The sequence below is a fragment of the Manduca sexta genome, chromosome 21 (genome assembly GCF_014839805.1).
Source record: "Manduca sexta isolate Smith_Timp_Sample1 chromosome 21, JHU_Msex_v1.0, whole genome shotgun sequence".
Taxonomy (NCBI): domain Eukaryota; kingdom Metazoa; phylum Arthropoda; class Insecta; order Lepidoptera; family Sphingidae; genus Manduca; species Manduca sexta.
The window spans coordinates 3,871,798-4,015,976 of record NC_051135.1 but is presented as its reverse complement, the minus strand read 5'-3'; the positions used below and the strand labels follow the sequence as shown (position 1 = coordinate 4,015,976).

Sequence of the window (144,179 nt, the reverse complement as noted above, 5' to 3'; positions counted from 1 at the left end):
CGTCAAGAATAATATGTCCCATTATTTTATCTTTAACAGTCCCTTATGAATACGACTTTAGTAATCGGTTCTAACTAGTCTAATTCTATATATGAAGATACATTTAGTATTCAATTTCCAACAAGAAAGGTACTGTTATTAAACATGATTGTGTATAGGTTATACACGACTTCAATATTTTTACTCTGCGGAGTATTAATAGTAAATTCTATATGTCCTTTTGGCATCTATAGAGTTCCGGAAACGCAAGAATTTAAATTAATTTTAAGGTAAGTTCGGTTTGTTAATTTTTCACGTGGTATAAATAATTATTAATGAATTGAATGAATTTTATATGTCGAGTAGAATCAGTACATTTATTAAATGATATTACATAGATAGAACATTAAAACACTAATTCTACTGAGAGTCAAGAAATGCCTTATGTATGTAAAATGTAATCAAATATAGAGGTCATTACAAACAGTAAAACCGATTATAGAATTTATTTTCTATACATTAATAATAATAGCGGCTCTGTATTATATATTGTCCCACTGCTGGGCACGGGTCTCCTCTACTACTGAGAGGAATTAAGCCATAGTCCATCACGTTGGACTAACGCCGATTGAGAGACATACATTAATTTAAATAAAGTGAATTCCTTATAATTTTTAATAGCTAAAAAAGCTCAAACATGCAAGAATTTAGATTAATTAATAGGTGACTGTATTTATTTATTATCGAATATATTTTATTACCGACTGTCTCGGTGGCTTGGTTGTGTTATGATGCAATAGCCGAGGTCAGGTTTCGGGTACAGTAATATTGGGTTTTTGTATTTAGCGATATCAGGAACTTTTTCTCGGTATGGCGATAGCTCGCGAAAAGTGTGTGAAAGGCGTGAGTGTGTTTGATCAATTTTAATAATAATTTGTATTTCGCTCGGAGCCTAGGCTGTACTCCTAGCATAGCTAAAGCCCATAGGGAGTCACATACCATCAGGCAGACAGCCAGCTCGTCTTTATTTGGGCTCACGGCTCCATATTGGGTTCGTCGCAGACAGCCGTTTCTGATATTAAAAATGTCAGAGTCCTGAAACTTTTGTTGCTTCCAAAGAATAAACATAATATTATTGAAATATTGTACTCATAGCGAAATATTGACTTGACTAAGTGGCCGCTGTTGGTAGAAGGATGAAAGGTTTTGCTGATAGTCATAAAAATGATTATCTATAGAAATATCCCGCAATGATCTAACGTATGTACAACTGAATAAAAGGCTTGCAGTTTATGATTTATTGCACTTTTGTCCTCAAGCTTTTGTCATCTTGACAAAAGTAATTTAATAAATTGTTAGTAACTTGAATGTTGTACTATCGTTCTATTGACACCCGAATTCGAAGAGTGTTCTATAAAAATAATTTAGAAATTGGTATATATTAATACCATTAAATTGTTTACATTAAATTTATATGAGGAATAGAAAAGGAACCATATATTTTTTTTATTATAAAAAGCGCTCAATTTCGTGTTCCAATTCAATTATTCTTCTGACGTCAAGGTTCATATCTTAGAAGTGCACTTGACTTGGCCGTTTTAAGTTTTATTACAGACGCAGCGGTTGAAACAGTTGGAAATACGACGTTCCCAATAATATTTATTAAAATCCCAGATGTTTGATTTTTAATAGTTTTATTTACAGTAAATACTAGATAAAAGAAACTTACTTAAAGATTTCAATTGTATATTTATGGTTTCTTTATTGCATACGAACCTAGATAGCGCACGCAAACACGATAGTTACAAGAGCATATCAGACACGTCTTGACTCCCGTCTGATCATTACTAATATGTGAACAACTATGTTTTTTTTTGTTGTCCAAATATTTTAATGACGATTATATTATACTAATTACAGGCGATGTTGTTCGTAAGAAGTATCGAGTTTCTAAGAACCAAACTTTTTAGCCTTAGAACTTTTGTATTTGTTGTTCGATATACAGAATTCCAGAGAAGGCCTTGTTCATTTAATATAATTGGCCAATTTAGGAATAGTCTAGTTGGTAGTGGAACGGACTGATGAGACAGATGCCCGCAGGTTCAAATTCAAAGGTTCATACACCTCAGGCTTTTTAAAGTTATGTGTATATTCTTTGTGAAGTATCGCTTGTTTTCTTGTGATAATTTTTCTGCATACCTGAGAAATTCTCATAGGAAGGTCTTGCCCAGCAGTGGGACCTTATGTAACTCAAGGCTGATATTATTATATTAAGACATAATGAATTTATAACAAAAGTTTATCAATCACTGTTGTTGCAGTTCAGAAAAATCGGCAATAGCTGATAACAGCACGTGCAAGATGGCTACATCTTGCGTCAAATCTCGCTATCGTACTATAGATGGTACGTGCAATAATCTGAATAAACCAACGTGGGGTGCTGCTTCGATGCCCTACGCGCGTATTCTTCCTGCTAAATATGGAGATGGTATGCTTTTACTAATTACAATTATCAATTTATTAATTCCCGCTTAGTAGACTATGGCAAGACAATTAACCGAAAATACTTTTCGTTTCAATTGTTTATTTCAATTTAAATCTATAGTATTATTATTACTTGTTTATTTTGGCATACAACAGCAAGGAACAAGGAATTGTACTAATCGCTGGGGAGTTCGAGATGTCCTTATCGTCTATCTATAGCGAGAGGGTTACTTGTCAATGGATTGAATAAAAAACACCTTAAAATACCGAGGGAGCTATTTGATATGATTTAGATTGACGATTTATTATAAACACGTGTTAAATTAAGTACAGCAAAATATGTCACATGCATTTTTTATGTATTTTTAGGTATTAGCTCTTTTCCTAAATCATCCTCTGGTTGTCCTTTACCAAACGCTCGTGAGTTACGGTTCGACCTCTTCCCAGATAAAGCACGTGATAATATGGATTATACGTTAGTTACGATGCAATGGGGCCAAGTCGTTGCTCACGACATGTCTTTGACTGCAAGCGTTTCACAAACAGGTGGGTATATACTATATATTACTAATTATAAGCAGCTAATTTATTGAAATGTAATTCAATTGAATTAATTTATTGCAAATGAAAGTGGATTCTTTACAGGCTATAATAATTTTTATTTGTGCTTTTTTTCTGACCAGTGTCAATTTAAAACCAACGACTAGATTCGTTTTTGGTATTATTAAAGTATTTATTGTTTTTTTTTTAAGTTTTAAAGTACCTCATGGTAGACTTATAGAGATAAAAAATCTTTACATATTTTTAATGAGAAAAATCGTCATTTGAAAACTCTATGCTTGGTCGACGCAATAGCAATCTTATTATTAAGATTCATTTTGAACAGGCCGGCATAAATATGTCGGTAAGTGAGGGATAATCTCATGATAAATTTGATACTCTGGAAGCCATTCCACTTACTATAATTGCAGAAAAAGCGAAGTTACTTAATTTTGTCTGCATAAATAAATAAAAAGCGCGTAAGAATAAACATTACAAATAACTAATTACGTTGTTTATACAGAGAATTCGAAATTCACATGTTGCAATGCTAATGGGAATTTTAATGAAAATACATACACAAATCCTAATTGCGCACCGATTAACATATCCAGAAATGATCCAGTTTATGGCCCTATAAACAAAGTGTGCATGGATTTAGTAAGAACCGACACAACAAAATATGAAAATTGCACGGGACCGTTCTCTCCTGCTGAACAAGTAAGTAACTTCAGGGCCTTATTCTCTATCCCGCACGTTATTTTAACAGTGCGTAACAAGCACGTAACACAACGCATCATGTTTAGGACTATAGAAATTTGGCTTACAGAATACCATTCCACGCACATTTCTCGAAGATAACATGACACGGCCGCGTTACGCGTTTACACTCATCATACAGAATAAGGGCCCTGGCGTAACATTATTACCAGCCACATAGTCAGGCGAATATATACTGTCAAATCCGTGGATAGTATGCGAATACGAGCCACAATATGTAATCACTGGTCCTTAAATCGTTATATTATTATTCCAGTAGAAAATGGTTAAAAGATATCAGAAACTACTACCGAAAGCCAATTATTTTGATTGTTCAATAGATCAAAATGTAGTATATATAACTAATGTAACTTTGTATACAAAATACCTGAAAAGAAAACAATTGATAAAAAGTAAGCACGAAGTTTCTACATAATAAGAAATACTGTAAAGCTACGAGATAAGTGTGCACTTAATTTCTTGTAAATGTATTAACACTCAGACTCTTACTAAACCATGTTATTAATACAGTTAATAATAATAATTATTATTATCGTAATTTTATAGTAACTGCGTATGTAATTACGAAACGTAGGTATACTGGTATACTAGTGGTAGGTCTCCCATATGTGAGAGTCTGCCTGGGTAGGTACCACTTCAATGTCTCTTTCTGCCGCCAAGCAGCAGTGTACAACATTGTAGCCCGTGTAACTACTGAACATAATAAGACTTAACACCTCATGTCTTAGGAACACCAAATAATACTTTGTTCAAGGTATTGGATGGTGTTTCTGGTGTTTATGGGCGGTCGTATCACTTACCATCAGACGAACGGCAAGCTCGTCTCTTCATTAGGAGCAATAAAAAAATATATATTCTATACCTATACAAGAATCCATAACGTATTTAATTTGCTGAGCTATTCATATATATCTCAGAAGTAGACCGTGCCCAGTGGAACAGTATTATAATACAAGGCTGATATTATATTCATATACTTACAGTTATCAGCAGTAACAGCTTACTTAGACTTGTCTATTGTGTACGGAAACACAAAGGCCAAGGAAATAGAGCTTCGTGCATTGGATGGTGGCCGTTTGAAATCTGTGACGCGCGACGGACAGGAATGGCCCCCGCAAGACTCACAGCCCGAACAAACTTGCGACTTGCTAGAAACACCACAATCACCTTGTTATGCCGCTGGTATGTTTTGTATGTATACACAGAATACAGAGGATTGTATTTATTTAGAATAACTAGAATATGGAAGATAAATCACATTATTTAATCTAACATAAACCAATTTCGTTGTACAGTCAGGCACAAATTTCAGATTGTCTTTAATAATTTGTGTTCGTATCAATAATCATTTTTTCTTTACTCAAATACACTTCATGAGTTTTTTTTTCTTCTAAGGAATATTTTGACTAAAATTAATATATACAAGGTGTTTGAAATTTTAAATATATTCAGCCAATTTTGTGACTGTACATATAGCATTTAATAAAATATTGAGAAGTTTAGATTTGCGACGAGTACGAGTAATGATTTGTGTTTGAGACACAATTTATAAAAACTGTCTTATCAAAAGTATTTCTCAGAAGTTTTTATACGTCAAATATCTATCAAGTAATAGCAGGTACTAGTATCTATTAGTACCTGCCATTACTGACTGTCTAGTCCTTTTGATATCTAGAATACGTTTCCCGCAACGTGATAAAGTCATTTATTCACATCATAGAAAAATGACATATTTGGGGCTTGCGAGAAATATTTTACCAAAATATTATGCTCTAGATGTAGGAAACATAATTTTCTGAAGATTGGGATTCGTGAAGGGTTATACTTAGACACACTCGCATTCATACAAATATATAATTTTTAACATTAATATATCATGACGACCTCGTATTATAGTACAATTGCTTGTAGCTTGTTAAATCAGCTGTTTTAGAGTAAATATTTAATATAAATACACTTAATAATTTCAGGTGACGTGAGGGTGAACCAAAATACTCAGCTAACTATACTTCAAGTGTTGTTACTTAGAGAGCATAATCGCATGGCCGACATTTTGCGTCAATTAAATCCTCATTGGAGTGATGAGGTCATATTTCAAGAGACTCGTCGTTTACTAATAGCGATAGCACAGCGCATCACTTATTATCATTACCTTCCTAATATACTTGGTAATTTGGTTTATATAAAACGCTATTTTGATAAGCAAGTGCATAAAGTTGTTGAAAGATATAATTGGAAACGAGATACGTATGCAATTATTTCAACCTTAAGTAAATATTGCGAAGGTTGTTCAAAAGAAAATCCGACACCTTTACCACATAATAAACTTTAAGTAGGTAAAAGTTATAAATATAAATGAAAGTAACAAACTACCAGTTTTATTGTTAAAATGTTAGGAATCGTGTCATGTGGCCCCTTCGGTATTGGAAAATAATATTGGCATATAACACTAAAAAAAATTTCGTTTAATATTTTCTTTTTTTTTTTTATTCGATTCACAAAACTGATGTACAATATTACAAATTATTATACAGATATTCCTTATAAACTAATTACACAATTATTGACATCTACTTGATGTGAATACAGCTATAAATAAATAATAATATTTCATTACAGGTTACGAGAACATGGTTAAACATAAGTTGATATATTCTAATGCATTGGGATATGTAAACGACTACGATTCTAAAGTGGATGCGACGGTCTTCAACGAACACGCTACCAGCGCGTTTAGATATTTTCATACAAATATCCAAGGAATTCTCAAGTAAATACACTTTATCATATTTGAATATCATCGCCTCTTTTTGCGGCATCGTATTTATATGTATAATAGGATAAATTTGTATAAATTTCTTCATACCTTAAACACTTGTGGGGTGACCAATTATCAGCCTTAGATTCCATGCTGTTTCGTTAGTTTTTTCTCTTTAATGTCTTGTGAGATCAATTAATCCCAGGTGTACTAGGTACTTCTCTATATACCCTGTCAAGGTTAAAGGTGTAGCTAGCGAAAATATAAATTATTTTGATACTACAAGGCCCGGCAGAAGTTGTCTTACCGTAGGCAGTATTCAATCTACGCTTTATCTTTTAGGTTTCTACAACAGCGCCACCTCTTGGTTGCAAAATTATCCTATGATTCAGCTTGAACTAACTAAATTCTAACAAATAACACTGAAATGGTTAAGTGACATCTGCGATTAGCGTGTACGAAAAAATATTTTCATACAAAAATATCACCCAAAATGTCAATTTTTTCTGCCTTTTCACGTGCTTCTTTTGAAATTATTTAAAAATAAATGTTGTTCTGACCATCATGAACACAGTAAAAAGGAATAAGTCAAGCTGGTTGAGCCGTTCTCGATGCGCTTACATGATCTTTCATGATTTCAATCCGTTATCTATTACTTTCTAACATATTTCTGTTTTAGAAAATACTTCGAAAATCGAATGATGGCGGGTTTTATACTACTTAGCGATCATTTTAATAATCCTACAGTGCTGGAACGGGACGATGGATATACTAAATTAGCTAGAGGGTTTACTGTTCAAATGGAAGCAGAAGGTGACAAATATTTTGATGTGGAAGTGTCTGAACGTTTATTCAAGTAAGTCAGATAAATCATTCTGTATGTGATGATTAAGTATACCGTGTATTATACACGGTATACTTAATCATCACATCTAAAGTCATTACGTCACCTCGGTTTGGCGAAGGCAAATAAAAAATACTAAATAATATTTTGTGTGATTTTTTTCACATTTGAGGAATGTTTAACATAAAGTTAAAAGAAAAGTATTTTGTTTATGTTATCATTTCCTCGCTATACCATCAATCGTAATAAGACACTTTAGTCAGAAAAAAAAATTCAGTATTAATTCCATCCCAATTTATATTTAGTTTTCTGAAACAATACATTAGATTGTTTATATTATAAGTTCTTATATTACAATTATGTTTATTATATTTATGAGCCTTATGTCCTTTCTCTTGCTCTGTCTGTGTCCTATGATCATTTGCATTTCTTCTATTTATTATAAAAACACAATGAAAATAAATTTATAAATATTATTATATTTATTTTCTTTGTGTATTTACATTGGATTAAAGAGATATAACGTCATGCAATAGGAATGTATCTATAGGTTTGTGAACTAAAAAAAAATTATAATCAGCCGTACTCCCAAAAGGTTTTTTTTTAGAAAACACAGATACTGATCTAATATGGTCGGGCACAAATTTTTATTTTTAATGCTTTTAATGCATTGCATCATGTACAGTCAGGCACAAAAGTAGCTGAATAAATGACACTTGAAAATGCTTCTAAAATTTATTTCAGTTTATTTATTTTTCTTTATTCTAAATTAAGCCCTTTGAATTTTATTTTTGTGAAGAAAAATGATTGTTGATAGGGACACAAAAGTTTAAAAGCGATTGGAAATTTTGAATTCGTCCAGCTACCTTTGTGGCTGACTGTACAATTTAATAATTGTATGACATGACAATTCAAATGTAAATTGTTACTAGAAAGCAATAACAAGTCCAATTAAGCCTGCCAAATTAATTTAGTGCGCAGAAAATGTTTGAAACGAACTGTCATATTCAGCTACTCCACTTAAAACACATTTAAAAAGTTTAATTAATTAAACAATTTAAGTTATTAAAGTACTTTCAAGCTAATCTATTTTTTTTCAGAATGGGAAACAAATTGGGCGATGATTTACGTGCAATTGACATCCAACGTAGTCGCGACCATGGTTTACCGAGTTATAGAGACATGAGGGCTGCGTGTGGCCTCCCTGTGCCTCACACGTTTCAGGACGTGGAGAAGTACATTCCTCCTGAGGTATGTAATATAGGAAAGAAAGACAATAATATCTAACGATAAATATACCAAAAAATTGTTATGTTCATATTCGGAACTGGTAGACTTTTTTGCGTCGTTCTATCTAGGTTTAGTATTTAAATCATTTTTTATATTATTGGACTCTATTTTTATAAAGTAAATAGTATAATTGTTATAAAACCAAAACTCAATCGCTTTACTCAAAACTATTGTTGCTTAGATATAATTGAATTTTAGGCGTCGATTATACTTTTGTGCTGTTTGCGTGCTTACAAAACTTCTATAGATCTCGTAAGTGATGTAACACTCATAGTGAGCGTTTATCCCAACCTTTATTTGATGTATGTATATCATATATCAAACAAATCTTGCATCAGTTACAAAGTATGTATAGTAAGCTTCCATTGCTTGTACACGTGGGTAAAGAACGAAGAAGAATTTAAACTAATGAATACATTTCTGTTAACGTATAGGTGAATTGTTTTTGAGCTTACCGCACAAACCCGCCCAAGTAAAGTTAAATAAATAATCCATTCGTTTGACTTGGTGCTGATTAGGCGACAGTCTTACACCATAAACAACCATTAGAATATGACTGTAAAAAGCCTTAATATTTTTCATACAAACTTTTACGCTTTTGGTCTTAGTAAAAAATAAAATACTTTATTTATCACGTAGGCCAACAAAGTTGCACTTATGATACGTAAAAAGGAATTTAAGATGCAATTATATTTATAATACCATTTCCTTTCATTCTTAATAGCCCTACACTTTATATGCGAACTGTTAACTAGTTTCGATTTTTCAGAAAGTATTTGCACATATTTGATAGACTGGATCTTTATCACGCTATGGGACTGACATGTGTAATGCTACAACTTGTAATTTTACCTATCCCGTAGGGATATAAGCGTGATTACGTTATGTTAATTCAACGTCACGTAGATCATTAGCATACAGACTATGAATATGAGATGTTTAGAGTTCACATTCATATTTCGTCGGTGACATTATCCTTTATCTGCAGCAGCAGTGCAGCGTTATGTGGTATTATAAAATAATAACGTTTCTAGCATTCAACTCCGAAATCCCTTGAGATGATAAGAAAGTAAGATCTTCTTTGATCTTAATAAGATGTTTTATGATTCTTATAAGATATGTTTAGATCTTAATAAGATTAAAAAAGATCTTATTAAGATATTATTTATCTACATTTTAATAGATAACTGTAGGTGTAGGTACTTAATCATACAGAAATGCCAAAAAATATATATATACACCACCCTTATAAATTTTCGAAGCGTTTATAAAACAAGTTTCTTATAATGGAGTGAAAAAGGTCAATGAACCAGGATGCTTGTTTCCTGCGATTGGATTCTATTATGTTGCTCAATATAAAATATTTTTTCGGAAAATTGTGGGCGGGTGAAAAATATTTCACTGAAGGCGTTGTTGGCTCATAAAAGGATATAGCGAGGTGAATGTACTGAATTTTTTATAAAAATTTAAGTTTATGACAGTAATTATTATAATCGTGATTGAGTCGTACATGACTCAGTATAGTTCGATTCAGAAAATGCTACTAATATTATAAATGCGAAAGTTTGTGAAAATGGATGTATAGATGTATGCATGTTTGTTCCTTTTTCACGAAAAAACTACTGGACGGATTTGGATGAAATTTTAAAGTAATATGGGTTATACATCAGAATAACACATAGGCTACAATTATAATGATTTGATGTAATTTGGTCATAATATAACGATACATAGCAAGCAAGTCAGAAAAAAAATTATTCCAGAAAAATATTCACGCAGGCGAAGCCACGAACAAAAGCTTGTAACCAATAAAGTTGAAATATATAGTTAACAATCGTCTTTGTGTTATGATTTGTTTTTTAAAGATTATGCACCATTTAATTAGGGTTAACAATGAAATATTTTAAATCCAATATCCTATGTTATTTTATTCTAAATACAATGAAATAATTAAATTTAAGAACAATAAATTATCGCGTATGACATAAGTACAAATTTGAATTTTTGGTTTACATTTTAAGTAGATCAAGGTTTCTTTGTGTTGATATACGCAAGGTTATGTTATGATATATCGCCGTAATTATGTTTAATAATATTATAATAATCAGTTTGATATCATTGATGGAGCAAACTATTTCTTATGAAAGACACCCAGGGTTTAATATACTTTGTTAAAAATATTGTAACTTACCAATAATATATGAACTCAGCCATTGCATTTTTTAATAATATTGTAAAATATTGATTACTTACCCTTTGAAAATATAGATTTTAATACAGCCATCAACAGGTGCATATTTTCTATAGTATTTTCAATGTTAGTGTCTTGTAGTTACGTTTTAACCTATCACCTATCTAAAGTTATAATAACAAGTTCAACTGATTTTTTTGTCACCAGAGCGTACGTCAGTTACAACAAATGTACGCAGAAGTAGGCGACATAGACCTTATAGTTGGTGCTTCTTTAGAATATAAGGTTCCTGGTGCACAAGTTGGGCCTACTTTCCTTATTATTTCAACCTCACAATTCTACAAAACGCGCGTTGGCGATAGTTTTTTTTTCGAGACTGGCGATCCCGACATCGCTTTTACTCCAAGTAAGTTCTCAATTATCAGAGAAATCTACAAAATATATTTCTTTGTAAAGAAATTTTGTAGCAGGTCTCTGTTGTTTTTTGCTTTGTGTCAGACGAATGTAACCTTATTAAATATTTAATATTGTGTATCACCAGAATCACTAATTCTGGTAAGTTAGAGACAGGGAATGACGATAATACTTAAGAATTTATTTGTTCATTTAAGGAAGAAGCAACATGCAAAGATATTGATGAATTAACATTCAACTGTATATTTATCTGTCTTAAATGTAATTTAGTGTCAATTTAAATACAAGTTGCATATTCTGTTGATAATATTGCAGGTCAATTGCAATCGATTCGCGACGGAGCTTCATTAGCACGGTTGTTGTGCGATAACGTCAAGGGCATGATGAACGTTCAGTCCGACGTGTTCAAGAAAATATCGTACAGGTAGCGATATTGAAATATCTATTTTAATGATATCTTATGTTTACGCGAATTTTAGACATTACATTTCAACTATTTTTCGGATTTTATCACGGTTTTTATATTTTAATTTTCTCACCACGTTTCGTTTTTCGACCAATTAATAACTTGTTTTATTTATTTTTAAACGAGGACGGAAATGTGCCTTAATTGAGCCTTATGATCGATTGACGACAGATGATTAACCATCGATAGTTGACACAATTATGCCGGCTTCTTTCACTTTATGGTGATGGGATCAGAATCTCCGATCCTTCCTTCTTTACCTTTCGGGGTATGTCTCACCTTGAACTCCCGGAAGTTTTGCCAGTTAAATATGTTTCCGGGAATTTCAGATCAGATTTTCGAGATATAGATTTTATGTTTAGTAAATGTTGGTTATGGTAGAAATGGTAATCTTCTTAATACTCTTTATTTAAAGAGTTCCGAAGTTCTGGGATCTCTAGAAACTTTGGCATATTAGGAATGTCGGACTTCCTAATAAGTTAACATAGTACTTGTTATTTGTAAAGAGCAGGTACCATCATATATTGCCGATTTGTACTTATTAACCGTTAGATGGTGTCTTATATAAAAACTGGCTATAACCCGGGTCACTGATCCTGCGAAAAAGATCTTCTTTTGAATTAAAATAGCTATTATGACGGGGTTTAACAAAATATTGGTGATTCAATTATTTTTTTGTCAATTTCTTTTTCAGGAATCCGATTGTATCTTGCCTTCGACTGCCTCGTGTAAATCTAGCGTTGTGGAAAGAAGAAAAATTATAATTTAATAAAAGTTCTTAAATTCGGTTTTAATTTTTATAAAAGATTTTAGTACATTGTTTTCAATAAAAAATTACTTAGCTATTTACTTTTTTATTTAAGCCTTAAGTCTCGAGTGATCATTCAAGAGCTGAAGTTGAACTTCTTACTTATGTACGACCTTATGCAAAATTACATCGTGGTCGTCGTTCCGAGACGTTATAATTTTACAGAATCTCGAATAAATTATAATTTATAATTAATAACAAGAACTGGTTAGCGCGAAGAATTAAAAAGTAATAATAGCAAAACACTGCTGAATCGCACACAGTATTTTTTTTGTGCCCTCACTATAAGGACTTTTTGTAAAATCCAAAAAAAAAAATACAAAAATCTGCCCCGTAATGACGTGATAATTATTGAATATGCATTATACTAATACATACGTATATAATTACAAACCTGCTGCTCTTTGAAGTTAGCTGAAAAGAAAATGGCGGTTCTTCTTGTGAAGCGTTTTCCATTCCGTAAACTATCTTGTTTAAGTAACAAAAGTACAAGTTACTATCAAAATATTGCGTCGTCAACGAGAGTTTTAAAGACCAATTCAACTAATATTGAAAATGCACAAGTTTGTATGTTAGAAGTAAACGCATAAACAGCTGAATTGATTCTTATGAAATATACCACACAGGTAGACTATATCCTAGATTAATGTATAGGCCGTGATTGGCCGTGGAGTAGCGGCGACAGAATACAATCCACTCCCCGCTTTTTTTCCCGAGGGGGTCGTGAGAGGCGAGGGATATACGAGCGAACTCCTGCTCTGCTGGTGGTAGGATAACCTTATCCTCCCGGATAGCGACCACCGTACACGTAGCGGAAACCCTGCCATAGTGACCCACATTCGTGGATTGCGTTCCAGGATCAGCCAGTGTATATCCGGTGAAGCAATTATGCAGGCCGGCATGACTGCCGACCGTCCAGAGATGCTTGTATCTTTGGTCGGTCAGCACTTTCTTTAGGCTTCAATTCGCTTAACATCAGGTGCAGTGAAGCCACTTTGCCGAACTTCTATAAAAAAAAAGTCTACTTTTGTCCTGGGAATTTCGTCCCATGGGAAATTTTTTGTTTTTTTATTATATGGCGCTGGCTTCTTGCAAGTCACGCTACGAATTGCTATAGTATATTAGGGCCTTTTGTAGCGAGAAAGGCTTTTCACGCGGGCGAAGTCGCGAGCAACACCTAGTAAGGAATAAATGGTGAAACGTTATTTTTAAATTACAAAACGCAATGAATTGAGTTTGTTTACAAATTGTAATCTCGTGGAGAATAAAATCGATGTTTTTTCAACTTAAATACAGTTTTGCTGCATGTTGGCTTTAGCAACGAAGCTTTAAGTGCTTTTAAGTTTAACTAGTTTTACTGCTAAGTTTGCACTAACTGTTTTAGACTGTTGGTAAAGTAAATGTTTATCTTAGTTCACCGCGGATTTTAATATGTGGTACAGCTTTAAAATGCCACAAGCTGTCTAGGTGGCTACTACTCTTTTGTTTATTAAAATTTCCAAGCAGCAACGCGTGAGCTTTATTGTCTTCCGATTTAAAATACATAGTATCTAGTATTAATACTGGCAACTATGGATTTAAATGATATTTCTCAGATAATATTCATAGTAAAGTATCATGCAATATTTATAATTAAATATTGGGTGGTGTTGCTCCTGTTTGGGACAGTCTAGACAGTGTTGTCGCTTCCCATAATGCGAATTGCAGACCGAAAACTAGGCTTGGTTCGTTTACCCTAACTCGCATTACTGCTCGACGACTGATTGTTCACAAAAACATTTTTTTACGAACTGTTTCGGAAGTTACTTACTGTACATATTGCGTGTTATTGTTATTACGTGGACAACCGAACCGATAATGTTGTTCGTCGTCGCTGCAGCATTTATAGTCATCGTCAGTTTGATAAGCTCCAGAGCCAGACTTTGATTTTGTGAACAATTGCTTCATCTGTGCCAAAGCGATTCAGGATCCAAGTAATTCGCGTACAAGCCGACAACCGCGGGTTTGTGTTGTACGTAATGAGAGTTTAAAAAAAAGTATTATGAACCTTATAAACACACGTTCTGATGACGTTGCAATGGAAATTGCTTAACATTGAATTTCTTAACATTTTCGCTTATAACTTTTTTATTTATAGTTCTACGACAAAAAGTTACTGAACCAAAGTTGTAGAGAATTTAATTTGCCACAAAAAATGTTTATAATTTTTTTTTGTCAGATAAATAGTTTACGAGATACCTCGTAAAAACCATTTCAACGCCTATTTTCAAGATGGCGGCCGTGGGACAAGGGTGGCGACCCCACAAACTTGGTTTTAGCTTTACACTGACCCCCCCTACACTTCAAAAAAATAAAATTGCGTCCTCTAAAAAACGCAACCCCAAATGTAACTTTTCAATGGACTACATGTAAAATATGTAATATCGGTAACCTTTCAAAAAAGCATAAGTACTCATACATTTCAGGTGTTAATGTTATCAAATCAAACCAGGCTATTGTAATTTTCAAATAAAATAAAGTATCAGTTCTTTTAAATGAAAATAAAATATACTAACAATAAATAACGTTCGAAAAGCGGCGATAGCCTAGTTGGTTGTGGAACGGACTACTGAGACGAATGTCCGCAGGTTCAAAACCCAAGGGCACACACCTCTGAGTTTTCTAAAATTATGTGTGTATTCTTTGTGAATTATCGCTCACTTTAATGGTGAAGGAAAACATCGTGACGAAACCAGCACACCAGACAAGTTATCTATAGGAATTTTCGAAGGTGTGTGAAGTCTACCAACCCGCACTAGGCCAGCGTGGTGGACTAAGGCCTAATCCCTCTCAGTAGCAGAGGAGGCCTGTGCCCAACAGTGGGACAGTATATAGTACAAACAATTTACTGCATAGTAATACTAGCGGAATACACAATATACTGCACTCTCGTCGTTCGGCCGGTCCTCATATTGACAGCTGTCAATCTCCCTCGTTTTCTAATACTTCATACGATTTAAGAATAGATGGCGTCACTGTCGTTCCGAATATTCACCAATTCAACACTTCTGACAACAGTCACATTTGACGATCAAAACAATCAGAGAAGTCGACTCTGTGCCCACATCAACTCCTGTTATTTTTCATAATAATTTTAATGGTGTCTAATCGGCTTGTAGAAATTAACTAATTAAGGCAACAAGGGCTGCGGCGACATATAAAACTTATCTATAATTGAATATTGAATTTGAACCGGTAGTTCCTGAGATTAGCGCTTTTAAACAAACAAACAAACAAACAAACTCTTCAGTTTTATATAATAGTATAGTTATAGATTTGATGCAGTAGGTAAGCTATAGACCAATCGTATTTTATAATTTCATGTTCTGATATGCCATATGATGTTAATGTGGTAAAAAACAATGCCGATGTTTTTAAATAACAGGATTATTTCATTACAAATTGTAATTGTAAATGTAATACAAGAAAACTCATATGATATGTGCTGAGGTGCAAATGATATCAACTGTATTATTGTAATATCTATGCTGTATAAGAAAAAAAGTATGTCATGAATATTACCTGCTCATTTTTAGGTTGATAAATAGCAAGATAAAAGAAAATAAACTAGGTTTACTAATTAAACTCAGAATAATTGAGCCTTAATTAGGTATTTTCCATTAAAGAGTGCTTAGATAGTAAGTATTGTCTATAGGTTATAGTTATTTTCTACAGTATTATAATATCGATTATACGTATCGGTCTTATAATTACTTTGTTTTTGTTTGCCTTCAGTGAAATATTACTTTTGCGGCAAGCATTTGCGTAAAAACAGTAAGGTTATTGCAGTTTGTTTAGTTGCGGCAGTTCTTACTAAGAAGAAGGGAGAAACCACTAAATAATTATTTTTTTATTTCAGAAAATATAATGAAAGTGATAATTTTGATTTCTTTATTCACGTTATGCGGTGGTTTTAATATTTTCAAATCGTTCTGGTCTGGCATTTTCGGTGGAGAAAATAGAAACAAAAGGTTAGTATATTTTGATAGATAGGTATATATGTTGAAATTGTCAGTGTTATTTTATAAGAAAGAAAAAATAGAACTCATCCGAGAACGGTAAACAAAACACGAAATAAAAATATATTATTAGACATTTTCAGTCTTACTTGTTTTAGCGTGATTAAGAATTTTTTAAATATCCATTAAAAAATCACCAGTTTCCTAGTTTAAACCTTATTAAGGGGCAAGATGGCGGGTTTTCACTTACAGTTGATCGAGTAAATTAATGTTTTAACTGAGCATAGCTTTGCGAAATTTTTATAAGTAAGACTGTTTATATACATTCACTAGAGCAACACGATTTATTGCTTTATCTAGATTTATAAAAAAATACGTTTAAATTGTGAAAGCTAAAATAATGATAATATAGTAAGTTTTTTTAGACCGGCGCCAATTGCTTACCTCCTTGTTTGCTTTCGAATTATGTCTCAATTATTATGTTTCTATTAAAGTCGGGTGTACGGGTATATGAACCAAGAATAATGTAGAAAAAGAATAAAATATAAGCAAAACTACTTAGACAATAGTTTATGCCAATATTTTACATAAGTCTACGCAGGTACCTACATAATATATTTTTTTATTTGCAACATAATATATTCCGTCCTGTCAAGGCTCTAGGAAAATGTGTTATTAATTTGGTGTAGTTAATAGTATTTTGTTTAATTAGAATTTAAATACTTAATAAAAACTATTAACTGGGTACGTAATTTTATAGAATTCAGAGAGTGTCCAACGAAGATTACGGAATTCGAGACTTATTAATTAAAACATCTCCACTTCTTGAGACGTCTTGAGGCAAAAATGTGTTGTCTGTAATGGAGAATAAACGACCTGTGTCCAAATTACCTCTTTTAGTTCTTACTTATATTATGAATAAAAGATACTTATAAATATTGTGGAGATATTTGTTGGAAATAAACACATAAATTGCTGAGTGAATTTGCATAGAAGTTTGTTTACACATAGTCCTAGTTTAAGTATAGTTTTTTTTTAATGTTGTCTTGGTAGACGGTGGTGTAGTTGTATTACAGTATGTAGGCAGTGCTGAGGTCTCGGGTTCGATCCCCGGGTCGGGGAAAGTGATAATAAGTTTTTCTGCTCAGTATCAGCCTGGAGTCTGGAATTTGTGCCCGGTTTGGCGATAGACTCGCCCCATATCACATCATGAATACGTACGGCGAAAAGTGGGTGCACCACTTGCGCCTCAGCATACCCTTTCGGGGATAAAAGGCGCGAGAATGTGTGTAGAAAGGTATACAATAGTATTTTCGCGGGAAACGCCCATTGCTCGGATGGATCTGCGAATAAAAGTTATTAAACTAACCTACTAGAATAATATCTTGTTCTACAGACAAAGTGAGATAACATGCAATGGATTTTGTGGCATCATTCCAAAATCATGTCCCAAGAATTCACGTTATAGAACTATCGATGGATCTTGCAATAATATACAGAATCCTTCGTGGGGTACACCAAATACGTCCTATGTACGATTGCAGCCTAGCAATTATGGCGATGGTGAGAAATATTTATATTTTAGTTGATATCTCCTGTTCTTGTACTTCAACGTGGCAATATTTAGAAGTTATAAGGTAATCTATATGAAATTAGACAGCATGGAACTGAGCAGGTGGGGTAATTTTGTTTGTGAAACAAGTTACATGAGAGAAAACTGCAGTCACTTGAAATAATTAATGAAAATCTCTTTTAGAAGCATCTGCTGACAATAGTTTAGTCACAAAACCTAACTCTGTGGCCAACCATGGTAGTTTAATGATGGTACTACATTTTTTGATGAATATCTTAATTTTAGAAGAAGTAAACTCTAAGAATTAAAGGCTTAATATTTTCCGTCGGCTTTTCGGACGTAAAATAAACATTTAGCAAAATATTACTATCACTGCCAACAGTGTTGTTTCAAAAAAAAAACTGCCACTTCTGCACAATCTCTAAATTTATCTCTGCTATCCAAAAAGACATCATTAAAAGGAAGAAGCGAAGTGGACGACAGGTCCTCAGAAAGATATTTTCAATGTCTAAAATTAAATAATTGTCATTTATTAAGCTTTTTAGCCATTGTCTTTACTATAAATATTAATAATAATATTTAAAGCCATGATATTTAATAATAATTTGCACAGACATTAGCTCAATGCCAACAACAAAATCTGGATGCCCGTTGATGAGCACTCGAGAAATCAGCTTACTTACCGTCAAGGACAAACCTATTGTGGATACTGATGTCAGTTTAACAGCGATGCAGTTTGGTCAATTGGTGGCTCACGACATGTCTCTCACTGCCGGCGTTTTAAGAAGTAAGTACAAGATTTTTTTGAATGTAAATGAATTTATTTTCTTTATTATCATTTTCATATTTAAAAGATTTTATACACTTATGAAGTAGGTATTATTTTGTTTTGGTTGATGAATTTTGAAATGTTTTTATAAGACAAGATTTGCGATCAATTTATATCCATTTGTGGAGATAAACTTACATTAATTACAAAAAAAAAACTTGTCCTGTCATCAAGACTTTGCAAAAAAAAATTAACACGATGGTAACAAAAACGTAACAAAACAATTGTTAAACTATTGACGTCGACTGTACTTAAATTGGAACGGGCACATCTAGCACCTAATAGGTACCTACTGCGTTCTGTGTATTGGACTGTATGATGTTTAGAGCCACTAACAAGTTTCAATAGGATTGTGTTTGTATTGATTATTTTACTTAAATTGTAAATAAACATTATCAAGTAAAAGCAATCACTAAGATATTTTTAAGTAATTTGTTAGACTTTGATTTCTTACCATACCAGTACAGACTTCAAGTAAATAAAACCGCACTCGCTAGCGTAGGTATATGGGACTAAACAAACACTGCCTAATGCAATAGAGCCCCGCGACATTATTGTTCGTACAGAGGAATGAACTACACGCGCTTCGCGATTGATGGATACAACGTCCTTTTTGGAAGTAATAGGAGTTCGTTGTACGGCAATTTTCTGAGCAACATTAATGTTTCAATATTTGTTTTTTATTTACATGGGAGTTAGCATTAATACTAATATTGAAAATAAATAAGTAGTGGGCCCGATTAATACAAATTGTTTTGCACGTGAGTGCATATTTGTGATTAGTTATTTGTTTTCACTATTAATCTAATATTTGGGTTATGAATATTCTGTTTTTATTTTAAATTCAGTACCATCGATTTGTTTAAGCATGTTACAATACATAATATTATTTTATTTTTATTGGTTGGTTTCTATTTCGAATAGCTTTCAATAAATAAAAACTACAGATTAATTTATAACTTTAAAGAGGTTTTTTTTTAATTCAGTCTATATCGTGCATACATCCCGTGTCTAAATAGCTGTAGACTTCAAGATATTCACTACGAAAAAGAAGAAAATGTGTTAATTAAAGCTGTTTTAGTTACCTAAATCAAATAGTAATTATGATCACTGACGTACAACTATCGATATACTAGATTTGCTATATGCCCGAGAGTTCATTAATCTCTTTAAAGTTAACAATGTATTATGACAAAATGTACCTAGTCAAAAAATCGTTTTAATGTCATAATATTTGCATTTTTGTAGCTGGAATAACCTGCTGCGCTAATGGTCAGGATGTGGGAACAAATCCTCGTTGCGCCAACATACCTGTACCACCAAACGATGATGTTCATCCAGGCCAGAAATGCTTGAACTTCCTCAGGACTTTGACAACCAAGGACAACAATTGCACAACCAACAATGTTCCTGCTGCGCCTGTACGTATTTAGTTTGAGAACTGGCTTCCAAAACGAATTTAAAATTTACAGGAAAGCTTGCGAAACTTATTAGTATAGTCGACCTACGTACCAATAAATTCTGTTTATTTTCCATCTTAGCCCCTAAAATGTAGTACGCGTTGAGACGCATTTCGTTTCTTTATTGAATTATCAAGATACGGGACGCAAAGACCTTTGGGGAAGTATATAAAGTATATAAACTTGAGGTGGTGAATAAACGTGTGAATATATTTATGTATATAATATATTGATAATTATCAAACTGCTAATATGTTAATTCATTTTACCATTTACATGTATGTAAAATTTTATTGAATTCTTTTACAGGGGTATGCGTTTATTTATAAACAAATATTTAAATAATAATATAATAATAATATCACAGCCCTGTATTATATATCTGCCCACTGCTGAGCACGGCCTTAGTCCACCACGCTGGCTTAGTGCGGATTGGTAGACTTCCCACACCTTCGAAATTCTTATAGAGAATTTCTCAGATGTGCAGGTTTCCTCACGATGTTTTCCTTCACCGTTAAAGCGAACGATAAAATCACAAAGAATACACACATGATTTTAGAAAAGTCAGAAGTGTGTGCCCTTGAGATTTAAACCTGCGGACATTCGTCTTGGCAATCCGTTCCACACCCAACTAGGCGATTGCCGCTTTTTTTATATTTAAATAAATTTTTGCATAAATATAATATTAATGGGTTGTGTGGTTTATTTTAATGGGTTTAGAGTATAGCTCGATATTTGTAGAAATGCAGAACTTGCAGATGGAAGAAAGATGCCATTACTACTACCAAACTAAGCTTAAGGGTTCCTCTATTTGGTACGGAACTCGTTAGCTTGTTTAAAATATATATATATATATATTTATAGTTATCAATAGTAACTGCTTTTCTGGACACGTCATTCTTGTATGGGAGTACTGACTCACAAGCGAAGCAATTGCGGACGATGGTTGGTGGGAGAATGAAGACTGTGACGCGGAATGGCCAGGAATGGCCGCCACAGGTGCCACAGCCGACACAGATTTGTAACGTTCAATCGAATACGGAGTCCTGTTACTTGGCAGGTAATAACCGGACAGTTACTATGTATATTATCTCACTTCTTACTAATATTATAAATGCGTAAGTTTGTGAATATGTTTTGAAGTTTGATAGAAGTAAACGCAAACACAACTTAACGGATTTGGATAAAATTTGGCACATGGGTAGACCATGTCCTGGATTAATAAATAGGTTTGTTTAAATCCATAATTTTAGTTGCATGGGTAATAACGAATTTGTTTATCTTATTTTTTAAGAAATAGCGCTGGCGTGGTACGATGTTATAGGAACTTTGTAGCTAGAAAGGCTTTTCATGCGGATGAAGCCGCGAGGATCACTCAGTATTTAACTAAAATACTTAGTTATTGGAACACTAGAGTTAGAAAACCGGCAATAAGTCGCCATGTTGCTGAACTGAGTTCTGTAAGGCGGGTGTCATTGCCGGGAGGCTAAATTCCTTTTTCGATTAATTCCTCCGCATTAAATCAGCAACGTCCCCACTATGGTATCGGCTATAGGAGAGTTCATAGCCGGTGACATTTCCTAAATGTAACTTTGCTCGGTTGCTACTTTCCGGTAAATCATTTGTTTTTATTTCTATGAAACTATAATGTATTTGGTTATAACAACTTGTCCGTGGTTTTATTTATTTGCCTTTTATGTTATGCTCCTTATTAACAGTTGAAAATATAAATATATATATAAAGATAGACACAGGAAAAGAGTAGTGGATAATTTTGATGACAGTTAAATTACTTACATTACTAATATATCTTCATTTCATTACATTTAAATGACATTACTAATATGTTATATCTTCAGGTGATATAAGAATAAACCAAAACGTCGAATTGGCGATGTTACAATTAATATTTTTACGTAAACACAACCAAGTGGCGGATTACTTGCACTTGAAACACGTGGATTGGAGTGATGAAAAGGTTTATCAAGAGACCCGGCGAATAATGTGTGCTTATAACCAACACATTACTTACTACGAGTTTTTGCCCCAATATCTAGGTATGTAAACAATAATTATTATGGAAAACAAATTTAAAATAATATACCCACTTCAAAATGATCATGCCATCACTAATAGCAGAGGGTGACTTACATAACATACTTACGTAAGTACCGATATTAGTATTGTTATAACATCAGAGGGTGTTTATCCCTCTGACACCTTACCCTTAAACAAAATTGTAATATTGTTATAATTATAAGAAAAGCTAATTTAAATTTAGCGAATCATTTGGAAATAGAAAAAAAAAAAAAAAAACGATAGAGTGCATCTCAGGACCATTGCAATAAATCAAACGCGCGTAGGTAATTGTTTTATTACTAAGTCCAGGTGCCAACCTTCTAGCCAATAATGACTAAGCCGGAAGTTAAATAGTTATTTTTTTTATATCATCCTCTTCAGAAACATATATTTAAATTTGCTTCGTCCTTTAGTTGTATTAATCTGTATAATTTACCGCAATTCGTGAAATACTAATCTCAGTAAAGTGGCCATGTGCGGTCTTCTTCATCAATTCTAATTTACCAAATGATATGATCAAATGATTTACTGGAATATGAAGCTTATAATTCATTTATTTAAAGCACACAATGACATATTGCAGTTTACGATGGCGTTATCTTTATACTTGTTTATAGGTCGTGAGAACATGCTTAAAAAGAAGTTAATATATGAAAACATACAAGACTACATTAACGATTATGATCCTCGTGCAAATCCAGGAGTATCAATTGAACACGCATCGGTCGCATTCAGATTTCTTCATAGCGCGATCGCTGGCATGTTAAAGTAATTATTCATTATTATTTATCACATATCTAAGTTTATCTTTATACACGGCAAAGTGATTGCACTGCACCTGGGGATAAGTGGAATGGCATCCAGATGGAGTATCTTCTGATGGAAGACGATTATCTTTCGTCTTAAGAACTTACTGGCCCGATGGAGACACCGGAATCAGGCGAGCGGCACGTTAGTGCACCCGGCTGGTTCCGGCGATAGCTATCTGGGCCGATCGAGAGCCACGTAGTCCATGCAGCGGTGAGTAGGTAAACCCAACGTTGATGGTGCGCCCGTTGATGAGATTGGGAGTCAATAATTCCAATTTTACGCCGTATCTTAAACCTGGGATCAGAATCCACTAGATTTGCTTAAGAGCTGTTATTTTTAGATGTTTTCTTTCATATGAATATAATGCTTTTAAAAATTCATCGTTTTTTAGGATGTATCGCGAAAATGGCGAGTTTGCTGGCTCCGTTCGTTTGAGTTCTTGGATGCTTAAACCGTCGATATTGGAAGAAGGTAGCAACTTCGCCCAATTCGCGAGAGGCATCAACACGCAACCGCAGATGGCAATGGATATTAATTATGATAATGAAACAACTACCTTTTTATTCCGGTATCGTATATTCATTTCGGTATACTATATAACTATCTATATTAATATTATAATTACTGTTACATTTTGATGGCTAAATCACTGATCCCATATTGATGAAATTTGGAGCGGAGTAACTTTGAACCAGCATATACCAAGATATTAAATAGGAATAAGAAAGAACAGGGGTTATTTTTAATTTCGAAAATGTGTAGGACAGTAGGAGTTTGATGCCGGGAAAGGTTTGTATTGCAGACGGAGCCGTGAGCAATATCTGATAATCTATATTTCCAAAGACCTATCTACTAGGTAAATAATAAAAGTATTGTGTCAAAATCATACTCAGTGTTTTTTTTTATATGTATACGCATCCATATGTATGTAAAGTCAGCCTCCAAAGTAAATAAACAAATTTAAAATCGCCTTTAAACTTTTGTGTCCTTATCAAACATTTTTTTTATTCACTAAAATAAACTTAAACGGGTTCAAATTATTTTCAATAAAGAAAAAAACACGATTGGAATGAATATAGCGTATACTGTATAAAAACTTATCTTTTTGATAGTAAGTTATATTTAATTTATGTTAACTGTAATCAATTTTCTATTTATTTGTTTTAAATATAGGGGCAACAATGAAAATGGTACAGATTTAGCAGCTATCGACTATCAACGAGCTAGAGACCACGGTGTTGCCTCCTACAACGATTTACGCACATACTGCGGTTTCCCCAGAGCGATCGACTTTTGCGACTTTTATGATCTCATACCAAAAAAGGTAAATAGTACTTATATAAAACCAAACTATACAAAACTATCCAACTCCGATACCCGCCTCCTCTCTAAGTGCTGATATTTTAATAATCAGATAAAAGTTATCCATTAAATAAATTACAGCCTGATTGAATATAAATACGTATGATTAACGTATTTTAGCCAAAAAATTGCAATTTCTTATTTGTTTTTGATATTTGTATATAAAGGCAGTAGAGATCTTATTATGACAATGATTCCTCAGCTTGTCGAGATACTTCAGAAAATTTACAAGACTCCTGATGATGTTGAACTAGCAGTGGGGGGTGGGTTTGAAAGACTAGCTGAGGGGGCTAGAGTTGGGCCTACGTTCCTGTGCATCCTTGAAGAACAGTTCAGCAGGACTCGTAGAAGTGACAGATATTTCTTCGAATTGGGAGACCAAGATGGGGCATTTACACCCGGTAAAATATGTTTTGTAATTTATTCAATTGACTTTTTATTTTATTTCATTTACGCAATGTATAAAGAACATGTCCATGGCTGTAAGCCGTTAGTTCTTGGATTTAAATTTAACAAAATTGTAAGGCTTTTCATTTGAAAACATTTGTCATTTTACGTTTCGAAATTTGCATTAATAAATTAATTTAGTATTTCACTCAGCAATAGGTAGGTACAAATATCTTGCATTAAATACCTATTATAATGTTCTATTTAATCAGATGTTTCAGATGTTCAGCAAATTAAACTAGTGCAAATATAATACGCGTTGCACTTATAATTTAACCTACATTTAAATATATAGACACATTGCATATTAAATTTATATATCTGGCAGGCTAATTTATGCTCATTAGCGTATAATTGCGAATAGGTACAGGGGTAATTAATTCACTTTTACGCTGTATTATTTGTGAATTTAACAGAATTTTGGCTTTCTGATTCCTAGATAATAGGTTATTTAGATTTTTCAAAGCGAAATTTTTTATTAATTTAATTTATAGTTAGTAAACCGTATTACTGATAGGCATTTAAATCGCGGCCTATTTACGCTACCCACTACATTAGTGGTGCTATTAGTATAATCATTCATTGATAATTATAAAATGCAAAGTATAATTTAAAAAACAAGAATTCTCTAACTAGGAAAAGACCTTACTTATTTTTTTTAAATATCTTGTTTATTATTCATTTCATTGTATCACAATTTGATATTTCATATAAGTTTATAACTACAATGAATTGCACTTTTACGTGTTGCAGAGCAATTATCATCTATTCGACGTGGGGCCACTATGTCTAGAATATTCTGTGATGTAGCGGGAATTAAAAATATTCAGCGCAAAGCATTTGAATTAATATCTGACACGTAAGTACCTTTTAGTTCTGAAATCATATTTCTATGATGAAATAGATCACCTAAAAATAAGTACTTAATAAAAAGATTAAAAAACTAGGAATTGTAGCACATTCTGTAAAATATTATAGATTATTAATAATGAAGTTTAAGTAAAGCAAAGACCACGTAATTTACATAACTTAATTTACGTTAAAAGTTTAATTCACTAACTAACCAGGACCGGCTAAATTCACTTAAGGTTGAGGCCTAATCAACATTAAGTCTATCTTTTTTGTAAATTGAAACTGATTAACAACATTTTCTCTGAGAAAATGTGACCATTTATTTTATAAACCTGCTTTCTTTTCAGGAATCCTGTCGTGTCCTGCGATGAAATAGAAACTATAGATTTAACTTTATGGTAAAAAAGACGTATCTAAAAGGTGTACTCTGTACGACAAAAAATATACTGTACAGGTTTCGCTATTCGCGAGTTTTATTAGTAAAATCCCTCATTAAACGAAAGAAACATTTTGTCTAAACAGAAATTACTCGAATACTAACTGTTTGCGAGATACGGTATGGAATATTTTCACGCTAACCTAAAGTCCAACTTAAAAATACTTTGAAATAAAACACAGATAGGTATAAAAAAACTGGCAAAATGATTATACATTTTCTACAAAGCACTGAAGGTAAATATGCATTGGTGGGTGAGTGACTCGGTTGCTAGTGTATAGTGAGCGTGGGAAGGACCTATCCTACGTTTCCACTCTATAACCTTTCCTTCTTTTTATTATTAAATTGCTTTTTAATTTTACGAATAAATTTGCTTGCTAATTTAACACAAAAATATACTTTAAATTATTGTGCTACATAATTATATTTTAAAAACACCAATGAATTAACGTATTGTACCGTACAATGTATAAGGTTATTTTATTTTACAATTGTATACAGGAATATTTAATACTTTAGATATTGCTTTAAAAGAATATTATCGTTATTGGATCGTAGTTTTATTTCCTTCATTTCATTCTGAGGAAGTGTTTTGTGTCTGTCGCGTGAATTCCAATTTAATTTGAAGCACATGTCTTCACCACTTTGCTTAAGTAACAAACGTCCTAGTCCGAAATAAAGTTTACTTAAACTTCTTTATTTGCGGATAGTGCAGGCTTTGTATTTACACAAATACATACACTCATGGCTTTACTATCAGATATCTTAGCTCCCATATAATTGGATTGAGTTTATTTGCAATTTATCGAGTACCACTCTTGATTTCGGGCTGATTCTTACTTGAAAAACTAATATCTTACGCACATAACGGTACGAAACAACTTTGTTTCTCAAAAAGATAAAGGGTATATGTGTAGGACGTCTAGGTAATTTGTATGATCTGGAAACACCTTAGAAAATGTTACGTTAAAGGAAAACATACTATCTACTTCATCTTCTTTACGTCAAGTTAAATGAAAGTGGATTTACAGATTACCTAGATATATAAAATGAATCCAATAACCCTTTGCTATGTTTGATGATGTATTTCCGAAAACATCGTAACTTGCCAACTTTGGTTTGGGTCAAATGTTTTAGTCCGATTTTTGTAAATAAAAAACTGTAGATATAATAATTTAAATATGAAATTCACGTGTAATTTAGATTGAACTATCGCTCATATGTTTTGGCCTTTCAAAAATATAATTCTACAAACTAGAATGGTCATCCTAGTAAAAATAAAATACCAAAAAGCGCCTAAGCTATGTTTCAATAATCAGATTTAAAACAAAGGGCAGATTCTATATGAGAACTAAAACCATGATCGCGTTTGCCGTCAGCTAGTAAATGTTGCCGATCAACGTTCAAAAACAGACGGATTTTTTTTGCGAACTGAATTCTGTTTTTAGTCTTCGGAATTTACGGTTTTATTAAATCTGCCGAGAAATTTTACCGCAAAATAATATTTAATTTAAGTACCTCAAAGGCAACGCTGCGTGTCGGTTTGGTTTACAAATCTATAATAAAGCCATTTTATACTAAGCCAGGATTTCTCATAGAATTATAAATCTTAGTTGAGTTCTAATTAAATTATATTCAATAAGAAGCCGGCACCAGATGGGAAAAAATCAAATTATAATTAATGTAAAAAAGTTATATATTTTATTTCAGTTTAAACACATTTAAATTAAACTTAATACCGTGAACCGGCAAATACGGAACGGACTGCTGAGACAAATTCCGCAGTTTTGAAACACAACGGCGTAACTTCTGAGTTTAATAAAGTGATGTGTGTATTCTTTGTGAATTATCGCTCACTTTAACAGTTAAGAAAAACAGCGTGAAACCTCTCTCCGATATAGAGAAGGCGCGTGTCCAGAGTGGAACAGGTTGTAATAAAGGATTGATTAAATGGTAAACAAAAGAGATAAGTTCTGGCAAAAATAATTGTCAAATTGCAGCAACTGAAATACTATTGCTCAAAATTTCAATATGTATAAACCTTCCTTTTCATTCATAATTAACATACCTCTTGTTTCGTCTTTAAGATGACCAAAGCTGTATCAAAAAGAGAAGTATTTTTTTTAATGATTGATTGTCTACGAGATTCTTATTATAAACAGTTGCATGTCTCAAACATTTTTTTATTACAACGCAACCTATATTCATTTTCATTCATTGGTGAGGGTCGCCGGAGTTCGATGGATGAGGGCGGCCCAGTACCGGTCCCTGTGGCGCTCAATGGGGGAGGCCTTTGTCCAGCAGTGGACGATTCAAGGGCTGAAATGATGATGATGATGAACCTACATTAATTTGAAATAAATATACATGGGATTTTAAGTAACAACGTGGGTCTTAAGGCGTCAGCTGGGAGTTTTTTTATTGAAGCTAATAAAATCAATTTCATCGTGGTTACGGTTTTATATTTCAAACCAATTACATTAAATGAACTTTGCAGATTTTTATCACGTCCATTTTGTTTTTATTTCGTTCGGTGTTTGTTTAATTTAATTTAGTCTACACCCACACGCCGCAACGGTATCCGAGAATTTTTACAGCAATATCAGCTTTGCTGAAATAAGAACCTTCACCATTTTACTATATTTTTAAACAATTTACATCTTTGATATTGTTCATATTAGGACACATTTCTCTAGTAATTTTTACGTTTTCCTCTTTTTTAGCGATTCCATTAAACGTAACAGCGTTTTCTTTGAATACTAAAATTTGTATATTAAGTATTACTTATTCATGAAATATGAATTTACTCAATGAATTTACGATTAAAAGCTAAATTAATTAAATGTCTATCCTTTAGTACCTGACAATATTTCAAACGAAACTGTTTTTTATATAATGGACATTTATTTCCCTGGGCGGTAATAACTGTGAATTTATGTTTGTTTCAATTAAGAAATTGCGATGTCGGGTGATAAATATTACGTTACTTCTTGTTTAACTACACCTTTAGGTTTAAAACTAGCAATATTAATTGTTATATCGCTTTAAAGCGATAACGATTAATTACACGGCTTTAATTTTATTTCCTTATCCATTTATTATCAAGGTTTGCTTGGTGGGAACATGATAAGTTCTACAATGTTTTTGAGTAAGTATAATAATAATATGTTTTTTTTTAATGCCAATTACGTTAAAATAACTCGTTTATATATCTTAGCTGCGACAATTTATATACTTACGTACATTATATAAAAACATTGTCTTTTATTTTAGTTTTAACGATAAGCATGGTTCACGTTACATATGCAAAAAATATTAAAATAAATATTGATTCAGATGATTTACTAAATCTTATTAAAATAGTAATGAGTTCTGATATGTTTAAAAATGTTGCTGCGAAAATGGTACAAAAAAGGGCTGTACAAACTATGTACAATAATCCTTACCATCCTGAAGATGATGTAGTGGAAATAGATATGAAAACCGAAAACGAGCATCTTAAACCAGATGCAAAACGAGATAACACTCTTAAGAATAGTCCTGTAGTGCTGGAAGCGTATTTAGAAAAGGAAAATGACAATTTCATAGCACTCAAAGAAGACAAAAGTGAAGATGTATTAACAGAAAATGATCAAGTTGGCACAGAGAAAGCTCAAACAACCACTACATCTAAAACACTTAAAAATAAAGTTTCGTCACCGCCAAAAGAAAAATATGCTTATGAAAAGACAATAAAAAGTGATAAACATAATTTCAAGCCTTTGCAAAGAAGATACGTCTTAAAAGGGTCTTTTAAGTAATGCATTATAGTTGTTATGAGGTATTAAGTAGAAAGGAAAAAGCAATAAAACGAAACAGTTTGTACAAAACGTGTTTTCACTTCATCATAGCTTTTCTCTTTGTGACGGTTACGTGATTCACAATCAGCGATCGCTCTAAAACTCTTTTGTTAAGATTTTCAACGCAAAGAATTCCGATTTGCTTTCAGTGCCACGAGTAAAAGCTGTATCTGAATCTCAATATTCAATTTCTACACTTTTATTAGGTTCGGTTCAAGTAACATCAATGCTCAAAAAGTTTGACACGAAATAAAAAGGCAACCGTAAAAGAAGGTATTTTATTATTGTGTGAAATCTATTATCGAGATTTTAGTAAAATTCTTTTTATTGCATTAAATATCGGAATTTCAAGTAACATTTCTAGGGGTTAAGATATCTCAGTGAATATGATGTGTTTATTATTTTATTGCGCAGTATTGTATAAACAGTATTTTGGTGTGGACGGCGTGTAAAAATACATACCCAAGCAAAACGGCGCGCTACCAGTATTTTTAGAAACTAATCTTAGTATGTTATCTTCACATTGGTAGATTTTTTTTTTTATTTTGATATTGTATATTCAATTATGTCGTAATGAAAATTGTTGGTTCCGGGCATATCCTCTTTAAGCACACATAATTTAAATTTGCAAACAATACATATAGAAAATTTAATAAGAAATATTTTGGTATTCAAATTTTTTCAAAAAGACCCGAAATATTTTTTTTTTATTAAATTATATATAAATCTTTGTATATTCCGGCCTGTAACTCTTGGGTTGCCTGTAAGTGTATGGAACGATGCCATGTGCTCCGGGGAAGCTCTCAAGGAACTGCTATAATCCTAGATATCTTCCTAGATATTATTTAATAATTCTATGGACTTGAGTTTATAAAAAATCTGTTACACCTTAATTTGCCAACAACCAAAACAAAAAAAAAAAGTACAATATTCAAGGAATTCTTCGAATGGAGAAATGAATTTTTAATAAATGTAGGAGGTTTTAAAAAATACATTTTCTAAGGAACGATTTCCAATTAGGTAACTTAAAGTTACCTTAAGCCAGAGGTGGGTTTTATCTTCCACACCTTATCTCAGCAGTCCGTTCGTTTTAATTTTATTTCCATCTACGTACCTGTATAATATTACACTCCTTCTATCACCATGAATGAGCTATCTTTTATAATTTTAAAATAAGAAAATATCAAAGTTTAATACACTATGCAGCAGTCTTCTAAAGTTATTCCATAAGTGCTGATTATAAAGTTGTTTTTTGGCTTTCGTATCTTGGAATGTACCCTTATAATATCGCTTTATTTTTTGTGTTTCTGCCTGTCTGTTAATCAAGTTGAAATTGATGCCAAATACTTGGGTCTATGGTCTCATTCAGCTGTAACAAAATTAAAATGGTAAGTAAACGCGATCATAAGGTACGACTATTTGTACTTATCGCATATTTTGGGATTTCACAAGGGAATTAAAACCGGTTATTTCCCGTTGACATAGAATCATAAAACTTGACAACAACTATGTCTTACACACATGTAAAAAAAATCTGAAGACTATAAATATGTATTTGAATAACAAAAAAGCTGGTTTGTACGGAACCATCGGTGCGCGAGTCCAAATCGCGCTTATCCAGTTTTTTTTTTGTATAATTATTATATGTTTGCTTTACAATATAAATTTATTGTTCCTTCATATGTTTGAAGTTCATAGAATTGGTGTTTCTGTTAGTATATTTGTGTATTCGAAATCTTAACTCAGTGATTATTTTATTGTACAATTATTCTACAAACAAGCATATTATTTAGGTACTATTGTTTTCTCTAAACGTAATAAATTACTTTTCCTTTCGCAGGGACTTGGTAGAACAGTTTATCTAAAAACGAGACGTAAGGGTATATACCCCTACAATGTGTTTCAATGCAGAAGTCTAGACTAAATTTATCTATGGGTAATTATCTTATTTACAGATGTCTGTCTTGAAATACTATTTAATCTACAAGAATTCTCGAGTTTACTTCGTTTTACTTAAAGGTCTTAGAAACTAATTTATTTTTACTTTTTTAATGCCAACCACATGAAATCAATGTATATATTACGATTATATAGTATTTCCATTCATTAGTATTAACTGAACATTGTAGTCAAATGTTTGACTACGGTGTAAATGGACCGACTAGACAGGATACTAGTACCATCGACAGAATACCTACCACAGTGACTTTTTACCGTTCCGTGTGGGGTAGTGAGGCTTCCTGAGGCCTTAATAATCCCTATTATTTTTCTTTAACGTCATTAGCGCATCCATGATTCTTATAGCATTACGGGCAGAGATTATTAAAATGAGGTGACGGACTTGTTTCTTTGTTTGCCTGACCTATAAAACTCAGTCTACATTCAACCACAATATTTTTTTCATTTATTTTCAGTGCGCAAACCTTAGATAGGTAATGTTATTTATTGTATACTAAAAGCATCGTAGAATATTTTACGAATGTAGACCCATCAATATTTTAAGTTGTTCAGACTATTTGGGGTTGAGCATTACGTCATAGTGTTGTGTTTAAATACCAAATATGTACGAACATTAGTATCATGTCTAGCTCAAACTGAGTAAATAATAATTAATTAAGGACTTAATCGATACTATTTTAAGACACATGACTTACAAAAACTACGAATGGGACCACAAAGCTAAGCTTCAAAAGTCGTTTAGAATAGAATTGGGCGCAAGGAAATGGATACTAAAAATGTCCCAAAATGATAGCATAAGTATTTTTGTAGTTCAATATATAATTCGTTTTCAAGTGTCACAAGATTGTCATACTCTACGTGATGATTCCTGCCGGTTCGATATTTCCGGGAAATGGCAGATGAAAGTGAAAAATTGTGCGTCCTATGAATTTCATTTTGTTTGAGTGACGAATGAAATAATCGTGCGCGCCAAGTGATTTGTGACGAGGATTTGAAATCCGTATGAAGAGTCACGACTTAGAAGGTTCGGAACCATTCGCCTAAGAATAAAGACATTAAATATAAGCAAATATAAATATGATTACACATATAACACGACGTCAAAATAAAATGTCTACTCAAATTAAACCGATGTCCGTAATTAGTTGTCAACCAATGTTTTATTGCGCATATAGGTCTCGGGTTCGATTCCTGGGTCGGCCAAAGTTTTATTGCATTTTTTTACTCAGTATCAGCCCGGAATCTGGCATTTATGCCCGTTATAGTCGTCGCGCAAAACACAAATTTTTAATTCGGGGTGGTGTGTGTGTGTGTGTGTGTGCGTGCGTGTGTGTGTATTATTTTAATTACAAAAGTTGATTATCGATAGACCGATAAACTATAACACAATACACCAATCAATTAACCATAATTGATATCGCATTGTGAACTCAAATAGATGTTTTTTTTAACAAAAATAAATGGGTATTACACTATATAAAATAATCGGCTTTGACGATGAAAAAGGTTACAAGAGAATTAGTGAATAAATCAAATAAAGCTCTGAACTAAAATATTTTATACAATTTTGACTTGTACAAATAACACAAAAAAACTCTATAACCGCATGAAATAAATAAAAGATTACTCTAGTAAAAACCGGGCTTTTAGCCATACATCAAATTGAAAAAAATATTATTCTTAGAGCATGAACGTTTCGCTGTAAAATAAGTCGTGGGTTCGATGTTCATACTGGCATAGAATTTTCTTGAATCCATATTAGCGTTGGCTTGCTTAAACCTATTTCTCAGTATGCAGTTCCCTGAAGAAATCAATATAGCCTATCGCACAGTGAATCTAACCAAACATCCCCAGGGAGGATCAACCAATACAAAGACAATAAATAATACTTTTGTAAATTTGATGTTTCGCCTACCACCGCATCATATATTTATTGATTTACTTTGTTATAACACTTGAACAACTTGAAGGGTATTTATAGTGTATAATTTAATATAAACAAAATCTAAATTTGTGTAAATATCATAAATGTGGAACTGGACGAAATATGTATGTAAAGTAGTTTCTATTTTTAGGTTTGTAACAAAGAGATGGGGCGAATTCGGAGTATTTTCAAGTTTTAATTACTTCCGGAATTTGTGTTGTGTAGGCAGAAATACATTGTACGCTTTGTTCCGACTCGGACAAGATTTAAAGAGAAAATGTTGTTGCCTCTTATTAAAGAACAAAATTGTTAGCGTAATTTCTTAATTTTTCAGTGTAAAACATATCAGATCTTTGTAAAAATCTTTACTAAATAGCTGTCCGTCAAGGATACAGTTTCAAAATTATTTCAAGGTATGAAAATAATAAACACCCGAGAATTCGTTTAGTAAGTTAAATAGAGGTAATATTTTTTCGTATCTCGACAAGTTAAATTGGTTTTGCCGTAAGAAATGTGTTTATCGCGGACAATCTGCAATAATCTGTTAACTGTCTACACAAATCTCGGAGACTTAGAAGTGTCGTTAAACAAATTTAATTTATTGGAGTTGGAAGTGAGAAACTCTATTTTCGTCGAAGTAGTCGCGAATGCTTGAATCCATTGTCGCATGGCTATTACTGTTTGCATAAGAATAAGCATTAGAAATATTACAAAACTCTTCATTGCTGTGCTCCTTGCTTTGTGAAACTTAGGTTGTCTGAAACAAGTCGTTAAATAAGTTTAGTCTAGATTTTTACAACAAAAGGAAGTCCTTTGTAAGTTTAGATAAAATTTAGTTATACTGATCTAAGAGATTGTTGTTTTAAAATAAAAATATTCATTTTAATGTTTTAGGTTGTAGAACATTCAAGACTGAAAACTTGTTTCTTATTTTTGTAGAAATAACGATTGGTCATAAAAAGCATATTTCCACATAATCTGGTCTCAGATAATACAAGCATTAATTAATTCCAATTAACACATTTTCTATAACAATGAGAGGTCTACTCTATTCGCCACTTTTATAAATTCACTTCTTAGCGATTACATAATAAATCTACGAATTTGATATTTTTAGACTACATAACTTATTACAAATATGGGTCTTTTGCCTGAGTAGATTCGTTGCGCTACATACAGGATAATTTTGACTTCGTGTTAATAAATGCTACTCGTCTCTGCTTGTGTCAACATTGTGCCAAAAGTCATTCATGAATGAAGGATATTTTTACCAAAAATGCTGGTTTTAATTTTCAATGTTTTTTATCATTTTGTAGTTAAATGCGAATATGACGAGTACGTGAGTGTATTTCTGACTTGTCGCTGCAACGTATTCTCTTAGATTAATGGTAGTGGCATTAGGGCACGTAAAATTAAAATTACCTATTATTGATACTTATTTTTTTTATTTTACATCGACGCTTCCAGTAACTTATTTTTAAGTGTTATTATCAAGAAGATAAGTACGTGTTTTAATTTAGTAACGCAATGTCAAAATAACCTCGTATAAAGTTTTAATATAGTTAATTTGGAATTTCCGGAGGAACAGTTTCATCTAACATATACCGCGGCCGCACTGATGTGGAAACTCCGGGGAATTTCTATAATTTCCTAGTTGAATGATCCGCATTAGCATTTGTTTTGATAATAAATGAACTTGTTTTGTAGGTGTGGGTTTGTATCTATATATTGTCTTTATCAAACGAAACTTCATGTATCGTCAATTACAGGTAGTTTCGACATAAGAACTCATTAGTAACATGTAATGTTAGATAGGCGGCGATAGCCTAGTTGGTTGTGGAACGGACTGCCGAGACGAATTTCCGCAGGTTCATACCAAAGGGCACATACCTCTGACTTTTCTAAAAAATTATGTGTGTATTTTTTGTGAATGATTGTCTGATTTTACGGTGAAGAAAAACATTGTGAGGAAACCTGCATACCCGAGAAGTTCTCTATTAGGAATTTCGAAGGTGTGTGAAGTTTACCAATCCGCACTAGGCCAGCGTGGTGGACTAAGGCCTAATTCCTCACAGTAGAAGAGGAGTGCCGTGCCCAACTATATATTTATATGATGTAAGACGCTTATAATACACCGTTGGTGAAGTTAGTAATTGTAAAAATAGTATTTAATATTTATCTTTATCGGCACTATTTTCAGTGACCAGTTCTATCTTGACTGGCAGATTTAGAGTTGCTGTTTCAAAAAATAATCCAATATTTTATTCATAATCTTAGTTTAAGCACATGAGAAAGGGACTATTGGGTACAATAAATACGTAGTTTACAAAAATCTTAGTTTTTTTTAAATCATTGATACAGCCCTTTGTTTATTAACAACGTCGACTCTTAAGGCCTGTTTCACAATGTTTTAATATTTTTTATTGATAGGTATTGTTTGAAATATTTAAGTATTGAACATAGAATAGAGAGCGACTTTTGTATTTAGTCGTCTTCATTTACTCAGAAATTGTGAAGCAAGCCCTAAGAATATTAAATACTAGCTTTTGCCCGCGGCTCCGCCCGCGTTATAAAGTTTTTCAGGCTAAAGTTTTCCGTTATAAAAGTAGTAGTTTCCCGGGAGCCTATGTTCTTCCCAGGGTCTCAAACTGTCTCCATACCAAATTTCATCTTAATACGTTGGGTAGTTTTTGAGTTTAACACGTTCAGGCAGACAGATGCAGCGGGGGACTTTGTTTTATAATATATTTTTTAGAACTTTTTAAGAGGAACAATCCCGTCATACCTCATTCTTGCATAACTTTAACCGTTTACGCAGCGCACGCAACGGAAGATCTCGAAACTAATAATTTTTCCACGTTTTTGCAACATGTTTCATTACTACTCCGCTCCTATTGGTCATAGCGTGATGATATATAGCCTATAGCACTCCGGGATCAAAGGGCTATCCAACGCAAAAAGATTTTTTCAGTTTAGACCGGTAATTCCTGAGATTAGCCATTACTGCTCCGCTCCTATTGGGTATAGCGTGATGATATATAGCCTATAGCACTTCACGAACAAAGGGCTAACCAACGCAAAAATATTTTTTCAGTTTGGACTGGTAGTTCCTGAGATTAGCCATTACTGCTCCGCTCCAATTGGGTATAGCGTGATGATATATAGCCTATAGCAATCCACGAATAAAGAGCTATCCAACGCAAAAATATTTTTTCAGTTTGGACCGGTAGTTCCTGAGATTAGCCATTACTGCTCCGCTCCTATTGGGTATAGCGTGATGATATATAGCCTATAGTACTCCACGAACAAAGGGCTATCCAACGCAAAAAGAATTTTTCAGTTTGGACCGGTAGTTCCTGAGATTAGCGCGTTCAAACAAACAAACTCTTCAGCTTTATATAATAGTATAGATATAGATTTATGTCTTTTAAGAACTTTTATGACTATCAGATAGTTTTATGTATCTAAACATATCAAAATTTAATATATAAAATTTTGTTAAATAAGTATGATTTTAATATATTTTTTTTTATTTTATAACGCAACGAGATCATAAATTATTATAGGAAGTACTTCGTTTAAAAAAATATGGTTTTGTACATTAAATTAAATCATTTTTTTTTCTTTTTTTAACATATGATAAACCTTTTGTACATTATTATAGTGGAGATAAAAGGATTGCTGACAAGGGTACAAAATTGATCAAAGGTGATTTGAAATCTTTAATTTGTTTAACTCGTTTTGTGGTTGACTGTACTATATTATGGTGATACGTTATAGGCACAGAATCCAATACAATTTTACCCCATACCAGAGAACCAGAGACCTTAACGTGGCAGTCGCACCGCAACACAAATTACATTTGAGGCAGGCTATATATAGAATTTTCTATAAAAAAAATTGATGATTCAGTTAAGACAGTTGTAAGAATTTTCTCATTAAATAATTCTTAAATAGTTTTTACGAGAAAATAATTCAAAAGAAAGGATGGTTTAACCATCTGATTTTAAAATTGTAGAGAAAATATGTTTTCGAAATTACATCTATGTTTTAGAATTATACTTTTTTGAATTGTACTAACATTAAGCGAAAAACTTTTCCATGTTCAAGAGCCGTACTAATTTAATTCGTGACCTCGTTAAGCAAGGCCTTGAATATCAATCTTCTCTTAAGAGAGACAACTAAACTAGCAGTTTCTAAGCGGGAATAATTCAAATCTGAGGAAAATCTTAGGGCTTAATAAATCTATCTCAACTTTGAGTAAAATTTCAATTAGACATTAAATGTATCGAACTATTTAATAAATCAAGCTTAAGCTGTAATTTAAGAGCTTGTTCTCAGCTGAGTCGGCGCTATTACCTAAACAAAAGTCAGCCATCAAAATCCGTCACATATTGTGACTTAAAGTTATTGAGGTGATGTTAATATGGCTTTATTAATAAGCGACTATCTTAAGATGCCAACTTTAGTTAGACAGCGTCTGATCTGATATCGCACTTGAAAGCAAAATTGAGTAACGTTAATTAATGCGGTCCTAAGTATGTTTTTAATAATATGTACATTTTATAGTATGAATTTATTTTGTAATTTGTAATTGTATCATGCTGATATAATGGTAAAAAAAAATGTCGGCAAATTAATATAAATTTCTTACAAACTTTTAAAGAGACTTCTTTATTTTAAAGCAAGTTCATAACTTGTTAGTCCAACGGTAGTAGAAAATCTTTTAGTAGGTAATTATTAGTAAAAAATTTAGTAGCTATTTATTTAAGTTAGTGATTGAAGTTATAAACACTTAAGTTATCAGAAGATGGGTTTTTTTTACATTAAGAGGAATTCAGTCGTCAACGATAACAATGAATAATTTACATTTTAATACAAAAATGAACCAGATAAAATCATTACTGTTAACTAGTTTCTTGTCTGCCGCCCACGTAGAAGATTTCACCTACAACTATAGAATTGTTGCGAACATTTTAAAATGGTGAAACCTTTTTCAATATGCGATTTTAATGAAATAAAGCCCATATTCTGCTCACAGAAAACAGCCAGACAGAAAAGGACTTAAAATTCGCTCATTTAAGTTCTAATTCTTTACTTTTTATTAATTTTGTTTCATATTTTAACGCACAGACGCATTGAGTTTTGCAGTTTTTATATCTAGCAAAACTTCTTTTCTTTTAACATTATTTTCAAATTTTCGACATATTGATCCAATATATCTTATAGACATCCAATCAACCTACTCTCTCTAGGTTTGCTGATAGCCCTATTGGGAAATAAAATCAACAAAGGCCGAAACAATGCCTTTTTATTTCATAGAAAATATTTTTATGAATTTATAGAACAACTTTTCCCCGCGGTTTGATTCTAATAAAATATAATAGGTAATTTCGGGGTCATGTAATGCAAAACAGAATCCCTTTAGATGACCACTCTATTCCATCGGTTTACAAGCTTACCAAGGTTCTTTTACTTTGAAGCGGATTCAGGCTAAGATGTATTTATTACATAGATACGTTGTCTGAGCTCAATACTGGCAAGACGAAAGTAAGGTAATTGCCCGACTTAACAGCCAATAAGCGTGCGGCACTAACGTTGTTACGTAACTGTCGATGTATATATATCCTTTTCTAACGAATGTGTGCTGCATCTTTTTATTCCTTCTTTGAGTCAATTTGTAATTATAGTACAGGTACGTGAATATAGCAAATAGTGCGCCGTTTTTATGTGCCATTTTGTTAGTGTATGACGCGTCTACTTGTAAAACGTCATTGGTTTCAGGTATCAAGCCCTAGTACATAAATCAAATTGCAATTTTACGGATTTTATCGCGGTTTTTTATATTATCATTTTCTCCGGACGTTTCGAAGACTTTGCAGCCTTCGTGGTCACGGGGCTGACTATATATTATAATTCTCTTTGGGTGGACTGATGTGTTGGTCATCCGAAATGTCAAAGTTACAATATCTTGAAATATTACTTTTTATAAATTTTAGCTGTTTGTAGTCCGGTCTATGCAGAATGAATCAAGGCTGCAAAGTCTTTGAAACTTCGGGAGAAAATTGTAATATAAAAAACCGCGATAAAATGCTAAAATAGTTTTATTTTAAAATCAATCGAGTTTTAACCGTACTATAAAAAATACAGGATTCTAGCTTTACTTCGTAGGTACCAAATACATTCAGAATGCCTATAAAAATAAATCGAACGGTTCTGAAAGTGGGAATCCTCCACCCTTTTCAAAAATTCTTGTGGATAATGAATTTTAAATGCAAATTACCATTTTAATTGCACATTTGTCTAAACATGTATCGTAATATTAAAAGCATATTTTTTCTCATTACAGATAGCAGGACGAAGGCAGGTGGATTTATGGCCACCTATTTATTGTATTATAAGAATGGAAACGACGTCACAGTGGGGTGCCAATCTAGGGTACCCATTAGAATTTTATGTTGAAATCATGTTATGTAACAGAACGTGTTCTGCATTAACAAAAAGCCACGGACTTTTTATTGCGGAGACGTTCGTTTTATGTTTCACGTAGAAGGAATTGGCTAGAAAAAAAAACTTTCGTGAATTGTTTTCTCGGAATTCGCTTAATGGCTACTCTACACGTTGGCCAATATTAAGTGAATATGTATGCCCAATGCCTAGCTAACATGTTCCGGCAATCATTCCATCAAAATCCTTTGATGTTTGTTGAAACATCGACTACAAGCAGATTTCGCGCCAGCAATGGGATTACTCACACTCAAATTATAAATACGTACGTACCTACCTACCGACAAATCTCCTTTATAAATGTTCGCATAGTTATTGGCCACAACCATTGGGACAATATTGCCAACGTGTAGAGAAGCTATAAGAAAATAAGACATGTCGCTCCGATCTCGTATGTTTCGCCATGTTGAATGTGGTTTGCAATCTGCCATTTATCCCATTTGTTCAGTAATTGTTCCGTAGCAACTCCTTGGAAATTTTCTTCGTCGTGCTCGACCTTTACCTGTTTGCGATGTCTCCTTGACTTTGTACTTGTATTATCGAATTGTTTGTCGTGGAAATTGCCGGACGTTTAGAAAACAATTTTATAAGGAACAAATTTTCTTTGTTACGTGTTTGTGTACCGTAAATTTAGTCGTACAAGATAAAACAAATAAAAATCTTCATTCCTTATAACTAGGGCCCGGATTAATATGTAAATACATATTTTTAATTTACACGATTTTCGTCCTAGAACTTATTCTTTACATCTATTATCGTATTTGTATTGTGAAAAACTTTTATTTTCATTTCATTAAAAATTTTTATTTTCCATATTTTTCCATATTTTAAGGTTAAGTCCATATTTTACAAAAAAAATATCACCATCATCCATATTTTCAAACATTATACGTACGTGACGTTTTGAGCTGCTTGCGCGTCGTTGTATTTTTACGTACTTTCATACCTTCATTTGCGCTACTACATATTATATTTTTCTTTCGAAGTTTCGAAGACTGCAGCCTTCATGGTCACATGGCGGACTAAGGTGTTGGTCGTCCGAAAGGGCTGCAAAGTCTTTGAAACATCGGGATAAAAATATAATATAAATAACCGCGATAGAATACAAAAAAAAGATTTATTTTTGATGAAATGAGAATTTTTATAGAATTTGAATTCAACATTTCGCTACCTTTTTAAAGTTTTATTTAAAATATAACTCTTACTGTAACAGTAACTGATTTTTCAAAATAAAGAATGTTTAAAATGAAAGGTATTGAAATAAAAAGTATTTAACGGATTTTATCGCGGTATTTTATATTATTTTTTCTCGCGGGGGCACTGGCGCCGGTAACCATGAAGGCTGCAAAGTCGAAACGTCGGGAGAAAATAATAATATAAAATACCGCGATAAAATCCGTTAAATAGTTTTTATTTTAATGTCTAACATTCGCGTAAACATAAGAAATCATTATGAAAGTTATTATTGTTTTATACTCCATATTTTTGCCACATTTTAGATTATTTTGGTCCATATTTTATGTACTTATTTTGTATTTTTTTATACATATTTATCCGAGCCCTACTTATAACCAATACATGGAATCAACAATTTTAGCAGCATTATAAAAAATATTAATCAACCGAAGTAGAGCTTCTAAAATTACTACGCTTAGTGCGCAGTTTCACTGTAGGGAACGGCTTAAGACCTCAGGGACTATAGTGAAATAGTTAGCTTGCAACATTTAGAAGCTTTAGATCCACAAGTAAATTCCACAGTTAGTACGTATTTAGGTAACAGCAATAGTTTTGCCACAAAAACGAGTCATACGATAAACACCTCTATTGCCTGAAATTGATATTACATACATGTGTTTAAAATCACGCCCTCTGTTACATAATGGGACGGAAATCCCGTCGTCGCAAAACGGAAATCACCTTTGCCCACCTAATCAAGCTCCAAGCGGGTAAGTTATTTAAGCAAAGGTTGGGGCTGGGTAAAGGCTCTATCGAGTAATTAGTAGACAGTACGACTATGCAGTAAGGATTTTTTGCATCATAGGGTTTTGACAGAGATTTATTTGAATTATATAAATATAGCAGCTTTTGTCTACAGCTCCGCTTGCTGATAAATATTTTCTTGGAATAAAAAGTAGCCCAGCACTCAGGAGTAAATAGTAATATAGGTTCCTATTGGTGACAAAATTATCAAAATTAGTTTAGTAGTTCCTAAGAATACCGCGTTCAAACAAACTCTTCATCTTTATAATATTACTATAGATTAATGCTTACCTAGTATAAGTAGACACGATATAGTGTTACAATAAATGAATGCGAAACGTGTGTTGTAAATAAAAGCCGTAATAGGAATGACAACAAACTTTATTGAAAAATTATACTATCTATTTACATTTGGAGTTGCGTGTTCTTATATTAATAAATCATTTCATTAAACATATTTTTGTATTGTCTTTTAATTTCATTAAACCAGAAGTGATTTACAATTTATGTTTATCTTTGGTACAAATAAATTGAAAGAAATACATCGAAATCTAAAATCAAATTGTTTTGTCTTGTTTACAAAATGTATCGTGAAAATGATATATATTTATGACACATTTGTTTATTTTAGTAGCACAATAAATACAACGAGATTATTTACAAAAACTGATTCGAAGATATCATCTATTTTTGCCGTGAAATAATAATTGTAAAAGCACTCAAAGGGACAAAACAAAAAGAGTGCTTGGATTTGCCGAGTATTGTGTTTCTATGATCTTTGCAAATGAGAAACTTAATCTTATTGATACAACTTTTTGACATAATCTCTACACAGCGGTTTCTTGTTGTGTACGGAAATTCACAAAGTTTCCTTTGACACAAACTACTTGAATAATAATTAAACACTGTTATTGTACTTCGGCTATTCGTAAATATACAACACTATCTATGTTGACTGTCTATGGTATGAAAATATTAAAAAATCATATTTTTGATGCTTCTTAAATTTCTTATTAATAGTTTTATAAACATTTATATACAGAATATGAAGAGCTTTTTATAATTATTCTGAGTATACAGGTAGTTAGAATCACATGCTTAAAGTAGTAATTGCTTGGTTTTAAATATTTATTGTTATAGAAAGCATCTTAGTTAATACCAAAATTTTGAACTGTATTTGAATGTTATACAAAATTTGTAGAAAACTTAATTCTGCATAGTAAATATTTAGTCCGAGTTTGAGTGAGAAAATATTCATTTACCTTATAAATGAATTTGAACTTTATATTTTCGTTATATCACTTTATACGGTTTATAACCTCATCAATCATAAATTATGATTTGTTTATGATTATGACATTGACTAGTAAAAAAATGCGCTTAACATTAAATCTGCCTGCAAATAATTGCAGTTTCATAAATCATAATAAACAATAGACACCAAAACACTACTATTTATAAAAGAAACCTACATAAATTACATTCCTATATTCATATAATACAATACGCACTCAACTTATTGTTAATAATTATTATTGTAGTACAATGAAAACTCCTGAATAAAAATGTGTGTTTCATCAGAGGTTTACAATTTTAACCAATAATTAACAGTATATGGATTACAACTTAACACTATCACTAAAACTTACAATATTTTAGAGCAGATTTTGCAATCGTCAGATAAAAGTTATGCATAAAATAAATTATAACCCGACTAAACACAAATGCCAAACTATTTAGTCTAGACAACTGTAAATTTAATTTGTCTGCGTTGTATTTCATTTTATTTATTTATTTATACTCTTTATTGTACCAAACGGAATAAATAATACAAATAAAAAAAAGAGACAAATTTATATTTTATAAAAACTTATAATAAATAAAAAAAAGATAAACAATACATACATAAATAAACTTTTACTCCATGAATAAATTTTATCTGATGATTAAAAGACCAACTCTAAATACATTTTAATTTGGATAATATCTCTTATAAATTATATAGAGTCAGTAGAAAATACAATGTACTCGTTACACTCACAATTTGTCATCACACACGTGGTTGCAATCATTCCGGATGCCTCGCGGGTTGAGCCTGACTGCGTTCCCGTTGGTCAGCAGCTCAGGGCCCTTATTCTGTATGATAGTGTAAGCGCGTAACGCGGCCGTGTCATGTTATCTTCGAGAAATGTGCGTGGAATGGTATTCTGTAAGTCAAATTTCTATAGTCCTAAACATGACGCGTTGTGTTGCGTGTTTGTTACGCACTGTCAAAATAACGTGTGAGATAGAGAATAAGGGCCCAGTAGCGTTGGATTGTTCTGATAACAAACAACAATCACATAAAGAAAAGAAAGAAAAAGGTTCAATGTCCATCGGGTGCTGCTTGCGGTTTCGCCCGCGTAGAAAGTCTCTCAAACACTGTAACAAATTATTTTAAATAGTCTGATGAAAAAATTCCAGTATTACCCACGGGAGCAAATTACCGGCATAAAAGGTAGCCGTTGATCCGCGATATGGTCAACCTGTCTGCTAAATTTGATCCAAATCCGTTCAGTAGTTTTTGCACTTGCTTCTTAAAACATGAAATATATTTACAAACTTTTGCATCCTTTCATATTATAATACAGAATTCCCCACTGCGTCTTTCAGTCTGTCTGAAAGCGATTAACTCAAAAACTACCAACCAATTTGGATAAAATTTAGTATGGAGATTGTTTGAGATCTTGGGAATGACGTATGCTACTTTATATCCCGGAACAATTCTAGAAAACCTAGTATAAACTAAGTAATACCGATATATTAAGATAAGAAAGAAGCCAGATTAGATTAGTAAGATATCATGGGTATTCAACACAATATCAAATATGAGGTACAAGATAGAAAAAAATATTTAAAAAGACTAGTGTTAAAAGCTTGCAATGTAACAATTATATGACGAAGAAATCATATTTCATTGTATATTCATTTGCACAAACACCGACAATTGTCGACAACGGAATATACCCGAATTGTGACGTCAAAATAACACTGGTATTTATGTCAACAAAATTACTAAACGATAGCGAAAAATATATTTCTCATCCATCCATTATCAGTTACTGTTTTTCGTTGGTAGGTTAAATCAATAAGATCAATCTATATATAATTAGAAACAAAATATAACAATCATCTTCAAGAGTTATATTTTACTGATGAATATCTAATATTAAAATACTTAATTATATACTCCTTTAATTGGTACACACATCAGGATGACTCAAGTTGAAATTTGATAGTAAAATAAGATATGTGTGTACTGGGGAATCTAATTTAAATAAATAAATAATCAAATTCAGAAATTGTTTAGTGTAATATTCGGAATTGAACAGGAATTTACATAACATTATTTTACGAAATAAGTAATTGCCTTAATTTGTGTTTCAAATTCTGCAATAATTATATACCTATTAATAAACTTAAATATAATCATCAAATAGATTAAGAGAATAAAATTTACCAAAGAACATTTTTATCTTTTTAATATCATTACCATAATATTATCTTCTATGGAAGGAAATAACGAAATGTATTTCATTGCATAAACGAATCTATTTTTTGCACCAATAAACACTCAAAAGTAGAATATAATCCGACCCACATTTAAGCTCATTTTTCAACAGCAAATGTTGATTTATAGCCCCTGGTGTGTGTATTCATACGATAACACTGCAAAACTGACAATTTCATTCGAATAACAACAGTTTGGGGATTGAAAAATACATAAAAAACAGCGTGTTCAAATAATTCAAATAAAAAGGCGCCTTTTGTCATTTTTAATAGTCTTTATAAAAGGGCTTATCAAGACTCTAACATGCTAAGGTCAACGAGATAGGGGCGCAAGTTATTAGACCAATTTTACGACAAAAGGAAGCGTCTGATGTGAGCGCCATTCAAAAGAAGCTTCATAAAAATCCTTTCTGCTAAATGTTTTTAAAAAAAATCCTAAAGTAAAGTTAAGCCTAAAACGTCCATAAAATAAGAGATTCATAATCTTAAAAAACATGTAATTATATGAATCCATTTCGATTAAAAAATAAAACTGATAAAATAAAGCTTTATATTTTTCAGTGATTACATTTTGAATCCAATAAGTGGCTTTCCTGTGTACGCGCGCAGAGTTGAAAGGTCTACAATTTTATTATCTTTTTTTTTGAATATACGATGTGAGTAAGTGTCAACCAAGATAAATTTGAATTATTATTACGCCAGCAAATATGTTAGGGGTTAAGTTTATCATGAGCTTATACAACCCTAATAAGGTCCTGGGTGAATATTTTCTCATTGTACTTTAGATTATGTCATCAAAGAAGAAATAGGGCCTAAGTGAGGCTAATTCAAGATTAGTATTACGCAGTTCATATATGTGCAATAAGTTTTTTTGAACAAACGAAATGTTCGAGTATTGTGTAGGTCGCCTATATTGTAGTTATTCTATTTTGTTTCTGTTTTTGCTCGTTATTTTTAGCCGGACGAATAAGCACTGATAATAAATTAAAAAATATTTGTTAAATGGTGTACCTATACTAGATTCTACAGTTGAAGATACTGGGCACAACACTCGTGTCGGCTTTTATTAATTAAAACATACATGATACAATAGAGTTAAATTAATACGCCACTTAGGAATACGATTATGTTTTAAAAACCATGAATATAACTTAAATAATTTTTCTCCAATACTTTGGAATAAAGAATGTCACTCCAAACTTTCTCCGCGAATTTCCAACATCCACGCTTGGATTGCTTCACGAATGAAATATGAGTTTGAGTGCCTATTTGGAATCCGCCTTTTGATATATCGCAGTTAGTCTATAAGTACTAGTCCCAGAGGTCGAAATGCGACCGTAATTCGATATTCAGATTTTTTTTGCAAATTTATTATTTATTTATTTATTATAATTCAATGAAAGTTTACAGCACTTAGCCAAAACACTATTATTAATGATATTATTAATGATATTTTGAACTTTATGCCGAAGGTAGGAAAGATTTTTTTTCTATTTTTGATTACACTATGCTATAAAGCTACTTTACACAGATATAAAGAAAATCGATTCACAAATGTGATTTCTGGTAGTGAAATATAATTTGTATCCACGCGGATAGCGACCACCCTACACAAGGTGTTACAACCTGCCACAGTTACTCTCGTAAATGTGTCACATTCAGATTGAGAATATTCGGTTAAAAAAGGCCGGCATAATTGTGTCGATTGGCGAGGGGCAATCATTTAAACGCAATCGATATTCTATCTGGTCTCCACTACGTTTACAATCAGATGCAATAGGTTCACTTTACGGTGCACATATAAGAAAAGGAGAAAAAGATCCTGAACACTAATGTGCTTTTTATTTATATTACATAGATGATATTACAAATATATCTTTTGATATTTTATTTAGCGACACAGAATTCAAGAGGCAGCGTTAAGAGATTTCGAATACCTAATGAGAAACTATTGGCTTGGCTCGGTACTAAGACTTAAAACATCCGAGTTAATACTAATTCCACGAGTCATTAAGTCTTGTCAGGAACTTCATCGTCGTCTAACTAAGATTTGACCAGCTACTTGAAACTAATCACCCTATATCATCAAATATCAGAACTAATACAATTCTTATAAAACCTTTTTACTTGCACCTATATAACTTGATGAATTTTGAAAGTTGTAACACGAGGAGAAAGACTGAGACCTCTAATCTTTGATCTCACTGAGAATTTAACACATGAATTTTTTTCCCGACGCCACTAATTATCGCCTACTTACATCGTGACCTACATTACAAAGTAAACAGAAAATTCCGTAAGTTTTAATTAAAATCTAAAGAGGAAACCATAATGAAGGTACTTTTCTTTATTAAGTTACTACAAACATTTCATTGTTTGCATACCAGTCCGAAATGTTTCATTATAATAAAATGAAATAATGGGTATTTAATTCTCTTCTTTTATTCTATTTAGGAACTATTTCTCAAAATTAACATAACCATCCAGTTTTGAAGTCCCTAAGTGCTTTGCAAGGCAAAACAACAACAGCGATAACATTTCGTAAGTTGCAATATTAAAGCGCCGAAACGTTTAAGATGAATAATTATGGACGTTGCTAAAAGGGGTTTCGTTTCCTCGGCTAAGTCAATTACGGTAAATTTATAATGAAGTTACACTAAGTTACTTGAGCAGAAACCGTTAATCCACGTATCAAGACTCACATCTGCTTAGTTGAGTAAAAGGTACGTCCGTTTCTACCGAAATGTTTACTCCTAAAATACCCACAATTCAGTAAACTATTTATGAGAGAATTCGCCAGTCGCCCGTATAATTAAAATTTTAATAAACGTGTATTCGTAAAACACGGAAACTTTGTAAAGATTTCGATAAACGTTGAATTTGTTGACTAAAAATTGCGTCCTGAGCCAACAATACAGCAGGAAAATTAACAATAGTGAATTATGTAAAGTCACGTACCTTGCTGAGGCGTGGACCGGGATAAGTTGCTTCGTCTTCTCGAATGTCATGCTCGGCTGAAGGATGACGCGTCTCTGTAGTGTCTTTGACTAACTGTAAAGTAGCATTGAAGATCAAAAAACCCTTATTTTTATATAATTCCATTAACTGTAAGGCTTTGCTAATAATTATTTGTATACATCTATCTGTCTATCATAGTTATTTATCGTTTCGTCTTGCTTCCTACGAAGCTAAAATATGCTATTGAATAATTTATTAAAACAACATACAATAAAACTATCTATTTGAGAGCACCTATAGAATGTCGATGCTATAACACATTTTATTTTCGTAAACAACACGCAGTATACATTTACAGTCCTAAAAATAATCAAAAACAAATTATAAGCAAGATGAATAAATCATGTGGACTAATTAATTTTGTATTTCTTTTATATTATCATGTCTTATAATTACGCGATTCAGTCTGCCTTTGACCTTCTTTTCTGAATTTAAGAATATCACTTGTATGCTCAAAACAATAAACATGAATAATTAATAATAAATTAATGTAACTATGTAGTTATATAAAAATGGATTCCAACTATCTCAACTTATGAAGGCTACTTTATTAGCTTCTATTTTATTTTAAGCCGACTTCAAAAAAAGGACGAGGTCCTCAATTTGATTTTTTTTTTTCATTCTTAATGAAACAAGTTAAAACCTTGAAACTGTTCCACGGCGAAATAGGGGTTGCAATATATAAGAAGCAATTTTTACATAGAAACCAAAAACCTCAATTTTTCCAAGTAAATGCTGACTTAACCATGAAATATTACCCTCTATTTCTGTAACTATCGGTTACACGATACAGATTTATTTCGCGGTAGTGGGCTCTCCAAAACAACATTGTATTTACATACATTTCGTTAACATTCCTTCTCGTCCTATTTTTGCCTTCATGTGGTAATGTTACTTTAGATAAGTGATACCGAACAACAAAAGCCCTTGTTCTACATACTCTTCAGGATTAATTGTTCCGTCACATGAAAGTGATACCTTTGAAGTAGATAGACAATTGTTATAATTAAAATAACTTCAAATGTACCAGAAACGAGTTTTGTATTACCAGGAATTACTAGAAACGATTTTTTTAATCGCTTTCAGTTTGAATCAATTATCCTTTATACTGTATATTGATGTCGTTTTTATGTTACTAGACGTTTTAGCATGGAATTGCATGTAAAAAAATTAAAGGTTTAAAACAACGATCTAAGTTATACTTAATTGACATTTATAAATTACTTATTTGTATACCTTTTGATGCTTTAACTATCAACGGAAAACTTACCGGAAAATGATTTGTTAATATCTAATTTCTTCAAGTCGCTCGGCGTTGTTGTTTTCGGTGTCCAACACCAACATAACACCACTCGAAAGTAGATTCTAAACCTGTGGAAATAATTATCATTCTCACACCTCTTACTTCTACTAGGAATGATATTAAAAATGTAGTATACACAAAATAAAAATATAAAACGTTTTAAATTCTAAACCATTATTGTTAATTAAACTATTTTTGGGATTTTTTAAAAAAGTTGTATAATTGTAAAATGTATGTAGATATTGTAATTTTGACTTTACGGATGAACAACACCTCAGTCACCCCGTGACCATGAAGGCTGCAAAGTCTTCGAAACGTCGGGAGAAAAATAAAAAACAAAAAACCGCGATAGAATCCGAAAATTAGTTTAATTTCAATGTCTAACATTCGCGTAAACATAAGAAATCATTAGCCATTGTTGTCAATTTCCACTTAACACACAGAACTAAACATGAGAAAAATTAAGTCTTGACTGAAATCTGGCTCTGTTACCATTCATATTCTAAAAGCGTTGCTATAATTATTATAAATGGCAGTCTTTCTTTTCATACGACAACAGAATGAATTTTTATCATATTTTAAACGTCAAGCTTGTAATAGAACGAATGTGGGTTAGAGCTAAAAACGGGGGCAAAGTAGATTCGATTAAGATAACTTTGCTAAAGTTTTCACGTCGCGTTCCTGACAACCATTGTTAGCGTCAGAGTTGCTGAATTAATCTAGTGGTAATCATATAGATTGCCTAAGACGAAAGTTATTTGGGAACTACTTACAAAGCTTTTACAGATGGATGGATGGATGGATGGTCAAATATTAATAGTAATCTATACTAATATAAATAGAGGCCGTATTCAAGATACCTGTCTACAATCGTTAACGCTAAGCTTGTCATTGGGTCGACCCCTATGCGCCGAAAAAGGTCAGAGGTTTTATTTTTATTACTTTGAATGATGAGACGAGCTTGTCGTTCGCCTGTTGGTAGGCGTAAGCGATACGACCGCCCGTAAACAGTAGAAACACCATCCAACACCTTGAATCACAAAGTATTGTTTGGTATTCCACTGCGTTCACCATCCGGAGACATGAGATGTTAAGTATTATTGTGTTCAGTAGTTACACTGGCTACAATGTCCTTCAAACCGCAACACAACAGTGATTACACACTGCTGCTTGGCGGTAGAAATAGACCTTGCGGTGGTACCTACTCAGGCGGACTTGTGAACATAAATCTTCAAGGAAATTAGGCGTTTTTTAAAAATTCGGAATCACTAATAGGATACTTAAGTTTTGCCTTAGAGTAAATAACTTATTATTTCCAAAAGTTATCAATTAAAAATTAATCACCGCAATTTGCCAAGATTAATACAATAATTACAAAATATATTGATATCTCAAAGACTCAAAATTTTAGTCTCGTAGTATCTTAAATTAAATTTTAAAGTTATTGCCGAGGCTTTCAATCTGTAGTTTAAGCCTTTAAATCTTGTAATGTCTCACAGGAATTTTGCAAAAACTAAAAATATTATGTATGATAAATATTTTTTATTAGTCCCGATAGTTTAGCCTATAATTTTCATAATAAATTTTGTTATGCAGCCTAAGTAAACATTGGCTGCGACTTAAGATAATGTTTTACAGCTGTGAAAATAAGAAGTTCGAAGGAGAATCTTTACCTTCATTAGTCAAATGTTCTACTAGGTCACCATTAAGATTCATGAACAACAAACTCATAGGTTATTCATGGTTTCATGAATAAAAGAACAGTTTTTATTCCATAATATCAGTAAAAGATAATTTACAATAGATATACAATATATGTACATATTGACTATGAAGCCCATATCCTAATAGAGGTAGCAGGTTAATAAAGAGTGCCACCAGATTATTCTCTAATAGTTTTCGTAATATTGTAAAATAAAGCATTTATCGCCATATTTTTAAGTCAAATTTCGGAAAAACATGTGTATTTCGCGAATTAAAAAGTTCTCGTTTTTTTGGTTCCCGGTATCCTAACTACTTGACATAATACTTAACACGAGGTACTTTATTACTTACGTACATAATTATTTTAAAAGTACTAATTGAGTAAGGAACAGCGTATACTTACTTATTGCTCATCCAGTAGTATATGAGTGGATTGAACATCGAATTGGCCATGGCGAGCCAGTAGAAGCCAAGGTATATGTGCTGGGCGAACGGCGCTGAAGCTAAAGACTGGTGGTGGTACACCAGTACAAAGTAAGCGTGGTACGGCAACCAACACAGGGCAAACACCATCACCACCAAGACGAACATTCTGACCACCTGCAAAGACATCATAGCATCAAATCCAGCTAAAAACAAGCTTGTCCCAGCTTAAAATAAAATAAAATGCTTAATTCATCAAGTACGCGAACATAGTTGCACTTACGATAAGTCAAGGTACATGAGAATATTTAACTATTACTTAATTAAATTAGCTTATATAAACAAAGACAATTTATATTGAAAATAAAATAAATGAAAAATATAGTAAACAAAGAAGCAAGCTCGGGCTGGCAGGAAAGAAGAAATTAGCAGCTTAGTACCGAGCACGGTAAAATCAAATGATTCTTAGAATGTGGCATAAGAAACAAGATACAAGTTCCCGTGTCGTTTAGCTGTAATGATTTTGATTGGTCAAAGGACCAATGTGTAAGTCACATGTTCGACCCTAAACCAATCACAATCAAACGACAGGGACGTTCGTGTCCTGTATCGTTCTATATTCCAGAGGCGCTGAAAATTAATTTAATTTTCATCAACTCGAATAAACAAAATATGATAAATTAATATCAATACTGGATATGTTACTTAATATTAAATATCTTATTAATCGCTCTGGTGCTCCAGTAGGTAAATATGTTATATTCCTAACATATTAGAAGGCCTTGAGCCTGGGTTTAATGTTATTACGATATAATACGATATAATGTGTATGTAATGAGGTTTCCTAAATTGAACTTCATTATATCTAAAATATATATTTCCAAATCAAATTAATTTTAGTGATAAGCGTGCATAGAAGCCTAAAGAAATCCCAACGTGAAGGAAAAAAAGGTATATCGAGTAAACCGTTGCCATAGTTTACAAAAGAAAACCACGAAATCTACTATATTTTTGCCTGTCTCTATGGCAAAGGGAAATCGAGCGTAAATTGATGTGCATTTAGTTTCAGATAAGGGATACTGGCAGTATGAGGGTTTGTAGTTTCGCTTTGAATTCAAAGCACGAGTTCCATTGTGTCCCTCGTATGCGAATCATTAATAACTACGTTTTGTTGTTGAGTCGCCTGTTTCCAAGAAGAATTTCCTTGTTCGGATTTTAGTATTAAAGCATTTTATATATTTAATCTCATCTTATTATGAATAACAGTAGTTGATTAATTAAGTTAGTTAAATTTCACCAATGTTTTTCGTGGCCCTAAATATATCAGCTGTATTTGTATTGTCAGCCCAGCAATATTTATTCATTTTTTAATTTAAATAGTTGCTGTTTGTTTGACACGGAATAGTTGTAAGTTTTAAACTGTTTTCGAAATACTACTACGGGAAAAAAAAATGAGTTAAAAAAGAACGGTCTAATTTTTTTTACAAGATCCATATTACATAACAGTACTGGTAACTTAAAAAGAGGTAGCTTTTAGTAATAAAATAAATGTCAATTTATAAAAAAAAAATAAGAATTATAAATTATAAATTTTCAAATAGATCCCTTCACTGTCCACAATCAATGAATAAGAATTTTAAAAGAAAAACTAGAAACTTAATTTGGAAATTCGCTTGATATAAAGTGTTTCAGCTGTCCTTAATTAATTTCGTCTTATTTACATTGCTAGCTCCTGTACCTGGGTAAGCAGTAATGAAGAACGGGCGCCTAGAATTACCGCCATTGGCATAATTAAAAACAGTATTGTTTACGTTGAAAATCCTTGATTGTATAATTTATAATGATATATACAGTCAGTGAAGAAATTTCGTGTTACTGCAATATATATATATATATATCTAATTGAAAACATTTTTATGTAATTCATTGATGTTTAATATTTATAACTTAGTTTTTAGTGTGTCTTTTTTGCCCTGAAACAATCGTTGTGGCAAGTTTTTCTATATGATTTAAAACTTAGTTTTTCTAACGTACGTACTTACGTAGCTAGCAATCTAGTGTACTATTAATTTTTTTTATTAGTCCTACTTATATTATAAACGCGAAAGTTTGTGAGGATGGATGTATGGATGTGTGTATGTATGTTTGTTCCTTTTTCACGAAAAAACTACTGAACGGATTTGGATGAAACTTTACAGTAATATTGATTATACATCAGAATAAATAACTCAAAATGAAGGTGGAGGAAGTGCGAGAAGTATGCCAGGATCGTGCAAAGTGGCAATCTATAGTCTCTGCCTGTCCCTATGGGATAAAGGCGTGATACTATGTATTTATGTATGTACATCAGAATAATACACAGGCTACGATTTATAATGATTTTGTGTGATTTGGTCATAATATAACGATAGATATCAAGTAAATCGGAAAAAAAATATCTCGGAAAACTCGTTCACGCGGGCGAATCCGCGAGTTTTCTATAAGTGGAAACTTCATTGATATAAGTCCTATTAAAAAAATATAGCCTATAACGACAAAAACATTGTATATTTCTCCAATAATTATAAATAATTTATTCGGTATAAATCCTAATGAGTAGGATTGCGGACAAGCAACGCTTGCAACATAGATGATGGTTCTATACCCTATTCAACAGCTTTCAGCAACACGCTTTTTCATTGAATGGGTAAATTACTAATACGGAACTAGAATCAGAATTTTAGTGTACAAGAGTTCAGCTCAATGGTTTAATTAATTTCCATTCATATTTAACTGGTTTTAGAACCACTAGCTTATTTATACATCGCTCTCTTAATAAAATAATGACCTATTCCAAAATTGTGAATTTCTGGAAGTCGTCCAGAAACTCATTTCTGTTTGCGACCTTTTTTTTAAGTTGCTATAAAATTTAAATCGTTAAAAATAAGTCAAAAATGAAACCTATTGCATGAAAAAAAAAGGAAAAATGAGTTTTTGACGATTGCCACAAATTAATAATTTTGGAATAAGTCCTTGTTTTATTAAGAGAGCCACATGTGTTGTTACGTTTGCAGAAATTCTAGAATATTCTAATTCTAAACGATCCAGAACCTGGTGATTACTAATCGGGTGATTACTAATTTGAATTGTTTATTTTAATACAATAGAACGTTGAGAATAGATGTAGAAATGAACTATCAGCTTTGTTCATTTGTAGTTTTGTTTACTGAAACTCTTGTAAAGGCAAGAGGAATGATAAAGCATTTCGATAGCTTATACGGCGTACTTTAACAATGAATGTTTGTGCTTATTTGTTTCTGGTTACAATAAGTATTGTAAATTGAACATTACGATTCTTGGTTTTAATCTCGTATGGTTTTAAACGAAAGACATAAGCAAATATGTGTAGTCGCTATTGTTATTCCACATAATTATATTTATGTATCATATAGAAGAATTTAAAAACTATTAAATAAAATAGCTTAAAGTTTTAACTGAAATTCTCATAAGACACAAGATAGGAGTCTGTACAATAACTTTTTCCATCAAGTGATAGAGTATTCCGAGCAAGATTGTCTAGAAGATAAATTTACAAATATGAAATGTAGCCAAGGTATACCAAGTTCAAACCATTTTTAGAGATATAATCAAGTTTATTCACTGAATGAAGCGGAGGCATCTTAACTTGTAAAAAGATTTGTAAATCGTATATAAGTGTATGTATTATGTGATTATAGTAATTTACATTATGTTAGAAACTGTTTAATCAGTTATTTGAGCAAAGATATAAAGATTTCATTGTGTACATAGGAGTAGACAATCAATAGTGGAGTAGAAAATCGATTCGATCGAATCAATTTTGCAGCTTGCCCAACAATAAAATATGTTATTCATTGCATACATTATATTTTTAAACATTTACTTCAAATCTGCAAAATAGCCACTAAGTATTAATTATGATTTACGTAATTATTTATCTATAATGCGCAAAGGACACTAGATTGTAGATTGACATGTTATGTTTATTTTTAATTTATTTGTGATGTTTTTTGTCTAGTTTTTATTTCCTCCTTCACAATACTTCATGATATGAACTGATATAATGTTACAATGTGATCATTTGTTTTAATTAGACAAACCTTTCTAGACCTCATTTGTGCTACTTTAATTGAAATGAATAGTTCAAGTTCATGTAGACTTCATACTTAAAATATAAGTAGTTCTACGTTGAAGTTACGAGATGTTTATTTTACTGCTAAGTGCTTAATTAATATAATACCTACAAGGTTTATAACGTGTACCAGATGGATATTTTAAAACATAAAGATACTAAGTAGGTATATCGCTTAGGAAAACTATACTATAATACATTATTATTAAACTTAAAGATAGAAGGTATATTTTTATGAATATATTTATTATTGTTATTGTCTAAATATTACCTAATTTTATCTATTAGTAATCTATCCATTGTAAGTGGAATATAATTTTACATATTTTTAATGATGATCAAACATCAAAACTTCAGAGATAAACATCGCCATATCTATACTATTATATAAAGCTGAAGAGTTTGTTTGTTTGTTTGTTTGTTTGAACGCGCTAATCTCAGGAACTACTGGTCCAAACTGAAAAATTCTTTTTGTGTTGAATAGCCCTTTATTTGTGGAGCGCTATAGGCTATATATCATCACGCTATGACCAATAGGAGCGGAACAGTAATGAAACATGTTGCAAATCGAGGAAAAATTATTAGTTTTGAGAGCTTCCGTTGCGTGCGCTGCGTAAACGGTTAAAGTTATGCAACAATGATGTATGACGGGATTGTTACTCTTAAAAAGTTCTAAAAAATATATTATAAAACAAAGTCCCCCGCTGCATCTGCCTGCCTGAACGTGTTAAACTCAAAAACTACCCAACGTATTAAGATGAAATTTGGTATGGAGACAGTTTGAGAGGCTCCCGGGAAACTACTACTTTTATAACGGAAAACTTTAGCCTGAAAAACTTTATAACGCGGGCGGAGCCGCGGGCAAAAGCTAGTGATTAAATATACATGAAACTCCAATTGTGAGTGAATTCCACAATGTAAACGAAACTTAATTAATCCTTCTTTCATTTTAATTGTTTAATGAAGTAATTAAAATGACCAAAAGTGCAGTCGAGTATGCTATTACAATTTGCAAGAACCCTCAGGGATAATAAACTGGAGCTGATGGGTGGCGTGGGTCGAATGGAGCTTGAATGAATTGGTAAATTGTTGAATTTTGTTAAAAATCTGTGTAATATGTTCTAGCTACACTATAAAAACGCATTTTGTTAATTTTCTATCCTAAAAATAGCCGCAATGTAACTCAGGTAAGTAAACAATGTAAGATCTTGGTAAATAATACTTATTTCGGTGTTTTACGACACGCCGTAGAAAATATAGTGCTATTAAAACTTTTGTTCAGGTTCTAAGTGTTCCGTTCTAGGTCATTTGCTTTATTGTTACTTTCTCTGACTTATTCTACCACCGATCACTGGAAAAAATGTCTCTTATTACACTTTTTTCAATACTTCTTATAAATGATGGTAAACCTCTGTTGTTTTTAAGATGCGTTGTTTGCGTCAACATAGTATTTTGAGTTAAAGAACATACATAGCTCCCAACTACATCATGTTTATTGCGCGTTCTATCTGATATATTGTCGATAAAAAAACGTTGCGTATATAGACTATAAGATCTGTCTGTATTCACAAACAATCCGTGAGGAAAACAGTACATCTAAACGCATAATATCGTCAATTACATAGTTCTCTTTGAGCTTGTTCAGCTTCATTTATCTAACAGCCAACTGAAGCAAAGTTACATCACAATATTAGTTAATTACAGCGCCCTTTTGCCTACACACTGCGGAAACACTGAGCACTGTCATGCCGAAAGCACTGAGAAACCACCTTACTCTGTATTTAATTAAGTAACGTTTGTGAATACTGTGGTAAAGTCTTACGTAGACCAAAAGAGAATTGAAGTGCATCTACCGATATTTACATTTGGAAAACAACGCAGTTTCATAGTCAATGAGACTGGTGGGGGCCTGGTGGAAACAAGCCATCAATATTCAAGAGTTTACCTTGCGTTTGGCTCGGAGAACTTGCATTTGATGATGTGTGCATTCGCCAATAGCTCTTCCCCTCAAGGCGGAGCTCATCCGAGCGTAAGCCCAGACCATCACCGTCATAGGCACCACATACGTCACAGCCAGGAATACCAGGTTATAACTACAAACAAATTATTACTATAACTACAGTTATAGTAAACCTTAAATTCCTGTAAATTGTATAAGTTATTAAGTATTATTAATTTATTTATTTCTCTTACAAATATTACAAGTATATTTAAATACAAGTATATTAAATTTATGTTCGGCTGGTACTTAAAATAGGAAGACCTGAGCTATAAGTACCAGATAGAATATAATAGATAAGACGGAAATAAATTCAACAGGTACATTAATGGGCCTCGTTTCAAGTAAGATTTATTTATTACTTAAGCTATCTGATCGCGATACCCGAACGGATTGTTTTATTAACTATTTCATAGCAAAGGTTGAGTATATATTCATCTACATAGGTTAAATATGGCCAAGTATGCACGTAATTGGTTTCGCAGTTAATCTTATTCGGATGTTGTTTTGATCGATTTATAAATTTAAAGAGCATTTTAGGTCGCTGATTGTAACGTAATTGTACGGACGAGTTTATAAATCAATGAATGATATGTACAGTGATAATAAAGAGAATATAATCGCCACCTTTATAGTATGACAGTAGGTATCATAACAGCATGAAGCACATCTTATTTGTGTAAAAGTATTTGGGAAATACAATTATTACTTAAAATCATTCTTAAAATTCAATACTATTAAAATAACTTGCGACTTTCTGTCACAAAATTTTATGACATCTTTAAACTAGCCTCAGTGGTGCACCTGTGTGGGATCCAAAATCAACCTGTGTATAGTCCCACAAACTTATCTGGCCCGGTGGCCGAAACAGGAACTAACGACGTCGTTTTGAAAAGTCAATCTGCCTGCCATTCGCTGACATAACAGCGACTTTTCACCGGGCCAGATAAGTTTGTGGGACTATATACCCGGTTGACAGACATAATTATATCGACTGCCATAAATATGTTAGTTGATACTCTTACACTTCACTTTACTTATCACCAGGGACAGTGGAGTTACCGTTGTGCCATCTAAAATCTGTGTACAGTCAACCACATCGGTAGTTAAACAAATTCAAAACTTCAAATCGCACTTTTTTTTTGCTTTAAATGACGAGACGAGTTTGCCGTTCACCTGATGGTAAACGACACCACTGTCCTTAAACAGTTGAAAAACCCCCCAACACCGAGAGTTATAAAGTATTGTTTGGTATGCCATTGCGATCGCCATCCTGAGACATGATATGTTAGATAAGTCTTATTATGTCATTATCTTAAATCAAAAGTATACGTATAATTTGAATTTGTGCAGATACTTATATGGCTGACTGTACAGTGTAGATTCTAATACTCAGCAACGACTGACTTTGGACATTGTTAAAAGCAAAAAGGACGCGAAAGAGAAATATAAGAAACATTCCGAGTATTTCTTTTAAAGGCATTACGGAGCGGGAGTCGTGATGGGGTAAGAAGCTCTTTACTATTTATGGTACACAGTTCAGTACGACAACGTGACATGTTTTATTTATCGCAAAGTTTGGTTGTGATGCAATAATTTAACGAAAAAAAAAACATGATAATCATTTATTTTTAGTTATATCTATTTTTGGGTATGGTATAATATATATAATAATAATATCAGCCCTGTATTATATACTTGCCCACTGCTGAGCACGGGCCTGCTCTACTACTGAGAGGGATTAGGCCTTAGTCCACCACGCTGGCCTAGTGCGGATTGGTAGACTTCACACACCTTCGAAATTCCTATAGAGAACTTCTCAGATGTGCAGGTTTCCTCACGATGTTTTCCTTCACCGTTAAAGCGAACGATAAATTTACAAAGAATACACACATGATTTTAGAAAAGTCAGAGGTGTGTGCCCTTGGGATTTGAACCTGCGGACATTGGTCATGGCAGTCCGTTCCACACCCAACTAGGCTATCGTCACTGGGTATGGTATCATAATAAATATTTATTTTAAACAGGCGAGTTGTAATATCTGAAAAACATATTCACGCCTTTTATCCCCAATGGGGTAGGCGAAGAGGACACCAGTGCATCAAATTTTCGTTGTTGTCCGTCCCATGATGTGATGGGAGTATATCGCCATATCAGGCAAAGTTCCATTCTGAGCTGTTTTTAATCAAAACGATTTTATATCATTGCTCAACCTGGGAATCGAACACAGATCTCAGCGCTGTAATCGTACCGCGGGTGTAATACCATTCATACCAACCGAAAACCTTTAAATATAGCTTGTAAGAATATTAATAACCTATGCTTTAAGCAGATAATATCAACTTAATCATATAAACAGAGAATGAAAGAGACAACATTTATTTGGTTAACCTATGGTAAAACATATTCATTCTATCCTTAATTTAAATTAATATTACCAGTAATCCGTCCGTGATGTCGGATAGCTGCCATCAGGCCACTTGATAAAACATATTTCTCTTTCACCATTTATGTACCTGAAACAAAAAAAAAAAACCTATAAAGTTGTTGAACAAGTTTTTAGTTTTGTCAAATTGCAAAATGTTTGTGGCTAAAACTGTATTGCAAAAATACAGTTTTAGCCACAAACAACTAGACAATGTTTGTAAATAGGGGTAAATTATGTTGACAATATCAATAAAGGTGCGAATAGTCCCCATTTCCAATGTTTACTATCGTGAGGGATAATGTTTGCTGAAGCTTGTTTGCGATAAATATCGTTAATTGCCAACTGTTGAATGTCCTTAACTTGGAGTAACAAAATTGTTTAGACAATGTGAAACCCACGGAGATACAATGAAAAATAATGTGGTACTTGTTTTGATAATAAAAAATAATGCAGTGTTTTTAAGAAAGTATTTTCTTATATGGACGTAATTTGGTGTTCCCTGACGGAGTATTTACACCAGCTGTTTCAGCAGCCATACCTTTAACGGGGAATAGGCGGCCTCCAACAAAATTCCATTTTCTACTCAAAGCAAAAAAAGTAAGAACTAACGATGTTTTATTGTTATCTCAACGGTCGCAGACAGCGGTGCGAGACGCAATTCAAAACTTTAAAACGACCAGGGAATACACACAGTATCTAAATTGCACGACGCGAAGTTTCACATTTCGATCGAATATTATATTAGGTTTACGTTAGTTGAATGGAAACTAATTGAACAGTTGGCTGTATAACCTTTGCATAAGGATATGTTATGAAAATATTTTGTTTGTAGTAGAAAAACAAATATTGTAATGTTTGTATTACTGAATGGGGTTTTATTACAATATTATGTTAATGTAAACTATCGGCACTAACAATGTAAGAGAAGAACAATTATGTTCTTTAATTATGTTCTGTAGAAAACTTATAAATATGTTAAAGTACATTAATATGTATCTTTAATGATTCAGATTTATTAGATTTGTGCAATCCAAAAGGAACAAACAGATATTAAATATACACTTCGGTCATTATAATTATACGGTAATGATCATCAATCATCATTTTAATAAAGACTATCTTTTAACTACTCATGTTAGTCGGGATCAAAATTAGACTATTTAGTCGATTAAACCGGTCCCAATACAGTCACCTCCTACAATCGAAAAGTGCAACTATTTAACCCGTCTTCTAACTTTTAAAAGTTAAAATACCGTATCATTCGACAAAGTTATTCTGGAAGACTAAGTTAAAGCATCAGTCGATCCCGAAGGATGCCAATTAGGTGAAATCGTTAAGCTAAATCAGCAGTGCGACGTCGAACCAGGGAGTAAAATTAACATTTTTGTTGTTAATCTTGGTAACTTAGCTACTTACTTGGTGACTTAATAACTCGCTATTTAGTACGAATTGGTTTTATAAATTTCAACAAATAAAAATTATAAAACGACAAACCATAATCAACAATAAATAATGTATTTCAATAACACCTGTTAACTTCCTATGCTTACCAATAAAGAATTTTATTTGATTTGAGTTATTAATAATGATTAATTGATTTGATTGTTGTAGAGTCAATAAACTTTTGTTAAATAAAAAAAAATGAATTTGTTCCTTAATAATTAAAAGCGGCAATATCCTAGTTGGGTGTGGAACGGACTGCCAAGGCGAATGTCCGCAGGTTCAAATCCCAAGGTCACACACCTCTGACTTTTCTAAAATAATATTGTGTGTATTCTTTGTAAATTTATCATTCGCTTTAACGGTCAAGGAAAACATCGTGAGGAAACCTGGACATCTGAGAAGTTCTCTATAGGAATTTCGAAGGTGTGTGAAGTCTATTCCAGCGTGGTGGACTAAGGCCTAATCCCTCTCAGTAGTAGAGGAGGCCTGTGCTCAGCAGTGGGCAAGTATATAATACAGGGCTGATATTATTATTATTATTATTAATATTATAAAACGATGTTTTGTTAACAATACAAATTATATGCTGTAAAGCGACATACAAAATGGCGGTCGTTTCGTAATGTATGCTAGTCACAATTAGTTGTCCACAATTAATCCAGACTTCTGTGAGATATCGCCGACCCAAAACACTGAGCCCAAATACCTCTTCCACGCACGACAAATACGAAACACGCTTGTTACCTCTGGAAATTGTCTGAGAAATTATGTTCCCGCATTTCGTTATATCGAAAAAGAAAAGTTTTATGACTTATTACGATAATTTGGACAATACAAGATTTCTGGAAATCTTATGTTGTTCCATAATAATAACTAATATTATCAGCCCTGTATTATAATATACTGTCCCGCTGCTAGGAACGGTCCTTTTTGACTACCAAGGGGTTTGGTCTTAGTTCACCACGTTGGCATAGTGCGGTTTGGCAGACTTCACATACCTTTAATATTCTGATAGAGAACTTCTCAGGTATGCAGGTTTCCTTACAAAGTTTTCCTTCACCGTTAAAGCGAACTTTAATTCACAGATAATACACACATAAATTAATAAATATAATAATTAAATAAAATTTAGAAAAGTGAAAGGTGCGTGACTGCCTCGGTGGCGTAGTTGTACTGCATGCGCGGTACGGCAGCGCTCTGAGGTCCTGGGTTCGAATCCCGGGTCGGGCAAAGTGATATTTGGGTTTTTCTGCTCAGTATCAGCCCGGAGTCTGGAATTTGTGCCCGATATGGCGATAGGCTCGCCCCCTATCACATCATGGGACGGAACACACTTGGCGAAAAGTGGGTGCCATGGTTGCGCCTCTGCATACCCCTTCGGGGATAAAATGCGTGATGTTGTGTGTGTGTGTGAAAGGTGCGTGCCGTTGGGTTTTGAACCGGTGGACATTCGTCTCGCAGTCATTCCACAGGCCATAGCCCATACCCAACTATGTTTATTGGCCGTGTTTTATTGTTCCATACTTTAAAATTATAAATTGTTAATTTTATGGCCTTGTTTACTGCCTTATTGAATATATTTTACTAAGAATAGCTCCGTGCTAAGTGCGTAATGGTCTATGTATACTTACGGGCTATAAAATCGGTGGCATATTGGGTTCGAATCTTAAGTCAGGCAATCAAAAGTTTCTTATTTTTTCAAGTTTTTGTTATACACTCTTTTTCTTACAGATTTCTCCGTAAACAGCTTTTTCCTTATTGAAATTTCCCTTTACCTACAACTTCAGAATTAAAGTAGAACTATATTAATATTATTCATAAATTCATATATGTTTAAATAATATTTATAACAAATATCCATATATATGTACAAATATTTAAATTTGCATGCTATAGTCTTTTTTAATTAATTGAAGAAACACGTTAACTGTAAAAATGCTACATCATTGTTTTTATTATTTTATGTCGTTTAAGTTGAAGGTCCTTAAATAAATAAATATTCAGGGCTTGGTATATCTATGTGACAAACACGAAAATTTAGCCTATTTTTAAAATTGAAAATATAAATGCATCCGCGCAAAATATCTAAAAATATATCATCCTCGAAATCCAATTACAATGAGACATAAACCGATAGACAGGTTGGCGAAGTTTAGGCTTAACATTGTTACATTTAAAGCTATTTACAGTTTATTTCGGGAAGATACGTTAATCCTATGACAATTTATTTAGAGAAATGACGTATTACACTCCTAATAATCACTAGTATATTAAGTTGTAAAGTATCATTTTATTTTGAAGGATTTCTAAAGTGTAAGGCTTAATTACGATGGTACTAAAACAATCGTGCAACAAAGGAAACGACATTGACATAATTCGATTAATTTCTGAGTTTGGATTAACAAAAACAATCCGAACTTTTTAACGAGCCCTTTGAAGCATTAAATTATAAATGAATTCGTTACTTGAGTAGAAGTTCGTTTTACATACATTGCATTTTTAACTTTTAATTTAAGTAATAATGTGTCAGTGATTTATTTACTTTAAACTCGTAAAAAACTATCATAAATATAAATATAGAGGAAAAGTTAGTATTTATGCAATAATATAGAAATCTAAGCTGATATCTAATTAATACTTAAGGTCATCACCTACTATCACACCTCGTCTTTTCATCAGAAAAACCCTGTTGTCCTTGTTTTGACGCAAAATTATTGTTGCGATTTGTTTTGTCTACGAAAACAAAAACGGAGCATAATCGGACGGAATATTCTCAGGAATCTGTTTTTCCATATTGAATTAATGATAATTGTTATTGAAATTTTCCCGAGTATTTCCTCACTTTTCTTCCATTTTATATCTCTCACTTATATTTAATAATAATAATAATAATATCAGCCCTGTATTATATACCTACTTGCCCACTGCTGAGCACGGGCCTCCTCTACTACTGAGAGGGATTAGGCCTTAGTCCACCACGCTGGCCTAGTGCGGATTGGTAGACTTCACACACCTTCGAAATTCCTATAGAGAACTTCTCAGATGTCCAGGTTTCCTCACGATGTTTTCCTTCACCGTTACAGCGAACGATAAATTCACAAAGAATACACACATGATTTTTTAGAAAAGTCAGAGGTGTGTGCCCTTGGGATTTGAACCTGCGGACATTCGTCTTGGCAGTCCGTTCCACACCCAACTAGGCTATCGCCGCTTTTTACTTATATTTAGCTACTTGTAAATTAGAATTTTAATTTAATTTTTGTTTATGTCAAAGCTCCTTTAAAGTCTGGTTGTAGAATATTCCGGCTATAGACCAGGATATCTCGGATTCAAAAATTTTGAAAAACTTTTTAGTTTTTCTACCATTTATACAATGTTATTTATTAATCGTAGACGTCGCGTCTAACCGAAGTTTTAAAATAGCCGCTTTGAGAAGTTTCTCTCTTCAACATCAATAAGAAAGTACCCCGAAGCAAGCAAAACAATTTATTTAATTCTTTACAATCCGTTTTATCTGGACAATGTTGATGTTAGACAATATTGGCTTATTTGTCGTCTAAAACAAAGTATATGAGCCATTATTTCAACCTGAACATGTTAACATACTATAATTACTATCATACAAATGTTTACTTCGTCTGGAGAATTAATGGATTAGTTGGGAATAATTATTGAAGTCAAAGTTAACAAAATCCAGAATTGCCTTACAATATAACTTTAACGATAAATTAGTTTGAATGATCATAATTTGTTCAAGATTTTCGTGTAGTTTAGTTAGAATTGTATTTATCTTTGCCATTATTCAATAAACTAGAGAGCTTCCATATTTTCTAGACTGTCATTCTCTTACACAAACTGTTTTAGGATTGAATAGGATAACTATTTCATATAAAAACATGAGTACGTCAGTCGCAAAGGCCTGGGCCTGAACGTATAGGGTTGTACGTCCCAGTGGGCGGCCCAATAAGCGTTGGCTTGACGTTCTCCGGGAAGATACGAGAGTCAATATTCTCACTGAGCCTGATGCAAAAGACCGGGCGCACTGAAAGGAAAACCCTAGCACCTAGGTCCTAGGTCCTAGGCACCTAGGTCGAGATAATCGTCAAGCAGAAGAATTTCAATTGTAGTTAAAAGGATACTTTGTTTGAAACTCAAGAATCGTGACTTTCTTGAAACCCTCAAAAAAAACTTTAATATGGAACAGTAAAAATTAGAACTTCTTATTAAAATTTAATTGATATACTTTTATATCAAAGTCGTAAAGCGGAAATTGGAAATTGGAAATTGAAGATGATTTTTATCCCCTGAATAAAGGTATAAATTAATTTTCTAAGGAACACGTCCGGAGGCTTTGGTACACATATTTATTTTTTCATTTAAATATTTTTATATTTTCAAAGGTTACCGAATTAGGAGAAAAATATGTTCACTCCACTACAGTTTGTGCTTAATCGTTGTGTTGGGTAGTTAATTATCCCTCGTAAATAGGTAAAATTAAGGTTTCACACGCCACGTCGACATTATAATAATCGTAAAGCACATAATTTAGACTGACGTTAACCTAAATGTTTATTTGCGTAAGGACATATTATAGGTATTAAGCGTGGTTGTCGCGTGGAATTATTTGGTTGTCGAAATAAAAATAACATGCAAAGGCGTTAGAGATTAAGTCTCACGGTAAATTAATTAGTCACACGGTAGACTAAAAGCCTGGCAGTATAAAAAAATATCAGTCAGATTGAACACTACATGTAATTAATATTTCAGAATGTGTAGGTTTATATACTGATTTTATATACTTATTTACTTTAATAACTATGTATTCTATTTACAATTCTATAACAACCTGGCGCTTTTTTGAATACACTACAGTCACTGCCTAAAGTTAAAAAGAAATGTAAATCTGTACTCACTGTTTTTTGTACGTGTCAGAGTAGAGCAGGCTTGGCATGGCGAGCATAGCGCTGGCACACCAAACGGTAAACAGGGCGGCGCGCGCCACTCGCCGACTCAGCCTGTGTTGCAACGGCTTCACTATCGCCACGTACCTACAATAAAAAGACTTATTACTGGGAGTTTCAAAAAGGATTTTCAACACAGCGGAATTAAGATTCTGTTTCTTAGACCGGGTAGTTTTATTGCTACCACCATGGTTAAAGTTAAAGCTTTTATAACACTGGCGCATTGCAAGTGAAGTTATAGCTAGGTAATATTTGTTAATGGAGAATTTTTGTCCTTAATTAAAGTTGGATCTTGTATTAATTGGACATGCAATCGTGTCGTTTTTGCAGGAAGTTTTGTGAATTTAATTTGATCTGCTAATTATGTATGAAATTTTGTGTATTCCGGTCATTTGCTTCACATCATCCTTCATAATAGTACCTATAATAAAAACAAATTATAATCAACAAATAACAAATAATACTGTAATTCTGAAATCTTCTATTAATATAAATTGAACTTATTTTATAAAAGAAATAGGGAATGAAATTAAAGTATGTAATTCTCATAATCACGTATATTATTGGCATCAGGAACAAAATCAGTGATTCTCTCTACTAAACTAACTATTTATATTGTCGACGAGAGAATAGGACAAGGTTGAACGACTCTACAGAACTTTTACCGACGACAGAACACGATAGAGGGAGCATCTTGTAGCAACTCCGATATTTATGACTCGCTTTATTGTTATTGGAATTGAATCAAGTTAACATTAATTTAAGTTATAAATGTAACACGTGTATTGTCTAAACCTATACTAATATATATAAAGCTGAAGAGTTTCTTTGTTTTTATTTGTGTGCTTTGAACGCGTTAATCTTAGGAACTACTAAACCGATCTTGATTTTTTTTTCACTAATAGGAAGCTACATTAATTCGTAGTGCTATTGGCTGCTTTTTATTCCAAGAACATATTTATGCCAGAATTTTTTTCTTCTTGTTAATAAAATAAGTTGTATAGGGTGGATTTCATAGATGGGGCATTTTGAAAAATAGTAACTATGTAATTGGACTCGAATTTCTTACAAATTGTAAAAGAATTTTAAATTTTTGAAATGAGGTTGGGTGAGGTAGTAAGTTCTCAAATCTTTAATTGTTTTATAGAGTTTTTACTCCATATAAGCAACAGGATCTAGTTGAATAAAAAAACTTTATGTAAAATGGCTCATTTTCTTGCAGACTTTACTTTTTCTAAATATGTGAATGCAGATCTTAATATCTTAAAAAACGATGGCCAGTGTCTAACGAAAGTTTTTTTTGTAGCTACAGTGGTTAAGGTAGATTGCCTTTACCGCCATGTCTCAAATAATTCATCGGTATATACGAGTACAATTTATTAAAGAATTTAGTCCAGAATATTAAAATGACACGAATGTTGCATTACGATTAGAAATATAACTGAATATATTGACAGAAATAACAAAGACGATCATTACAGCCTGACGTTCGACGTTCCAAATTAATTGTAGGTCTTTATTACTTATGTATCAACACAATGGCCTAAAAAGAGGTTCGTTGTTTCAAAGTTGTTTTATATGTATAAAGATTTCTCATAATTACGCGACTGTTAAACATCTAACAGATTGGAATCATTATTATCATATAAATTGGAACCTAAAAGACCGGTTGACAAACTTTAAGATACTGTGAGCTTATTCAGCGTAGATCGGACCGTCAACAGCTTAATATAAAACAAAAAGTATAATTGTAAAATGTAGGTAGATACATATTGTAACTGACCATGAAGGCTGCAAAATCTCTGAAACGCCGGGAGAAGATTAAAATATAAAATCCGAAAGCTAGTTTTATTTCGTTGGAACAACACAGTTGTGCCAAACAAATTAAGCAAATCTAACCTTTATTAAGCGGGATTTGCCCGACTGAAACCAATCGCGGGCTATGCTAATTACGACTAATGCAATAAACGCCAAATTAGTTCGCCGCTATCTGGATCACTCGCAAAATATATCAGAATACTCTACTTATATTTATTATGAAATCAAGCAGATGAGAACTAATTTGCATAAATAGGGAGCCGAATTTATCGATCGCAGTTCGATGTTCAGCTGTTTATTCCATTCCATCAATTCCATTGTTCCTGAAGTAATTAAGCCTTGTAGTTTGGCGTGAACGAGCTCAACGACTCACACCGCTGTATAGACAATATTTTACAAATCGGGTTTGAACGTTCTTTTTGGGTGTTGTACAGTGTTGGCATATTTAGCGATTTTTAATTGACTACAAATAGAGGAGGAAGTTTTTAAGTCAAGGTGTATGTTTTTTATGTTTTTTGCCCCAGAACTCATTAATTTATTAACCAATTTGGAATATTCTTTTTGTTTTCAAAGAACTATACTTTTACATTGGTCCTATTTTTTAAAATTTGTTTAGAAGTTTGGTTTTTAAACAAAAATAACTGAAATATCATCCAATCTAAATTGCGAATTTTGCTTTCCTTTCACTTTTTTAAGGGGTTTTGCTTGGGTTTTTCGTCATTTAGGCTACCACGGAGGGTACCGCGGCGACCAAAAATTAGGAATATCGACCTGTGGCTATTTAGGCTATTAGGCGCCGTTTATGCTTGAAAGGCTCACGTAATCATTGCTGTTTTGAAGTCATTCTTAGCTTTATAGGAGAATATAGTTGTACAGACAACACAACAATAAATAGAAAATTAGGGAAAATTTTTCTCTTATCCTCGCTATTTATCAGGATTAGGCGACAATTAGGCGACTCCCAATTATTGGAGACTTGGTCCAACATCGACTGCCTTTAAAACAAATAAATTGGGAAATGCAGATTATTTTTTTTATTTGCCCCTTCGTGGTTCGCCTTTTTACGCGGTCGGGCGACTCTAACTTCCTTACGAAGTTCTGAGGAATTGGACCACCATTCGATAGCAACACTGGTGCCCAAAAGATTTTAAGATAACCCTATTATTGAAGTGCGTTCGTTTAAAAACTTCTCTACTTTTACTTATAATTCGTCTCTAATAATAAATGGGTTTTACCTTATTAACCGTAAGAGTATCTTATTGACAGTAATTTGAAATTTTGTGCCATTTCTGGAAAAGTAATAAGACGCGAATTGTAGCTATTCGGGCACGAAACCCACAGTACGCGAACACGGCTCACTCAACATTGTGCTACAAAAATTTTCAAATCTTTTTAAACCTTTTTCCTGTACCTTATTTACATATTTGGTAAGCGTTTTATATTAACCAAAAATGAAATTCATTTAAGTATTTGGTAGCCACAGTGAACATATACTAAAGAACGAAAACAAGGAGATAATTATATTACCGGAAGACCATAGGAAAACGGAAGAAAAACGTCCACGGTTTTCGAACAGATTCGGTATTGTGCTCGGATATTTTAAGGTTGTATATTTATTTATATAAATAAACAAAAATAATTTCTTATTGAAATTAAACTAATTTTTCGGATTCTATCACGGTTTTTTATTTTTCTCCCGACGTTTCGAAGACTTTGCCGTCTTCAGGGTCACGGGGGGGACTGAGGTGTTGTTCATCCGCAAAGTCAAAGTTACAATATCTACCTACATTTTACAATTATACAACTTTTTAAAATTTTAGCTGTTGGTGGTCCGATCTACGCAGAATGAGCTCACAGTGTCTTGAAGTCTGGCAGCCGGTCTTTTGGGTTTCGATTTAATTAAATGTAGAACTGGATCCCAGGCTTGTGCAAGCTTCAAACATCTTCCCTATTGAAATTAGGATGTTTTTTAATTTCAATAGCCTCGCGAATCATCCTGGGCAGGAATCGGTGTTCTTTGGCGAGGATTTGTGGCTTGTCTAGTCGCAGATACTACAGTCTACAGATACACTTGACTATGTCAAGTGTCATATACCTCTACAAGAACCGGGAGTATACAAAATAGATTGCAACTGTGGCCTCTCTTATATCGGGCAAACAAAAAGAAATATAACACACTAAAAGCTTATTTCTAAGCTCCTTATTTGTATGATACGAAAATATATGTGCGTGTATCAGCAAAACTGATTTTGACTGGTCTTTATTTGGCACATAGACGATTTTAAAAGCATACCCTTATTTACATTTAACGGGAAGGTCTTTGATAGTAAAAGATCGTAATAGGTATTATTTACAGTAATGTCTTTTAGAAATTTGCTGCTTTACAAGGAGTAATATATATAAACAAACCCAAAACTTAACCAATGTATCAATGTGGTGAACAAAAAATAAGTAGTTATAGCCAATCCCACCGACATTAGGAGTAAGGTGTGTTTAGCAGTCATGCCCATGTTGACCCATTTGTAAAAATATCAGGAAATGTGTATGTACAAATCATTATCGGACATTGCTGCGTGACGTCATAGACTACCATTTAGACTTTGTACGTTTGCTCGTTACGAACTAAGGTACTTGTGCATCAAACGCAGCATTTTTGCTGATCATCCAAGTGTTGAAGATATTTGTTCCGATGCGAATACGTAATCTCACTTCTTTGCCTAATATTACGTCACGTCTTGTCCTTTCGGCAAAGTTAAGATTGCTTCTTTATATTAAATGGTTATTAAGAGTCATGCTTTATAGTTAGGAGACCAACTTCAATACACGTGCTGCATCTTAAACTTCTTAGTCAGAGTAACTCCCGTACCGAAATACCCCACTGGTTCCTTCAAACGGATGTTATTGCCAAACGACAAAGCGCTTTCCCTTAATATATTTATAGCTCAATATTATTTATTATGGATTTTGAAGAAATACATCTGAAGCGAGCAATACACATTAGTCGAGTCTTGGGCCAACGCGAGCTTAAGCAAACTGATACCAGGCAACTGCTACGCTATAAAGCATAGATGATTGGCAAGTTTGAAAAAAACAATGAAAGCGGCCAATATTTTGTTTAACTACGCAAACGTTCTGCGCTGACGGTTTTTATAGGGGATAAGTGAGAAAAGCGCTCGCGAGGTACTGCGAGTTGTGATAAGCTACGCCAAGTGAGTTCTATAGATGTTGGCCTAACCTTAACGAAGCCAACTAGACAATCGACGCGATAACACGGCGAATATGCTGTCTTCACGTTGTTATTGGTTTCCACTTGGCAACGCTGGGCCAACGTCTATTGCCGGCTTAAGTTCTATATATTGCTGGCTTAAGTTTTATATATTTTAGAGTAAATTAAAGATTTTTTTTGAATGTTGTTACGCAAGCATGCATAGGTATGCATGCTTGCGTAACAACATTCAAATCCGTTTAGGGATTTGTGCGTATAATATATATTGTACTTTTACTAAAAAATCAAAGACACGTTAGCATATTTACAAGCTTTCTTATTTACAATACAAATAAGAAGTAACATTCTATTACATTTGTTGATTATGTAACTGTTGTCAGCTTATAGCTATTTCGCTGAAAACGAATGGTTATGTAAGTACAGCTAGAACTCTACAGATCCTCCGCCTTTTCTCACATTTTTCTCCACTCAAACAATTTACACTGAAGTTTATTATCCGCGTGCACTAACCAAGGGTTACGAGCGTATGTGTGAAGTAATAAACCTTGTATGTCTATTCCATTAGCGTCCTATTTGGCTTAAACGAGTTGACAGATTTAAGTAAATATGTTACATTCGTTGACCTTGTGGGAGTGACAGTGAAGTGTGACGTCAACGATATAAGTACTACAGGTGATTGGATCGATCGACTTTGTTTTAATGTAATAAATATGAAAAGCCTTTCACGCCACAAGCCATGTATTTGATAGGATTTTTACCGGCATTTTGTCTGTTTTTAGATAGCAATGAAATGATGGTTAGCCATTATGGCAACGTAAAGGTTTTTACTAGACTTACAAGTTTATAGCAATTTCACTTTCCGTGATTATATTACGAATATATTATAAAGAGGGTTGCATTCGCAACCTTCGATATGAGGGAGAGTCAAATGGCGAGGTTTTAGTCGGTAGGATGGCTTATACCGATGAGTCTGGCAGAAATTAGTAAACAGATTTCCCCGTGTTAAAAAAAAAAACAGAAAGGTATCTATAAAAACGGAATAATTTATTTTAATAAAAGCTGTACGAAACAACAAACATAAGAAAGATGAAACAATATATATATGTAGTCTAAATGGATATTTATAGTTAACAATCATTTTTTTTGCGTCTCCCGCCTTCTTTGCAGTCTGTATCGGTCTAAGCTTTAAAATAAACTGCTCTGAACTTATACGACTAACAAATATTGCTCTCGGAAACCGAACACCCCCTTCAAGTGATAAAATTCAATGCGGGGCACGTTAAGCCCACTTCATAAGCCTTTACTTGTCGCGGATAACTTAGGGAAGCGTAGTGTTCTAATTTGGTCCTTATATCCAATTGACTAAAGATTATCTTTGATAGAAACAATAAATTCAAATCGTAGCTAGTTGATACAAAAAAACTAATACTGCTTGATTCATAAAATAAGTGTAAGATATGCCTATTTTATTCGGGCGTTAGGTTCATTTATAAATTTAATAGTTTACTTAAGAATGACTAATGGAGTATGTAAGCTAGTTACGGACTAATAAAGACACAAAATAGAATACAGCCAAGAAAAACAATAAAACTTATACATAAGTAAGATACGAAACATAAAAATATTTATACTGTAAGCGGCATATGAAGTTGTTTACATTAGTAAATTTTCCCTTCAAAACACTAACAACAGCAGCTCAAATAAGTTACAGCCGCTTATAACACTAGTGATTCTGAAAAATCTATTATTTGCTCATTTTATTTCTTACTAATATAATAAAAAATGTGAATGTTTGTGAAAATATTTATATATTTGTTAGAAGTATAGGTACGTGGCAACCGTTGGATGTTTGGCACCTGGATTAGCTACTTATACATATATAAGTATATAGGCTACTTTAATTTACGTACATTGCTAACGTAGGAATTTGAATATTTTAATTAAATGGCGTTGGTGTTGTACTGTGGACGGTAATGTGCTACAGTGGATTCTTTACGAGCAAGCCAAAGTTACTCCACTGCACCTGATGTTGAATGGAGTGGGGTCTAATCGAATGTTGACTGACGAGAGATGATTATCCCTCGACAGTCGACAGAATTATGCCGGCCTATTGGAACCGGATACACAGGCTAACTCCGGAATGCGACATACTTACCTAGGCCACTCTGGCGGGTTTTAACTCATTGTGTATGAATTACGGATTTTGTAGCGGAAAATGTTTGTAAGGCGGGCGAAGCCGCTAGCAACACCTAGTGAAACATAAAGACGTAGCTTCACATACGCTTCGGAAATAAATCCTCTTCAGTTATCGTTCCAAGACGATATTTTTAAGCTCCTATCACGCCCACTCGAAGCCGCAAAAGCGCAGCCTGGAAGATGGTAAAAATTTTCCGATCTATCGATACGAGAAGGTGGCTTTCAACAAAGTAAGTTGAAGTAAATCCTTATTATGTTCTCCGCATTCTTTAATAACAATTATTTTGTAACGTTACTAGATACGTTTATCTACTCGGTAAATATAAGAATGTAGAGCAAATTAATGAACGATTTTCCTTGTACGTGGTATGAAAAATAATATTAGCCCTAACATTTATAAACTTTGCTAAGTTTAATACCTATATTATAATATACAAAGACGGGCAGAAACTACGGAACGGATTTTGATAAAATTAGTCACACAGGTAGACCATTTTCCATGGGTACGTACCATCACTATGTCTATTTCTGCCGCCAAGCACCAGTGTGTAGTCACTGTTGTGTTTAGTTTGAAGGACATTGTAGCCAATGTAACTACTGGACATAATAAGACTCAACATCTTGTCTCAGGATGGCGAGCGCTGTGGAATACCAAACAATACTTTGTAATTCAAGGTGTTGGAAGGTGATTTTATTGTTCAAGTTCAGTATCACTTATCATCAGGTGAACGGCAAGCTCGTCTTGTCATTCAAAGCAATAAAATATACATCTAGCCATGAATAAACTAGTGACGCCTTATTCGTTGCTAGATATGCATAACTACATTTCCTACAATTATATAAAATAACACTACTTAAATATTTGAAATGAAATAATGAAAAAGCAGATGAAATTTTCCACGTGTTAGACCTTCCACCTTTATATGAATCTCTGGCTTTTAATTGCATAAACCTGTCGCCACGTTGGACACAAATATTATTGTCGAAGTTTTATAGTGGCCGTAAATTTTAGCTAAACTTTAGTTATGACCCGAACTGAAATTGAATTGTAGGAAGGCTTGTATTTTGTAAAAGATGCAAGGTTATTTAATTATTACTTACAAACCTTTTATAATAATTGACTTTTCAATAAACATAAACTCGCGCACCAAGAGAATGTATTTTGAATTCCTCACTGCAATAGGATTTAGATATTAAATGCCACTGAATGTGGTCTAATATTGTCGCTACTGAGTCGTAGACAAGTTGCCTTTGTACAACCGTCAACACTAATAGGAAACGAATAAATGCATAGAAAAGATATTCTAGCGATAAATCTGTCGCTAGGTTCTGTCAATGCCACACATTTATTGAAGCGTTAGCGATCGTAGAAATTACTCGCGTACGACTCCTGGCTACAATTAGTAACGCCTACGGGCCTTAATTTATTACATTTCTACTGCGTATGTAAGACGGATTAGTATGATAGAGGTGCAAAATATTTAGTATTAGTTGTGTATGTTAGTTGCAATACTAAGAAGATTTAATTGAAAGAAATACAGTGTACACGATGTATTTTATCATGAAAAGTTGAGACTCTTAGTGGTAAAATAAGATCAAACCAGACTGAGATCTGGTATCATAAATACGAAGAATTATATGCAATAATCAAAGGTTTGACTTAAAAAATAATGTTCAAGTTTAGATGCCATGGCACATGATAGTAGTTTATCTAAAAATACCGTTCAAAGCGAATGTAAAGCCGTATTCATTATGGATCAATGAGGTGTAATCAAACGCTGTGAACAAGAAGTATAATAGAAACAATTTTATTGTTCAATGGATGCCGGTGACGCGACTTTATAACTTTATTAATTTATAAAACTTTCATAATTACCTTTGATAGAAGGGACAAAATGTTTCTTGTATGTCCTTTTTAATTATTTGTTAATATCTTGTCCTCAAAAAAAATTTTTTTTCTAACAATTGTTTAGGAGACCTAAGGATACATATAATAAATACCCGTATAACAGTACTGAAAACAAAATACCTTAACAAAACTTCTCTGAAAGATGTGTTGAAATACCGATGTCCAAATTATTAAAATCAAACCTATAAAATTATAGGAATAGATTTTTTATTTAGCTTTGTGTATTTAGCTATGTCTACTACAAAAGTAGAGGAACAAATTCAAAATCGCAAATAGGCTTTAAACAAATAATATTTTATATGGATTATGCAATATGAAATAAATAATATTATTATCATATTAAACTTTCGTGTCCTCGTCAGCAATCGTTTATTCTTCACTAACAAACTTCAAAGGGTTTAATTAATTTAAATAAAATAAAAAACATAGTGATTAAATTTAAGTAGAAGCGTTTTGAAGTTTTGAATTTGTTCAACTTCTTTTGTGGTTGATTGTACGTACCTATTTCTATACGTTATAAATGAATTGTGAGCTGCTACAAATATTAAAAGCAAAAGGGTGATAAACTTCTAATGTGAATATTAATACCACCGTCCATGAACTACCACAATGCCGGCAGAATTGTAAAGATTTTGTCTAGACTAAACAAACTGAAATAGTTATTAAGAGAGATGGTTTCATGGGCCTCTGAGATATAATATCACTGACCGCATATCATCGAAAAATGATGCCACTTGACGTTGTATAATACGATTAAGGTACGGTTTAAATTATACAAAAAGCGTTAAACCCGCCATAGTGGCCCATGTAAGTGTGTCGCGTTCCGGGATCAGCCTGTGTATATCCGGTTCCAACTGGCCGGCATAATAGTGTCGACTACCGAGAGGTAATGATCTTTCGTCAGTTGACATTTTATTGGACCCCACTCCGCTTACTATCAGCTGCAATGGGGACTTTGTCGTGCCCAAATAAAAAAGTGAGAATATATATATAATTGCTACTTGTAATGACGCTCATTTAGAACTATATTACACGAAGACATGTTTTCTGCATTATAATATTTTTATTTAGTATATTTTTGACTCAATGAAGATTAATTGAATGAATTCACTTAGGCTTAATGAATTCTATTTTTCTCCTTATGACAAATGGATATTTTCATTTTCAAAAATGGACGATGGATCAACAGTATACAACATCGTCGCGAAGGCAATTATAAGTTATAACTAATGAATGCCATTTGGATTATAGTTGCGGTCAATACCTCTATATAGCCATTCAATTAATGAAATAGAAAAAATTCACTTAAAGTATTTAATATTATAGATAATTATTTTCTTCTACTCTATACAATATTCTTAATTTTATACATTATTTTTTTTCAAAATAAGAAAATAAATGATACGCAAACACTTATTCCCTAACTCCGACCTCGTAATGTTTTATTTCAATTCATTTACTTAAACAATAAAGCCTTTCATTTTACCACTTACTGATAATAAATAAGTAAATTTGATTTAAGTACCAATCTATTCACAACATGAATAGACAAATTAAGAGTAAAGTTTAAATTGTATCAAAACTTCTGTCCATCGCGCTCGCAGCTTTTATCTAAACAGTTTAGTTTGAATCATACAAATTAATGATCATATTTTCATGCACGAAGACGCGCTCCAATATTTTCCCTAATCACATACAGTGAGCATGAGAAGAATAAACGCACATGCACACTACAATGAATAGCGTAGGGGAAAGTGCTTGGATCAGGCCCCTTAACCCGCGACTCTCCACAACACCCCCGCTCAAAAGGTGGCGGGGCGCGTCTTCGTGAATTAAATGGTCTACATATAATTTTTTTTCAAACGATATGGGTGAGATCTACATCTCTAACAATTGCTCGTGTTAGTATGAATTCGCCCGGATATCGACCATGATAAAACTCACCACAGAGGCCCACGTAAATGGCTTGCATTCCCCGCTTATTATGTATAATATCCAGTTTCGAACAGGCCGGTGTAATTGTGTGTGACGAGCGAGGGATAATCACCCCTTGTCTATCGATACCTTTCTGAACGTCACTCCTATTATTAGGTGCAGTTGAGTAATTTTCCCGAGTAGGTAAAAACAGTATATTTTGGATATTTAAAGTGATAACAATGTATTTTTTTATTTTATTTTGAGAGATTATATAATATAAGCGGCTAAACAGAAAGGCTGGACCTAACATGAACTTTTTATGTAAATATTATTTTAGGATATTTTATGAATTTAATTAATACGAAGCAATATGCTTCAAAGCAACTAATCAAGGTACAGTCTTTGTCAAAATTCAGGTAGTCAGTCATGCTTCTACAACACTTGTATTGGACTGTGAGATATTGAAATTCTTGTCATTTGAACCTTTAGAGATTTGACATAAAGTAAACGTGCCTGCTTTCGATGAAACTCAATATAATATTAAGCCCGCTGCGAATTTTAATATTAAGTTTTTCACTACGGTTAATAAAAAAAAATCTACAGTTTAGTAATCAACAAAAACCGGTCAACTACGTTGCAACTTGCAATGCATAGAGGGAAAATTTCAGTGCTGGGTGGAATTGCTATTATTACTGATGGTCATGGCGGCTACCATTAGGTGAGCAATTATTGGGTACGTCATTTAAATATTTTTAAAAAGTCTGCCCTAGTACCTAGGGAATAAAATTTAAAATAATTTAATTCGGCGAACGTTGGAACGTTATCCAGATTTGAATAACGGTTCGTTACATAGCTTCACCCATTCTAAGGTCATGGGACGGCGGTAATACTCCCGGAGCATAAGTGCATTACATTATAATACCTCAGGACACAGGTGTGAACATAATGTTGTGTAAAACACGATTAGGCTTGGTTATATTGGATTTAAATTTGAAACCAATCTAAGTAACTTTACCTTATCAAGTTATCAACGTAAAAGCCCTCAAGAACATACCTACTTTATGAAAATTGGCTACTCGCTTGCTAATAATACCGATCCGCAAAGAGGAAGTCATATGACACTTATAAACCATATACAACTTTATACGAGTGTGTATAACTTTCACTTTTGAACTATTATTGTGGAAGTTCTAGATTACGTAAAAATCTGATCAGGAAACTGTATAGTGTATATCTATACTAATATATAAAGCTAAAGAGTTTGTTTAAACACGCTAATCTCAGGAACTACTTGTTCGAATTAAAAGATTATTACAGTAATAGCCCATTCATCGGGGAAGTCTATTGGCTAAAAAACGTTATGCTATAACCAATAATAGCGGGGTATCAATGAAAAATGTTGCAAAAACGAGGAAGATATATATCTTTTGAGAGCTTTCGTTGTGTGCGCTGCGTAAACGGTTAAATTTACGCAACAAACATGAATGACATAATTGTTTCCTTTAATATGTTCTAAAACACATATTATTAAACATAGTCAAATCTACCCAACGGATTTCGATGAAATCAGGTATCGAGCTAGTTTTTGACCCTCGGGCATACCTATGTATCTTCACTTTCCATCCCGGAAAAATATATAGCGGGATTTTTATTTCGGAAAACTTTCAAGTGAGCTCCGCTGCAAGCAACAGATAGTTTTCTTATATAATACTTTGGTGGCTAATAATATGGAAGCGGGCGGTCAGCTATAAAAACTAAGCTAAATCGTCATATTATGACGCTTGAGAATATTGCTCTGACCTCAGAAGTGTTGGCAGAAGAATACTTTGGTGTACGAGAGCATGCGAGGATTCTCAATAAAATTCTTTTTTGTAGTTTTTGTTTTCATATAATATATAATTTATAACTCATCATTTATTCTAGACAATCAAATCCACAGCTGTACAATTCTGGTAGTATGTGTTTTAATTTGTCTAAAAACTTCACGAACAAGCTAAAACCAAGAAATTGTTAATGAATGAAGTATATTCTGGTCGTATCATAAAACCAAGAAATTGTTAATGAATGAAGTATATTCTGGTCGTATCATAAAACCAAGAAATTGTTAATGAATGAAGTATATTCTGGTCGTATCATAAAACACACGGATCAGAAACTGGGATATAAAGCTATTTGTGGTTTATTGCTTCCTTATTGCTAAGAATCTGCAAATCCCAGTATGTTATAAAAATATGATATATCGTGGCCAACTTCCTTGTATGTTTTTATTTTGTTGCGTTCCTAAATTGCTGTTAGGGAAATTGACCTTTTTGGTATTTCCGTTGCAAGCGAAAAAACGTTATTACCAAATTATTTTTACCGAATAAGTGTTAGGTATTCTTTGTCCATATTCCGTATACATACTTTCGTTCAAGTTTGGAATAACTGCTAGGAGATAAATTAAACACTCAGCCTTTCTATGGAAAATTCCTTATAGCTTTTTTTGCATAATGATTTCTTATATTAACGCGAATGTTAGATATTGAAATAAAACTACGTTTTCAGATTTTATCCGGTTTTTATATAACAATTTTCTCCCGACGTTTTAATAGTTTTTGTACAACGGATTAAAACCTTAGTTTTGGTAAAATTCGGTAAAGTCTTAAATCTCCGCATGGAATGACAATAAAAAATACTAAGTATCATGGCGACATATTCAATAACCGTATTAATCTATACTACTACGTTAACGTTTGTCGGGAATCGGATTAGACCACAATAGATTAGTATATAAAATATCTAACATTCGCGTAAACATACGAAATTATTCGATCAGCATATGTTAATTTACACATAGAACGGAAATAATTGGTGTAGGGACACACACATGCAGGGCTACGTAGGTACACGTACGTAGTTGTGTGAGTCACTGTGTTTACGCTTCACAAATACAAGCGATGTACGCCTTTATTAGTATCGTACGTATGACTAATTTGTTACGTGAAGCTTTACATATAAACCTTCGTGACATCTTCGGAGTTTGTATTATTATCAATAATCCTTAAGCTAGAGCTCTCTCATATTAATTATAAGCTCTACAATACGCTAGTTTAGTTCTATATTGGCCTTAATTCTTGTATTCAGAGTCTATATTCCTGAACAAGAGCATTGCGGTTTTGTTCGCTTGTTACGTGTGCTTACAGCCACTAGGAGGTACCTATGATACGATTGGCTGCAAACGTAATTCGAATATCCCTCTGACGATCCGAACAGCTCAACCTTAGCTGCGGTCGTGGTTATGGTCGTATTGTGTAAGCCTAGTCTAAATCGAAATACCGCCACGTTATATAGGCATGTAAATATTATTTAGCCTGCAGAATCAGTATGTATAAAATATAATAAACTAGCTTTTGTTGGCGGCTTCACCCGCGTGAAGGAGTTTTATGGGGTAAAAGTCCCGCTATAGATTCCCAACGTCTTAAACTATTTCCATAAAAATCCGTTCAGTAGATTTTGAGAACATCAATAACTTACAGACAGAAAAGGGAACTTTGTTTTATAATGTGTATAGATTATAATAAGTAAATATATATTAGCTTTGATTGTATTAGTTTAATAGTATTATAAGTATATGACAGGCTTCTGTCTCCTGCGCACACTTACTTTTATGAGATCTTTAAATATTTGCTATTATTTTTTTCCTGTATAGTTCCTGTAGTGTTCCTATAGAGAACATCTCAGGTATGCAGGCTTCCTCACGATGTTTTCCTTCACCGTTTAAGCAAGCGATATACAACAAGGAAAACAAAGTGCTTCTGTATAAAAACAAAAAAATATATCCAAAGATTTCTTCAACCACGATGCGTAAAAGTTACAAATTAAGTAAACACCGGAAAGACGTCTAATGTACTAGAGCATAAAGAATTTTATTTTAGTACGCATCTGTCATAAATGGACGCGTGGGGATTGTACATTTGTTTACTTCATTTACGTCAGATAGTAAACACGGAAAGTTACGTTTACGACTCAATCGACCCTAAGTAGCTGAACCAATTAATGTTAAACTTTTTCGAAACAGGCTCAGTTTCGTGAGGCAGCTCTTACGTTGATGAATGAGTAAAGTTCTCATGTGTTAATGATAATGTTTTTAGAATATTTTCGCTTTTTTCTCTTTCACCAATCACTTATGATTGTACCGGCGAATACGCATTAATATTCCCAGTCAAACAGAAATTCCAAACCCAGGTAACTTATGCAGGTCTCTCGGATTAGTCGGAATATCTAAAATATGGAGGCTGATCATTGCTAACTTAACTCTTCATTTACCAAGTTTTAACAAAAAAATTATCTAATGACTTAGACTAGCTTATTTCTATGTGTTTATGACAACATCAATCATAATGGCTCGATAAATCAATTAAATCTACAATTGCCTTTTTCAACCCTTCTCCAAACAAAGGCGGTGCCACATCAAACGCGGTGTTTGACCTCGAACCACCCAACACTCACCTTAATCAGTCTATTCTAATATTTCAAGAATTGTCTTTATAATTGAAATTAAGAGCAAGGCAATTTAAAGCACCTCGCTTAAACATTTCTAAGGTTTGTTTGTTTGTGCGTTTAACCTCAAATTAATCAGCTTAAGATGTTGACTACAGATATACAGTCTTACTTATAAACTTGTTTTAGTGTTAAGACGTCATTTTAATCGCTGATTTCCTAGTTTAAACCTTATTATGTGGCAACATAGCAGGTTTTACAGCTGATCAAGTAAATTTGTGTTTTAACTAAGCGTAGCTTTGCGTAATTTTTATAAGTAAGACTGTTAGATTACTAACCGATCAATATCTGTGAGTTACATTAGTAAAGTATCAATTATGTAACATTTGTAGCTTGTTATTTATTTTTTCAGTGTTCTCTCTTCTTCTTCTCATTTGAAATGTAAAATAGCTATGCAACATCTGAGTGCCGATGGAGCGGTTATTTTAAATGCAAAAGATAACTGAATGACAGCATAAAATATAGTAAAGGACATAATATAAGTATAATGGTGGTTGTCTAAAGATATATTAAAAGCCTGTATCACAACTTCTAAGTAAATGCTATTCGCAAAATAAATCTATAAGCAGACTAAACACAAAAGTCACACTCTTATCGATGCTCCCAAATAAAATAAGTATTTGCTTTGAAATAAAATCTCTCAAAAAATAACCCTATTTCTGAGTAATTTTGTATAAGCAAGTATGTTTTAAAACAATTAGACAAATAAAATAATCGAAGACAGCAAAGTCGCTTAGTAGAAATAACAAAAGTAAACAATAACATTATAACTCTTAAATTTTGTAGTTCAGAAAGGAATCATAAAATCTATTCTGTTAATTGATGCTCTCATTCGAAGTGGTGATTAATAAACTTAAGGTTATCCTTTAATTTAATTGTAGATAAATTTCATTATCCTTGCAAATTAAATATCTCACTAATAAATTATGTATTCTGTTAATTAATTAGTTTTAATGTTTATTAGTTTTTGTATAACCATTACGTTTGTTTCGAAAATCTTTGGCGCATGTTAGCTCAAAATAAATGAAAATGCCTTCGTATTGAAATATAAATCAGCGATCGTTTCTTATAGTTATGAACGAAGTACCTATACCCATGATTCGCCAAATCATAATTTTAAATTATACTTGGATTTTCTGATATAACAAATTAATGTAAAATTTAACCCACACAGTACAATGTAGCCCTTACGTACTATTATTAAATATAAATTCTACCTAATGTTCGTAAAAAATGATTTATTTAATAATAGACGTTGAAACATAATCGCTGTGAAAATTGTGGGTCTGTGTTCTACTGTGCAATTATTACTTGATGTATTACATTTATGCCACATATTGTGATCCATACACATTTGTTTAATAATTAAACCCTTGACCGACTTTGGGATAGAATTTAGGTTGACTAAGTAATAAAAAAAACATGACAAAGTACACAGTGGGTATCTAACCACTGTGTACTTTGTCATTTTTATAACATTATAATAAGTCTGATTTTATTATAACTAAATATTTCATTGTAAGAAATTCACGTTTATTTTATTACTAATTTCCTTCATCGGATGGTGACATCTTTGGTTCATGACGAGTCATCATATTTGGGGCACAAGGTTTACGGCATATTTAAACAAGATTGGACTTACTTTAGTGATCATCAGTAATAAAGGCATTGTGTTACTATAAAATATAAGAACACCTCTACTTCTCCATTTAGCTTGTAATGCCAAGCATGGAAATGTTTTAGTTAATAAAAATTTTCCACTAAAACTCTGAAATATTTCCACGTCGCGTCGCAAATTGTATAAATTGAAATAAACAAAACAGAGAAAGGTTGTAGTGCCACTTAAGAGAGCCCCTCTGTATTCTAGAGTCTTCAAATGACTGTGTATATTTCTATTTACTTATCCTCCTAAAATAATTTCGTTTTAGAACGCACCACGTAAATGATAGGGATATAAATAAATTTGCAATTACGTTGTGAACAATGTATGGAAGTGTGTATTTTAGGATCAGGTAGGGGCGTTATAAAATGGTATTGACATTAAGCTACAGGTTATTTAAACCTATATAAATATCAGCTTATCTAAATATTGTACAGTGCACACTTACTTAACTTGCATTTATTATAAAATTAGATACTTAAACAAAGCTAGTTGACGTTATTTAAAACTATCTTAGTATGCAGGTGCAATCAATTAGGTCATGTTAAGATAAAATTGCGCTTATAAAAATATTTTTTATGCGTGCCCGACAAAAATACCCCAGTGCACTTGATGGTAACAGGAGTTTGGTCCAATGGAATGTTGACTGAGGATAGTTGATTACCCATCGGCATTGGACACAATTATGCCGGCCTGTTGGAACTGGACAAACACAGGCTTATCTGAGAACGTGACACACATACGTGGGCTCCTATGGCAGGATTTAACGCCTTATATACGATGGTTGCTATCCGGGCTGATATTAAATATATCCTACCACCAGCAAATGTTCCTATATATCCGATGTAGAACATGAGCAAACTAACGGATCCAAAATTTTATTCAAGGACATACGAAGAACATTAGCGACCTTCTTCAGACACAAAAAGTGTTCTTTGAAAGGTTTTACCCCTGAGGCAACACTTGTAAGATAACACTAAAACTTTTCTTACATTCTGTCGTGTCTAGCCAAAGTCCTCATAGTTCTCAGACTAATAGAATCATTAGAGATTAGGCTTTCGCTATTTACACGATAATAGGACGCTATTATCGTAGTCTTAGTATCACAATTTTTTGGCATATGGCATATAATGGCTTATTGTTTACTAGTGAATAAATTGATTTTATGATAAAAAGAAAACACCAAATAGTGTTTTAAGAGGAAATCGTTGAAACATTTAATAGAAAAATGGATATTGTCATGAAAACTTTTTTTAGAATTAATAATCAAAAATTAAATTCTCAACCTCAAACTGTTATAAAATATATAGGCATATAAATAATCTCAGAACAATGACAAGCATACTCAGCAAGCATAGAAGTAACACTATGACATTTGAGTGTACTCTGTCTTAGACAGCAAGAAATTTAATTGTGTTGCGATCCCTTCTGACATCTTATCGATATCGATAGATGCTTTGTCTATCAGCTATGGTAAATTCACAGACCTGCTAAAATAAACAATTTTCGGTCAGTCAACTACAAACCGTTGCAAAATGTTATTTTAGATAAAGGCTAAAAAAGATATCAAAACCCTGATTTGGTATTCAGGTACCAAAAGAAGTCTGGGGATATAAAAACACTCGTTAAGAAGCTGTTAAATTACAATAAATTATAGAACTACCGGCTTTCTTCGAGCTAATTTTTGTCCAATTTTCATTTGCTATTTACAGCAGTTTTCAAGCCTTCCGAAACGTCATTCACATGGTTTAGCATTTAGATTATTAAATTAAGAAAATGTTAGAAATTTCGGAAGGAATGGAAACCGCTGTAAGTAACAAACAAAAATCGCCCGGAATTTCGTCTAGGAGAAAACCAGTACGCCTCCTTTTCTTTTCTGACTTTCTTAGGGATTAAAAGATACCCAAGAAGTGTGATTTGACAGAAGCTACTAAAATGCGACAATATAATTAAAACACAGCGGTATCATTCATGTCACATATGTTTGGTTAAAAGGCAATTTATGCAAAATAGTAAACTACAATATACTAACATCTATGTTCTCGACAGAATATGCAGCACAACACTATTGAACACGACTACGTAAATTGGTAAAAATGAAAAATACTTAATAATGACTGGATCGAATGGCGAACAGCAGATTATAATATGACTACAGCATAATAAAGTATAATTAATAATACTTTTTGCACATATGTACAGGGTTTAAGCAAATAAATTAAGTTTTTTGTTTACTCACCGATGGAAGTTGACGATTTCAGTTTCATTTTCTTTACGAGAAGAATGAGATTTACACCCCACAATAACGCAGGCCATTGCTTGTTCGTAGGGCTATATTTTACTTAAACAGCACTGTGTATTTATTAAAATTAACGACAAAAATATTACACAACATGTAGCCACTTTTGAAAAGCACGCGCTGAAGTATAACGTAACTAAAATGTGTGGGCGCGTTTGTGACATTGTTTTGAGATTGCCAAGTTGGAACATTTGACATTTTATTTGCTTTTTAATTCGGCGTCGTAAAGAGAACCAAAGGTAACCATTTGATTATTTTAAAGTGTACGCAGGCCGACCTTAGCAACATAATATTTGTCTCGTTCTTTTCAACGGTTTTGGCCTATTTGAAGAAATTGGATAAGTATATGAGGGTAATTTAGATTCCTTCTATGCTTGTTCTTGTTCTGAGTAAATAATACAGAAATAAATTCGTTTTTATAAAACTTGCAACAAATCACGAAGAAATGATGGTAAGTCCCTTATACAAGCCCATAGTCAAACATCGATTATATTAACCACAACAGGAAGTATAACGAAATAATAAAGAAAAAATTTAGTATTGTATAAATATGGCGAAAATAAATTGAATTTTTAACATTGTAATTTAAGTTTGTGACTAATAATTTCTTACGATGACACGCATGTTAGACATCGAAATAAAAATGTTTTAGGATTTTATCGCGGTTTTTACATTTTTATTTTGTTTCGATGCAATGCAGAAGACTGTAGTCTTCATGGTCACGGGGTGGACTGACATATTGGTCGTCCGCAAATTCAACATTATTGTATCCACCTACATTTTACAATAATTTTATTATTTTCAATTTTCTTTTATCAAATATTTATACATAGAAGCACACCAAAAAAGCTCCATTTATTTCTTTTGTTATTATATATTTTTTATATTGTTATATTTTGTTATTTATGTACAATGTACATTATGTTTGTTTATGTTGCGACTGTGACTAATAAATCGTTTTTTTTTTATTTTATATACATACCTGTCAACAGTAATAGCGACAAGAGTGAAGACACCAGCTGAGACAGTCAGATTTGCTGTGAAGTTACTGGCTGCGCAGGTTACTGCACCGAAAGGCCAGTGCGCAGTCACCAGGAACACAAAATTGGGTGCTCCATTCAATGTGGCCATGAGTAGATCAGCTACCGCCAGGTTCACGAGGAAGCAGTTCGTCACCGTCCTCATGCGACGGTGTGCTGATAAAAAAAAATTATATGTAAGTACCTATTGTTAAATGAAATAATGAATTTCTAAAATATGTGAATTGTAAAATGATTTCTTATGTTTATGCGAATGTTAGACATTGCAATAAAACTATTTTTATATTAAAAAAAAATGTTTAATTCTAAAATATAGGTACATATTGTAAGTTTGACTTTTCGTGTGACCAACATCTCAGTCCGCTCCGTGTACACGAAGCCTGCAAAGTCTTCGAAACGTCGTGAGAAAATTATAATATAAAAAACCATGATAAAATCCATAAAAATAGTTTTATTTCAATGTGAATTCTAGATAATAAAAATTCTATAAGTCCAAATTTAATCTAACAAGAAGAAATGAAAACAAATAACACCAAGCATCATTTTATTTTGAATACAGAATACTCTTCAAACGCTATTTGATATTCATAAACGGTTTCGGGTTTAAAACTTTGAAAACATCCCTCAGGCGAACTTAAATATCGGTTCATATTCCACGTCCCTAAAACATTTTTCTTTTTTTATTTAACTTCAAGCGCACTGCCCACTCATTTGTCAATTGAAGATATCAGACTTCTGTTACAGGTATTGATGGAAAATTTCATTTCGTACTAGACTTCTTGAATTCAGAATGAGACATTTATTATATTTGACAACTTGTCAAATTACTAGTTGGAACTTTAATGTAAAGCGATGAAAAATTAATGTAGACTCTCACAAGGGTGTGTAAGCACCTAAAACATGAATACCATGCATGGCCACCATTAAATTGAGTATTTTGTCATTAATCATCTATCACAAGCCTGCGGCAGTCAAAACGCCCTTTGTAGAGCTCAGGGCTTACCATGAAGGCTGATATTCAATCATCTTATACAATTTCAGTTGGCTGGTTCGATGTCGTACATTATCACATTATTTGGAAGACCAATGCTTACATTGCAATTGTTTGTACGCGATCACCTCCTAAACGTCTTTATTGTAATGAAGGTGACTAAAATGATGAAGTATTTGCTCATCGCGTTCAAGTGCTAATATATTTAATTAATCATGTCTGCCTATATTTAAAGCTAAATAATGTTTTGGTAAACAAAACATTAATACCTCTCATATTGTATAGCTATTCCATGGTAGAATGTTCTTTTACATATTCAAAGTAATAACTAAGGAATCTACTGTGGCCTAAAATTTTAATGTTTATTTGTTGTACCAAAATATTTGAAGAAAGTTAAAAACTTCAAACCGCTTCTACAAATTTACTATAATCGAGATAAGTATATTTCTTTCTTTATTTAAAATAAAGTAACCCCTTTGTAGTTTATTTAAGCGATGAAAAGCGATTATTGATAAGGATATAAAAGTTCAAAAACGATTTGAAATCTTAAATTTGTTCAGAATCTTTTTGTAGCTAACTGTATATCGCTCCATAATTATCATTTACACAAATATCTATAAGTGTATAATTTGTATTCTTACCTAACACTATCCATATGACCATTGTGTTTCCCACGACGGCTAGTAGCAGCATCACCGCAAACACCATGAACCATGCCAGCTGGCCCCACCATGGTGGACTGTACGGCCGCTCGCCGAGACCCATACAGTTTCCCAATGTGATCCTGGTGAACATCAACGCATTTTAATATTACTAATATTATGTATGCGAATATATATGAAAATGTTGAGGATTGGATGATTAGATGTTATTTATTTATTTATTTGGACAACCAACAAAACATACACCATACATAACTATTTGTAACATTACAAGTAATTTAGATGTAAGCATAGAAAATTTCGAATAGTTTCGATTTTTTATCGCATTATATATTTCTATATCATTTATGAACCAGGAAAAATTCACAGAGTGAGTCCCTCCAAGCCGAATTTCGGATAGGGCGGCCAATGGCAGCGGAGATCAGCCGTCATCAGGTACGCAGGAGATTTTATAGTGCACTAGTGGGTATAATATCTCCTAAGTAGTAAAAAAATCTGTGAGAACTGAAAATAAATGAACACAATATGTTCGCAATATCTTTCAAATAACAGACAAGAAAAGCAATTCGCGAAGGCAATTTACTCATATCTGAAATCCAGACAGAAATATCATATGACACTTGACAGTACATCGGATAACTGAGCAAATTATAACTAGAATTTCAACAAATATGAAATTTCAAGGCTATGTCGGTTGTTGAAGAAAGAAAGTAAAAAGAATAGCTCTACACAATGAGAGGATGATTGTAGTTAGAAAAAGGAAATTGAATTGAAATTTATATCTACAATGCAGTAGAATCCAAAATCCTATTATAATAATATTTTTTATTACTATAATATATATTTTTATAGATATCATTAATTATCAACGTAGCTGCCACTTATACAGATTTGCAACCATTATTAAGGTTACCTGCTTCATAAAAATATTTACCATTAACCATTTAATCAATACTTTAAAATGAATAATTGATATCTATATATTTTTAATCGTCTAATTAATAAACTTAAAAGAATCTCAAACGTGACAGGATTTGAACTTAGTCCTTCGCGGAGTTGTCGCAAGTTTGGCTGTGATAATGTAATTACATGATGGTACTCTTCTTGAGAATTTAGTTTTCGAGTAATATCTATGATAAAATTGAAGTTTGCTTCTATACTTTCACGTCTTTTGCAATTAATTCTCAACGATGAAGTGGAACAAGTTTCGTGACTTCGCTACAACTAGAGTTAGTCATATTTGTGATCTACTTTCCAGATAACTTGCACTAGTTTACTGGTATGATAAATAATATTTGTCTTAGTTCTTAGTACTATTCCAAAAATATGTTACAATATAAACGTATTCTCTAATAATAAACGTTGTCATCTGTGTTCTTATGGACAGTAATATCTTGCTGGAATTTATATTAAGGCTTTTCCTCTCGCATTTGCCACAAATGCTAGTATGTAATGTGAATTTCTAACATTATGAATATACTAAACCACTTTCAATAAAGAAACTCAAAATAACTCAGAAATAAGTTTTACTTACATTGTGGTTTTGGCTAAGGTATGGAAGAAATTACATTATTGTTGTTTTATCAGATAAAAAACTACTTTGACCAAAAATATAATTTTAAAAGCTAACTCAACATGAAACATATATTGAAGAGGGCATTGCACGTTAATAAATAAAATAGATTTAGAAGAAGCTAAAAGCTATATTGGTTTTGATTTTGTAATTTATTTAATTTAGAAGTATAGCAAACAATTTACCAAGTAATCTTGCCATAGATACTGAAGCCAATAAGATTACAAGTTCTAGTTTCATCAAACAATTTACCTTTTAATCTTAGTTTCAATATTTGCAGCTGCAAGAAGTTGATGTAAACTGAGTAATGTTTATAAAAATACCAATAAAACAATTTTATTGAAATCTAACTAGACAGCAGAAAAAACCAAGAGCTGATAAGGCTCCAAATTATTTATAGGTAATAATAAATCTTTCACGGTTGGTTGCCAAATTACCCACTATAGCGAGGAAATCGTAACTGGTTTAGAAGCTTATAAATAAAACAAAAATAAACAAAACATTTCTCAATGTTGAGTGGTCATAAAACGAAAACTTTTCGTACCACGACTTCGTTGATTAGGACGGCAAATCTGAAAATATATGACTGTAATTCCGGATGGATTTACTAAATGAGTTTATGAAAAGTTTTACTCTTCTTTCTACCAAGGAAGTTAGTAATAAAAATTACTATTTCTTAATACTTTAGTGCGGCAAAGTAACTACGCACCTAATGTTAAGTAAAGTTAATCCCAAGCTCGACTAAAAAGGGTTGTTGCATCCCTTAATAATTAAGTCAATTGAGCTGGCCTGCCACATGTGTAATAATTACTACTAAACAATAACTAGTAACTATCCTTGGTCCAAGAAATATTGCTCCCAGAAACTTACGTTTAAGTTTATCGACAAAGACACGATAGCACCTATATCGATTATATTTTCTCGATGTTGCTACGTATCTTTCAATTTCGTTAGGTCAAATTCTTATCGTTTATCGTTCTCTATTTCAAGAGTGAATGAGTCGAGTGATGCAGTCCATATTGAATAATCGCACACAATCACAAACGTCTATGTAAAAATATAGCTAAGGTAGTATAGCGTAAATTGGACATTATACTCATTACCAGTTCTGCAGCTAGAACTGAAATCCTTTTCATATTTTGTAGGTATACCAACATATGAACTAACGAAGTCACGCCCTCTTAGGTCACCTTGAACTTGCACTAAACCTTTTTCGGAGATCATAAGCACAAAAAAATGAGCAAGGTTTTTAGTCAGAAGGTATAAAAAAGATGAAGTGACAATAACAACCTACCCAATAAATAAAATTTACATTTGGATGGTAAAGTGCTAAAATTATACTCAATCAATTTAACAATCCAGCATTCGTGACAGAACGTGGCTATTCCAAAAAATACAGGATTGAATGTTGATTGAAATTATTTGCTTTGATTTACAACGGACAATGTCTTAACTTTGTACTCGTGTAAAACTCAAATTGAAGAAACGGCTGTTATGGAAAATACCCTAAAATAAACCGTTACTACGATAAGTTAGACACGAATTAAATTTTGTAAGTATTGTATAGTGTTTGTGTTATAATCCCAAAACGGGTACCCTATTAATAAGTTTATCAGTCTTATTACGGAAAAACAGTTTTCTAAATAACCACGGTGATCTCATAAGTAATGTATTGACAAAACTATCAAAGTGAATGAAATAAATGATAAGAATGATAATGCTAATAAATAAACAAACAATATTATTAAACAAGTATTACACGAAAATACAAGAAAAAAGAAGTACATTTTATTTTTGTTAAATTGTACAGTAATTGTAGGAGATAAACACGTCAAAATAAATTAATAAAATTCTTTGCAGCACGGACTCACAGCCATACCAGCCATTCACTAAAGCTTGTGTAATTTGATGAAGACTGTAGATAAAACGTATATTACTAGCAAAACTATATGCACTTCTTTATCATACAAAATACTCTAGAAGATGGATTTCTTACGGACTTCATTATATTAAGTACATATAGAATTATTAAAATAGGTATTTACATATATAATATAATACTATCTACCCATTATTATATACTGACCCATTGCTGGGCACGGGTCTCCTCTACTACAGAGAGGTATTAAGCCTTAGTCCACACAAGCTGGCCTAGGGCGTATCGGAAAACTTCACATATCCTCAAAATTCTTATAGAGAATGTTCCAAGTATATAGATATTCTTACGATGTTTTCCTTCGCCGTTTAAGTAAGTGATAATTCACAAAAAATACACACATAATCCCTGGGTTTTGAACCGGCAGACATTTGTCTAGGCAGTCCGTTCCACAACCTTAATTAGGCAATCGCCACTGCATAGGTATTTAGATATTTTAAAAAAAAATATAAACTTGAATCCCGTAGTGAGATAATTACAATGTTAAATAATTACTTCTCGATGCCATATACATAAAATAAGGAACTAATGAACGCGATCGAACAATATTGTAAAGGAGATGGGGTGTGAAATTAAATTTGTGAGCAATACCCCAAAACAAGTCTCGTGTTAGGATTCGTTAGATGAGCCAAGAAAACCTTTTTATTTTTATTGAGTCCTTAATATGTTGCTTCTGAACATTGGTCGGCGTTTAGTTGGGAGTTTATTGTAGTCTCTTACGAGGGCTGGGAAAGTTCACCGACCCCTACAACCTTTCTTTATTACGCCATCTGTTTCAGAATAAAAACATTTAATGAGTAACCACTAATTAAGTGAAATGTACACTTTTAAAATTTGTTAAATGAATGTCTACGAATATATTGTTATTAGCTTTCATTATAATTAAAAAAAAAAACATAATATATCTATAACGAACATTGTAGAACTTGTACTAAATAATTTATGGTATGTCTGGCAAAAGCCGTCAAAGTGCTTCGATTTATAGACAGTGAAGTATTAACAAGATTACTATAATTCGATCAACCTCCCGGATCGTGGCAGAAATCATTGAAATGCGCTAATCAAGTTGTCGCCCGACATGACAACGGCTTTGACTGACATGGACACTAACTGTGGAGTTAATCCATAAGCTATGCTCGGAGTCACTGAAGGACAAAATTCGGAAAGAAGTGATCCGTTAGAGAACCAAGGCGACCAACAGCTCTGAAAGTTAGTCGGTTAAAGTGGCAATGGGCTGTCGCAGAACAGATAAACATTGGAATAAGCGTGGTCTGGAGTGGCAAAGTATCTTGGCAAATGTAGCGTGGGACGCCCTGCGGCCAGATCGCGGGACGACTTACACAAGAGCGCTGGCGCGACTGGATGCTTAAAGCAGTAGACCGGGACGTACCTTGGGAGACACCTATGTTAAGCATTGGACTGCATCGAGATGATGATGATGATGATAGCTTTTGTTACATTCATTTAGTTAAATAGTTATATTGTAATACACTAACTGCGGCTAGCGGCTCCACCCGCGTAAAAGTCTTCCCGGAATACGAGGCTATCCCGTCCTCACCTACCACTGCAATTCCGTTAAGCCAGAAGTGGCACGCATTTTATGACACCGAACGGTGAAGCTCGGCGATTCTCGGGGTACACTAATTAGTCTTAACCCGCAACAAAATTAATCAAATAGGAGGATAGGGAGGAGTTGGAAATATTTATTTTTTCCAGAATAGAAAACATTCATTATGGTAACTCAGAACTCGGCTTATGTATTAAACCCTAAAATATTCAAACAGCTTCATAAACCTTCCATTTATGTATATTATTACTAGGATTATGTTCCAAAAAGAAAAATTGAACGAAACTGATTTATATCCGTAATTTGTTTACTAAGAAAATATTTTAATATTTTAATCTGATTTTTTAAGTAGATACGGATGGCATTATTTTAAGGATTTTTTAGCGGAAAAGACTTCTTACGCAAGCGAAATCGCGAGCAAACCTAGTGTTGTTGTAATATTATACATATAGAAATTTATCCGTCATAAATACTATTTTTTGTATCTTTATACTCGCAAAAATAGCAAAATTTAAAACTTCGCTATGAAACGTGATGTATCAGGGCCATTTGTGTTTGGATGATATCTATACAAATCCTTAACAAAATAGGTACTCCGTTCATTTCATTAATTCGGTTAAATTATCTTTATCCGTAAAACAACTTCTCAAATTATATACAATATTATATCACAAGGTTAAACCAGTTCCGTTATAAATTGTTATCTCTTATTCCACACAATATTCTATGGAAACACGTGTATCGAATCCACGTGCTAGGCAACGTAGCTAAACTATATTTGTATCTCTAGCACTTTGTAACTATCTCGTGCAATTAAGACGGTACTTACTTCAGATTTATGTCCTCAAGTAGCTGCGTGGGTAGCAGATCTAATATCTGCGTCACATTGAGGTGGTCCCAGGACTTCTCTCGCTCCAGGATCTGCTGCGTGCAGTTTATGAACGTCTGTATGTCTGTTTCAGAGTCCATTGCACTGTATTTACATTTCACTGACACTATGATTACACATATCACTTTATGTTCATCACTAGTAAGAGATTTTTAGGTCCAAACATTTTTTTAAATATTACAATTAGTTAATTCTTACGGGCTTTTAAGCGTATTAATAATGATGGTTGTGTCGTAAATGTATTCCTGCATAAATTGGCTAGATATAACGTAATTAGCTGAAATTGACACTTAAGATTTTATATGTAGTATTACCGAACTAGCTTCGAACTTCGTAATTAATTAATTGGTTGTTACATCAATACTGGAAGTGATTTTTTTTACGTATAGATCTCCAGAAGACATAATACAGATTATCTTACTTTAATATTAAAAACACCAAATATTACTTAAATGCTTTCAAGAAATAAATCCTATTTTATTTTTTCTTTTTTCTTAAAATATTAACTACTAAGCAACATTGGACATAATATCTAATAATATTCGTTACCTCAATTATAAATGCAAGAACATAGTACCTACATAAAATGAGAAGAATAGACTCAAGCCTAAAGCCAATTTAATAAAAACAGAAGCATACGTCTTGTAGCGGCACTAATGAGACCTACGTCTAACAATACAGATTTCATTTTAAAAATATCCAAACTAAATTTAAATTTATGACTAACATAATTGGCATGATAAAAATATATTTCAACGAACTTTAAAAATAACATTTTTCAGAATGAATTCCATCTTAAGCCGACTTTATGTCTACAGAAATAATGTTTATTATTTGATATCTTTTTTTGATATCTTTTCGGCAGTAATAATCGATGATATATGCTCAAAGACTGTACTTGAAATTCCAAGTTCCAATTTAAAGCACAAATAAATATCCATTCGAAATTTCCTAAAATAAGCAGAAGTATTATCATTAAATGCGTAATTAAGAGCGAATTCATAACATTATATAAAATCAACGTACCAGACAAAAATAAAAATATGTACATATTAACTTCAGTCGAAAGAAAAACCCACTTTTTACCCATTGACTTTTATTTTAGTAAAGAAAAGTCATAGTTGATACGAACACAAAAGTTAAAGGGGGGATTTAAAAATTAGAATTTGTACTTTTGCGGCTTATTACACTAGAGCCTACGGTCATATAAGACTCAAATTTTCGCAAAAAATATTTTGCTTCCTCCGGCCTAACAAAGCTTAAAATAACTAGGAAAATTAACTCTAAACTTGATGAGATTAAACTTTATCAGCTTAGATTACCCTGTTCCGTAACTGTGATTAACAAAAAGGGATTTCTACGTTTTTGATCGTAATTAATGCCAGTTCTACGTATATACATACCTATATATCATTCATAACATTCAAAATTAATGTTAATTAATTCATACTCGTATGTAATGTTCAAAATGACAATTACGTCACAAATATAATTTATGATGACTATCAAGTTATAAAGTTTAGTGTTGCGTGTTTGAAAAGCCCCAAATATAGTGGTAGGATATATTTTATATCCGCCCGGATAGCGACCGCTGTATACAAGGTGTAGAAACTCGCCATAATGGCCCACGAAGTGTTTCGTGTTCCGAGATCAGCCTATACAGGCTGATTAGGATGACAGGTTTAGTTGCACACCTTTTATGGACGTTATAATTGGGTCGACTGTCGAGGGATAATCGTTTCTCATCTGTCGACAATCTATTGGAATCCACTCCACTTACCACTAGGTGCAGTGTGGTCACTTTGCTGAACACGAATAAAAAAAACAGTTAAAAATAAATGTTGATTTAAATATCACTAATGACTAAGGCAGGTTTTACCTTTATCCGGATGAACTCAGGAACAATTAAATTACTTTTGTTCATCTTAAAACGTTAGCTTAATGAATTATTTTTCGAATAATTGCGTTCTTAAAACTGTTTGTTGTCTACCTACTTATTAATTACAACTAGTCAAGATAGCTAAACAGAACACAAGGCATAACTAAAAATATGTTTTTTTAAACCGACTCCAAAATTTTTAGTCCTGAAGCTATGTTTTAACTCCAGTTAGTTATATATTCCTAAAATATTTTAGCGAACAAAGGCCTCCTCTGATATTACAAATGTGTTTGCCTTTAAGGCAATATAAACAAAGCACATTATTATGCAAATTTCTAGACCACAATTTTCGGCACGAAAAATTGTTTGACCGACAAATAATGTTAGTAACGTGTTCCTGCGGTATATTTCGGCATTTGTAGAAAATAATACTATGAGAATTAAAATACTTGCAGTCTTATATTTTGAAAGTATAAATATGCACACGGAGTAAACAAATTATACCTTATTTAAATTAAAGAAAAGATATAAAAAATTTTGAAAGTTTTTTGTAGATTTAAGTCGTGTTTTTATTGCGTAACGTCAGGTGCAGAGCAAAAGGGTTACCCAGTGACAAGTGATCACTGCATAAATATCTACAATATTAAAGAAATCATGTTTCATTTCCGTTCTTTATAGAAAATAAAAGTTTAAGATGGTTGTAATTACCAGCCGATATAGATTTCTAGGAATTTCACTTTATGGAGCAACGACGTGAATCAAGAAAGCTCAACAGCTTTCTGAAGCAAAAAGAAGCTGAAGCAAACTTCACATTGGTCATCTGTGTCACAAGGTGTCGATGGTCCGTCCTGTAAACTGATCCGTTTAAAGAATTTCGTAGTATCCCCTGCATGTCGTAAGAGTCGACTAATAGGGGTTATGGGGGGTCGCGAGCGGTCGGTAGGGGGCTGTCCGCCGGTACTTTGTACAATGTACGTTCTACTCGTGTTTTGTATGATCCCCAGGATGGGGGCAGCGTGGGAGGCCTAACTTTGCCGTTGATGCTGAAGTTGTCCTTCGGCACGTGTGGGCTACTTGCTAAGTGGCACCACGCAGTGGCGGTTGCGGAAGACAATCAGGCTTCTTCTGCCAGAGAAACCATCCTCTCTTTTTTTATACTGGCACTACAATGTGATCCCATTGTACCTGATAGTACGCGGACTGGGGTTTACATCCGTTGGTGCTGGCCAGTGATAATTTATCTCTCGCCAGCCAACACAACTATCCCTGCCTGTTTGTATAAACTGTTTCTGTTTAAGGTGTTTTGTGAACATAAAAAAAACAGTGCATCATATAAAATTAAAGATCCTCTTGTTTTGTGTTTCGTACAAATAAATGATGAATGGAGTAATTCGCTCACCTGATGAACGTCACGACTGCCCATAACAATCCGCAACAGCGTTGAATTACAAAATCGACTGCGCTCGTCACTCTGAGACAATAGAGCTATTCTTAGTTTTCTTTGAAATAGTATCGTTTAGAAATTTTGTGTAGTTAATTATTTTCCTTATAATCAAATGATTGGCAGATGTAAATCTTTACTTGGTTATATTTGTAAAAATCGAAGGTTGTATTGCATTTCAGGTTGAATGAACCACAACATGAATATAATATTGCGTAATTTAGTACTTGAACAGGAAAATAAAAAATGTAACCGAAAAATTTATGAAGAAAGTTCCGAGAAAAGGAAGCCCAGTGTAATATTGTAAAAAATGTGTTAATTTGTATTAATAAAGAAACAACATAAGATATGTAACGCCACGTTGATGAAGGATTGAATGGTATCGTGAATGGTTAACTACATCTTTTTATGGCTATAATTTTGAGCTAACATCTATCATGACTTCGAGAAAGGTATCTAATTTAATTGAAACCAGCACGGCATATATTAGGTTAATGTAAATAATTGATACAATTTTGTGCCTTAAAAATTAAAACCAAGCGATAAGTTTGTCTTCTCCCAAAATCTGCATTATCATATGTATGTCTGTAGATACAATTCACATAGTATCTTCAATGTTTTAATGACCTTTTATAAAAGCTTGGATGCGCGCCTTATTAAAGTTTCTACCTTATTCCTATTTGATAAAATTGTTTAAAAAACATTTAATACGACTGTACGTTTAATACTTTGACCAGAATATAACATCATTTATAAGCTTTATTGCGAAATCGTGAACTGTATGTGAATCTAGATCAAGCATTTAACCTTACACACGTTGGCAATAGCTGGAACATATTAGGCCGCCACGCCTCTGAATATTTATCGAATACCCACAAAGAGAATAATATATTGTGGTAGTTCGCATTATAAAAATGGCAGCCGAGCCCAATACCCAAGGGTTATCGAGATCTATTTAATACTAAAATATTACCCTAGTTATAGATAGTTACATTTATATTTATAAAAGATGTTAAAAGTAATACCACACCCACTCAATAATAATATAAATACACAAAGAAACAACATTTCGCTGGAAACTGAGAATGTCGATAAAAGGTGAAAAATAGTTCGGGCAGTGTCTACACAGCTAAATAAACTGCTGGCTTAAAATCTACTGCGTGTCTTAAATTAATGAGACTTCCCCTTTTCCCCGAGGCACTAAAAAATGAAGATGTAGACTTAATTACCTACTTACTACTATGTTTATTAACCTAAAATAGGTTACAATAAGAAAAAAAATGTAATCAATTTTGTCTAAAATTTTTACAGGACGAAAATATATTAACAATTTGTATTTTGTTACTTTTTTTCGATATTGGCGATATATTCAACAATGTTCCATCATGAAAACAAGAATCCGTTAGCGTAATAAATATAGCTTGTGCTCTTTGCATCGCTGTCTATCCAATTATTAATTTCACTCTCATTTATACTTATATTATATTTCTAGAATCTTGGGTGTGGTTGAGCCATTTTTAAGTTTTTTAATTATTTTTATAAACTTCACAATACACAACTTGCTGATTCAAATCCGTACCTACCTTAATATTTTCCATATATATCATAATTTTCTTTGGCTTAATATCTAAGCGGAAGGTGTAGAGTCAACACACCTATTTTTCTATCTATGCAAGTGTACATTTCGTGTTATCAAGTATTATATAATATATTTACTCATGAAGAGTTTCCTTATTTATAAAGTATCCCGATACCTTTCTTTATAAGGTGATGCGATAGTCACAAGTTCGTGGAACTCATGTGGATTGTTTACACGATGTGACAAAACAACGTTATCTTTAAATGTTAAACGTTGCTTATTACAGTCTGGGATTCCCATATCTATAAATTTAAGCATAATATTTGCGAATATACAGTCTGGACCAATTAGCGTCCAATAAGATTTGACCTTTGTTTATCACTATTGAACTCTGGAAGAGTATAATAAATACAGCTCATTTCTAGTTCCACTACAGTGTTCAAGTATTCTTGTGCGAGTGAAGGTTGACAATGAAAAGCCAATTGCAAATCGTATTGTTGTTGCTGACGGTGATGTTTGCAATAACTTATGCCGGTTACTACACAACAACACAACGTCATTTTGCAGTAAGCTGCAGTCAAGCTTGTGAATCAGAAGGAAGCAACTGTGAATTGGTTAGAAGCTATGTATGGACTTGCTATTGTTATTGTCCATGATTTTGGCTATGTTTCCAAGAACATAGTTTTATTATATGGTGTAACACGAAAGGAAAATAATTATTTTACTGAAGAATATTTTTACAAGAAAGAAATAAGAGACAAGAAAGAAAAAAAAACAAGACAGTTATATTTTGTAAGAAGGGGACCTCGTGCATCAGAAAGGAAATGTAGTTAATCATTTAAAGGACTGTATATGTTTTAAATTTTTCTCACGAAATGAATCTGAAGTGATTTTTCTGACGACTACGAAAATTGTCGCGGACATAATATATATTTCTGACAAATCCTAATTTGCACAGGAATATTTGAAAGTGGTATTTAAGCTTATGCACTGCGCAGTGTCCTTGTATATAATCATTTTACTATTCAAGTTGAATGAAACAATTGAAATTTGCATCAAATTGTGCTTTGTAAATCTCTTATGGTCACATCTTACGGCTGCATCATGTGTCAACCGAGAGATATTTTATCGTAATATTAAGTTCTACGCTGGTGGTTATGTTTTAATTGTTTAGTGTCATTTACCAAGTACATCTCTAAATTTCTAGTTTCAGTTTAGATTTTTAAGCGGAATATTTTAATCTGTAATAACTACATATCCTTGAAGGAGTAGGCAGAGGCGCAACGCTGCATTCCCTTTTCGCCGTGTGTATTACATCCCATGATATGATGAGGGGCGAGCCTATCGCCGTATCGGGGATAAATTCCCGATTCCGGGCTGATACTGAGAAGAAAAACCCAATATAACTGCCCGACCCGAAACCTCAGCACTGCAGCCTTCCAGGAATACATGTACGCCACCGAGACAAATAACTAATAAGGCTTTTATTTGTAATTCATTCAATTAATTAAATAATGTCAGAGTTTTATATGCTTCTAATTATTTCCTAATATCTATGCCTCTTTAGCATTTGAAATGCCTTAGAATACTAGTGTTAGGACTGGGGAATCTAACCCATTCGCAGTCCAAACGCGTTACTTCGACACCAAAGAGGTGTCAGACGATATGAGAACTTTCATATATTTTTTAATTTATGACACACAGTATCTATTTTTTCTTTCTATAAGTAAGTATATACCTCTCCATAGTATACAAAATATTAGTGCAAACACTTTTTATCACTGTAAAAAGTAATTTGGCAGTATTATAATGCCTTTTTTATGTATTCTTGTGTACTCGTGTCTAATTAAAGATAAAAAAGCTATTCTGACGTAAATAAGAGGGACCCATGTTGGTTAACCGCTTTTTGATGCAATCCATAAAGGACGAACATGAATTATATTATAAATGCACAAGTTTGGATGTTACTTACTCAACCACGCCAGAATGAAGCCATAGCTGAAAGGAAATCGATGAAATTTGACACAGAGATAGATTATAATCCAAAATAGCACAAGGTTACTGAAACAGATAAAAAATGCACGTGGGAGGAGTTGCGAGCAAAAGCTAGTATTTTTATAAATGTTGTGAAATGACATTCATTTATTATCCCTTTTGTATAGGTGGACATATAGTAGACTACGTATACATATGTCATGTTGATGAACCAGTTTCAACGTGAGCAAAAACACAAAATGTTGTTGTGCAAGGACTTTACCGTGCGCAGTGGCGGATCCAGACAATAGTTTGGGAGACAACTGCCGTGACGAGGCATGACACACTGTTATTTAAATTGGCTGTTACAGTAGTTGTAGAATACCATTCATGTGGAATTATTATTCTTAAATACGTTATATATTCTTATCAATCTATAAGCAAATCATTAATAAATTTGGAAAGTTAATTCAGAGCAGAAAAGGATTGCCAACCTGACATTGACCTTAATTTTATTCACTTATATTTAATTGTTAAAAAAATAAAGTGTTATCCTTTATCGAATGACACTTGAATCGTTTAAGCGTAACGCCTTAATTTTTGAGCGGGTCCAATACCATAGCTCTCACTTCTGGATCCGCAGGTGACCAGTTTGACCTCGAAAAGTTCAAGTACATTTATATGTACCGTTGAATTCTGGCTACTCATTCAATACGCCAGTTTTAGTACCGAACGCACGTACGTTTCGCAAGAGAGTGCACTCGGCTGGATAAAATGCAAATTCAACTTCAAATCGTATTCCTTTTGCTATCGGTGCTGTTTGCAATGACGAACGCTGGATACTACACAACTGCACGACGTGCATTCGCAGTGAGTTGCAGCCAGGCCTGTGAGGAAGAAGGCGATGCCCACCACCGTTGCGAAGTCACTAGCTCCTATATATGGCAATGCGATTGTTATTGTCAGAAAGTGTGATTTTGACTACGTCATGTTTTATAGTTGTTTTGTTAGCTATGACGATTAGTGCACAACATGGAGAAAAGTTGCACAATATATTATAATGTCCTGGAAATTTTGCGAATGCCGAGAAGACATGGAATCCAATATTTGAAACCCTGATGTTTGGACTTACGCATGTTTAATCCTAAAGCTATCATGTTGGCTACAGACAACAATCTGATGATTTATGAATATCTCCGTGGTGAAGCAAATATAAACGGAAATAATATATAAATGTGAAACGTTGTTTAAAATGTTTATATTTGTGTCTAAGATAAAATGTTAGAGTTTTAATACAAATTGCTAATACTAAAGTAACGAAGTGAGTGTTCATCTGAGATTTGAAATAAATTTATGCAGTAGGTACTTCAGTATTTTGAATAATTATTTTTAATTTTAAATGCTAGTTATAATTTTCATTAGAATGAATTAGAACCTTGTGCGATTTAATTCTTTGGAGTACCAATTTTATTTATCTATCAAAAAACGAATAAACATTTAGTTAGAAATTAATAAATTTAATTATTAGCCCAGTTTTTCCCATAATCTTTATTTTTACTCCTGATATTATTATCCCATTTTTACCGAGAATGTTCAGTGTAAATTGAAAAACATAGCATTAATAATAATAATATGACAATCATTTTTGTACCTACTTTTAAAGCATATTTAAGTTGAATATAATACTCAGTGATACTGCATTTTTGGCCAGGGCGTCTGCATATTACATCTGTATTCTATAAGGGCAGGCATAGATAATGTATTTATGCGTGACTTGATCCTGGCAGACTATTTTAGAATTTCGCTTCTTTTGTTTTCATTCTCTCCGAGCGTTCGCAAATTGACCGACCTTTTATATCACCATTTTACTTGAATATCTTTCTATCTTCATGGGCCTTGTGTAGACGAAAACAATTTTGTTAGTCTCCTATCATATATCATCCTCAAAAGTTAACATAGCATTCCCTATTTCCGCTCCTATATCCATTACCCAGTTCACAAAGTTCGTTATTTCAAGTTTAATTAAGATTATAAACGTATGTCGCTTAGCCTTATCCTAAAGATAGTGTAGTAGGAGCTTATCTTGACTGTGGACCGGGGAGTCCTGGATTCGATTTCGAGGTTAGGCAACATTCTACGGGTTTTTGTAAGAGGAAGAAATAATTGTATGTACATTTCAATTTATTTGTAATATCGTTTTATATCATGTTTTATGATTTCTTTATTTTTTATAAATCCCGTAAATTTTTCCTTTCCCCGATAGGTGCACATCCAATAAAGCCATGAAGAGCGTATGAAATAGCCGATAGAAAACACGAAAACGCTCATTGCTTGCTATTTGTAAAAATACAACTCCGAGCGAAAGCGAGCGTAGTGAGATATCTAACTAGGTATCTATAATTTGCAACCAATTTAGAGTGTTGAGCCTCTGTAAGGGATTATTTTACACAAACCAAGGATACGAGTTTCTCTCAACGCTATAAGCATTTTCAGCGTGTAGATCTGTAGGTAACCACTCGCGTGCTAACTGCATCGCAATTACGTTCGGTCGTCGTAGTAAATGCCCTATCTGCGTAGCCCGTACTATGTTGGCGCAGTTTTGTGCATTTTAAAAATAGCTTTTCGCAAAACTCGTTGCCTGAGTTTTTTTTTTTGCTTTGCATGACGAGATGAGCTTGCCGTTCGCCTGATTGTAAGCGATACGACGGCCCATAAACAGTAGAAACACAGTACGAGTATTATTTGGTATTGCTGCCACTGCGCTTGCCATCCTGAGATCTTGAGTCTTATTACATCCAGTAGTTACAATTTCCTTCAAATCGGAATAGAGCAGTGACAGAACACCACACTGCTGTTTGGCGGCTGAAATAGACATTGCGGTGGTACGTACCGACGCGGACGCTCACATATGACAGACCTACCAGTGAACTAAAGGCCAAAATAAAATACTTTGCTTTTAATGACAATTTATGTAAAGTTTTTACTAAAATATAAATAAAAATCTAGGATAGAAGTCCACCTTAATTTTTTTTCGGGCTAAAAATAGCCCAAAGCACTCAGGAGTAATATAACTATTTAAAAGTGAAGAAAAACCAAAAGCGGTTTAATAGTTCTCGAGTTTAGCGTGTTCAAACAAACAAACTTCAGCTTTATATAATAGTATAAGTTATATAACATTATACAACTGAATGACGAGACGAACAAGTCTTTGCCCTGATGGTAAATGCAATATCATTGTTTGTTCATAAAGAACACCAACAGCGCCCAGAATTATTTTAAATGCATCAACATTATTGACTTTAGGTGTCATTTGCGTGTAACACGTTTGGGAATAAAATTTTGCCCGTATTATTTTTATGACCTCTAAAAGCATTTTATTTTAATTAAACTTCATTTTAATAACGGTTTTTTGATGGAAATATACCTATTGTTTAGCCTTTTTTAATAAGAAAGAATAACATACCTAATCTTTATTCTCTTTGGAGTGGTTATTGGTTGATTTTCTTATAATGGATATGGTTAAATGTTTGTAAAATTCAATGTGATATTAACATCAGAAATATGCGTGTCTTTATTAAACTGCGGCGACTTTATTAAACTTATTTTATGAACTTTATAAACTTTATAAAACTAGTTGTTTGTGGAACGTACTGCCGAGACGAATGTCCGCAGGTTCAAAACCCAAGGGCACATATTTCTGAATTTTCAAAAAATTATGTGTGTATTCTTTGTGAATTATCGCTTGCTATAACGGTGAAGGGAAACACAGCGAAGAAACCTGCATACCTGAGAAGTTCCCTATAGGAATATTGAGGATGTGTGAAGTCTACCAATTCGCATTAGGCCAGCGTGGTGGACTGAGATCTAATCCCTCTCAGTAGTAGAGGAGGCCCATGCCGAACAGTGGGACAGTACATGTAATACAGGGCTGATATTATTATTATATTAAACTGTACCTCAATTAGTCTCTGCCAGTGCCTGCCGAATGAAATTGCAATGACTACTAAACTAACTTTTGCATGTATGTTCTGTCAATAAATTAATATATTAGTATGACGTAACGATGAACGCTAGGTTGAATGTATGTGGTCTCTATTCGATTTATTTACAATTTAAACGATAGTAACTTACATTAATTGCAGTCTACATGTGTCATTCGAAATCTATGTGGATATTTCATAAAACCTGTTTTGAAGAGGTAAATGTGTAGGCACATTTCCATATGGGAAAACCCAAACGTAAAATTATATAGGTATAAACTTCATCAAAGACTGTACCGAATTAAAAAATATTATTGGGGGACTAAGTACGCTTTAGATTTAGTGGAGGATGCTTTATTTTGAAGTTGAGTCTTTACTCAGTACTCCATCCAAGATATGTTATTGTATACTATTCGTTTCGTTTTTTAATATTTTTAACCATGGTTACAATAAAATAAGTTAGTGTGTTTTAAAGAACTTAATTGTATTTCATTTCCTGATTACATTTCAATATTAATAATATTTATTGTAGGTAAAGTAGGCTAGTAGTTGATAATAATGCTTTAGAAACCTGCTCACATCAGTCTCATTTCGATTAAAAATAAATGCAACAAAATGAATTAGAAAAGAAAAATATTTAAAAATTTATGCTTCATTGTTTTTTGAACCACTGTGCTCAATGTTCCATTTTTAGATAAAAGAAAGCTGTTTAACGTTTAATATCGCAAACATTGTCGTTTTAGATGTCCATCTCATGCTCCATTTCACAGTGTTTTTTTCTTTTTACTGATAGACTTGACCTTTACTAAAGCTGATGATTTCCATTAGATCCAGTATAAAAATATAATTTTGGAGCATTAAGACCCCACGCCCACATTACTAAGTCCGCAAGTGTTCTATGATCTCATGCGAGCTCAACTTGAGGTATAAATACGTGAATTTGTCAATCAGTGCCAGTTTTAATACAAAAGTCGTCCACACACGAGAGATAAAATGAAAATTCAATTTCAAATCGTATTCCTTTTACTGTCGGTGTTGTTTGCGATGACGAACGCTGGATACTACACGACTGCACGACGTGCCTTCGCAGTGAGCTGCAGCCAGGCTTGTGAGGCAGAAGGTGACACGCATAATCGCTGTGAAGTCTCTAGCTCCTTTGGATGGAGGTGTGATTGTTATTGTCAAGACAGTTGATCTTTATCTGATACCATAGCCGTCAAGAACACAAACGCGTTCTTTAAAAGAATTATTGTCACAGAAGATATGTTTTGGATGTACACATATACAACATAAAAGTCAGGACCACAGATTATGTAAACCCCGGATCGAATGCTAAATGTCACGGAACCATCTCACTACAGCAACAGGAAATGAGGAATTAAATGTTTGACAGAGTTGTTGGCTATGATGCTGTTAAATAAGAAATATTCCATAAATCTATTGTCGGCATTTTTCGATCAGTCATCGCAATAAGGAAAAGAAGAAGCGGAATTAGTTATCGTTAAAGTGATGAATGTGAAAATAAAGTAGTTTCTATGCGAGAATTGTTCTTCCATTAGACACCATGGTTTGTTTTAACATAAGTGAATAAATAATTAAGGTGTATGAGTGTACATTTTATTTTTTTTGCTGAGTAGGAAATCTACACAAGCTGTGATACTATATAATATTCAAATAATTAAATACTTACAATTACACTAATGGTAGGTACTAAATAGTGAACACAAGCAGTCCTTCCAAAATATTAAAAAGTTATTGCGTTATAATTAACATCCGTATTATTATTATTATTTTGTATCTTTCAGACAACTATTAACTTATTAGCCCATTTTTAGATATACCCGATTGTGATAGAGGTTAGAATTCAAGAGTTCTAAACAACGTGATAAAAACTAAACACACACACACGCACACACACGCACACACACACACACACACACAAAACATCGCTTTCTAAGTCATAACAAGTGTGTTGCGACAAGCTATCTCTATAATAACATATTGGAAGTTTTTCTTGACTAACCAATAAAAAATTGGAATCTTAATTGGACATGGCATAAAATTATTATTCATTTTGTATGGCCACCTAACGATACTAGTGTAATATAGGTAAATCTAGCCAACTTATCACATTTTATTTTTCATTAAACGTTATATACTATAATAATAAATAAATCACATAATAATATATTTAGTTGGACCTACTTATATTAAATTTTGCACTTTACAATGTAAAATAAGAGTGACCTCAATTTTTTATTATTATTTTTCTTTGTTTATAATTGTTTACCCACGTACTTCAAGACAGTATATAACATACTGTATAACTATACAAAAAGCACATTGTTATAAGCAAATGTTCTGCCAATTAGATAAATCAACACCTAATACCCGAATCTATTCGGACCCAACTCGCTTCTACGTGTCTTAGCAAGCATGAAAATTCAATTTATATCCTTTTTGCTCTTGGGAATATACGTCTTGGTCATCAACGTTCATCACCACAGGCCGTTGTTTTGTTGTATATTGTGGTTTAGTAAAAAAAAGTGACGCTGGCAGCGAACAAACCAACACACATCGCGCCTTTTTCCTCGACGGGGTAGGTAGAGTTTCCCACTTTTCGCCAAGTGTGTTCCGTCCCATGATATGATAGGAGGAACCCTATCGCCATATCAGGCACAAATTCCCAATCCGAGCGAATAGTGAGTAGGAAAACGCAAATAATTTTCTACCCGACCCGGAACCTCGGAATATTGGTCGTATCGCGCACGTAACAATTATGCAACTGAGGTAGTCTGCTGATAGCATATTTTGTTTTATTTGGGAAGCTTACGCCTTATTTTACGCAATAAATTATACCTACAATAACTATATGCCAACTACAAGCTACCAGTCGTAGAAAAAAAATACAATACCTACAACGGTAAATTTAAGATAAATTTGTTATGCAATTCAGTTTTGTGAATAAGCTTGACTCAGTATACAAAGTGTTTTTTAGTTTTGTGTCTTACCACAAACAAATCAATATAGTTACTATAGTTTATTTTACGTGGAACTCTTGGTTATTATATGTAGCTATTGGAGTGATAAATTCTGGCAGAATGGGACGTGGAGGAGACTGCAGTGGCTGGTAGGTACATACGTATGCTTCTAGTGAGAGTGATAACTTCTTGACAATCTAATTTGCTCTGTGGTATATTCAGAAGGAAACAATTATCGGTGATATTAATATGCAGACAAAGGGGCAATATAATATGTAACTTATAATAATAATATCAGCCCTGTATTATATAATTGCCCACTGCTGAGCACGGGCCTCCTCTACTACTGAGAGGGATTAGGCCTTAGTCCACCACGCTGGCCTAGTGCGAATTGGTAGACTTCACACACCTTCGAAATTCCTATAGAGAACTTCTCAGATGTGCAGGTTTCCTCACGATGTTTTCCTTCACCGTTAAAGCGAACGATAAATTCACAAAGAATACACACATGATTTTAGAAAAGTCAGAGGTGTGTGCCCTTGGGATTTGAACCTGCGGACATTCGTCTTGGCAGTCCGTTCCACACCCAACTAGGCTATCGCCGCTTAAAAAGTTAACAAGTAATTTATCAAAGCATTTATGTCTATATTTATGATAATTATGCTTATGACGTCGTGAAGATAATAATGTGGTACATAATGATACCTAAATAAGCCCTTGGATCAAGTAGTCTGTTTGTTGCGGTTACGTAAACATTTCTATTACAATTTAGTTCGTAGGTTTTCAAGAGTGTTTTCGTCGTGTATTCAATATGATGAGATGGCTTTAGGGGAATTAGCTTTGTTATCGTTCTGGTAATTGAAATAGATTCTAATGGAATTATGTAAGAAACAGGTAGGAACTGTATTCTATTTTAAGACCTTAAATATTTGGTAGATATAGGCTTAAGTACACCGTGAAGAGCTCGTAGAATATAAATAGAATGCGGTCCCTATTTGATTAACGACTAACATGAGAAAAGTCTGTACCTATATTTTTTAGGGGGATTTTTATTTAGGGCCCAATATTTTTTTATTATACACAAAGCTTAATAAACTGCACATTGTAAAGGGGGCAAGTGGCCGTCGGAGGGCACTATGCCGTAATTTTATAAATAATTGGTTAATTGTTTTAGTAAGGAATTGTAATGATAATAAATGTCTAACAAATATCTTTATTATTTCACCAGTCTTTACTACAAAAACTCAAGTCTACCTTTGTCTACAATTATTATAATAATAATCTATAATAATAAGTATGTAAAGAAAATATTTTTACCTTAGGCTTATTGCGCGAACGGATGTGTGAGATTTACCATGATGAATTATAGAGAAATGCACAAACATAAAATATATATTATTTTACAAATATATTCAATTCGACTAACGTATTTCGACCACTGGACCACCACTAGAATTTATAAGTATAAAAATTAAAATGTATAAATATAATATACTCATAATGTAACTTAAAAATAAGAGTAATTGACAATATTAACCCAGATACTAATAAATATCAAATCTGGATTTGTAATATAAGACTATTCCAGTTTATCTTTATTAGTATCTGGGTTTTCTAGTATCCGTAGCCCACACTAGTGTAGAGTCGGCGTAACAAAAGTTTTAAGCATGTTCCTGAATATTAGGCTTAGTATTACTACTGCCTCCTTCCTAGAAATGAAATAGCGGAATCTCACCGGCCTATCACACTGACTTGTGCAAACAAAAACTTCTTTTTGTATATAAATTTTGTATAAAAAGATATTAACTTCAAGAGAGGTATTAATCAAAAATCATGTAAATAATCATGTAATATACAATTGCTCGAATTGATAATCGAACTTATGCGTTCCGGTCCACAGACCTTATACGCTACGATTACACCAAGATACATTATGATAATGTCACACAACACGAGGATTATATCTCTCGCTACATAAACTAATCGCAAGTCGCAAACTTTCGAGAGCGGTACTATGTGATGTTGGATCTTCACCAAACTGGCTTTCAAAGTTTTGTTTTGGTAATATTATACGAAATATATTTAATACCACGATTTTGCTCGCGTAAGAATATTTTTAGTCGTTTTCTTTAAACACACATATTAATATATATTGTGTAAATTATTGTAAGATTGGAAGATGTTTAGATATCAGAAGTAACAGTATAAACATCAAAATGGATTTTGATCCAATTATGTTGCGTATAAAGATAAACATTGTAACACTGTGGTCGACTTTCCACACCCAAGCTGTGCCGCTAGCTAAATGTAGTTGTTAGTTATATAAGGGAGAAGCAATGAAAAATTAAAAAACAATTAACAAATAAATTACAATAAATATCTATATTTAAATTTTTTTTTCTCCTTTATTTTACTGTTTTGGGAGTGTGTGTGTCGTTGAAGAGTAGGTGTTGTGTGCATGTAAGCCGTTTGGGGGTGGTTGGTCTGCGTGGTAATGCAAGCCCTCCCCGCCTCACCGCCGGCTTATAGTCTAGGTGTAGGGGTTATCTTCCGGACGGACAAAGCTACGACATGGCAATGTTTTTACTTGTCCGTCGTCAGTCCCCCCTGGTGGAGTGTACAGGCTATAATGTAGTGTGAGTCGATGTAGTGAGTAGAGTGGGCTAGTGGTCGATGAGTATAAGTGATTTCTTTATTTAATAGCAAGGATTGTTTTACAGTTTTAGTCGTACATTTATTCTACTGTGCTTATTCACGCACTTACATAAGGGTTTTCCTGGGCGGCGAGGGTCCGCTATTTGATACGTTGCCTTGTCCCCATCGGATGTGCAACGATATGGGCATTTCGTGTAATATATTTCAACTAGCAGAATGTTTCACAAAATCAAAAGTATGTTGTGGTGAATATAGCCGATTCAAAATGTAGTCGGTAATATCGAGAATAGGGACAAGAAACACTATAAGTAGATAATTTTATGTCTAACTTAGCATAAACTCTTGTATCAACAGCGCATAGTTTCAAAATTCATTAATTAACTCTCCTAACTTTTGATACATGTTTTATAACGACTTTCTTAACGAGCCAATATTAATTACATTTTGTTGTTTGAAATTTTCTGAAAAATATGGTGTTAAATAATAAGCGTCGTGAAACTTATTTGCTAACATATAAATTTGACACAAATGAAAATAATAGTTAATAATAATGAATTTAATTTCTGATTAAAACTAAAACTACATCAATTTGAATACAAAAATTTGAACAAAGAACCAATATTTAACCGACTTTAGTAAATAAAGGATAGAAATTTGTGCGACCATGCTGCAGTTAAGCATTTAACTATTTTAAAGTTTTCAATTTGTAGTGTAATTAATGGACACGACGTATGTTTAAACCTTACACGAGTGCAGAGCAGTGTTTTGGATCGTTTTATAATTCGAAGTTTTTGCCCAAAAACCGCGACTCGTAAGTCGATTTCGTGTAATTTTGAAGTTTGTGATCGATCGAGAGGCCAATGCGTCAGTCATGTAATCTCTCAATCAATCCCAATAAAATAAAACGGAGTTGTGTCTTTTTTTGCCACATTTTAAGCACACTGGATAGTCGTACTGGTGGTAGGTCTCTCGTATGTGAGAGTCCGCCTGGGTAGGTACCATCGCAATGTTTATTTTTGCCGCCAAGCAGCAGTGTGTAGTCACTGTTGTGTTTCGGTTTGAAGGACATTGTAGCTAGTGTGTAACAACTGGACATAATAAGACTTCACCTCATGTCTCAGGGTGGCCAGCGCAGTGGAATACCAAACAATAATTTGTAATTCAAGGTGTTGAATGGTGTTTCTACTGTTTAAAGGCGGTCGTATCGCTTACCATCAGGCGAACGACAAGCTAGTCTCACAATAAAAAAAAATAATAGTCGAGACACAGTTTATAGAAAGTCGTAATAGGTACACGTGCACTTATATAGAAGCAATTTGCTCCTTTCGTTGTTGTAAAATGCATAATGTTGGGTTCTATATAATTCAAATATTCAGCTACGCTACCTTTATAAATTAATACTAAGTACAGTGCCACGGTATTGTGAAATAATTTTCTTAGATCTTATATTCCTTTATGCGCCATTCATCTCTGACAACTGCAATTGAATTTGCACAATTAAATGTTTGTTTATAATTTACCTAGGTAAATATCGTTTATCCATTGTCTATTAAATCCAGCTGTCTTTTGCAATATTCGTAGATATCGAAAACTCATGCATTATTTGACAATTTAATTAGATAAATAGTTTTAATTTTCCTCAGACTGTTGTTATTTATTGTACTGTAAAAACATAAGATATTCTGCGATATGCATTAAGTAGTCTTAAATGTTTCGAATATCGACGTAACTAGCGGTTTACCATCATTTATCACGACGTATTTTTATGACAACTGCCTCTTATACCGAAATTCTTTCTCAATAACTTTACAGAGATTTATTATTTATTAAAAACTTTTTGTATATCATTTATCAGGGAAGCGAGAGCGCTGATAGTTAAATATAAGTTATAGTTTCCTAGTAGGAATATTGGAAAAGCTATTCATAAAAATACTGATGCATCAATAGTCATTATAATGCGACGGGTACGTTTAGGTCCTGATAATATTTATTTCGTATATTACACAATACGTCCATTGTCTGATTTAATACCATATTGGTTTCATTTCTTGTGTATTTAATGTTTATTTTTTTCAAATAACATGCAACATACCTAAGATTTGATACCGAAGTCCAGCAATAGCAATCAATGGTATTAGTTTTGTTCTATGTATAGTAAAAATTACAAGTACCTAGCCAATTTTCATATATTGAAGTAGGTACGATAGTTTATATCTAACGTTTAGGATATAATAAAAATAATATCAGCCCTGTATTTTATATTGTCCCACTGCTGAGGACGGGCCTCCTCTGCTACTGAGTACGCTTAGGCCATAATCCACCAAGCTGGCCTAGTGCGGATTGGCAGACTTCACACACTTAACATTATTATTCAGACCTTCCCAGGCACGCAGCTTTCCTCACAATATTTCCTTCACCGTTAAAGCAAGCGATAATTCACAAAGAATACACACAAAACTTTAGGAAACTCAGAGTTGCTTGCCCTTGGGTTTTGAACCTGCAGACATTAGTCGTAGTCGTACCGTTCTACTCCCAACCAGGCTATCGCCGCTGTTCAGGTTTTGACACAAAATTAAACATCTAGGCTAGCTTTTATGAAATTATTCGGTTAACATTTGAAATTCATTTTCATTATTATTAAGTGTATCAACCTTGAAAAAATAATTTAATCTCAAATATGTGACACGGATACTAAATCGATTTGCAATACAATAGTTTCCAAATTAGACGGAATTGAAATTAACTGAAGTATGAGGGACATTGATAAAACGTCCAATAGTTGATGACGAAGTTCCCGACGACTCCTTTCGCCAATCCCCGGTTATCGATAAAAGAAAAGGCTTTACCGCAAGGAACTTGCCGCATTACTACGTAATACCAGCTGTCGATCCTCTCGTAATTTTATATGCGCGTACATTACTTTTATTTACACGCAATGTAGGGATAAGCATATAAAGTAATAACAGGAATATATTATTTGCATTAATGTATTAAAGGAGACAAATAGTTATTGCTTTTTGTGCTAACCCTTGCACGTGTCATTTTCTCGCAAATAATATGCATCCAAATTAATTTAATTCAGTGAGTTTTATGGGCACATATTCCAGAAATATATAGTTATTTCACTGCTTTCACGATTTCAATCCTCTTTAGATAGAATTAGGATATACTGTCGAAAATAATGAGAAATGTCAGCGGGTACTATTTGACTTAGAGTTGGTACTTACTCTAAGATATTTGACCTCTTAAATATTATTTTACAGTTATAGGCAATATATAGGAATTATCCTGACTTTTCCTAATGTGACTTGGCAAAATAATCGTCTGTCATCGATGGAGCCACAATTTAAACATAAATTGAATTGAAGTATTATTTTCCTATCACATTTAATAAATTGCTTCGAATTTTTCGGCAATGTGTATCTTGATAGACGTTTATGCAACTAATCCTTATACAGCAAAGCAATATTGAGGTTAATTAATACTGGCTGATTATTACGGTTACTACCAAACACTAACATAATTAATTATTTGCACTATTATACCGTTTTGGAAATACTATAACGTAATTAGAATAAGTCGGACTGCCGCGACAAAAATCAGTTTGTTCGTAACATGTGGCAACGGACTTTTTGATGTATTAATTAAAGTCGTTGCTTCAATGGAAAAAAATAAGAAAAACTGCATTTCTAACAATACTTTGTATGATTTTTTTAGATTACAATCAGTTATCAAGTATACCAACGTAGTAGCCCAAAATAGAAAGCCCTAGTAAGCCGTAGTAGGTACGTAACCCTAAAGACAAATATATTATCTAAGGTGCAGAGGAGGTCCGTGGCCAGTGTTAGCTCAATTAACAAAAAAATAATATATACTAATAAATATTTCTAAAAGTTTAAAATTACTATAAATAGGCAGGAGGTAATATTTCTTATTTAAAAGCCGCTGGTTTAATAAACTCCTGCAATTACAACGTGAATTCATTCACACGACATACCCTGGCGAATATATTTTATTACTGAAAATTCCCAAGTGTGTTGTCCGGTACACAGAATAATGCTGATAGTCCCATGTTGTTCTGAATATAACGGACTTAACATTGGATTATTATGATACCCACGAATATTAATTTATTTTTAAATGACAAATCATCACACGATGCTTGAGAGAATAATTAAAATATGTGTGAGATATTTTATATAAAAAAATATATGCGGCAATTACCCGAGATTGGAGCATTTTGCGCCTGCTTTAGGCTCGCTCCTTCCACCCCCATTGGACTAAAATATGCTGAGGAAATGGGCGCGCCACTTCCGCCTATAAAGCAATCCGCAATTTGAGATGCCGGAGTGAACTTTACAATTTAAAGAAAATAAATTAATTTTATACTTAAATAATTTTTGATCATAAAATATTGGATGGGAAAATCATGCATGTCGTATGCATAAAATATTTTACGAGTTCTTAAAATTCATACGTTTCTGATTATCATGTGAAAAATTAATGTTAAATGTTATGTTAGAAATACTAACTTAAAATTGTTCCGACAGTTCAAAAGGCATTCTATTCCCAATTAGAATTAGGCTATTTAACCAAACACTCGATAAAATAAAATATTATTATATTTTAAGTTATTTCGAAATAACTTAATTTTTTTCCGACAGTTCAAAAAGCATTATATTCCTAATTAGAATTACGCCATTCAACTATTATTATTTCAATAAAATTGTATGTATACAAAGGGAAGTTAGTAATACAACTACATGAATAGTTAATAGTTATCATGAATTCTTGGAAATTTTGCTTTGTTTCAAGTTAGAGCACAGGGTATTTATCTAAAGTCAAGAAGCTTTGTGCCCCTAACAATAGCCCTAAGTTCTAAGTGGTCGATAATGTTACTTTAAAAAAACGAGTTAATTTGAAGTTGATTATTATTATTTATTTTACAAAATACTATTTGAATCAAATTACTTTATGCATTTTATAATATATTTAAGGTTTGTGTAAAATTTTATTTTAATAAAAACTTTCACTCCCTACTGTAATAGTACGTTAAAAAAATATTTAAGTATAAGTAAATAAGAATTATATGAATTGTAATATTATAAAAGTATTCAAATACATAAACACATAAATCTTCTTTAAACTTTGGAAATAATCTCTACCTTACCTCCAGAGAATTAATACAAATAATCTGAAACTATCAAACTTTTTTTGAACTTTGCACTAACTGAATTCCTTTTGCAGAAGAACTTGATTAAGTATTTTTATATTTAAGAAAAACTTTTTTTATACGTCACACAATTTATTTGCCGAGAGTTGTCACTCGCGATGCCCGCTTGTGTTATCAGAACGACGCTTGGGAGTCGACTGAACTTCAGAGAGATAGGGGTTAGGCAGGATTTCTATAAAACACTGTTCAATGAACTTTATGAGGCTAAATATGCCATATTTTATATCCACCAATAGGGATTTAATAAGACAGGATTTAAGCAGCAATTAATGGACACCTAATGTTAAAAATGATTTCAAACTTCTACATATTATTCAGTATGAACATAGTTATAACAAACAGAAATACGTTCCTTTATATAAGCGTTCTAACCAGTTCCAACTAATTTCAGCTGTTTTTTTTTTCACAAAGGAGATTTATTACAAAGAAGGTGGTTACCATTTTTTAAAAATGTAAAGCGATATTTTTTTGTACGTACAAATTGAAACGCCAGCCTTTAAAAACAATGGCCGAATCTTATCAACGCGTAATGAGATACTTCAAAATATTTTTGGGTTTTTAGAGAACAGCAGGAAGATATTTGCAGAACATTTTCCTTAATTAGGTTAGAAGATTTTATTGTTTAATTTTTATAGCAGAGGGTGTGCAGTAGGTGGGTATTTAGCCGAAACCGCTGCAAAATATAATTTGTATTATGTTTATTAATTTTATAACATCTATAAGGATCCGTTAATAAAATATTACCAACTTTTTGACAATCTTCATAATATATTTCTATCTGGTATACTGTCTATTGTCCAAATTAAAAGGCGTAAAAAAGTATTTTCTGTCCAATTAAAACACAATTAGTTTTACGCGATTAAATCCACATTTTGGATACAAATGAGGGCGCCCTTTGGGTTTCAAATCAAGACAAGGTGTTTTCATGGCTTCCTGTATGAAAACGAGTATACAAAAACACCTTCATTAAAAGTTAATTAAGGTAATTTGCTTTAAGTTCTGTTCTAAAAGGACACGTTTAGCAGTTTATGGCGTTCATAATCAAAGCAAATTTGCAAGATCCATTTTGCTAATAGGAATGTATCGATGACTCCTAAGTAAACTATCCCATCCTGAAAAATAGATAATTTCCGGTATCTAGGTACTACAAACGCATTCAAAAAAGTCTTAATTTACTAACTTTTTGTTTGTATAATTTACTTAGCAGCTATCGATATTTTGAATCTGCCCGGATAGCGATCACTGTACATAAGTGTTAAAACGTGTCTTAGTGGCCCATTTATGTATGTGGCGTTTCGAGATCAGTCTGTACGTATGCGCTTCAAAAAGGCCGGCATAATTGTGTCGACTGGCGAGAGATAATCAATAAACATCTCTAGTCAGTCTAAGAGTAGAGTAAGCCCATGTCAAGCAGTATGACAGTACCGTCATAATATAGAGCTGCCTTGTAGTATTTTTATAATATATTTTTTTAATAAATCGTATATGTTGTGTTTATGTAGGTATAAATCCTTAATAATACTGAAAATATATAATTGAATGTTTTCTAGTTATTACGATGATTTTTTTTTTGTGTCTCCAGATGTTTTTTCGTGCTAGAGAACCAATGTAATCTTCCAACGCCAAGTGTGAAAGGAGGATGTACTGAATTCGAAAACAATTCAGTAATTGAATAAGAGGACGCACAATCGTAACTTCGTCACGCGGCACGCCATCAAATAATATTAGGGACCTTGCTACTTCTGTGTTAAACATGAATGGGTATTTGTTTTAATATACTAGGGCGGCATAGCTAGGAGATATACAGTGACCAATTAATATTCCCAACTCCTATCTTTCTATATAATAATCAAGTTTGTGGCGAGTTAAAGTTCGAATTAGTAGAATTCAGGTACCATTAGTTCTACTTCTGGTTGGATGCCAATTAATCCTTTCAAAGACTCACCGTGCTCCAGCACTTGGGGCATATAATCGGTGCCTTTATCGACCTGGGCTTACATTAGTTGCAGAGGCGGGTGTTACTTGGAACAGTGGTATAGTCTCAAGCTTAGATGCATCACTAGCGATAATTTAAGTGTTCAATGTGAAGGAAAGAAATCTCGATACGTAAATATCATAATGGCATGATGGTTGATACTTGATGATGTTATAACGAAAATAATATCGACTTTGTTAGCGTATTAGTAATGTGTATGAGGTACGAGTACGACTACCGCGCTAAGGTTCTGGATTAGAATCCCAGGACGGGCTAAAAAACCGTGGCTGGGTTTTACCATCTTAAAAATGACTCAGTCGCAGCTTCGACCCAGAAAATAAGCGGTGTGATACCCACGTGCCTCAGAAAAAACGTAAAGTCGTTCGTCACGCGCATGTCTCTACTCTCTACGGTCATGTCCAATTGGACTATGAGATTGAAGGAACAGAGAGTGCATTTGTGTATTGTGTACACACTTGTGCACTATATCTCCTGCGTACCTGTCTGATGTTCGTTGAGATTGGCCACCGTGGCCAAAATTCGGCTAGAATGATTCCTTCATTCATTGATAACGGAAATATAAATTAGACACTTTTTGTCGAGGGAAAACATCCATTGTATGATTAATACATTGTAGAATTAACCGCATTATTGTTAAATAAATAGCCTCTAATCGTCAGCCGCATAGCCGGTGTATAATCGTTTCAAACCGCAGATTTAATTCACTGCGTCCTATAAATTGCAATTAAAACTAGTTAAAATTCAATGTTGAAATTAGTTATTAGTTTAGACTTAACATATTGCTATATTTGTACAATTTTAATCTAAATTAATATGCAAAAAGGATAAAGGCGACACAACAGTTTCGTGTATTGAATACAAAATATCAACTTATTTCTGTTTATCCAATCGCAATCTTTGCTATTTCAAACAACTGTGTAAACTAATTTATAATAAATTATCTTTGTATTATATGTTAAATTGCAGCTCGGGATAAAATTAATAAAAGTCTACAGATTTCATTATAAATGCAGGTTCTCATTATGAAAGTAATGAAAGCAAACGGCAAAATATTGAATGCTGTTTGTTTGCAAGTTCTGTTAAAATATGTACAACGATAAAGATGCCTGACTGTCTCGGTAGTTGTATAACGGTACAACTGCAGTGCTGAGGTCTCCGCTTCGATCTCCAGGTCGGGCAAAATGGTACTAGGTTTTATCATGTAGTAGTTATCAGCCATGAGTCTGGATTTATGCCTAATATTGTGGTAGGTTCGACATCATATCATGGGATACACACAATGGAAAGTAGATGTACCAGTTGCGTCTCTGCCTACCTCTACCGTGATAAAAGGCGTGAGGGTGTGTGTGCAATAAAGGTAAATTTATGTGCCGTGTAAATTAATTTCGTATAAATTATAACATTGTATTGGCTTACATACTCCGATACTCTTTAAAATTTTTCATTCCGCATAGTTTTGCAAATTAAACTCGGATAATTTAAAGAATTCGTAACAACTGAAAGAATTTCGGAAACAATTTATTCAAAGAGTGTTTGAAATGGGAGGGCGAAATTTAAAAGTAAGTACGTCACCTAGATTTAATAGAGATGATATTACATACTTACACGGGTTTTTATGAACATTTTTTTTATAAATGTTCTTGGATTCTTAGCAGATTGGAGAAGACAATCTAAAATTAATTTGCGTAGGCAAAAAAATATCTTCGTAGTTTTGTCAAAGGGGAAAACGCTCACAACTCCTGTGACATTGTGGTTGTTCATTAACAGTACTTTGAAGTTACGGACTTGTTCTATCTAAATCAAATAAAAAAGTTCCGAACATTAAAAGTTTAAAAATTACAAACATTATTTCTAAATTCCATGATATTACATTTTTATTATACATACATAAATTATGTGGACTTGATAACAGTTATCGAATAGGAATGAGGAGGTCCGTAGAAGAACAAAAGTCACCCACATAGGCCTTCGGATTAAAGTAAAGTGGCAGTAGGTAGGTCATTTAGATCGCAGAACTGATGGCCGATCGGGCACGAAGGTTCTGGAGTAGTGGCCACAAACGGGCAAAAGCAGCGTTAGACGTCCAACAATGAGGTGGACAGACGACCTAATAACAGTTGCAAGAGGTCGCTGGATGCGGACCGCTTCCAATAAATGGATCTAGTAATCTTTGGGGGCAAAGGGAGGGAGGATATGTTCAGCTATAGACTTCCTGCGTTTGATGATGATTATAATATTAACGACCACGCAAAGTCCGACATACAAATACAAGTTTGGGTCAAGATTTCAAGAAACAATACTTAGTAAGCAACTAAAATATTTACTGTGGAAATAATTAAGTAAAAGTAATAGAATTCCACTAATTTAATAATATCCCAGAAATTGAATTACCTAGTGACGACCTAATGTATGTTTATGTTCTTTTTCTCATTTATTTTCTGGACTAAGATTGTCTCGGGATTCTTTAGCCCCAGACGGACTAGTTTTGTATTACCAAGCTTGGATGAACTTACCTTGGGATGAAAGTATAAAGTAAATCTAGGCCTATAATATTAACCCGTAAATCCGGTGTAATGGAGATATCTGAAATAATAACGCAATATTTTCGCTACTAATTTATTCTTGAATAGTGGATTTTCAAGGCCCAATATTGCCATTGCAAAATATGATTTAAATTATAAAGGCAAATAAGTATAGGTACGAGGTTTATCACACAGTTACTAGCACAGAAGGTATTGTGATGCACAAAATAAAATATCCATACTATGGTTAGTGTGTGTGTGTGTTTTAATAAAAAACGCAGTCCTTGCAATTTTTTTTGCTATTTCACGTAGCAAATATTACAGTACTTGCGTAGAAAGGTTTTTAGATTCCTTATATTTCGGACTAATAATTTTGTGGAAAACCCTAGCACACATCAGATCTGAGAAAATGTGCGAGGTCAACAGCATTAGTGCCTTGATAATATCCATGATAATATTATTAAAATTCGTTTCAACGCTTTCTTTTTAGTTTCGTTAAATATGAAACGAAAACAAAACAGTTTATCCATATATTTATTGATCGAGTCTAGGATAAGTCAACACGATAACCTAATTTGACATTTCAAAGCGTAAATATTATACTTACGAAAATAACGTAAAAGCGTTATTACCATATGTCCCAGCAGCTCACCACAATATGGGTCGTGTATGTGAGAGCACGCAAAGCCCGGCTTTGTATAAAATGACAAATATTTATTCAGCACGTATGTAAGTCTGTGCAATTTTCCCCGGGAAAAATACTCCAGTCTTCGCCCATAGCGAACATAAAGCCATTAAATCCAAATTAGGACTATTCCACGGCCCGCTTGCGGAGTTATTTGTAAACTTTTGAATGTATAGCACTTCCGCAGTGATGTATTGTGTGATTTCGTAACTAAATGAGAATCTTGGCATGCCTTAAATCTAACAATGCTCTAATAACCTCAACATTTTCTGCAGTTTTACTTTGTTTACGAAACGGCTTCGAGTAGCCGGAACTTTGTTTTATTTGCGGTATTCTGATATTCTAAAGGTTGATTGGTATTGAAAGTAACTGCATATGAGGTATTACTTTACTCATTATACAATGACTGATTGTGGTTGACTTTTAAAACTGATTTTCCGAACATAATTCAGTAATTTATTGGTAGGCTGATATTGATAGATCCGAAAATATAATTTGACACGTACATCGGTGACTAGTGTTGTGTACGTAAATTTTAATTAATACTTATGCTATTAGCTTTTAAAAGTCATTATTTCGTGTACTAATAGCGTTAGAACACTTCTAAACATAAGATGTTGGATTTGATTTCATGGTCAGTCTAAACTCTACATAATTGTTTCTTCATGACTGAATTACGCATGTGAACAGTTGTAATATACTAAGATATGTGTGACAATATTATTTTTTGTGAAAATGCAATATACGCCGAATTTGAATTAAATAGAACCAACAGCGTTGTTAAAAAAGCGGCGATAGCCTAGTTGGTTGTGGAACGGACTGCCGAGACGAATGTTCGCAGGTTCAAATCCCAAGGGCACACACCTCTGACTTTCCCAAAAAATTATGTGTGTATTCTTTGTGAATCATCGTTTACTTTATTAACGGCGAAGGGAAACATCGTGACGTAACCTGCTTACCTGACAAGTTCTCTATAGGTATTTCGAGGGTGTGTGAAACCTTACCAATCCGCACCAGGCCAGTGTGGTGGACTAAGGCCTAATCCCTCTCAGTGATAGAGGAGGCCCGTGCCTAACAGTGGGACAGTATATAATACAGGGCTGATATTATTAGCCGATTGTGACAATGAGGAAATATTCATTATTCTTCCAAAGTTAATTAGTAAGTATGCATGTCTAAATTATGATATTTATAATGTATTTGTTTATTTTTTACATTGTATATTCTGCAACTTTAGGATTGTTGTTATTAACATTACCTATACATTTAAGTTTTGATATTTTTTTAATATTTAATTTTTTCACGATAAAAATTTCTTTCTTGTCTTTTATATAATGCTTTACTATATTATTGTATAACAATAATATTGTGTCCATCTCTTATAAGAGATACAATGAAAATGTTAATTTTCCATTGTAATCTCCGTCGATTGTCTTAGTTAAATAAATACACTTTCTCAGGTATAAATAAAAAACATATTTAGGTGCGAATCAGATACGACTGGTACAAGAAAAATAAGAGAAAAACGCCCCGGCGATTAATGGTTGTAACGGAAGCAGGATCTTACAGAATTGCCGACGAGTCCGGTGTCTGTAAGCGATGTACCATGCAAATTTTATCGCCTTTTTTCTCCCTGCTTTATAATCTAACACAAAACAAAATGTGAACGTAGGATAATATCGATCTTTGATACTGCTTCCCTTGTTTTTCATCACTGCTTGAATAATTTGAAAATAGTCATTAATTTTATGAAAAAAGTATAAAGGACGGTAGTTACTGTTGAGTTATCTATTATAAAAATTTTATTTTTAACATTTATATATTATGTCCACCAAAGAGGTGGCGAAGAGAAAAAGAAAACGGTCTATAGGACTTCCCTTTCGCAGCGGACTTTGGTGAGATGACCTCTGACCTCCCTTAGAAGGCTTTTAGGTGGCGGACGGATGACACGATATCGGATAAATAATGAATAAGAGGCTGGCGTGCAGTATTAGATGCACGCGTGTGATTTTACCAAGGTCTCATTTTTTAGATGATGTGAGGCTCTGCGCAAGAGCCGACTCCTGCGAGGGTTGCGGTTGCACGCATATGCGCACCCCGCGACCTTCGATATTAGGGAAAGAGAGTCGAATGGCCGGTTTTGGTCGGTAGGACGGTTTAAACCGGCGAGTCCAGAAGAAATCTGTAAACGGATTTCGCGTGTTAAAAAAAATGGTTTTAATATGCTATAATACCTGATTAAAAGTTCCATATTTTATTTAACTGAACACAAAAACTTAATAGGTAAAAGTGTAATGTAAAAGTAATTTTTAAATTGCGATGTAATTCTAATTAGGCAGTATGTTAACGTTTTTTAAAAAACAATGTTGATCCTAATTAGTACCATGTTAAGCCTTTGTATTCCTTAAAGAACCTAGAGCCGTCTTTCGTGCACGCGTGGGATTACAAATATACTATTGTTTACTCCCAGCTCCATCTACATGATAATACCACTCCGATAGGGAGCTCATATCAGGACCATTTTAAGTTGACATCTCATATGTATAACTGAGTAATCGGTAAGTTTCTAACTTGCGGAAACGTTTAAATTTATAATATAAAAAGAGCCTACATGGATATATAGGATACACGTAAATGATGATGTGATATATCCTATACATACATGGACTTAGAGCTATAACTGTGAATTTCATTAAATTGTGTTAATCAATCAGATCATGGAATCTAATAGACAGCAGTGATAAAGGGTCTATATAATCTGACTCCTACCTTTCTTTCGGAAAATTTCACCTTTCACCATGGGTAGACAGATTGTAAGGTTCCTAATTACGCATTATTAAGTAGAGATTTCCATCTGGGTTACATAAGTTAGTACTCCAGGGCCATAAATTATATTAGGATATCTCCTCTTGTCTCCTAAGAAATCCCTGGATTATTCTGTCTTCCTTTTATTGCTGTTCTAAAACATGTTGTCAAGTAGATTACTTTTTCCACCTATTTTTATCCTACTACGATGTTTGATCCCAACAAAACTTTTTCAAATATTGCAAAATGGATTTATCTTGGTTTTTATGACCGGCTGCCTTTCTGACAACAACCCGCTGTTCTTTAAAGCGTATTACTAGAAGATATATCCTTGTTTAATATAATATGTTAGAAGCTATATACACTTTAAATATGGCGAAAGATTTATTGTAGATTTTCGATAAATAAGTGTCATTATGTAAATAAAAAAATGCTAAAGTACATTTCGTCTCCAAGGAGTTCCCGCGTTATAGAATGGGAATAAGGAAGCGGAGAGCTATATGAAAGGGTATCGCGAACAAAAGTTTACGCTTGATGTGTAGAGGGAAAATTTATCTTCATCGAAACGAAAACAGGGTTTATTAGTATCGGTTAAAATATATTTTTCGATGCGTGTTAAGAAAGCGAAACATTTTTTGCCAATTTTAATTGCCAACATATACTTAAGATTGTATTTTGTTACTTGTTATATTTATTGCGTTCCTTTCTGATTGATGACTGAATAAGGTAAAGGAAAGAAAAACTTTACTCACATATGATAATCATAACTATCGGTGAATTTGTGACGCAATATTTCGCCAGTATTAAACAAAATAAATCGTGTTTATTAAAATAATCCTTGCGTTCATAATTCTATCTCATCATCAGATTAAGGATCAAACAACTCAATTAACATAGGTAACCTTTGATAATGTAATTCGAAAGAATTAACAAACTCAGTTAACAGAAATGGATTTCAACCATAATTGTACTTTTCGGTGCCAAACAGTTCGCTTTCCCTTAGTTTTAATAAAGTTGATTTTTGCTTTGTCAAACCGCGGCTTAACCAAATTAGAAGAATGGGAAGTTAAATTTGTAAAGTTACTTCCTATATAAATTCTAATTATATGCATACCATGATCATGGATTTAGTATATTTAAGTATTCCTTTAAAAACCACGTATTCGAACAACGGTCCTGTATGACAGACAAACGAAATCTTATTTCTTATCCACTTTTACCAATATTATTGTATCGTATGGTACTTTTTACTAATATTATAAATGAGAAAGTTTGTAAAAATATTCGAATGTTAGACTTTTGAATATTTGTTAGAAGTAAACACAAACTCAGTTGAACGGATTTGGAGGAAATTTGGCACAGGGATAGCCCATGTCCTGGAATAACATGTAAGCTACTCTTTATGTCTAATTTGTTTATTTTTTCTAATTTGTTCCCATGTCAAATTATGAGTTTTATAATTTTTTTTTAAATAGATGGCGCTGATGTCCTTCCTATGGCGTAATACATTGCTAGTGTTTTAATTACTTTTATAACGGGAAAGGCTTTCCAAGCGGGCGAATCTGCGAGCAATACCGAGTATAAAATATAACAAGGGGACCAAAATAAAAAAGATTCAAATACAATAATAATATAATGACTTTACCTTCTATTGTATTTGCATGTATTTAAAACTTGTACAGACACGGTCAAAATACCAAAAAGATACCATTTTTTTCAGTAAGAAGTAAAATTTATTTACTAGTTACATAGAAAATTTTAATAAAACTAAATTTATTGATAACCAGTGATCTCTGTGGGCATTTTATTAATTATCTCAAACGTCATCTACAAGCATATCACTATCCTTTCAAGGGTGACCCATCCCGAGTACCTTCAACTTTCAAGTTTCAACCACAAGTGACATGTATTATAAATTATATTCTCATGACTTGCAGGTACCTTACGAAGAACCTACTCTAATTTGAGTCGACTATTAATAAAAAATATTAAATTGCAATATAAAATTCTTCCCTTTAAAATATACATCTGATGATATTCTAGAATTTAAGCCATTCATACTGATATTACATAAAATGTATCGTAGAGATTATTTTTGAGACATCTGTTCTAAGGTCAAAGACATCGTAAAAGCTAAAACTGTGCACATACACTAGTATAGTTACAATTCCTGCAACCGTCATATTCTTAATCCAACTATTAAAGAACCCATGTGAGTTTGACATCGCTGAGTTTTTGCAATGTGGAGCATTTCCGGTTTTATCCTTATAGTTTCCGCAGTCATAATGAAGGCATGGTATTTCTTTGTGCCTATTGTCAATAACAACTCAAATCTCGTTTTCAGAACTGTGTCTTATTGTCAATATTCTCTTTTCGAATAATGCTTCATGTATGTAATCTTACAAAATCTCAATCGTAAAATTTTATTTTAAATTAAAGGGATAAAGTCGGTATACATTTTTAGTGCGGAATAACGCGGGTTATTACGCCGCGACTCCGAAATGCCTTTAATCTCTTTAATTAAATACTGTACGCGTAATACTGATCCTGATATTTTTCCCACAACAGACAATTTTATACAAGCCATGTCGAAAAATGTCGCCAATTTATCAGTTTCGTTCAAAACCCTTATTTATTAAGGCTACGCATTCATACGCTCCCATAAATATATGAATGTCTATAATCAAACAATATATAGTCAGTATAATGAATTGTATAATAAAGTAATGTAGGAAACGACATATTTTGTTTTTCTGACACAAATACAGCCCCTACTGACTCTACCTAAATAATAAATTTGTCTGATTCCTCATAAAATTGGAACTAGAGGATGCTATATTATGGTTAATCAAGTCAATCTAGTAAGTACCTATTCCTACTTAATATATTTACTTACTTATATCTTATTTATTTTTTTATTTGACCTTTCCTTTAAAAAATATCTTTCGAAGGTTGCCACAAACAAAATGGTAATAAATACCTTTAAAGAGCCAACATCGTTAAGCGGTAAAAAGGCCGCCACCTATGTTCAACAAATTAACCCTAATCAAAACCCTCAAAAAAGCCTGAAATTCGACACTAAATAAGAGTGAGAATATACATAAAGTAAGGAATTTTACGAGCTTCGTTGAAATGTATTTATTACAGTTTTTAGGGTCGTCTCGCTAAGTTTGCTAATATACTTTGTACAATTTACAAGTCTATTTCTAATAGAAATAATAGGATATATTATTATAATTTCTATGTTAAGTAATACAATCTTACTATTAAGAATATTTACAGACCTTAACAACATAAAGTTCTTTATGAAGTTTCATAGCTAGTCAAGTATGTATAAGTTGAACATTGAAAGTGATCATTCATTTGATTAACCTTGTTTAGTTTAAAAGTTTGTGAGATTACTTAGCTACGATTAGGCACGCATAAATTAACGTTTTAACATATTTTGTAGTCCAATTTAAAAAATATATTTAAAACTCTACAAAAATGTTTTCATTACAAATAAATTAATAAGTAATATACTATATAGTATATACCCTTCAGTAAAAATGATTACTGAAGCAAATTGTTAAGACAAAACATTTATAGAGATACAGTCACAAGCATACCTACGTAATTACTCTTATACAAACCTAAGAAATGTACAAAAACCTATATTTACTTCTGTTAGACTAATTAATATACTTAACAGCACAAAATAACCGCAGTCATTATGTCAAAATTCCTGATTTAATGGTTCCAGAAAAGTTATTTAAATCAACCAATTAATCTAGAAATGTCACGGATAATGTCGCCGCCAAGCAGAACTTAAATATCTAAGTTACAGCACTTCAGAACTATTCACGTAGATTGCTAAGAATAATACTCCGCCGCATTACCAAGCTAGCTTTTCCTGCCAAGTTGATCTGAATAAATTAGCTTTAAAAGAACTAAAGTTAACTTTCACGTTTAATGATAACAATTTTTTATATTTTTGTTAACAGACGGAAAAGAACTCAAATATCGGGGAAATATCTAAATTTTTTTCTGCTATTACACACTCTAATAAGTCCGTGAGCATAATTTATGTTCAAAGATGAGAAATTTCTTTATAATTTATTTCATATTTAAAATTGTAATTAAAAAGAGGTACCTAGATATCGTTGTTTGATTAATATTTTGTTGCGTAGTATTAATAAACCATACCAAAATACATAAAGAAATGTACTTAGCTTAAGATTTGGTCTACGAAATCCGCATTATAAAACCTCTTCCATGTTTATTTCCTAAGAGCATTATAAGATAAGACACGACCCCAATATTTAGTTTGTAAACGGAAACTATTAGCAAAACTCGTTCGCTTCGGGTCAATGGTAACGTCTTCGACCTTCGCTTCACAATCGCTTGAAAGCTTACGATATTATTGAGTTTATCATCGTGGAGTTTAGGTCCAAGGCTATTACCGGAACTGAATTTAGCAATATTCTTAAGGATACTGCACAATAACGGGAGTGTTTCCTAATTTCGAGGGAATAAACCAATTAGGTTAATGACTGCGTCGGTTTACTATTGCGTGCGTGGTACAACAACGCTCTTAGGTCCTGAATTCGAATCCCGGGTCGCGCAATTATATTAGGTTTTTCTATTCTGTAACAATCCAGAACCTGGAACTTGTGCCCGATATGGCGATGGGCTCGACCCAATCACATCATGAGACGGAAAGTGAACCCCCTAGTTGTATCTCTGCCAACCGCTTCGGGGATAAATTCGGGCTTGATGTGTGTGTGTGTGTGTATGTGTAATTTATTTAAGTCCTGTAGACGGTAGACTTTATTTCATATATAGCCAGATTATGTTATGTTCTCTTTTACTCTAAGGGTAAAAATCTTTTTCATGCGACGTTCTTATCATATTTTAAAGCTGCCCTAAAAATTAATAATTTCGTGCTTCGGACGCTTACATAATATAAAATGCAATAACATCGCCTTTTTTCTATTCTTGCTTCGTAAAACCACAATAATAGCGTCCAAGAAGATGGTAATTTGATATTGTAGACTCACTATAATGAATAGCTGCAAACCAATGCAATATTAGATTACTTTAGAAGTATAAAAGGATCGTAAACCAGGTTATAGATAAAGGCTTTAATGCGAATTAAGAGCAATGCACTCTTGACCTCAAAATAAAGAGCAAATTATTTATATATGTATGTTTTCACCATTGTTACCTAACGACACGTAAACTTACACAATAAGTATTAATAAAATTATAATGCGTCGATTAAAATTTGGTAATATTTTTATATAAATACTAGTTTTTGCTCGCCGCTTCGCCCGCGTGAAGGAGTTTTCCGGGTTAAAAATCCCACTAAAAAAGTATCCGATTTAATTATAGATATAATATGCGGTCTTTTATTTAGAAATATTTAAGACTAACAATCCTACGGTACATCATCCTTGTCTAACTCTAACGGTGTAGGCAGCGTACGCCAAGATAGCAATATTTTTCCAACTTGATATGTATCGTTATATTATGACCAAATTGCACAAAATCATTATAAATTATAGCCTATGTGTTATTCTGATGTATAACCAATATTACTGTAAAGTTTCATTCAAATCAGTTCAGTAGTTTTTTCGTGAAAGAGGAACAAACATGAATACATCCATCTTCACAAACTTTCGCATTTATAATATTAGTAGGATAGGATTTAATTGTGAAACAACAGAAGTAAATATTTAAGATGTCGTCAAGTCGATGCTCCAAGTGACATCAAAAAATATTTTTTTTATTTATATTCTTCTAAGTACTTATATACTTATTTTTGTTTATTATGTATATTTATTCCCAATTTCCCAACAAACTTATTATAATACCTATACAAACATAATATTATGTATAGGTACCTAAGGCAAGTATATTCAGCGGTCTACACCGTCGAACCATTCAATAAATTTTGGTAAACCTACGTTTATAATCAACAAGGGATGACATTAAACACAATATTACCCCGTTTTATGAGTCCGCCATCATAGTTTGGTTATGGGGACAAAATTTAAAAGGTTTGTACTTCCTGGAATATCCATTTATTGAATAGCATAATAAGGTAACTATATACATAAATTATTTTTATTACAAACTTAGGACCGATTTCGCCGCTTCCTGATAGCCTGTTCTAAATTTGCTAATAAACTACAACTTTACGTTTTAATGGGTTGAATAGAAATATCTGGCAAATAGTCGGTAGTAACATACCTACAGGATTTAGGACTGTTTCACAATGTTGAAGTAAATTTTTCCTGCCAATTAACGTATAAGACAGTCAATGCTAAATGCTCTTTAATCACTATTTATTTAGAAGTTTGTCTTGTATTTGGACACTCTATTATATTCGACAATTAGCATTAAACAGACCCTAATTGTTAGATAACTTTAACTGCCAGATGGATATTTGTAACTTTATCGGAGACCGGTGAAATTGACCCTTAATACTTAATTTTGGATAAGAACAAAATACTTGTATAACAAATAATAAATTTACAAAACAGACATATAAATTTTATCTATATGTATATAAAAGAGTCCCCAAAAGCTGTCGTGTCTTATGTGATCTATTTTCTCTAAATCTACTGAAAGGATTTTTATGAAACTTGGTATAGAGGTAGCTTAAGACCCTGGGAAGGCTATAGGCTACTTTCTATACCGGAAAAATATATAGCGGAAATTTTATCCCGGAAAAATCCTTCACGCGGGCGAAGTCGCGAGCAAAAGTTAGTTAATAATTATGAAATAATAAATCACTATGAGTTTTAAAATGCCATTGAAATGTCTAATCCATACGTTAATATAAAATAATTATAAACACAAAATCAGAGCTCCGCTGTTACACTATTTTTCTTACCTATTTTTAAAACCTAAGCAGTTAGGCACACCTCTATTACCTTAAACGTGCAGGAACTTACCCACATTAAGGCGGATGGTATTCAGTTCTTTATACAATGTATCCATAGAACTATCTAAGGTCTATTTTTGTATACTTAAAGCGTCGAAACGCGTGCATATGAGAAAAAAAATGTACAATTTTCACGCAATAATTTTGTAAGTATGTTCTGTTCCGTGATCATTTTTATTTGATTGTATTAAGAGCCATCTTCTTAACGTCTGTTGTATTAAAACAAATAAAGTACCCGACTATAAGATTAGTACTTGCCCCAATATACAGATAGCGTTCTTCGACGTGAAAAATAAATAAAGCCATTACTTATTTAATTTATTGTTACAAGCCAAAACATAAATTGTAAAGCCGGCAATACACATTGCCATAGCGATACCGAGTGTAAGCTAATACCAACGTGGACAGCATAATTGGGTAAAACAAAAGTTTTGTATTTTAATATTTTTATTTAATATAATGTAAAATAAATTATCTCTAATCTTACAAATAACCACTAGTCCTTTAAGGACTCACTCCACAAATAAACAAAAATAACATCACGAATGCGTACAATGTGAACGAAATGACGACACAAATTAAATTCTAAAGGATAATACTCGCTTTAATCGAATACTTAACGTCTATATTGCTACTATTCACAACCCGGGCCAAAAGAAAATACCATTTTATTTTTCTTGGTCCAAACATATAATTTTGATTCATGTTACTGAAAATATGACATTTAAGCGAGAAAAATTGTTTACATGCATAGTGGTTCCAGCGACGATTATTTCTATTACAAATATTATTCTATGATAAATGATTATATAAATTAATTAGTTCGTACAGCTGCAGTAATTTGACAGAGCGTAAAATGAAATACATTCAGCGTTAGAAAAGTATTTTTCAGATGTAAAGCCAGCCTTAGTCAATTTGCGTCTAGTTGAAACTAGGTGTGCTACTAACATAAACAGAAAGAGATCTAAAACAAATTTATTTAACTAATTAATATAATGACTATATAATTAAGTATGTAAGTTCAATTTAAAATAAAAATATAAAAAGGAATTATAGAAATCACAGTTTAAACTACACAATAGATTTAATATATTGTTTAAAATTTCAATGATGCAAACCAGTGTCGAAAGGCGACGTTTTTCGAAAAAGAACCCGACACAACATATAGGTACTAATATGCATGAATGCGGTCTGTAATTCCTTCTAACGGTAATTAGATTTTACATAAATTACGAAAGGGAAGCCGGTAGGAATCGGGTTTTAAAGACCCTCCACCACTGATGTAGACTCCACTAAATATAATATATTAAAACCTAATATTGTACTTTTGCGTTCTCTAACAATTACCGTGTCATTACAGAGAGACATCTCAAATATATTTACTGTATTTATTTATGATCATAACTAAACGTCCGATCTTAAGCGTTAATAAATTCGGATACAAACTTCCGTTCGAAGTAAGTGGTGTAGTTTGCCATAAAAGACGCCTTATTTAATTTATTTAAAACATAAACGAAAAAGGCGGAACATAAATAGAAGAAAGCCGAATTAAATCTTACAACAAAGACTGGCCTTATGAGTGCAAGACGTTACAAAGAAATATATTTTCAATAATGCTAGTAGTGACGAAGGGTGATATTTTCTAAAAGAGAAGCCGGTACAACTTACATGTACTAATATGCATGAATGCCGTCTGCAAATCCTTCTGATGATAATTAGATTTTACATAAATTACGAAAGGGAAGCCGGCAGGAATCGGATTATATGGCCCCTTCGCCGATCAATGCTAGATTTCAGAACTAATATTTACTTTTCTTCACTTTGCTTATTATTAGAATTGGATTTATTTAATGATTAAAAATAAATTTAAATATGGCCAGTTGGCACGATTTAACTTTACTTTAAATTCATAAGAGAAGAATGTGTGTATCATGAAGAAACAAAATGTAGTATAATTAGAAATACCTATAATATGCCTATGGATAAAAATCCAAACAATATCGCCATCAAATACTTAGCTGTCAGACAGTTCAGAAACCGGTCCCAAACTCAATTATCACAATAGGCTTTGTAGCAATGAAGTATACAAACGGTAGAAAACATTAACTACGCACTACACCACCCGTCTACCATGTGTTCTAAATTGAGACAAACATAAAATTAGAATAGAGTGTAAGGACAGCAAAAATGCTCGCGTAAAAAGTAGAAGATTCTTATATTATTCTATTTTCTGACGTTAAATGTATCTTACTATCAATACTATTAAAAAGATGATATAAGCCGACAAATTTGTAATCAGCACAATCTTATTACATTATCTATAATGGAACTAAGAAATAAATTTAATCGTTACTACATTTACAATCAAAAATTACTTTTAAATGATAACACTTTCCATAGTTGTGAATAGGTACAGAAGATACACCTTGTATAGCATTATTTATAACGCAATCATGTACCTCAATAGTATTTCTCTTTAAACATGATTGCTATCCTTACACAACTGCTCCTTTCAAATTGTATTTCAGTGTAAATTTATAATTTACATTCAATATATAATTTTACTGGGCGGCGCAGCTGTGTTGGTACTCATGGCTTGTTCGAGCGTATCAAGGCGACGGTAGGCATGCCCGCGGCTGTTACGACGTCTGCCTGACTGGCGTCCTTCGAGCAATAATCCGAAGAACTGAAAATAAAAAAAGAAACAATTTAAAAAATTAAATTAAAACTTTACCTCTGACGGGTTAAAAACATTATTCTACTTACCATAAAAAAAATTAAACCTACAGACCCACTACAGACGTAAAAACCATTATATGGTACATCATAACTAACCATATTTGTATATATCTCATGATATAATAATGGGGGACGTGTTTACTGCTAATTGGAACATAAATTCCACTCCCGGGCAACTCAGGTGTGTTTTTCGAGTGTTACACATTTTTGTTGGTTATTCAATCTGGGAATCAAACCCAGACCAATTTGGTTTACAGTCCAAAAAAAATATCACAATAATTAGAATATAAAGATAATTATTGAATGAATTAAATTTTGATGTACCAATTTCAGACATAATACATAACCATGAACAAATTATTTAGACCTACAATGTTTGTTTATTTAAATAGGTACGATAATGGTTGTTATTTATAGCAATTAATGTCATAAAAGCCGATAAAAATATGCTGCATACAATAATATGAGTAGTGTTAAAAACCCAACCATCTTTTCAATAACTTAACTTGAACAAACAAAAATAGTTTGCCTTAAAAGTATTTTTTGATACAAAAAAAAATACCTATATGAATAGAAAGTGGCGGCCTAAACAAATGCGAGTTACAGGGCAAAATAAAAAAAAATCAACGCGACACCCCAAGCCGAGAAAAAAAAACTGACGCGAGGCCCCGGGTGAAGAACAAAAATGTTGCGAAGCCCGAGTGGAACAAAAAAATACCGATTATAAAAATTTCGAAAGGTAAGATGCTGAAAAAGGTCCTTCAAGGCACAGTGCGAGGTCCTGGCAGTTATCCGGTTTGCCCCCTCTAAGGCCGCCAATATAAATAGGTATCATTTACTATACGATAGGCAATTTACTTCTTACATGGTTTGAATTCCTATCAAGCACAGTCTGATTTTTATCAAAGTATAAAATTATTTACACATAATTTTATTTTTATATAAGCTTAGTTGTAAGAAGCATCACAAATAAATATTTCTTTACAATGCGACTTCCAATCGGATTGTTCTTGAGACTATTATCCGATGTGAGAATTAAAAAATACAAAAATAAAAACAACAAATGTTAATATTGAGATATTATTGATCAAAATGGTTGGTTTTGCGCTAACATATACATTATACAATATTGATTTAAATTTTCAAATCTCATGTTGCTATTTAATAATCATGTTTTAATGGTTTTAACTATTTTTTCTATGTTTACTACATAGAATATAACCAAGAAAAAACTATTTTTTTATTAGTGCTAACGACGGTAGTTTTCGCACATAAACATATGTTAAAATATAATGTACTTTATAATAATGCTTGCATTTCAAAGAAAAGCACTAAGAACACCAACTCACTTAAATTTCACTCTTAACTAGACAAAAAATTAAGCTTTTGACCTCACGCCAACAGAGATGCAAAACAGCCCTCATTTGAATGGATGACTCCCTTCACTGATGATGTGTTATGTTATAAGATTATGTATAGAACAGGCAACACAAGGCACACAGCCATAAATATTGTACAACTTTGCCAAATATGTTAAGACATAATATTATCATTTATATATATTATATCATGATCAAAATACTCACCACTTTGCTGACTTTGTTCTTGTTGTGATATAAGACATAAATCAAGATAACCATTACGACTGCAGTCAGGAAAAATGTGAAGAAGTGGTCATCATCACCATCGGAATATCCATCTTGTACCGTGTGATAGTAATCTGAAACAATATTATAATAAATAATAATAATATGAATTTTAAATCTAGAAAAAAAGGTGAATAAGCCACTATAGATAATATTAACCAATTTTCCATTCTTGTAAAATTTCATTTTTAGTGTAATGCTCAAAGATTAGCATAAGAGTCAAAATTTTTTGTGTATATCACACATAATATAAAAATGTTGCAAACCCCTGAAATCCTAGTGGTTCTTCACAAAAATATCATATCTGATAACAAGTAGTATTAATTATGGGTTATCAATATAGATAGTGTGTTACAACCTAGTAAAACGAAATAAGCCAATTTGACACAAGTTACACTGCACCTGTATAAACAGACATAACTAATTCGAATTGTTATAAACTTATACAACTAGTAATATAAAATATTCAACCAGTGGCGGCCTTAAACGACGCGAGGCCCCAAGCGAAAGCAAAAAGAAACAGACGCGAGGCCCCGGGCAGAGTAAAAAAAACGTTCCCCAATTTTAACAGTTTCGTCGGTAAGAACGTAAAAAAATGGTCCTGCGAGGCACCGCGCGAGGCCTCTGTAAGCGCGAGGCCCCAGACGGTTGCCCGGTTCGCTTCCCCCAAAGGCCGCCTCTGTATTCAACTTATAAATGTATTCAACAAGTATCTAAATCGGGCCGACAATATAGGGTTATTTTGACGTTGCGTTACTAAATGAAACCACATACTCGTCTTCACCTTTGCTGACATTATGCCAAAAATCATCCATTAATAACGAATATTTACACCAAAAATCCTGGTTTTAGTTTTCTAATTTTTTTAACATTTTTAGTTTTAATGCAACTATGGCATATACGTGGGTATATTTCTGACTGAAAGTATGATGTTGCCACTGCAACAAATTCTCTTAGGGTAGTAGTAGTGGCTTTAGGGCGCGTAAAATAAAAATTACTTTTTATTAATATTTATTTTGTTCAAAACTTACATTTTTTTATTATACATATACGGCTCATGTAACTTATTGTAAAGTGTTATTTCCAAGTAGATTAGTATGTGGTTTCATTTTGTGATGCAATGTCAAAATGACCCTGTATATGTTATATTTTATAATAAATATTATACAAACATTGGTAATTTCTATTGTTTTAGTATTTAGTGTGTTTTAAATATTGTTATATTTATGATCAATATTTTTTTTAGCTTTACATGTATAAACTTATGCTGGGCACATGCCCATTGCGAATATTTATAGGGTTTATACATACATACATAACATCACGCATTTATCCCCGAAGGGGTATGCAGATGCGCAATATAGGGTTTATAATTTGTCATTTACCTAAATGTGACACAATACTTTGTCATAAAAAAATCTGGATGCGTTTAACTACTGTTTATAGGTGATTGTATCACTTGCCATCAGGCGGGAGGCATGTTTATGTCAGTAATATACAACAAAAAAATTACCTCCTTGAGCAATTTCATGGTTGAAAGAAGACAGACTCGGCTCCTTATGCTCATCAGCCCTGCTTTGCTCTTTTTCATGTTTTGTATCATCAGTCATGGGATCACCATTGTCATCACCACCCTGCACATCTAATGGACCTTCCTTACCCTCATCGGACTCTGGAATAAAACATGAAATCATCATAGATTAATGTTTTCACAGACAATTTATATTCAATGCCACAGTACTTCCATTTATCTGAATTCTGTATAATTCTAGCTATGAATACTCAATATTAATTCATAGTTATAACTTGAGATTATTTATTCAAAAATATAAGCAACAATCCAAATTTACATTCAAATTGATTATAGCTCTGTGACTCAACTAACTCAAACCATACCATGTTATCTAATCTGACAAACCTACATTATTCATTAGTCAGGTATGAGCCATATTAATATGCTTATTACTGTAGCAAATTGTGTATGCTACTAAACTACAAAATAAATAATAATATTGATATTTAATAACCATTCTCCTAATCTAAAATAATCTGAAGGTCAATTAACACAGTAATGATAAAACATAAAAAACATACATTTGAAAATACTATTAGCTGGACATAGAAATGAAGTGTTCTGCAAACTGCTGGTGGGGAACCCCTGGTTTATTTAAAAATAAACACTATGTTCACATCTTTAAGTCTTAATTATGTATTTTGTTATAATAAAGCATGTTCTAAATACAAAGAAAATGTGGTAGTATATTCTGACCTTGTCATAAAATATCTTGCTAATAAAATATTTTTCTATCCCTGTCAACTAGTTATCACATACTAGCTTTTGCTTGTGGCTTCGCCCGCATGAAGGAGTTTTCCGGGATAAAAGTCCCACTATATATTTTCCCAGGATAGTAGCCTATAACCTTCCCAGGGTCTTATACTATCTCCATACCAAATTTTGCTTTCTTATACCACACCTTATGTCACTTTTTATCCCGTTCCCACAGGAACAGGATAAAAAGTATCCTATGTCCGTCTCCTGGTTCTAAGCTACCTCTCCACCAATTTTCTGCCAAATTGGTTCATCCGTTCTTGAGTTATAAATAGTGTAACTAACACCACTTTCTTTTATATATGTAGATTAGGAGTAAAAATATTTTTCTAGCCCAACAATTGGAAACATGTTGGTGGACAAATTTATAATTCAGTAATACACACAATTAAGGCTTACTAATGTGGTGTAAAATTTATGAATTCATTATAATTATTCACTTACCTCCATCAACATCCTGATAATCAAATCCATCACCTTGAGAGTTCTTGTTTTCCACAGGCTCTTTGTGTTCCAAGTCACCAGTAACCTCAGCTTTGCCTACCTTGTCATCTTGGGCAACATTTTCTACTGCCATTTCTATCTGATCATTACCAGATACATTCTCAGACTCAAGCAATGGTTTGTCAAGTTTGGCTTCATTACCCTTCTCCACATTTGCCACAACAGGACTTGAAACCTTATTAGTTGATGTTGTTATTGTATCTGGTTTAATATCTATGTCACCGGGGTCACTGACCTTTTCAGGCACGGATGGCAATGACTGTGCGGTCACTTTAGTTTTGTCGCTAGTTGTATCCTTAATTGAGATATCCATTGGCTCAATAGATTGATCGGGGGCGTCGTTCTTAACTTCGGTTACTACTGGTGCTGAGACAGATGCAGTTGCACTGACATTTGTACTTTTTTGTGAACTTTCAGCTACAGGCGGTTTTAATGTCCCTAAGCCCCAGTTGAAGAATTTACAGAAGAAGTTCGCGTCGTTGCTGGTTAGCTCTTCCGCCCCGCAAACTTTACCACATGTCACAGGATGTTTGAACACTTTTTCAAGAGATACCTTGTATGGGGCAAATTCATTTAAATTACCGAATTCCCAATCCTTAGCGGTCACACAGAGACTGTTGACGTCCTGTTCTTCGTTAATTTTAGCAGAATAATCTTCGTTTAATGTTAGCTGCGATGTGCTGACAGCAGCACATAATTGGTTGCTCATGTCATAGAATATCAGGCACTGGAATTGCTTTTCGCTAAACGGTGGCACGGTCACAGAACATTCTTGTATCTTGCTCTTGATTAAATTATTCAGGAAAGGATTTTCACAGTGAACCTCAAGTCCAGTTAGGTACGTAGAAATATTACGGCTAGACACGGGGTTACCCAAACTGCGATAGCAAGTATTTATCAACAAAATAGCTAAAATATAGCGGAACATGGTGGAAATAATATTTTAAAACAATAGACCTAAAACATTGAAACTTATAATTATTTTTTTTAAAGAATTACTAGATGAGCACAATAATTCTGCAATTACGAGTGAAGGCGAAGTTGGATGACAGTAATATAAATGTCAATGTCACCTGTCAGCAGTTAAAAAAAGAAATGAACAACTGACAGCAGGTTATAAATACAGTCATTCTATTTTAGAGTTAAAATTTTGATTTTCACCGAATATTTATATGGTACATATTTAATAGAACTTTGTAAAGTAGAAGCACGTCGATAAATATAAGCTATACTTCGATTTCATAAAAAAACGAATAAAAAAATTCAATAGTTGCCCAACATCCTAAAATAGATGGCGTTACATTACGACTTTCTATTTTTTTAGTGCTATAGTTGATAAGTATAATTAATAGATGGCGTTGTTAAATAAAGTTTCGTTCGAGAATTACCTTTTAGGTCTTCTACATAATATTACCTACATAATACATTCTCCTCAGGATACATAATATTGCCTACATGGCCAGTGGATTAAAATCTGGTTGATCCTGGATTTGATTTTCGAGTCATGGAAAAGATTGTAAGAAAGGAGGTGGCATGCCGAGGGTGCAACATCGGTGTGAGTGACTTAAAGCAGGACGTCTCATTTAGTTCTCATGGAATCGGGGTACATGGTGTCTATTTTACCACTGGCTCGCCAAATAGCCGCCCCTATGGACTTATTTTTATTATTATTGTAAGGCAACCTATATTGGCTGATAGTACTTATTTAGTTTACGTACCAATATATTAAGTCCCTTTTAAATCACAAAACAAAACACTCTATAGGTATTTATTAATATTAGGTACCTATTATTCTCTAGTGAGTACGGGCCTTTTAGGTATGGTGAATGGACATCCACCCAGAGCCTCGCACTGGCTAAAGGCACAAAGAAAAATATTACCCTCTTTCTATAATCGGGTAAAAAAAATCTGCCAACCCAGATTCTTGCATTTATAAAGATGGTGAGTGTTCCTAACTTTTCTGTGAGCCTTCGCTCACATACACATCCCGATTAGTAATTTTGATCATACATACCAAACCCAAATTTACAACATCAACGATATTCCCAAGGATCGAATTAAGTTTCTTTTGTGAAAATTTTGTATTTTATGCAATTTAAATCACTTTAAAAACTTTTCTTTTCGTCAAATATAGACTTGCATATTGGCTTGCATTTGTATCATGAAACCTATCTTTTAATGATTCAGGGTATCTTCATTCAGCTTTTATTCCTATCCCCAGTATATTAGGTTATAATTCTGTTTTCTTCTGTAAAATTTAAATAATTTTTCATAAGTAACTGTTATCTGCCTACGCGATAAATACCTTCATGTGATTTTGTAATAGGAATATAAATGAGTGAATAGGATAAGTATTTTTAATGCATAAGCTGGCAGAGAAGCATGTGCCCTATGTATCACCTGATGATAAGTGATCTCCGCCCATAATCACAGAAAAATTCCAAAAGAGTTGCAAATGCGCTGCCAGCCTTTGTCTCAAAAATCGGGATTCAGGAAGTGTGGAGTTTTATTTTGGATTCCGGATATACCGAATGTCGCTTCGAAAGGCTGCTGTTGCCTTTCGAAGCTATTGCTGTCACATCGGTTGTCAGTGCCATAGTAGACACTATACCTTTATCGAGCCGGTCCGTTCATTCTGTAGACAAATGTATCTACAGTACGGCTATGACTTAGCTGGTTGGTTTAGAATGATAGAGTGATGGATGGGTTTTGTGTAAGGATCAAATAATTCTCATTATCAACTACATACTATATATTTTTATTAATTTGTTAAAAATTTCAAGTTACATTAATGTTATTTCGTTATTCATTTTTCAGTGTTCTTCAAAAAGGTATAGAAAGTGTAAGAACTCTTCACGACCTGCAAATATTATTTTACTTAACATCTATAAATATGTTGCATTATATATTTTACAAATATGTTTTTTTTCAAAAGTTTCTTTCCAAAATTTTAACATACCAGTAAAACACTAATCAAATATCACATATGTACCCATGTGGAATGTATTTAATAACATTATCCTTACCGAAAGGAAAGTACTATTGGACAGCGGTATTATCGCACCCGCCATGGGATCTATGGGTCGTTTGATCCTTTCCATAAAGATGATAAGAGTACGCCGGTACTTCAAGGGAATCTCCAGCCAATTCATTTCATACACGGACTCTTTCAACCGCTCACTCTGCAAAATGAACACATATAACACAGACTGCCTTGATGACGTAATTGTATTGCTACAATTACCGTCCTGTGGTCTAGAGTTCGATCCCCTAGTGGAATATGATGAGTTTTGCTGCTGCTATCATTCTGGAATCTCAAATTGTGCCTGGTATATTGCAATAGCTCCTTATCACATCTTTTGCGGAATAAGTATGTCAGAAAATAAGTGCGCTTCTTGAATAAAATCTGTGTGTATAAGCAGGTCTGTTTTTGTGGGGCATGCGGGGGCACGCAGTGCAAAAATTACCATTACAATATACAGGAAGGGAGAGGGGTACAAAAAATTAGGGACTTACAGCTTTCGACAATTAGCATGCCCCCAAAAAAGAAGTGACAAAAAATAAGTATATTAAAACAGAAATTGTTAGTTACATACTTCTTGAACGAAATTCTCACCTCATGCGTAACTTCATTACCGAAGAAACAGAATAGAAATATCTCTGTTAAAATACAACACATGTACATTATCATTGAGACGAACTCCATCGAAGCCGGGTGGATCTAAAAAAAAGTATAAGTTCCTTTTTATCCTGGAAATAACCTAAATATATATATTTTTTTGTTTTAAATATTTTAAGTTAAAGAAAGAGCGTTTCTATAAAATTTAATCTCCCTGATGCCTAGCAACTGGTCCGAGTATTGTTCCAAAGAATATAAAACTATTAAAGCTTTTCTATTAAGAGACACAGTGCAACAATAGTTACCATCTACACATGCTTTTAACTGTATTAAAACACATGGGGTAAGTATGTATTTAGAAAAATGTATTAAAGTAAGGTTGGGAAAAATATCTTGTACTTTTTGCATACTTCTGAGTGTGAGAAGAAGACAGAGGCACAAACTGGTCGACCCACTTTCCGCCGTGGGTATACCGTTTCACGATGACTATGGACACAAATTCCAGGTTCCACGCTGATACTGAATAGAAAATCCCATATGATTTTGCCAGACCAGGAGATCGAACCCAACACCTCAACACCGCAGTCGTACCTTAATTCAATTACTCCACCATGCCATTCATTAGAAGACTAGTCAATTTAATGACCATTATCATGGTAAGTTAACAAGTATTATCATTGTTAATTTTGCTCTCTATTTTCTAGTCGTGTCGTCAAGGGAATTACATGACAGTATTACTTTCGCCTTTACTCAGCTAATATAAATTTGTTATTGAAACTTATTTCTCGTTAAACTATGCCAAGTATTTATTAATTAAAACTTTTACTTACATTAACGATTCTATAGGCTGTGGTGCAAATTATCCATCCGCT

General features: G+C 33.0%; 7 protein-coding genes across 8 annotated transcripts in view; 3 read left to right on the top strand and 4 right to left on the bottom strand.

The window, feature by feature from the left end:
- The first annotated feature begins 92 nt into the window (after positions 1–92).
- On the top strand, positions 93–12,553 carry LOC115444420 (peroxidase). Its single transcript, XM_037441040.1, has 12 exons — positions 93–269; positions 2,301–2,467; positions 2,833–3,009; positions 3,527–3,723; positions 4,767–4,965; positions 5,754–5,951; positions 6,403–6,553; positions 7,221–7,397; positions 8,486–8,636; positions 11,074–11,272; positions 11,596–11,704; positions 12,441–12,553. The coding sequence occupies exons 1-12, from the start codon at positions 145–147 to the stop codon at positions 12,508–12,510; spliced, it is 1,920 nt and encodes a 639-aa protein (XP_037296937.1). The 5' UTR covers positions 93–144; the 3' UTR covers positions 12,511–12,553.
- A 3,704-nt stretch (positions 12,554–16,257) lies between these two features.
- LOC115444749 (peroxidase) lies at positions 16,258–26,867 on the top strand. Of its 2 annotated transcripts, none has more exons than XM_037441042.1 (13): positions 16,258–16,367; positions 16,453–16,564; positions 17,949–18,115; positions 18,739–18,912; positions 20,203–20,375; positions 21,279–21,474; positions 22,274–22,471; positions 23,111–23,261; positions 23,695–23,871; positions 24,477–24,627; positions 24,868–25,066; positions 25,866–25,971; positions 26,312–26,867. In XM_037441042.1, exons 2-13 carry the CDS (start codon positions 16,461–16,463, stop codon positions 26,364–26,366), a joined length of 1,851 nt encoding a protein of 616 aa, XP_037296939.1. In that variant the 5' UTR covers positions 16,258–16,367; positions 16,453–16,460; the 3' UTR covers positions 26,367–26,867. The 2 variants fall into 2 exon arrangements, with proteins under 2 accessions (XP_037296939.1, XP_037296938.1); XM_037441041.1 differs by having other exon boundaries at positions 16,258–16,372.
- Positions 26,868–28,983: 2,116 nt separating this feature from the next.
- LOC115444758 lies at positions 28,984–30,269 on the top strand. The gene is made up of 2 exons (XM_030170668.2): positions 28,984–29,548; positions 29,674–30,269. Exons 1-2 carry the CDS (start codon positions 29,524–29,526, stop codon positions 30,198–30,200), a joined length of 552 nt encoding a protein of 183 aa, XP_030026528.2. The 5' UTR covers positions 28,984–29,523; the 3' UTR covers positions 30,201–30,269.
- A 19,199-nt stretch (positions 30,270–49,468) lies between these two features.
- On the bottom strand, positions 49,469–58,831 carry LOC115444376 (tachykinin-like peptides receptor 86C). The gene is made up of 4 exons (XM_030170141.2): positions 58,702–58,831; positions 52,587–52,783; positions 50,447–50,547; positions 49,469–49,476 (listed from the first exon to the last, which is right to left on the bottom strand). The coding sequence occupies exons 1-4, from the start codon at positions 58,807–58,809 to the stop codon at positions 49,469–49,471; spliced, it is 414 nt and encodes a 137-aa protein (XP_030026001.2). The 5' UTR covers positions 58,810–58,831.
- Positions 58,832–61,189: 2,358 nt separating this feature from the next.
- On the bottom strand, positions 61,190–88,411 carry LOC119190078 (tachykinin-like peptides receptor 86C). Its single transcript, XM_037441133.1, has 3 exons — positions 88,134–88,411; positions 67,540–67,674; positions 61,190–61,271 (listed from the first exon to the last, which is right to left on the bottom strand). The coding sequence occupies exons 1-3, from the start codon at positions 88,334–88,336 to the stop codon at positions 61,190–61,192; spliced, it is 420 nt and encodes a 139-aa protein (XP_037297030.1). The 5' UTR covers positions 88,337–88,411.
- Positions 88,412–132,775: 44,364 nt separating this feature from the next.
- On the bottom strand, positions 132,776–140,761 carry LOC115444573 (trans-Golgi network integral membrane protein 2). Its single transcript, XM_030170401.2, has 4 exons — positions 139,629–140,761; positions 138,369–138,527; positions 136,796–136,929; positions 132,776–135,156 (listed from the first exon to the last, which is right to left on the bottom strand). The coding sequence occupies exons 1-4, from the start codon at positions 140,614–140,616 to the stop codon at positions 135,019–135,021; spliced, it is 1,419 nt and encodes a 472-aa protein (XP_030026261.2). The 5' UTR covers positions 140,617–140,761; the 3' UTR covers positions 132,776–135,018.
- A 1,705-nt stretch (positions 140,762–142,466) lies between these two features.
- LOC115444917 (odorant receptor 94a) overlaps positions 142,467–144,179 on the bottom strand; it is an 8,191-nt gene continuing 6,478 nt past the window's right edge. The window contains 4 exon segments of the mRNA XM_030170912.2: positions 142,467–142,548; positions 142,715–142,870; positions 143,305–143,409; positions 144,138–144,179. The exon segment at positions 144,138–144,179 is cut by the window's right edge and continues 58 nt beyond it. Coding sequence (XP_030026772.2) covers positions 142,495–142,548; positions 142,715–142,870; positions 143,305–143,409; positions 144,138–144,179 — 357 coding nt within the window. The 3' untranslated portion in view covers positions 142,467–142,494.

Excerpts from the sequence above, each read along its gene's own strand:
- LOC115444573 (XM_030170401.2), bottom strand. The coding sequence starts at position 140,616 with ATGTTCCGCTATATTTTAGCTATTTTGTTGATAAATACTTGCTATCGC. Across the intron at positions 138,528-139,628 it reads TTATCAGGATGTTGATGGAG|AGTCCGATGAGGGTAAGGAA; the intron begins GTAAGTGAATAA and ends GTTTTATTCCAG. Across the intron at positions 135,157-136,795 it reads AGAACAAAGTCAGCAAAGTG|TTCTTCGGATTATTGCTCGA; the intron begins GTGAGTATTTTG and ends TTTTATTTTCAG.
- LOC115444420 (XM_037441040.1), top strand. The coding sequence starts at position 145 with ATGATTGTGTATAGGTTATACACGACTTCAATATTTTTACTCTGCGGA. Across the intron at positions 270-2,300 it reads GAATTTAAATTAATTTTAAG|TTCAGAAAAATCGGCAATAG; the intron begins GTAAGTTCGGTT and ends CTGTTGTTGCAG. Across the intron at positions 2,468-2,832 it reads TCCTGCTAAATATGGAGATG|GTATTAGCTCTTTTCCTAAA; the intron begins GTATGCTTTTAC and ends ATGTATTTTTAG.
- LOC119190078 (XM_037441133.1), bottom strand. The coding sequence starts at position 88,336 with ATGAGGACGGTGACGAACTGCTTCCTCGTGAACCTGGCGGTAGCTGAT. Across the intron at positions 67,675-88,133 it reads GTCGCTATTACTGTTGACAG|GTACGTGGCGATAGTGAAGC; the intron begins GTATGTATATAA and ends TTTTTATTGTAG. Across the intron at positions 61,272-67,539 it reads TCTGACACGTACAAAAAACA|GTACATAAATGGTGAAAGAG; the intron begins GTGAGTACAGAT and ends TTTTTGTTTCAG.
- LOC115444758 (XM_030170668.2), top strand. The coding sequence starts at position 29,524 with ATGATAAGTTCTACAATGTTTTTGA. Across the intron at positions 29,549-29,673 it reads AAGTTCTACAATGTTTTTGA|TTTTAACGATAAGCATGGTT; the intron begins GTAAGTATAATA and ends CTTTTATTTTAG.
- LOC115444749 (XM_037441042.1), top strand. The coding sequence starts at position 16,461 with ATGAAAGTGATAATTTTGATTTCTTTATTCACGTTATGCGGTGGTTTT. Across the intron at positions 23,262-23,694 it reads GCGATCGCTGGCATGTTAAA|GATGTATCGCGAAAATGGCG; the intron begins GTAATTATTCAT and ends ATCGTTTTTTAG. Across the intron at positions 24,628-24,867 it reads ATGATCTCATACCAAAAAAG|CTTGTCGAGATACTTCAGAA; the intron begins GTAAATAGTACT and ends ATGATTCCTCAG.
- LOC115444376 (XM_030170141.2), bottom strand. The coding sequence starts at position 58,809 with ATGACGGTGATGGTCTGGGCTTACGCTCGGATGAGCTCCGCCTTGAGG. Across the intron at positions 52,784-58,701 it reads TTCTCCGAGCCAAACGCAAG|GTGGTCAGAATGTTCGTCTT; the intron begins GTAAACTCTTGA and ends ATGTCTTTGCAG. Across the intron at positions 50,548-52,586 it reads TACTACTGGATGAGCAATAA|GTTTAGAATCTACTTTCGAG; the intron begins GTAAGTATACGC and ends TTATTTCCACAG.